Here is a 120,254-nt window from a genome sequence, read left to right on the forward strand (position 1 = left end):
CCTCTGCTTCTATCACCTGAGACTAGGCAGAAGAGCCCAACCCCCACCTGGCTCCAGCCCCCTCTCAGGGAGCTGTAGAAAGCAATGAGGTCTCCCTCAACCTTCTCCACACTAAACATTCCCAGCTCCCTCAGCTGCTCCTGATTGCAAGACTCGTTGCAGGTGTGACTGTTGTAAGCCAGGTGAGCATGGGCTGGGGTTGAGCAGTTCCCCAGCACAGTGAGGTCATTGTGATGCAGAGCTGCTGTCTGTAAAGAAGTCTCTGTGGAAGATAACAACGCACTTCCACACCCTTATTAACCAAAACTCTAGCTACTGATTATTTTACAGACCAGAAGATAAAGGCTGTTAATGCTTGTGCAAAGATTGGGTCTTCCTGAGTGACCTGGGCTAGTGGCAGCTGTCCCTGCCCATAGCAGGGGGGTTGGAACTGGATGATCTTTAAATGATGATCCACCCCAAACCATTCTATGATTAAATCACAGAATCACAGAGTGGCAGGGATTGGAAGGGACCCCCAGAGATCATCCAGTCCAAGCCCCTGGCAGAGCAGGGCACCCAGGGCAGGGCACACAGAACACAGCCAGGTGGGGTTGGAAAGTCCCCAGAGCAGGAGACTCCACAACCTCTCTGGGCAGCCTGCTCCAGGCCTCCAGCACCCTCAAAGTAAAGAAGTTCCTCCTCATGTTTAGATGGAAACGACCTGAGAATTGGTAGCATGAAAAATAAACCTCAAAACAAGAACTGCCGGTGCCATGTGTGCAAGCAGCTCAGTCTCCTGCTCCATCCACCTGGCACTGATCCATGTCCACCTGACTCATAAAATAGCCACACACTTGGAGTGACCCAGATCTTGGAGCATCTGGATCATCTCATCCGTCCTGCTTGCTGCATTCTCACATTTATGAGAGGGTGCCGTCTGGACGCCCTTAAAGGGTGCCTGGATGCCGGCGGGTTGCACGTGGGAGCTCGGCACGCCCGACCATGGCAGGGATGAGAGAGGGCTGCTGCGGGCTCCCGGCCGGCCCAGCAAGTGCCTAGCATCGTTCCTCTCCACTGGGGCTGCCGCTGCTCCTGCACTGCGAGATGCCTTTGAACAGCCACTTCAGTCCCATCACGGGTTAAAATTCACGGCAGGTGCCCTTGCCGCAGCCCCCGGCGCGGCAGAGCTGCTATCCCCAGCGGCACTCACACAGCGCTGGGCAGTCCCGAGGGAGCCCCAGCCCGGCCTCGCACCCCTCCACCGCCCACCCTGCTCTCGGAGCGGCTTCGCCCCGGGCCGTTCGGCTCTGCGTACCCCCGGGCCGGCTCCGGGCGGTCAGCGGAGCTCGGGGCAGCGGGTGGTGCCGAAGGACGGGCGGCAGGGAGGCACCGGCGACATCCCGCGGTCCCCGGGCGGGGCAGGGTGGGGAGGAGCCGGCGGGAGCGGGGCGGCCGGGCCCTGCCCGCGGCGCTGGGCGGGCGGACAGTGCCCGCTGCGGCTCGGCGCCTTCTCCTCCTCCTCCTCCTCCTCCTCCTCCTCCTCCTCCTCCTCCTTCTCCTCCTCCTCCTCCTTCTCCTCCTCCTCCTCGAACACCGCCACCTCCTTTTCCTCCTCCTCCCGGCCGCTGCGGCGCGGGGGCTGCGGGCGGAGCGGCAGGCGCCATGAGCGGGGCGGCGGCGGCCAAGAGCGAGAAGCTGGACGAGGCTCAGGCACTGGCCCGCAGCTGCGCGGGCAGACCTGACTTCCAGCCCTGCGACGGACTCTCGCTCTGCGCCACCCACAGCCACGGCCGCTGCTTCCGCCTGCACTGGTGCTGCCACCTGGGATGGTGCCACTGTGAGTGAGTGAGCAAGCGAGCGGCCGAGGGGTCCGAGGGGTCCCAGCGATCCTAGCGGTGCCAACGATCCCAGCAGTCCGAGGGGTTCCAGGGGTCCCAGCGGTCCGAGCTGTCCTAGCGGTCCTGCCTTTGCCTGGGCCGCCTCCGGCTCCGTCCCGCCCTGTCCCCGTTCGGCTCCGCAGCCGCCCGTAGTGAGCAGCCCGCCCCGCCGGAGCTGTCCTTGCCCAGGCTCCTGGAGGCGCCCGGGCGGGGTGCAGGGAACCCAGGGCCCGACCTGCAGCGATGGGACCCCAAACTTCGGGTCTGCTCCCGGCGGAACGGGCGGGCGGGTTGGTGGGGGGCAGCGGGGCAACTGCACCGGGGCCCGGCGTCCAGACATCGTTCGGAGCCGGGGAGCGGGCGGAGGGGCCGAGCTGCTGGCGGGGCCGGCTGCTGCCCTGGCACACCGCATGCAGCAGCGGCAGCAGCAGCTGCCATTCAATTCGGAAGAACCATTAAGCAGCTCCTTCGTTCTCGGTTCGGGCGTTTTGTAGAGTTGGCTCATGGTTGGACTCGATGATCTTCAAGGTCTTTTCCAACTGAAGTGATGGTTCTGTGATTTTCTTCATACAAGCATACAGTTTAAAATCTTGGGAGAAGTGACTGCTTTAGGATATATATAGCACATAGTAACTGCCTCAAACCCCAGTGCTCATCCAACTGGGTGCCTGACGACTTTAATCTCTGTGTTCAGGATGCTGATGTGCATAATCATGGAGGCTGGGATTGAGCTGTAGATGTCCAAACACACTTTGATGAATAATTAATTGCACAGAGCCTTGAGGAGCAGGCGTTTCAAACAGCATGGTGCTTCTAGGGCAGGGAATGGGGATGGAGCTGTGCACTTGTGTTGTGCGTGGAGGTCTTAAAGTCTGGGTGCCCAGGGCTAAAGCTAGACCCTTATGTGAGGGCTTGGTGCTGCTGAAGATGTCCTTTGACATCCTGTTCTCCTTTGAAGTCTGTCATCATCCCTCCCCACAGTTTCAGCTTCTAGATGTATTCCCCCTCATGCACACTTCTGGCAAAGGCTTTGCCTGAAAAGCTGCCTCTCGCTTGGCTGAGAGCTGCTCTTTGAGTTAGTGACATGCTCAGGAGTGTTGCCTTGCTTTGGTGTTCAGGTAAAATCAGTTCAGAGCAAGGTTCTGTGCCTTGAAACGAGTACTGGGTGGTGGCACAAATGGCAGGTGTTGTAGTCACCAGCTGCACAAGGACAGAGATTCATAGATGCAAAGAATGGTTTAGGTTGGAGGGCCCCCTTAAAGCTCATCCAGCTCCAACCCCCTACCATGGGCAGGGACACCTCCCACCAGCCCAGGTCGCTCAAGGCCTCATCCAGCCTGGCCCTGAACACCTCCAGGGAGGAGGCAGCCACAGCCTCCCTGGGCAACCTGTGCCAGTCTCTCCCCACCCTCACTCTCAAGAATTTCTTCCTCATCTCCAGTCTTTCTCTCCCCTCTACCAGCTCAAAGCCATTGTCCCTCATCATGGCACTCCCAGCCCTTGTCCAAAGTCCCTCCCCAGCTCTCCTGGAGCCCCTTCAGGTCCTGGAATGCTGCTCTGAGATCTCCCTGGAGCCTTCTCTTCTCCAGGCTGAACAGCCCCAACTCTCCCACCCTGTCCCCATAGGAGAGGTGCTCCAGCCCTCTGATCATCTTGGTGGCCTCCCCTGGACCCACTCCAGTATGTTTCATTGGCACCTGATCAATGCCACAAAGGCCCTGAAGGTATGACCTGGCTACACTCTTCTGCAAGATTTCCATAGACTTTAGTTATCTGTGGTCACCATCAAGATCTGTGAGCTCATGAGCACTCTGGACTACAGGACCAGAGCCCAGAATGTTGTTTCTATTCAGGTGCTATGTGAAACCAGTTGGGGCTGGTCCTGGGAAGAGGGAGGCAGATATGGAGCTGGGAACAGCTAAAGAAGTGTCACGGTGTAGAAGGATCTGGAGATGAGGATGGGTCACAAACCCAGCGTGCATCAGCAGGAGGCCTTTCTGCTCAATCCAAAGCCAGAAGCCTTCACTTGGAGTTGCATTCACAGCAGCATTGCAGGGTGCAGTTTAATTAGTCTCTTTAGCTCAGTAATGATGAACCCAGGCTGATGGCTTTGTCTGAGCATTGCATTTTAAAGAGCTGCAGGAGAACTGGGGAGGTTCTGTAGGAGACCACAGCTTAGAAAATAGGATTTACAAGGGGCTGCAAAGGCAGAGGAGTTGCTTGGGCTGTGAAAGATTGATGGACAAAGGGGAGGGGAGCTTTGCACAGTGTAAAGGCAGCCTTGCAAGGCAAGCTGTGTTCTAGTCCTTCTCTACACATACCTGGAAGATAAGCAGTGATCACCTGCCTTTGGCAAGCAAAGTTTAGGTTTGGGTGTTAGAGAACATTTTAGCTGGGAAGAGAAATGAAGCAAGGGAACAGAGTATTTAAAATAAGTGAGGAATCATGGTCCTTGGAGGCCTTTAAGGAAGGCTCAGGCCAGTGTCCTGTGGTGTCACTCAATGATCTTAGAGGTGTTTTTCAACCAAAACAACTCTGTGGTTCTCTGGAGGTACATGGAGCTGTTTCCCTCTTGGAAGGACCACTTGAGATCCCGTCCAACCCTTAGCTTTCCCATGGCAATCACAGGCTGCAAAAATCAGGACAGCTTTGGCACAGAGTGCAGACTTCCTGCTTGGTTCCTGATGATGGTGAAGGAAGCTGGGGTACAGCTGCCCTGTGATGCTTTGAAATGCAGACAGCCACAGGGCTCAGTGTCTTGAACCCACACAGAAGTGTGCTCCTTTCTGGCCCCCTTATTTCCTAATGCAAATTTCAGCGCTGAGGATCTTTTTGTACCGTGCTCCTGCAGAATGAGTTGAGTTGGACTTGAAAGGGATAAGGATGAATCCTATAATGGGAAATGATGCGAGGTCAGGGCTGTCATTAAGCAGTGCTGGGAGCCCTCCTACATGGGTGCAGCGCTCTAACACTGACTTGGGAATCCTCAGAGGCTTCTCCAAAGTGCTTTTCTCTGACTCTTAAGGGCTGTGTTGAGGTGCAGGCAGCTCTGTATCAATTAGATGAATTAGATGGCCTTTGGAATGTTATTTCCTCTCAGTGGTGAAGGTCCTGGAGAATGTCAGCTCCTGGAGCAAGCGCACTCATGCTGAGGGAACTGCAGAAACTCGCCCCTGCTGCACGGAGTAGGTTGGCTCCTGGTGTATTCAGGAGCACATCTGCTTGCTTCAGTGACAGAAGCAATTTAGCATTGCAGAGCCACTTGGCTGTAGATGTAATAATTGAGAAGAGCCTGGTCTGAACTCCCCAAAGCCATCCCTGTTGGCACGCAGTGCAGGAACCAGTGCTTGAAGTGCTCTCTTTACCTCCCCTGTTTCTCTGTCCCTAAACCAGCAAGAACAGCTGGCAGGCAACATCAGAGACTGTGCAGGGGACCCAAACAGCTTGGGCACCTCAGGTGCTGGGGGTATCTGCAGGACTTCTGGGAGTTCCTTTTGGGTCATTTCCAGTCTGTTTTGGGGTTGGTAGGGAGCAGATTTGCCTCTGAGATGGGAGGTGCTGCTTTGATGTGCTCTTGTGTCTGGGAGCCCTGAACCCAACCAAACCTCCATAACAAGCATATGCCAGATGGGCCTGGGGAGGCTGCAGGTGTGAGGGCTGGCAGGGTGTCATTGGAGACGCCTGGCTCTGTGGAGATGCCACAGCGCACTGTGTCCTGCAAAAAGTGTCTACAACAGCCTCTCCTGCATGCTGCCCGACATCGGCTGCCTCACAGCTCCTGTCTCCATCTGGAAGTGGGATGAGGGCTCAAGCCTTCAGAGTCCTCTTCCCCAGAGGGAAAAAGGTGCTGGCCCAAGAGGTGTTGTGGCCAGCCCCTGTGTTTGTCCTTTTACCCATTTCTGTTGCTTGTGCTGTGCCCTTTCAGTCTGCTCCTCTTGCCAGGGTGACAGTCCCCTGTCCACCTTCTTCCCTTCCTCTCCAGCAGCCTTATGGGGTTCTGTTTATTAGAAGCAGGTTGAGAGCTTTAAGTGACTAATATCTGCTTTTTCCAGAGTCAGAGCAAATGTGTGCCAGAGGCAGGCCTGCAGCCTTCCTTTCCTCACCTCTAGATATCTGCTGCAGCCCTGATTTGCACTGTTGCTATCTGGTGGTGCCTGCTTCTGTCAGAAAGGATCAGATCCTTGGGGTTACATCTGTCTTGATGGACTTGGACTGTGTTTTGCTAATTTACTTCCTGAGAGCTCCCCAGAGAGAGTATCCCACTAATACAATTACAAGGCTGGCTTTATCCTGGGCAATGCAAAAATCAGGCGATGTGCAACTGTGTTTATTTTTCAGTCTGAACATCTTGCCTTCTGCTAAACACCTTAGAGAACTCTCAGTATATCCTGTGGTGGTTATCCAGCACTCCTGTTTCACAGCACTGTGTCAATAGATAGTGACTGTGCTGCCTTGTATTGGCCTTTCTGTGTTTTGCGGGTTGGTTTTGGTGGGTTTTGCCCTGATTCAGCATTAAAAAAGCAATCTTTTAGATCCTGAAAGCCTCCTGCAGGTCTTTTACTTTGAAAAACATGCAGCAAATCAATTTTAGTCCCACCAGTTTTGCAAGATTCAGCTGTTTGGATCATTTGCAGCTAAGAAACTGAATGTGGGTGAAAGCTGTGAGGTCTCCCTTGGATGGTCAGGAGAGAAGAGTTACCAGGCTCAGCCATGCTGCAGGGTTGTGGTGGCAGTAGAGGTTTTTAACCCCACCCCTGCCTTCTGCCAAGTGGTGTAGGGCACTGGCAGGTGTGCCTTGAAACAGCTTCCTGCTCCCCGCTGCGCAGCACAGAATTATGGCACTGGCACAGCCGGGTTTGGATCCAGCCCTGGCAGTAATGCATGAGGCCAGGCAGGCTTGGCAAGGCACCCAAGAGACTCATTCCTCAGCCAGGAGCAGAACGTGGGGTTTGTGATAGGTGACATGACCCAAAAGGCATGTGTCCTCTGGCTGCTTTGGGGGAGAAGGTCTTCTCTGGCTTTGGCGCCTGTTCCAGGGGTCAGGATCAGAGGGTATTTATGTTTCTTGTTTGTCTGCCTGCTGAACAGGGAGCCCAGAGTCTCTCTTGGCTCTCAGAGCGAGCTCCATCCCTCCTCACTGTGTCTGCAGGCTCCCCAGTGCTGCACCAGCCAGCCATCTTGGGTCTGGGCTCGGTCTGTGCTGTGTGCTTGGGCAGGGGGAGGTGGTCATCTATCTGCCACAGCTGCTGCCAGGCACTGAAGTGATCCAGGGCACCCACTGCACCTGGCTGCCCTCCAGCAGAGCCTTGTTTCTTACACTGCTCTCTACTCCAAATACCAGTGGTCATATTTTATAACAATTTAACACAAACCAATTCCTTTTCTGTCCCCCAAATCTGGTGAAAGCTCTCTGCTGGGGCCAGCCCCGCTGCTATCTCCTGCAGGAGGCTGTGGTTGGGTGTCACATCCCCTCTCCTGCCTGTCCTTTGGCAGATGCTGGGATTTTCCCTGCTCCCTGATGATGTGTTCAGCATCTAAGCAGCTCTGTGCACACAGGAAGCATTTCCACCGTGTCTCTGGAGGCACAGAAGCTCTCAGCAGGGGCTCTGGCAATCTTTGAAGCCTGTGTAATTATTCAGAGCCCAGCCTGCCCGCGGGAGCTGTGAGCAGGGAATCAGCAAGGCAGCCTGTAACAGAGCACTGGAAAGTGAGCTCCAGTAGTTACTGAAGGTATTCGAGTGTGCCATGAGAGAGCTTGGGGGCTAGGAGCTATGTCTGCCTGTCAGCTTCTCCTCATCCCTCCGTGTTAAAGAGGCAGTTACAGCTCTAGAGGGGATCCTGACACAAGCCCTGGGGTGCTGTGCAGCGCTGCATGCACTGCACATCTCCTTGCCTGTGTTCTGATGGGTTGGTTTTGTGTTGGCTTTGGATGACAATAAAACTCTCTGCCACATCCCAGAGTGAGCAGGAGGCCAGCAGTGTACCAGGGCCTCGTGTGTGTCCCTGTCTGCCAGATGTGATGGGGACTGGAGCTTGCTGAAGTTGCCAGCCTGGCACTGGTGATGGCTGTTTAGTCTGGACAGGAGAAGGCTGAGAGGGATCTGATCAATGTCTATCAAGGCTGGCGGGCAGGAGGAAGAGGCCAGGCTCTGTTTGGTGGTGCCCAGAGATAGGACAAAGACCAACAGGTACAAGCTGGAACCCAGGAGGTGCCACCTCAGCAAACTTCTTTGGTGTGAGGTTGCTGGAGGCCTGGAGTAGGCTACCCAGAGAGGTTGTGGAGTCTCCTGCTCTGGAGCCTTTCCAACCCCACCTGGTTGTGTTCTGTGTGCCCTGCCCTGGGTGCCCTGCTCTGGCAGGGGGCTTGGACTGGATCATCTCTGGAGGTCCCTTCCAGCCACTGCCCTGCTGTGACTCTGTGATCAGTGCCTGCTGGCATTCATGTTGAAATCCTCTCTGTAACACAGCTCTGTTTAGACACAGACCTGTTCTGTTATTATTAACAAAACTTCTGAGAGCACTTGAAAGGAGCAGACCACAGGAAAAGCTCTGAATTCAATTTCCTGCTCTAAGTACTTCTTGGAGGACTGACTCCCCTCTATGCCTGGTACAGGACTGAATAGAAATCACTGCTCCTCCTTCTCCTGAGGGAGCCTCGTGTGCTGCAGCCAAAGCTCTCTGCCATGCACAGCTGGGAGGCTGTGTTTGTGTCCATCTGAGGAGTGTGGTTCACAGAGACTTGGTCTGCTTGGCCAAAAGTCACTGATCTGCTGGCAAGAGCCTCTGATTGCTGCAGAGCAGTGGCAACAATTTGCTGTAGCTGCTCAAAGGGTTAACCTGCTGGCTTTGGAAAGCTGCTGGGGAGAAGCCTCAGGAGGAAGGCTGTGGATGTTTGCTGCCAGAAGCAAGTTACTGCTAAAGGAAGCATTCACTGAGGTTGTGTCCTAGCAGCTCTTGGCATGGTTGTGAACTCAGGATGTTCTGAACAGCTTTGTGGTACAGGCCAAGCCCCTGCTCCTGCTCAGGGGCCTCCATTCTGGCAGGAGGCTTCAGGCACTTCTCTCACTGCAGGGTGCCAGCTCAGAAATAAACTCTGTATGGCAGGAGGGAACAGGGTTCTGTGGCAGGCATGTGGCTTCCTGCCTGGGCTCTGCAGGTGGGAGATCCATCTGCCAGCTTCAGTCTGTGAGGTGCCTGCTCCTCACACCCAAAGGCAAAGGTGCAGGGCTGCAGTGCCTTCTGCCACATCCTTCTTGCTCTTGTGGCTGCTGGTGGACATCTCACAGGTCTCACCCCGCAGGGCCTGCTCCAGCCTGTGGCACTGCCCTCCGAGACAAATGGACTCTCCAGGTTATGGTCCTCATGGTTTCCATCCTGCAGGTCTGCAGAGCTGGCTGTGTGCTCAGCCTTGCTGGAAGCACTGAAGAGGGCTTTCAGGTACTTGGCACAGGACCTCCAATTCCCTGGCAGCACTCATCCAGAATAGGCAGCTTTTTGCTGCTCATGCTGATACCACCAGCAGAGCTGAGCCTGTACCAAAGGGACATCTTGGGGTGTTTTTATGTAATGGCTCTAAGTGTCTTACACTTCATGGCTCCCCTCAAGCCTTGGTGCTCTGGTTCTGCACATTGATAAGGCTGTATCAGCCATCTTTGTTTCTATAAAGGACAAAAAACAAAATGCTTTCCTCACAAACACTGTGAGATAGTCCAGAATGAGAGCTGGGACAGAGTGGGCTCAGCAGTGGATGGGTGGCACGAGCCTGTGCTGGCATCAAAAGCTGACTGACAGCAGATTGGATGCCAGGCACTATGGATTTAGATATCTGTATCTTCCTGCTTGCAAAGTGGCCCTGCTTGAGTGTGTGTGGTTTTCATTCCAGCACCTTCACGAATTCCTCTATCCAGAAGATCTGGAGGAGGTTTTCATAATGCCTTTGGTTCTTCCACTGCTCAGTTTTTATATAGGGACTGATCACAGCATTCAAGAAGTGCAGTCGGTGTAATTTAAAGATGGTTTTGCCAATAGCTGAGTATGTTCACATAGATGGAAGTGAAAAACCTACTGGGAAAGTTAAATCCAATTGCTTGGCAGCTGGGCCTGGTTTTTAACATCCCCACGCTTTAGTTCAGGCAAAGCAGCAGTTGGAGTTTATATTTAACCTGTGTTGTACAACAACTCTAACAAGAGGCATGCATTTGTGTTCTGGTTCTGACTGCTGGCTGCAGAGCTGCAGAACCCACACCTCTGCCCTCACAATTGTTCTGCTTGTGTGCTTGTCCTCAGCCCTGGGACGTTGTCCCTGCTGTGCTCTGCTGCCACCCCCCCGGGGGCCCAGGGTGCAGTGCTGGGGCTGGAGCATGCCTGCAGCCACCTCAGGCAGGGGGCTTGGCTGCCCCAGGCTGCCTGCTGCCAGCTCCCTGAGTTTGGATCCTGGCCTGCTGACCCTGAGCCATGTTCCAGGTCTCTGCAGTCACTCACAGGTGCTGCTTGTCCCCGGCCAAAGGCTCAGACACCACCACCTGTGTCAGGGTGGGCTGATCAGCTCTGCAGCCTCCTGCAGCCCACCAGCATTAGCCCCTCTGTGGGCAGGGCAGGGGAAAGGAGACAGCCACCTTTTGCTTTGCTTTGCCCACCAGGAAAGCAGCCAGCAGAAGGTGGCTGTTCCAAGCTACAAGCCCCAGCTTCCTGCTCCAGCCCTCCACCCAGGCTGTCTCCCCTGGGTGCTTCTTGCATGGCAAGTTGGACAGGACTTTTCTTCAGGAACCCCTGGAGTGTGCGGCCTCTTTGAAGGTTCACAGGAAAACGTTCCCATGGCATCCAGAGGCTGCTCCCCTGCAGCATGTCCTAGACAGCTGGAAGAGGCCTGGACCTTGTCTCTCTAGTGCCTGGGAAATGCCTTTGTCTTCTCTAGGTAGCTTCTGACACTGATCCCTGCTTATCCTTCTTTGTTACCATATCAGCACACTGACTGGCTGCATGAAATGAGGAGATGCTGAAGCCTGAGCAGATGGTGCACAGGGATGGTTTTGTAAAATAAATATTTAGCACTAAGCTCTTTTTTTGCTATTTTCTGTACTGAAGTAAAAAAAAACAAAAACAAAAACAACAACGAAAACAAACAAACAAAAACCCCAACACAACAGCAGAGCTGTGGGATACAGATTTGCAGGAAAAAATTGAGGGTAGGGAGAACAGGTTGCCCAGGGAGGTGGTGGAGGCATCCTTGGAGACATTCAAGGTCAGGCTTGATGGTGCCCTGAGCAACCTGATGTAGTTAAGATGTCCTTGCTGACTGCAAGGGAGTTGGACAAGATGACCTCTAGAGATCCCCTTCCAACCCAATGCATTCTATGAGTCTATGCCAAGAGAGGCTGCTCCCCACTGCAGCTTTGTAGAGGGATTCATAGAGTGGGTTGGGTTAGAAGGGACCTTTAAGAGCATCCAGTTCCAACCCCCTGCCATGGGCAGGGACACCTCCCACCAGCCCAGCTTGCTCAAGGCCTCATCCAGCCTGGCCCTGAGCACCTCCAGGGAGGAGGCAGCCACAGCCTCCCTGAGCAACCTGTGCCAGTCTCTCCCCACCCTCACTACAAAGAATTTCTTCCTCATCTCCAGTCTCAGTCTCCCCTCTCCCAGCTCAAAGCCATTGTCCCTCGTCCTACCACTCTCAGCCCTTGTCCAAAGTCCCTCCCCAGCTCTCCTGGAGCCCCTTCAGGCACTGGAAGGCTGCTCTGAGGTCTCCCTGGAGCCTTCTCTTCAGGATGAACAGGCCCAACCCTCCCAGCCTGGCCCCACAGGGGAGCTTCTCCAGCCTCTGATCATCTTGGTGGCCTCCTCTGGACCCTCTCCAGCAGCTCCAGGTCCTTCTTGTGCTGGGACTCCAGAGCTGGAGGCAGTGCTGCAGGTGGGGTCTGAGCAGAGCAGAGGGCAGAATCCCCTCCCTGTGCTGCTGCTCTCCCTGCTCTGGCTGCAGCTCAGCACTCAGCTGGCTCTGGGCTGCCAGGGACCATTGCTGGCTCCTGGGCAGTTTGTCACCAACTGACACCCCCTCCCTTGTTGGAAGGCAAACTCCCCCTTCAGAGGTCGAACTGGGATGCCAGCACTCAGCTGCTGCCCTCGTTCAGGCTGTGCTGGTGGAGGTGCCTGAGCTGGTCTGTGAGGCTTCCCTTGCCTGTAACCCTGCATGGGGCTGTGCTGGGCTGCTGGTGTGACACTTGCCAGGGGTGCTAGAAGGAAGGAGCATGAGTGGTGTGCAGTGTTGAGCACTGCTTTTTGGGATGTCCATATTCTATTCCCTCACAATGGTTAGTAAGCAATTAGGGCTTCTTTAGGAAGGTTTATGACTGCAGGAAACATTTCTCAAGCCTTCAGGGTTGCTTTTGCTTTAAGTCTGGTAAATCCATATAAGCAATAAGAGGAAAGAGCAGGGAGGACAGAAGGAAGCTTCAGGTCTGTTTGCATTTAAGAGTTACCTGCTCTTAGGCCAAGGTGCATAGGAAAGCCTGAGAGGCTTGGACAGCTCATAGCATTTGCCAACATCAGCCTTTTTGTATTTAAAGCAAATCAAGACAAAAAGCATTAAGATACAAAACTGGGGAAGAAAACCTTTCTGATTCCCCCCTCCCCTTGCTTGGGTTCCTGTGCAAAGCTGAGGGCTCCCTGAGCCAGGGGCTGGCACAGCTGTCTGTCAGCACACAGTAGTGACAGCCAACACCTCTGCTGCACAACAGCACTGCACAGACTGGCTGCTGGCAGAGCCACTGCAGGAGCTTTCTGGGTTGGTTCTTCTCTGGGTGTGGCTGAGGCTGGGAGTGGGGAGGATTTGTTGGTGCTCTGCTGTAGGGGCAGCTGTCAGAGGATGCTGCTTGCATCAGGGCCTGCTGATGTTTCCTGCTGTGCTTCACAGAGCCATAGGATGGTTTGGGTTGGAAGGGGCCTCAAAGGTCACCCAGTCCAGCAAGCAGGGACATCCTCCTCTAGATCAGGTTGCCCAGAGCTTTGTCAAGCCTGACCTTGAACATCCTCAGGGACAGCAGCTGAGGTCCTGTTGCATGACTGCTGGTGGTGATGGTAGGGAGCTGGCTTGTGTCCTTGGAGGCTCTTTTATGAGCCCTTACTGTGCCTTCTGGCTATGCCAGGAATACTGGAGCTGTGCAGCGTGCTCTGTTTGCATTCTTTGCACCAGAAATTTGTTTGAACATCCTCGGTGCTTGCTTGAAGTTGTTTGGAAGAAGCAAAGGGCAGAAGCATTGTGAGCATTAAGCTGTTGCTTGTCTTTATCTGCAAGGCTTCTTCCACATCAACAAGCATTTTTAGTTATGCTTTGTTATAGCCACCAACTGCACACTTCAGCTCTGCCTGAGCTGTAAATCCAACAGTGCCTCTGTGGCCTGGAATGTTTTCCTTTTTCTCTGGTGGCTCATTCCATGCCCCAGGCTCCCAGCACAGCCTGTGGTGATGCTCTGCCATGAACACAAAGAAGCCTGCATTAGCAGCGTGCTCTGGGTGTCTCCTTCCATGTGTCCCTCCAGAAAATCTGCTCTGTGCTCTAAGCAAAGTGCAGTTTGAAGCTGCTGTAGTCCTTGGTGGCCATCCATGGTTAGGGCAATCTTGGTATGCAAAGGTTTACGTAGCCTCACAGGTTGCATTGGGTTGGAAGGGAGCCTCAGAGGTCATGTCCAACTGCCAGGACACTTCCAACTAGCTCAGGCTGCCCAGAGTTTGCTGCCCCATGCTCTGTACGTAACTGGAGGGATAAAGGAGGAGGGAGGCCAGAGGCACTGCTGCAGGCTGTGGGGGTCTGCCCAGCAGCAGCACTCTGGAGGTGCTCAGTTCAGAATCAGTTCCAGATCCCCCTTGGGGAAAAAGAGGGGTGCCGAGTGCCTCAGGCAGGCTTAGGGTGCTGAATGCCCTTCAGGAGTCATCTGCAGGGTGTGGGCAGCAAGCTTTGCTGTACTCTGTAAAGGAGGAACCCCTCCATCTGCCAGGACTTTCTGCTTTGTCAGTGGGGAACAATCCCCAGCTCCCTCCCTGGGCAGCTCAGTCTGGTAGGGCAGAGCCATCTGTCACCTGTGCCACCTCCTGCCCTTGGCCTCCTGGGGAGCCAGTTGGGCATTTGACAGCTCCTCCCTTGTCCTTGGGCTGCTGTGCCAGTGCAGGCAGCAGCACAGTGCTCCAGCTTGTAGCTGTCATCACTTGCAGGACAGCTTCATGTGGATGTCAGAGGGGTGTGCATCCAGGCAGCTCTGCCTAGAGACCGCTGTGTCTCCTGCCACACTGCTGGGCTGGGGAACAGCTTCCACTAGAGGAGCGCTTGGGACCTCTCCCTATTTTGCTAGAAGGAAAACCAGTGCTTGAGAAGCTGATCCCCATGGTCTCCCCACACAGGGAGATGTGGAAGAGCAACCATGCAGTGAGCTGTCCTTGATATGAGGCAGATGCCTCCCAGCCCACACTGTCTCCTGTCACTCATGCATCATAATCCTTACTCTGCCTTCACTCCTCCAAAGCTTCCTGGGAGCATTAGAATGTTTTTGGATGTTCTTCTTGGTGGGGATTTCCCTCCCACCTGAGCTGATCTCTTTGGCAGAGTAGTGTGTGGCAACAGGAGAGCCTTGCAAGGCTGAGTGACAGTGCAGGCTGGCTTTGCAGTGGGAGGGCACTGGTGCCATTGCAGAGCTGTAGGTTCCAGCAGAGACAAGTCACAGAGTCACAGAACCATTCAGGCTGGAAAAGACCCTTAACATCATTGAGTCCAACCAGAACCCAACTGCCATGGCCACTAATCCTTAGTCTGAAGCACCACATCTGCAGCTTCTTGAACACCTCCAGGGATGGGGACTCCACCAGCTCCCTGGGCAGCCTGTGCCAATCCCTGACCACTCTTGCAGCAAAGACATTTTTTCCTCCTCTCCAACCTAACCCTCCCCTGGCACAATTTCAGGCCAATCTCACAATTTCAGGGGGTTGGACTGGATGATCTCTGGAGGTCCTTTCCAACCCCTGCCAGTCTGTGACTCTGAAATGCAGCAAACTGCTTCTCCCAGAATTTGAAGTTTGATCTTTGGCTGCATGTTCAGCATATGCAGGATTTTTCCTTCATGGAATTATCATCTTCTGCCTAGGAAACAGTTTGTGAGGAAGTGTCTAGTCTGGCATCTGGATTTGTGCAGAGCTCTGTAATTTCCAAGAGCATTCATCAGCCAGCTGAGCTGTGGAATTCTTCAGCTGCCCTGGCTGGAACAACCAGGCAGTGAGGGAGCTGCTGGCCTGGGAACAGGAAGGCAGCAGAAGAGGAGCTCCAGGACAGGCTGGATGAGGATTTGAGCAACTGAGTCTAGTTGAGAGGTGTCCCTGCCCATGGGATCTCTGAGGTGCCTTCCAACCAGAGCCATTCTGTGATACTCAGATATCTGAATAAATCAGCATCCTGCTCTCTGGGTTTGAGTTTCCATGAGCTGAGTGCTGTCAGACACTGGTCCAACCAGCAGCACTGAGTGGTCATCTGTGGTCTTTGCAAGACTTAATGTTCACTCGTTTCAAAGATGGGTTTCTGGAGGAGAGTGGGTGGCAGGAAGCCAGGGGCTGCTGCTGTCACAGCAGGTTGTGAAGGTGAGGTCTGCTCAACTACCACAGAGAGCTTCCTAGAGAAGCTGTGTCAGCAAGAGCTGGAAAATGCCAAAGAGACCCCCAACCCTCCACTGCTGCTCCAAAGGGCACCGAGGAGGAAGCTCTGCCCTGCGCTTGAAGTGTTTGGTTGGCAGCACTTAATGCCTCTGAGTCCTGTCCAGGAACTAGAGCAAGGCAGTGTAAAGGATGGCAGGTGGGGAAGAGGGCTCTGGGCTTTGTGCCATCCAGCCACAGTCAAATAGGAGGGAACAAAGCCTGGCTTGAACCACGGAGCTTGCACAGGGCTCTGCTGACGGCAATCATCGCATAGAGCACAGGGCCTGAACAAGTTGTTGGAGGTGAGCTGCTCAAATCTGTTGACCAGAAGCCCACCCCTGCTGCCACCTCGCTGCTCTCTGTCTGGCTTGGTGGCTGCTCCCTCCCATGGCAGGGAGGGCTTGGGGGTCTTTTCTCTCCAGCTTCACCTGGTGCTGGTTCCCTGAGCCTGCTTCCTGCCCTTGCTGGGCTGGCAGCGCTGCTCCCACACTCCAGTGCTCCCTTGAGCTCCTCTTTTGGCTCCCTGCTCTGTGGCCTTTCCTCTGCTCTTCCTGCCCTTGTGCTGTGGGTTTGGAGTCCCAGCAGAGTACAGCCAGCTTCCACATGAGCCATTTCCCTTCCAGCACCAGCAGAGCAGCAGGGGTGGGAAAAGCCTTCTCCAGTGCTGGAGGTTTCCCTGGTCACTTCCTGGAGCTGGGATGGTGAAGCAGACCCTGTGTGAAGATCCTGCCACAGCCTCTGAGCACCCCAGAGCCTGCTGCAGCCGAGCTGGGGTCTCTGAGACAGGAAGGGGGAACTGACAGGAGCAGGGCTGCAAACACCGAGTGGTGTGGCAGCTGTGCCCACCAGCTCATTGTTGTTGGGAGACTTGGGTGGCTTTCTCTCCTTACCTGAGAGCTGCAAGCACCACAGCAGCACTTCAGTGCTTTGCTCCTTCTCCTGCCTGTGCAAGCCCATGCCAGAGCCTCCCTGCAAGGTCTTTGGTGCTGTGCTTCCATGGTGCAGAAGCCCCAGGGAGGCAGCAATCTTTGAGAGGCTTCACACCAGTAAAGTGCAGCATTTTGCAGTCCTAGGCATAGCTGATTTTCTGCTATTTATTTCTTTTAGTAAAGATTTTCAGGTCTCGCTCGGTTCAGCTCTGTAGCCCCAACCTAATCTTATTTTCTTCCTGCTTTACCCAGATAATCATGATGCCAAACACATTTCTATGGCTTGAGAATTCCCTTATTTTCTACCTTCAAATTCTAATTGTAATCATGTAAAAAGTTCTGCTTCATAATGCAGACAAATCTGATTTAGTCCCCAGAAACAAAAGCAACCTGGGAAGCTGTGCAGGGAGCCTCCTTGGGCCTGGGAACAGCGCTGCTGCTGCGAGAGGCTGCAGCAGAGGGGGAGAGCTGCTTGGCAAGGGCTGGGGGAGGCTCGCTGCCCGTCCTGCTCCTCCGTTCAGGACTTGTGCTCCTGGAGTTAACTCTGTGGAGTTAGTGATGTCCTGCAGGTGGCTTCGGGGCAGGAAAATGTGTGGACATGGCACTTGGGGGCATGGCACTATTGGGTCGACGGTTGGACTGGGTGACCCTAGAGGTCTTCTCTGACCAGAACGATTCTGTGATCTGCAGAGGTCCCTTCCCGTCCCTCCTGTTGCGCGATGCTGTGCAAACGGCCCGGCCGCTGCCCGCGGGGCACCGCTGTCACCGATGGCCCGCGGGTCGATGCCTGAGTGCCAGGCGATGACCCCCCGCCCTCTGTGCCCGCAGGTAAATACGTCTACCAGCCCATGACGCCGGTGGAGCAGCTGCCTAGCACGGCGATCCCGGCGCGGCCCCGGGAGCCCCCCAGCACCATCCAGATCTCGGTGTCGCTCACTCAGCACTTCCTCAAGTTCGCGCCCGTCCTGCAGCCGCCGCTGCCGCCAGCCTCGCCGCGGCTCTGCGCCATCGCCGACCTCTTCCTCGACAGCTACCGCGTCAAGTGCATCAACGGCAAGATGTGCTACGTGCAGAGGCAGCCCCCGGCGCCGCCGCTCAGGAGCGGGCCCCGCCCGGTGCCCGCCGGCAGCGCCTTCGGCACGGAGGAGAGCGGCACAGCAAAGCCGGAGCACTGCTCGTCCCCCTCCAGCTCCGAGGACTCCGGCATCAACGCCGTGGGGGTTCACTACATGGAGTCGTGTGACGAGGACACAGAGGGGGTGGCCGATCTCAGTTCAGAGGAGGATTACAGCCCGGATAGCAGCTGGGAACCAGACGAGTGCCCGCTCCTGTCGCCCTCTCAGTGTGAGATGGAAGTAATCGAGACGATAGAAACCACTGTGTGACCCCACAGGCTGGCAGCAGCACAGCCCAGCTCCCACTTGGGGACGTTGCTTTTGTAGGCTTTCTCTTTTCTGTTTTTCCCCACAATTCTTCTTTTCCAGTGCACCTGAGGGTTCAGATTCCGGGAGTGCAGCCGCGGGACTTGCGTGTTGGTGACCGAGCAGCAGCCTGAGCCGCTGGAGCACATCCTCAGCCCAACCAAAACCATCTGTGCCTGGATGATCAGGCTCAAGACTTCTGCAGCTGAGACAGGCCCTGTGCTTGGGCCGGGCTCCACCATACACTGCTCACACCAGGATGTGCACTCGAGATGGTTCCATCTGCCAGGATGTTCAAAGCACAGGCGCTGAGCTGGTGCAGGACTCTTGCCAGCAGCAGAGCAAAGCTGCCTCTATTCTGTCTCAGACAGCTCTGCAAGGCATGGCCACGAGAGGCTCTTCCCACCTCTGGCCTTTTTCCTTGTCCATCCTCTTCTCTAGTGCTGGTGCCCCCTGTCTCAGAGGCTACTGGCACCATTCTCCAGTAGGTCAGCAGGGCAGGCTAGAGAACGTCCCAAGTGCCTCCAACTCTTCTCCAGGCTATGCACCGAGCACCTGCTGAGGGCTGTCAGGCTCTGCAACCTCCCCAGCAGGTGACTGCTGGTCAGCTGCCTGGCTCCAGCTGGTCCCTTTCCTCTCCATGGCTCTGGGGAAGACGTGGCTTTGGCAGCTTTGTGGGCAGGAGCAGGCAGAGCTGACATGCAGCTGCCTGACCAACACCCTCTGAGGTGGAAGACAGCAGATGAAGGCAGTGGCTACCTCCAATCACACAACCCCCACCTCTGCTCTGCCTGCTGCTCCCTCCTGTGCTGTGTGGTGTCACACACCGGCACTCAGGACCCAACAACCTCCAGACCTGCGTTTTCCTGAAGAGTGACAAAGTTTAAAAACAAAAAGCTTATCATCAGCCACACCACTGTGTCAGCAGAGCTTGGGGGCAGCCCAGAGGTGCCCAAGGGATCCATACCTGCTACAGGACAGCCTGAGGTCATGCTGCTCCTGCTCCGCTGCACTCGGGTAAAGAGCAGATTCAGAGTCATGGGGTAGGTTGGGTTGGAAGGGACCTCAAAGCTCATGCAGCTCCGATCCCCTGCCATGGGCAGGGAGACCTCCAACCAGCCCAGGTAGCTCAAAGCCTCATCCAGCCTGGCCTTGAACACCTCCATGGAGGGAGCAACCACAGCCTCCCTGGGCAACCTGTGTCAGTGTCTCCCCACCCTCGCTGTATACATCCCTCAAGCAGCTGGCACATGTGAGCTGCCTCGCTGCTGGTTTGGTTTCAGCCCTGCAGCACAAAACCCAAGGTGGTGCTCAGACTTCAGGCAGCTGGGAGCAGCTGGGGTCAGCCATGGCTGTGCCGTGGCCAGGACTGAATTTCTTGGCATTTGCTGTTTGCAGTGCAGCCCTGGTTGGTGACTGCCAGGCTGCAGTTCAGTGTGCTAGAGGCTTGTCCCAGCTGCAGGGTGGCTTCACAGGCTCATTCCTCAGTGTCCCTGACCACGTAGTACTGATCCTGTCCACATCGTACCCAGTCTTGTTAGCAAATGTAGACAGCAGTGTGTGTGGTGCGCACAGGGGCTAGGGGTTCCCCTTCATGGTGACAAAGTAACTTCGTACTTTCTAGACTCAGACTTCCAGACCCTTGCACGTGCAGCTGTGATGGCTCAGGGGGAGTGCAGTGCTTGCCCCAGGAGCACCCTGGACCCTTGCAGGACCAGCTGCATTCTCCTGCCAAGGCACTTGGGATGACTTTGGTGTTCTGAGGGTGTTTCAATGAAGGCTGTAGTAAAACTAAATAGGATTTCTTTCTTTTTAAGGGCAGGATTTGTCTTTTGTGGTTAACTAAGGTTTTCTAACAACCCTTTAGTGTCTCTGGCCCCTTTACACACATCCCATAGGTAGAAGGAAGCATTATGTACAAACCCACAGCATTTATCCATTTAACCTTTTCACTGTAACCCCAGTGGGGAGCTGACAGAGCTCACTCCTGTGCCTGCCTGAGCTTCCTTTCAGAGGTGGCTTCTCCTGCCTGGAAGGACTGGGGTGGTGGCTGGCCAGATGCATCCTCCCAAGGGGGGGCAGGAGGACCGCTCCTGGGGACACAGTGCTCCTTGCCAGCCCTCACTGCAGGCACCAAGCATGGGAAGGGACATCAGGGCCCTCTGAGCTCAGCGTTTGCAGGCAAGCAGGAGCTGGGGCAGCAGCTGTGAGCACAGTCAGAGCCAACTGGGGACTTTCTGACCAAGCCTTCCCCAGGGCTCCCTGCTCTTGCAGGTTCCCTCACTGTTGTCAGGTCCCTTTCCTAACCCTAAGTAATTAGCAATATTCACATGCTCTGAGTGTCTCCTAACCAGGATTTGTTTAGATGTCTTAAGCACAAGGAGCTGCCTCTCCCTTCTCTTGTCCCAGCGAGGCATCAGTGGAGCAGCCTGGGGTGGGCCAGGGCTGGGTCTGGGCAGTTTCAGCAGCCAGCACAGGGGCAGGTTTCTCCCTGTGCCACATCACACCCCCAGCTCAGAAACAGGCCCCACACAGAGCCCTGCCTCCTTTGTTGTGCTGCAAGAGACATGCCCTGGGCTCCTGCTCCAGGCAGGCAGGGGGAGGCTGTGTTCATGTCCTCTGGAATAAAATGCTGAACAACTCACCTGGCTGGTCCTGCTTTCTGCATCCTCACACCATAGAAACGTCTGCCAGTGCCAGCAGAATCCCTCACACAGCAGGCAGAGCACCTCACACACCCCCAATCCTAGGCAAAGAAAATGGAATATCCAGGGGAGTGCACCAGGCCCCCCAGGGCTGGTGGGCAGCCACACAGCCCAGGTCTCACTGCTCTGGAAAAGAGCTGCCCCTCTCGCGGCAGGGAGGACAGCAGGGAAAAGAGCTGCAGGGCTCACAGATTGCACTGGTCTGGAAGGGACCCTCCAAGGGCATCTTCTCCACCCCCCCTGCAGTCACAGGGATGCCTCCAGCCAGAACAAGCTGCCCAGGGTACATGCAGGCTGAGCTTGGATGTCTCCAGGGATGGAGCCTCAGCACCTCCCTGGGCAGTCTGTTCCAGTGTCTCCCCACCCTCACTGTGCAGAACTTCCTCCTGATGTCCAACCAAACTCTGCCCTGCTTCAGTTCCAAACCACTGCCCCTTGTCCTATCCCCACAGCCTCTCTGAACAGTCCCTCCCCAGCCTGCCTGCAGGTCCCCTGCAAATACTGAAATGCAGCTCTGAGGTCTGCCTGCAGCCTTCTCTTCTCCAGGCTGAACAGCCCCAGTTCAGCTGGCTGCAGCCCCTTTACTCTCCTCTGGCCAGGTTCCCCTGTGGCTGCAGGCTGGCAGCATCAGTCTGAGGCACCACTCTGTAGTTCCTCAGTGGGAAGAAAGGAAGCACACTGGGCATGCCAGGCCCTGGAGTGCACAGCACTGGCACTGCTGCCCTGCCAGGTGGGCTCTGCCGTTGTGTTCCTGGGACAGCAGCACTGCCCTGTGTGAGTTCTGCAGGGACCAGACACCAGCTCTGGGCATTAGTGCTGGGTGTGGAGTGCAACATCCACCTGGTGTTGTGCTCTTCCTGGGGGTGCCTGGCACCCCAAAACACCCAAGGGTGGTGGCAAAATGAACAGGGCAAGGTAACACTCACCAGAGCAGTAACATATGGTGAGGGGAGGGTCTGGAGGGTGTTCCACAGGCCAGAGGTGACAGCAGAGAACCACCACTGCAGGTGAGTGAGAAGGGATGCAGTAGCCACCAGGAGGGCAGACTGCCCAGCGTGGCACCACAAAACACTGGGTGGAGCTTAGCATCAGTGGGCATCTCAACCCCTCTCCCTGCTGCAGCCCTCCCAGACCTGCAGTAGCTTTTTTTACACAGACACTCTCCCTACCCACCCCAGCACAGGCAAAAGGCAGGAGGGGAGGTCTGTGCTTCACCCCTGCTGACAAGATATACACCAGCAGGGTGCAGTGGCACCCCTTGCCTGCTGCCCATGTGCACAGCTCACCAGGACACTTCCAGCAGGGACTTTTTTAATGGCAGTCTGTGGGACCACACCTTGTGCAGGGTGCTGCTCACCTCCTCTTCTCCGTACTCTTCAGCCTCTTGCAGGTTTGCCTCCTCTGTGCCCTCAGCCCTCATGGCTGCTGCCCTGAGATCAAGGGCCAGGCCTTGGCAGGAGGACTGCTTTTTCTAGCACAACAGCTAAAGCTCAGATGTGCACCCAGCCACCCACCAACAAATACAGCAGCCTCGGACAGGCTCTGGGCAGCCCCAGGCCACACTGCTCCAGTGGGGCACAGCCCCCCGCCTTGTTTGGCAAAGTCCCCACCAGTGGTGGGAGCCTGCAGGTCAGGTCAGTGCAGGTGGCCCAGAGCTGTTTGGGTTTGCCTCCAGAGCTCACAGCTGCCCCACAGCTGCCTCAGGTCAGTGAGAGGTGGTGGCAGGGCTGGGACATCACCCACAGCTATGAACCCTTCAGCAGCCAGCCAGAGCCAGCATGGCATGGTCCTGGGGAAGGCAGCGTGCAGGGGAGGGAGCAGCCATGGCCCTGCTCAGGCTGCAGGCAACAGCATTAGTCCTCAGCCAGGGGTGGGGGGGCCAGGTGGAGCTGGAAGTTCTCATTCTGGAAGACACTGCTGGTGGCCAGGTCCCCATGGGAAATGCTGAAGGGCTTCTCACTGCCATGGCCACGAGAGAGCTCTGTCAGCAGAGCCAGCTGCAAGGCAAAACCCAGACAACATCACCCACAGAACACAACACCACAGAGTCACAGAACGCAGCTGGCTGGCAGAGACCAAAGCCCCATGCTGCCAGTGCCAGTGTCTGGCTCGACCCCTGCCCCCACAGGCCCCCAAGCCTGAAGCAGCCAGGGCCCAGGGGCGACATACCCTGGAGGTGCCACGGTTGAGCCGGCAGAGCTGGTCAAAGGCTTGGATTTGCTGAGGGTCCAGTGCCTCGGAGCTCACCTGGGAAAGAGGGAGGAGGTTACAGACACACAGCAAGCTCAGGCACACAGATTCAGCCCTGCTCCTGTCCTGCCACAGCAGCTGGCCCACAGCTTCTTCAGGGGCTTTCATTGCTGTCTTTCCTCTGGCTTGAAGCCAACGTGTGCAAGCCTTGGTTTGGGGAAAAAAAACAGAGTGCCTATCTGAGATCCTGTAGCTAATAGCAGACAAAGAGTGCTGAGCTAGAGAAAAGAGACAGGAGAGACAGAGAAAGAAAAAAGGGTGGGAAAAGGCGGGGCGGGGGGCAGAAGGAAACAGGGGGAAAGGAAAAGGGAGAGGGAAAAAAGAAGAAAAAACAAAGGCAGGGGGAAGAAAAAGGGAAGGGGCAAGCAAATGAGAGGGGGGAAGAAAACAGGAGAAAAAAAAATAGGCACAAGAAGAGAAAGAAGATGGGCAAAGTGCTTTGTAGCCAGCAGGGAGGAGCAGCATTGGGTCTTTGGGGAGGAGCAGCCTTTGCCAGGCTCTCCCCAGGAAGCATCTCCCCCAGGCTGCCCTCATCCTCTCCCAAAGGTCTCCCCTCTAGCAGCCCTGCTCAGGCTCTGTGCTGGGCCCTACCTGCAGTTGCTGGTAGGGCTGATGCTGTGCTGGGGAACCATCACTGGGCTCAGGACCCTTCTCTCCTGGAGTCTCTCCTGAGGCCCATACTCTCCCCAGTAAGCTGCTACAGGCTAAAAGGTGGGAAGTGAGGGGTGAAGGGAGAGCAGAAGGAAACTCACAGACCAGTGGCAGCCACACCCCCCGAGCAAGCAGCAGAGCAGAGGTTGGGGCTGCCCAGCACTGCAGCGCTAAGGCATCACCCCAGCAGCGGTGCTGGGGCAGTCACAGAGCTGTGGGTGAGGGCAGCCAGCTGCAGAGAGAGGGCCCAGAGCCTGCAGCAGGAGCACTAATGCAAGGGCTGCATGCATGCTCCAGCTGCTCCCAAAGGCAGCATCCCCATGTCTCAGGGGGAGCTGACAGCAGTGCAGCTTCTCCCAGGCTTGTTCCATTTCATCACACCACAGCCCCTCTGTTCTGAACGTTTCTGCTCACGTTCCAAAGGAGAAAGTAGCACCAAGAAGCTACCACAGGAGCCCGGGAGGACACCCCCCACATGAGCAGCAAACTGGCATCTGTTGACTCTGGGGATCTGTTTTTCAGGGAACATTCAATGTTCACTCTCAAATATTTCCCCCAGAATACATTTCCCAAGGGCTGTTACCCCAAAGTGCTGCAGCCCCGCGAGGGGGGCTGACATTTCACCTCCTCGAGACTGGCAATGGATCGAGCCCGACATGGAGAATCACAGAATCATTAAGCCCTCCAAGCTCATCGAGTCTGACTGTCAGCCCAGCACCACCATGGCCACCAGCCCTTGTCCCCAGGTACCACGGCCACACGGCTCTGGAACACATGCCGGGATGGGGACTCCACCAGCACAGGCACTTCCAAGGCACGTGCAGCTCATTCTCCCTTGGAAAAACCCAAGCAAAGCCCCAGGAAAAGCTGCCCTGCACAGCTGCTGTGGCACAGGCATTCAAGGACAAGGACAACACCACACAATTGGCCTCCCCTCCTCTGCTCACTCCCCACCAGGCGTGTGGAGCCATCCGCCAGCCCCTGCTGCAGGCTGATGAGATGCTGCAGGCAGCTCCTTGTTGCCATGGGAACAGCTGCTGCCAGGCCTTTTCCTTGTCCAACCCTGTCACTAAAGGCATCTTTGCACCCACGGGCTGCAGGGAGACTCTCAGAGTCCTTCACCAGCCTCAGGCACTGGTGGCACCCACCCAGCTTACTCACCCCAGCACACAGCTCCTGCCCCAGTGCTGCTGCAGGGCCAGGCAGCTCAGGACTGCCTAGCTCAGAACAGAGCAGTTTGGTACCCCTGAGACGTTCCAAGCCATACCCTCCTGTCCCTTTGGAAGGAATTGATGCAGAACCCAAGAGACACAACTTCCCCTCTTGAGCTGGGCCAGCAGGAAGGGAAATTCCTTTTTGGTTTCCAGTTCTCACAGAGCACTGCTGGAACACTGATCCCTGCTGCATATTTTGCTTGCACACATTCCACCCCCTCTGGTAGTCCCCACACAGCCCTCCTGAGCCTGCAATTCTCTCTCATTTAACAGCTACAGAATCCATCAGCAGCCAGTGCTGAAGCAAAGCAGATCCCAGAGCAGCTGGAGGCAGAGGCACCATTAACAGTCATGCCAAGAGATCCCCCTAAGCGCTGCCTCCCAAAGCCAGGCCTTCCATGAACACGTTCCGAGATCAGTCAGAGCACCTAGCACCACCTCATGAGGCAGATGCAGCCAGAAGTCCTGGGGAAGGGGTTGGGACTCCTAGGAACAAAAGCAGCCTCCACCTCCCTCTAGGACTCAGCAGGTGAGGCACCTGGAATGCAGCAGGCTGGGGCAAAGCCTGGCACCACCTGGAGATGAGGGCTGGGCTCAGGCTGGGCTCAGTTCACCACCCAGAGTCACCACTCTGAGGGCAAGTAACTCCTGAGGATGAGCTGGAGAGCACCATGGCTTTCAAGTCAGTTTCTGGAAATTTGTTTTATTTTCTGAGGCACAACTTGCTGCAGCCAGGTGAGCTCTAGATGCCCTGGTGCCAGCCCTTCACACTGCTATCTAGGACTCCACACTCACTTTTGTTTCCAAAACAGTAGAGGACATGGCAGAGCACAGCTGTGCTGCTGCTGAGCCAAGGGTACAAAGTGTCCTCATGTGGACTTCCTGTGCATTGCTCAGGCAGTTATGGAATCTGCAGCCAAAGCCAACTCCAGGGCTAAGGAACTGAGCAGCTAAGGAACAGGACAGGGACGTGCCCCGGCACTCAGCACTGCTGGAGCCATATCTCAAATGCTGGGTTCAGTTTTAGAGCTCCCACTCCAGGAAGGACACTGAGGGGCTGGAGCAGGTCCAGAGAAGGGCAACAAAGCTGGGAAGGAGCAGCTGAGGGAGCTTGTGGGTGTTCAGCCTGGAGAAGAGGAGGCTGACGGAGACCTCATTGCTCTCTGCAGCTCCCTGAGAGGAGGCTTGAGCCAGGTGGGGGTTGGACTCTGCTCCCTGGTATGATCTCCAGAAGTCCCTTCCAACACCAGGTACCAACAGCTCACAGGCAGAAGCTGGGCAGGGAGCTGTGGACTGGATGAAGGGATGCTGGGAGCAGGCTGCAGCACAGAGCTTAAAGGTAGAGTCTGACAAACTGGATTAACTGTGAGTCGAGTTCATTGTCCATCCTGGTGTAGCCTGACAGGATTAAATTCCTGAATTGAAACATACTTGCCACCTGGACAGCCCTAAGCACAGTGCCCTCACAGCTCTCAACCACAGGCTGGCAGACCATGGCAACTGAGGGCTTCATGGTGTTCTCCGCAGAGCCTGCAGCCCCAGAGCCAAGACTGTGCCTCTCTCCAGTCCCTGTTACAGAGCCTGGCATAGAAGACACAAACCAGCTCCCTGAAAGGAAGCAAACTGCTTGTGGAGAGCAGCAGCTTAGGTACCAGGAGCACTTCACTCACATTCAGGCAGAAGCCTAACACACCTCAGCCACCTTCAGACATCAGAGTGCCAAAACCAGCACTGCCAGCTTTGAACAGGATTGATCCCCAGCACACACACACACACACAGAGAGCCCCCAGCACACACACACACACACACACAGAGAGCCCCCAGCACACACACACACACACACACACACACACACACACACACACACACACACACAGAGCCCTCAGCACACACACACAGAGCCCCCAGCACACACACAGAGCCCCCAGCACACGCACACACACGCACAGAGCCCCCAGCACACACACACATGCACACAGCCCCCAGCACGCACACACACACGCACACACCCCCAGCACGCACACACACACGCACACAGCCCCCAGCACGCACACACACACAGCCCCCAGCACGCACACACGCACACAGCCCCCAGCACGCACACACGCACACAGCCCCCAGCACGCACACGCACACAGCCCCCAGCACGCACACACGCACACAGCCCCCAGCACGCACACACGCACACAGCCCCCAGCACGCACACAGAGCCCCCAGCCCCCAGCACGCACACAGAGCCCCCAGCCCCCAGCACGCACGCACACACACAGCCCCCAGCACGCACACACACTCACACAGAGCCCCCAGCACGCACACACACGCGCACACAGAGCCCCCAGCACGCATGCACACACACAGAGCCCCCAGCACGCACGCACACACACAGAGCCCCCAGCACGCACGCACACACACACACAGAGCCCCCAGCACGCACACACAGAGCCCCCAGCGCGCGCACACACACACAGCCCCCAGCGCACGCACGCGCACACAGCCCCCAGCGCACACACACAGAGCCCCCAGCACGCACACACGCACACAGCCCCCAGCGCGCACACACGCACACACCCCCCCAGCGCGCACACACGCACAGCCCCCAGCGCGCACACACGCACACAGCGCGCGCACACAGAGCCCCCAGCGCGCGCACACAGAGCCCCCAGCGCGCGCACACACAGAGCCCCCAGCGCGCGCACACACAGAGCCCCCAGCATGCACACACACACACAGAGCCCCCAGCACGCACACACACACAGAGCCCCCAGCACGCGCACACATACACACACACAGCCCCCAGCACACAACACAGAGCCCCCAGCACACACACGCACACCCCCCCCAGCACGCACACACGCACACAGCCCCCAGCGCACGCACACACTCACACAGAGCCCCCAGCGCACGCACACAGAGCCCCCAGCACACACGCACACACAGCCCCCAGCACGCACACACGCACACCCCCCCCAGCGCGCACACACGCACACAGCCCCCAGCACACAGAGCCCCCAGCGCACACACACACACAGAGCCCCCAGCGCGCACGCACACAGAGCCCCCAGCGCGCACGCACACGCAGCCCCCAGCGCGCACGCACACGCAGCCCCCAGCGCGCACGCACACGCAGCCCCCAGCGCGCACACACGCACACAGCCCCCAGCGCACACACACACAGAGCCCCCAGCGCGCACACACACAGAGCCCCCAGCGCGCACACACGCACACAGCCCCCAGCGCGCACACACGCACACAGCCCCCAGCGCGCACACACGCACACAGCCCCCAGCGCGCACACACGCACACAGCCCAGCGCGCGCACACACGCACACAGCGCGCGCACACACGCACACAGCGCGCGCACACACGCACACAGCGCGCGCACACGCACAGCCCCCAGCGCGCGCACACGCACAGCCCCCAGCGCGCGCACACGCACACAGCCCCAGCGCGCGCACACGCACACAGCCCCCAGCGCGCGCACACGCACACACCCCCCCAGCGCGCACACACGCACACACCCCCCCAGCGCGCACACAGAGCCCCCAGCGCGCGCACACAGAGCCCCCAGCGCGCGCACACAGAGCCCCCAGCGCGCACAGAGCCCCCAGCGCGCACACACACACAGCCCCCAGCGCGCACACACACAGAGCCCCCAGCACGCACGCACGCACACACACAGAGCCCCCAGCACGCACGCACGCACACACACAGAGCCCCCAGCACACAACACAGAGCCCCCAGCACACACACGCACACCCCCCCCAGCACGCACACACGCACACAGCCCCCAGCGCACGCACACACTCACACAGAGCCCCCAGCGCACGCACACAGAGCCCCCAGCACACACGCACACAGAGCCCCCAGCACACACGCGCACACAGCCCCCAGCGCACACGCGCACACAGCCCCCAGCGCACACGCGCACACAGCCCCCAGCGCACAGAGCCCCCAGCGCGCGCGCACACACACACAGCCCCCAGCGCGCACACACACACAGCCCCCAGCACGCGCACGCATACACACAGAGCCCCCAGCGCACACACACACACAGCTCCCAGCGCGCACACACACAGCCCCCAGCACGCGCACACATGCACACACAGAGCCGCCAGCACGCGCACACATGCACACACACACAGAGCCGCCAGCACACACACACAGAGCCGCCAGCACACACACACACACATACACATACAGAGCCCCCAGCACAGACACACAGTCCCCAGGACACACACACATACACACACCCGTACTCACGCACACATACACACGCACAGCCCCCAGCACACACACACGTATACACACAGACAGGGACACACGCACACAGAGCACGCTCACACACACATGCGCACACATGCGGACACACGCCACACAGATATACACATGTGCCCAGACATACGCACACACATACACGCGCACAGACGTACGCGCACACGGGCACATACAGACATACACACACGCGCGCACAGACGTACGCGCACACGGGCACATACAGACATACGCACACACGCGCACATACACACACGTGCACATTAGCACACACAGATATACACACACGCGCCCAGACGTACGCACACACATACACACACGCGCCCAGACGTACGCACACACGCGCACATGCACAGACGCGCACAGACTTGCGCGCGCGCACAGACGTACGCACGCGCACACGCGCACAGATGTACGCACGCGCACACGTGCACAGACGTACGCACGCGTACACGTGCACAGACGTACGCACACACGCGCACATGCACAGGCGCGCACAGACACGCGCGCACAGACATACGCGCGCACACATGCACAGTCCCCTTTGCTTTTCCCAGTTTCACACAATGTAAGGGCTTAGACGGAACCTCTGAAGGTCATCTAGTGCAGCCCCCTTGCCACAGCAGGATGACCCAGAGTCAACCACATAGGAACAAATCCAGGCATGTCTGGATTGCCTCCAAAGGTACTCCACAACCTCTCTGGGTAGTCTGCTCCAGGGCTCTACCACCCTCAAAGGGAAGAAATTCTTCCTTACATTTACACAGAGCCTCCTGTGCTCCACTTTGTGTCCACTGCCCCTTGCTCTGTCACTGGACACCACTGAGAAGAGAGGCTGACTCCACCCTCCTGGTTCTCACCCTTTAGCTATGGCTCAGCATCAGTGAGATCCCCCTCAAGCTGCTCTGCCCCAGGCTGACCAACCCCGGCCCTCAGCCTCCCCTCAGCTCAGAGCTGTTTCAGTCCCCTCAGCAGCTCAGGGGCTCTGTGCTGGACTCTCTCCAGCAGTTCTTTGTCCCTCTGGAACTGAGGAGCCCAGGACTGGACACAGCACTGCAGGTGAGGTCTCAGTAGGGCAGCACAGAGCAGGAGGAGAAGCTCCCCTGACCTGCTGGCCCCTCCTGTACGGCATGATGCAAGGTCAGGAGGACACCAAGAGGATCAGTGCAGAGCCAGAAGATGACCCTTGGGGAGACAGCGAGGCTCAGGGGCTAACAGAGAGCACAAAAGGCCCTGTGACCCTTCTCTCACCACTCCCCATGGCTGGGGCAGGTCAGGAAGTGCCATCCCTAGACCCCACCAGGGTACAGCTTGTGGCCTCTCCACCTTTCCAGGCAGCTTTTACAGAAGCTGTGCACGCCAAGCAGGGCCAGAGCCAGCAGAGCCTGCTGGGCTGTCAGCTCCCATCTGACTCAGTGCCACTGCACAGCACAAGCTGGCAGCCTCTGCTCCAGAAGAGCAGAATGGGTGCTGTGGAACAACCTCCAGATGCTCAGTGGCATTTCTCAGGAGGAATCTGTTCCTAATTCAGTGCCTGCTAAGAAAACAAAAACCTAAGCTGCAGCTCACTGTGGGAAAGGCACTCAGCACAGGGGACTTTGCCAAGGGACACACAAAGCTTGCAAGGTCTTCAACATGGTTGCAAAGAAACCCCCTCTGCACAGACCATCCCCAAAATGGCATGGAAGCTTTGGAGCTGCCTCTCCGGGGTGTAGGGAAGGCAGGGCTGGAAGCACCACTTCCTCTGGGATTTCCTGTTCCAGCTTGGCAGAGGCATCAGCTGTAGCAGGAAGGAAGCAAGAGCAGCGTGAGAGCCAGAGCCTGGGGTCTGCCTGCTGTCAGTGCAGCAATAGGGAAAGCAGAGAAGCCCTTCACCAGACAGCTGCAGCACCAAAGGGCTGAACAAACCTTGTGAGAGAAAGAAATCCCTTCTGCCCCTGGGGCAGCATCAGAGACCCATGAGCACAGTTGTCTTGGACCCAGAGGAACCCCATGGGAACACAAGGATGAGGCTCAGAGCTGGGGGCAGCCACTGGAGCCAGGCAATAAACACCATCCATAGCCATCACTTCAGAAGATGTCTGTCCTGTAAGGCAGCCTCTGCCTGGCCAGAGGAACCATCACCTCATGGGGTCAGTGAACAGCACTGAGCAGCAGCTGGTAAGCAAAGAAGGCCCCTGGGAGAAGCTGGAAGTCTGACAGCGTTGTGCCAAGCCAAAACAGTTGCAGCTTTCTAAGGCCCTGGCACACACCAGCATAACCACATACAAGGACAGCACTTCAGTAGGGCAATCTAAATCATCCCAGACTTGGAGAGGATCCGAAACACCAGGAGGAAGAAGTGGGGGCATTGAAGTAGTGCTGGGGCTCTGCTGAGCCAGAGCCAAGCTCTGCTGGGCTGGCTGCATGCACAGCAGGGAGCCAAGGGCTTCTCTGCCAGGAACACATGGCAGGCAGCAGGGAAGCACCCAGCCCGCTCAGATGGTCTGGCATGGACAGCTGCCAGCTAGTGAGAGATGATCCAAGTGGCAACCCTTTCTCTTGCGCATCCAGTCCATCTCCTTTGAGTCCCAGCCAGCCTCTCACTTTTATTTATGAATCAGTTAAATAAAGGGAAGGCTGGGAGAGTTGGGGCTGTTCATCCTGGAGAAGAGAAGGCTCCAGGGAGACCTCAGAGCAGCCTTCCAGTGCCTGAAGGGGCTCCAGGAGAGCTGGGGAGGGACTTTGGACAAGGGCTGGGAGTGGTAGGACGAGGGACAATGGCTTTGAGCTGGGAGAGGGGAGACTGAGACTAGAGATGAGGAAGAAATTCTTTGTAGTGAGGGTGGGGAGAGACTGGCACAGGTTGCTCAGGGAGGCTGTGGCTGCCTCCTGCCTGGAGGTGTTCAGGGCCAGGCTGGATGAGGCCCTGAGCAACCTGGGCTGGTGGGAGGTGTCCCTGCCCATGGCAGCGGTTGGAGCTGGATAGCTTTAAAGACCCTTCCAATCTAAGCCATTCTATGAATCTTCTCCTCACAGCCCAGATCACTGCCATGGAGCATTTTCCACTTCATTCTGCCATAGGTTATGTCCAAACTGGGAGATACAGAGGGGCTCCAAGTGAGAAGCTTGTGAAAAGTGCAGTGAGGCCCATGTTCCAAGGCACTGGTATGAAATGTCAGGCACTTCAGTGATGACTGCAGTTTCAGTAGCTAACTTTGCCTGGAGCTGTTAGGCTGATTTGCACACACTCCTGTGGAGAAAAGCTGCAGAGGGGGAAAAGTGGGGCAGAGCCAGGATCCACATTTCACCAAAGCAGGCTGCTGGGACATGAGGTGCTGAGCTTTTGAGCAGACTGCTCGGACCACAGCTGACTCAATCTCCTGAGCAAGCTTCTCTCTCTGTCACGACACCAGGGCCTCCCCAGTCTGACTGCAAGGATGATATTGTGCACTCCTCAGGGACTCCTTTTCCCACACAGCTCCCTTCCAGCAGGAAGCTTTTTTTGTATTCATACAGAAGCTGATGGAAGATGCCCGATGCTATTAGCTGTCTTTGGATGGAAACTGATGTGGCAGAAACGGAAATGATCTGCTAGACGAAAACCAAAGCAGCACTGTAGAAGTGCAAGGCAAGATTGAATGGCTTTAGTTTGACAAGGGGAAACACACTGCCCTGTGCGCAGTGAGGAGCAAACCCTCATCAGGGGTCACCATGGGCAGCAGCTCTAGCTCCCCATGGAGGGCTGCTGTCAGGATGAAGGGGCCAGGCTCTCTTCAGGGGTGCCCAGTGATAGGACAAGGAATTATGGATGCTGGCTAGAACCCAGAAGGTTCCACCTCAACATGAGGAGAAAATTCTTTGCTGTGAGGGTGCTGGAGGCCTGGAGCAGGCTGCCCAGAGAGGTTGTGGAGTCTCCTGCTCTGGAGCCTTCCCAATCCCACCTGGCTGTGGCAGGGGCTTGGACTGAATGATTTCCAGAGGTCCCCTCCAGCCCCTGCCAGGCTCTGATTCCCCTCTCGCTGGCAAGGAGCTCCCAGACCTTCTGGATGAGCACAATTCTGCGTACGCCACAGCAAGCCACCAGGACACTGATCAATGTGCTTAGTCAGCCTCTGATACTGAGACAGCTGCAGCATGGTTTGTCTGGAAGCAAAGGCCCAAGAGAGAACAAAGTGCTGAAGTCTCTAAGCACTGCTTGAAGTTCACTTGAAAAGAAGCCACCTCCCAAAGCTTACCTGTGCCAAGGATGCTGTACTGCCTTTTCTCAGCTCCGAGAAGCTCTTGCTCAGCTTTGCTCCCTTGCTACTCGAGTTGCATTTGTAGCACATCCACCTCATCAGGCCCTTAGCTACTGTCCCACACTCTTTGCTCAGCAGGCACAGTGAATGGTACAAGTGGCCACAGCTGCAGAGAGAAGAATTCTGCTGGGTGCTGGACAGCAGAGTCACAGCCTGACAGCCCTGACCCTTGAGGGGACAGTGCTGGGCAGTAAAAACAAGGCTGCTTCTCTGCAAGCACAGCTCAGCAGTGGGTGTGCTCCCTTCCTATCTCCACACCCTCCTGCAGCCTCTCCAGACTTGAGAGAGCCGCAGCAGATGTCCTCTTTCTGAGCCAGGTCAGAACAGTTCTCATCAGCTTGTCCTAACAGCCACCTGGCCACAGCCAGGGCATGAGGGCTGCCCCCGGAGCACACAGTCAGGGCTGCTGGAGATCTGAGATGTACCACCCCAGGGTGCTGCACCTGCACCAATGCAGCTGCACCAACGCAGCTACACCAATGCAGAGCAGGCAGACATGCTGACAGCTGCTCAGCAGCTCTCTAAGGACTCCAAGGCCACTCTGCAGCAGAGACAGAGCTGGTTGCATGGGAAGGAGGATGGCTCTGAGGGGGTTGATGAGCCAGCCCAGTAAGGCAGCAGGGACACAGGAATGTGTCTGATCACCTGTGCAGGTTACAAAGCAGGGCTTTTTTGTTTGGTTTGGCTTCAGTTTGGGGTTTTAGGGTTTTTTTGGGGTTGGTTGGTTTGTTTCTCCTTTTAAAATCACTACCACGACTGCAGCTGTGCCCCTGCCCCTTTACCTGAATACAATGATTTCATCAGCAGTTTCTTGCCTTCTCTTGTACTGCTGCAGACAAATGCAGCAGTAATCCTGCTTCGGGGTAAGCCCTCTAGTGACAGAAGCTCTTAGGTTACACAGGGACCAGTGGAGATCATGGTTTAGAAGGCTGGTAGTTGTCTCTAGAAGGGTCTGTGTGGAAGACAACAGACAGAGGAACCAGGTCACTTCATCATCCACAGGCTGCAGAAACTCCCCACAGATTAATTTTGCAGAACAAGAAGCTGGGCAGGGGCTTGGACTGGATCATCTCCAGAAGTCCCTTCCAACCCCTGCCACTCTCTGGTTCTGTGAAAACAAAGTTTGGAGACTGCCTGCAGCCTGGCACTGGACAGAGGCAGGGGTGAGATACAAGTGAAATGTCCTCAGGTGACAAAAGCAGTGCAGCATCACCATGGGGAAGAGGCAAGAAAGGTCACTATTTAGAAAGCCCTTCTTTAAAACTCCACCAAAAGACAAAAGATGCTGGGCTTGTGCCTTTGAATGCCAAGTTGCAGGGTGGGCTGGAGAGAAGCAGCTGCTCACCCTTCCAGCACACTGAACACTGCTGATCTCCAGCCACGCTGCCCATAGCCCTGTCAGTGATCCGTGAGCAACACAAACTCATCCCCTCCCTACTCCCAGGCATGCACCAACCACTGCATGTCCCTGCAGAGGGAGATGGCAAAGCAGAGGCAGCAGCAGCCTGGCCAGCTGGCGGCACTGCCTCTAACAGAGCAGGGATGCAGCTTACTTGTTCATAGTTAAAAGTGTCCAGCATTCCCAGGACAAGGCCTTGAATTTCTCTAAGTTTCCCTTTTCCATACACTGGATCCTGCAGGAAGAAAAGAAAAGCTGCAGCTCAATCCCAGGATGTGACCACGCTGACATTTTCAAGATCCTTTCTCTTTTGCTTCCCAGTGGTACTGCAAATGGAAGTTTTGGATTTAAAGGTGCTGCACATGCACAAGGACAGCAGAACAGTGGATGGGAAAATTGGTAATGAGCAAAACTGAGAAGCTGACAACATCAATTAATTACTGACAATATCACCACTAATTAATTACTGACAACACCAACACTAATTACTGTGCCTGGGTCAACAGGCTTCAGATGTGACCTTGGGAATTTCATTCAGGAGATGCAGGAGCAGAGTGGAGACTGCATATGAGGAATAGAGGAAAGCAGCAGAGAGCAGCCTGCAGTGACACAGCAGGCATCAGCTAGCACTTGCCACCAACTGCTCTGGGTGTCTGCAGGGAGCTGCTGGAGTCCCCACCCCTGGAGGTGTTCAAAAGCCATGGCTGTGGTGCTGAGGAATGTGATACTGATGGAGGTTGTGAGCTCTGGGTGAATGGCTGGACCTCGAGATCTCAAAGATCTCTTCCAACCCAACAGCTCTGTGGTTCCATGCCCTGGTCTGACTACAGGCACAAGGTTGCCTCACTGATGCCAGTCTGGGGTGGGCCACAGAGACAGAACTGCTGCTGGGCCGCACAGTCTGCATCCCACCACCTCAGTAGCCAGTAGAAGAAATTGTTCCTAATATCCAACTTGAATATGCCCTCCAGCTTGAGGCCATCTCCTCTTATCCTGTCACTTGGTGCAAATGAGAAGAGCCCAGCCCCCACCTGGCTCAGCCTCCTCTTCTGAAGGCTAAACAACCCCAGGTCCCTCAGCTGCTCCTCAGACTTGTGTTCAAGGCCTTTCACCAGCTCAGCTGCTCTTTGGACACTTCCAGCACCTCAGTGTCTCTGCAGTGAGGGTCCAAAGCTGAACACTATTCAGGAATGCCTCAGAGGGGTACAGGGGAGGTCAGCTCTGTGTAATACACATCCCAGAGACTGACAGCTGTTGACTTGGCCTGGAAAAATCCATTTTGCCCTGCTGGGAGGCAGCGGAAGGACACTGGGAGGAGCCTGCCAGAAACTGAGAAGCTTACTGGTGGAATGGGCAAAGACGCTGGCAGAAAATAGATACCCTGGCAAGACACACAGAGGAAACTGACCTCAGAGAAGAGAAACAATGGACACACAATGGAGACTGGAAAAGCAGGAGCTGGATGAACAAGCTGTGGAGGAGAGGAATGAGGAAAGCAGCAGGAGCAAGGTGATGCCACGCTGGGACTGAGAGTGAAGGAGAGAAAGGATAAGCAAGTGACAAAGCCAACTGAAGCAGCATGGAAGTTACACTGCAGGTACCCAGAGGAGCCACCCAAGCAGCCAGAGCCACTGAGCCAGGGAATATCAGAAAAAGTCTGCAGTGGAAACCTGATGGGCAGCCAGCTCTGGAGCCAAACCCAGCCGCAGGTCTGTGAGGGCAAGACCCTCAGAGCACTGCAGAACTCTGAGGATGTTTACAGGCTGCTTCTCCAGTGGTACATTGAGGTGTTTGCTGGGGCAGCTTTGGGGCCTTTCATGGGCCTGATTGAAACCAAGGGGGTGAGGTAGCTCTCAAGACCGCAGCCACAAAACCAACCCCAAACCCAACCCAACCAACCAGCAATCCCCCAACAAAAGGAACACCAAAAGCCAGGCAGGGTCGAAGCAGGGCTGAAAGGATGAAGGCCAGAGCTTTTTGGATCTTTATGCTTCCAGTCTGGCTCCTTCCTTCCCCATTTTGGGTCCCTACAGGCAGATTTCAGGCATCAGGCACCAAAGACGCAGAGAGAATTACAGCTGTGCAAGGGAATTAACACTCAGCTTTCAGCCCTCTGCAGCCAGCATTCACATCCTTGATGACAGGGAAGGTTTCTTGCTGCTCAAGGGGATTCCCCCAGGCTCTCTGCTAACAGGGTTACTGCAGATTTCCTATTCAATAATGAACTTCCAGCATCATTAAGGATGAGCAAGAACATAAATCATCTTTACCACAAAAGACTTGCCAGGAGCCTGCCTCTTTCCTGTGAAAGCTGTGGAGCCTGCTCATGGCCCTCTGCACAGTGCCCTTCAGCAAAGCATTTAGGGTGCAGAGCTCACATCTGCAGGAAGTCTAATCTAAATCAGGTGAGCCCAAAGAGGAACCAGAGCACTAAACCTGGAGTACTCCAATTCCTCATCATAAAAAGCAAAGTAATCAACCTCACAGGATAGGTTGGGTTGGAAGGGACCTTCAAGAGCATCCAGTCCCAACCCCCTGCCATGGGCCAGGTTGCTCAAGACCTCATCCAGCCTGGCCCTGAACACCTCCAGGGAGGAGGCAGCCACAGACTCCCTGTGCCAGTCACTCCCCACCCTCACTCTCAAGAATTTCTTCCTCATCTCCAGTCTCAGTCTCCCCTCTCCCAGCTCAAAGCCATTGTCCCTCGTCCTACCACTCCCAGCCCTTGTCCAAAATCCCTCCCCAGCTTTCCTGGAGCCCCTTCAGGCACTGGAAGGCTGCTCTGAGGTCTCCCTGAAGCCTTCTCTTCTCCAGGATGAACAGCCACAACTCTCCCACCCTGGCCCCACAGGGGAGATTCTCCAGCCTCTGATCATCTTGGTTGCCTCCTCTGGACCCTCTCCAGCAGCTCCAGGTCCTTCTTGTGCTGGGACTCCAGAGCTGGAGGCAGTGCTGCAGGTGGGGTCTGAGCACAGCAGAGCAGAGGGCAGAATCCCCTCCCTGTGCTGCTGCTCTCCCTGCTCTGGCTGCAGCTCAGCACTCAGCTGGCTCTGGGCTGCCAGGGACCACTGCTGGCTCCTGGGGACTTTGTCACCAACTGATACCCCCAAGGCCTTCTCCCCCAGGCTGCTCTCAGCCACTCCTCACTCAGCCTGGGTCTGTGCTTGGGGTTGTCCTGACCTAGCTGTAAGACCTTGCACTTGGCTTCCACCTTACAGAAAAATCCCCCAGTTAATTCCTGGGCAGCTGTTCTTCCTGACAGTCAGACCTCACAGCTGCATTTCAGTATCTGAAGGGATCCTGCAGGCAGGCTGGGGAGGGACTGTTCAGAAGGGGCTGTGGGGATAGGGCGAGGGGCAGTGGTTTGGAACTGGAGCGGGGCAGAGTTTGGTTGGACATCAGGAGGAAGTTCTGCACAGTGAGGGTGGGGAGAGACTGGAACAGACTGCCCAGGGAGCTGAGGGGTTTCGGCTCCATCCCTGGAGACATCCAAGCTCAGCCTGGATGTGTCCCTGGGCAGCCTGCTCCAGCTGGATGTGTCCGTGTGACTGCATGGGGGTTGGACAAGATGTCCTTGGAGGGTCCCTTGCAAACCAGTGCAATCTGTGAATTCATGCTCCTCAACCAAGACTTGAACTCTGTTGGAAAAGCTTTTGAGGGCATTTTCAGCCAAGCATCACTTCCAATTCTGGGTTTCACAGAAATACTGTGAGGGCTTGGGAGAACCTGTTCCATTCTCCAGGGCCTGAGAGTTTCAGAATTGACTTATGTGACAGTGTAGGTGGCACATGAATGACATTTTGAACAAGGCCCTCAGAGCCAAGACAGGAAAGTTTGGCACCGGGGTTCAGAATTTTACATGGCTTCAAAGAGCAGCTGCACAGCTTTGCAAGGGAGCAGCCACCCAGTGCTGACAAAACAGGGAGCTCTCTGGCTGAGAGAGCTGGAGAGACAGAAGGTTCAGGGGAAGTATCCTATGCAGGCCATGCTGCCACCCTGCCCTGCAGGGCACCTAAATGCCATTCCCAGATAATCTCAGGAAGCAGCTGACAGGTCACACTACAAAGGGAGAACAGGGCTGGGGAGGAGCAGCTGAGGGAGCTGGGGGTGTTCAGTCTGGAGGAGGCTCGGGGGAGACCTCATTGCTCTCTACAGCTCCCTGAGAGGGGGCTGGAGCCAGGTGGGGGTTGAGCTCTTCTGCCTCGACTCAGGTGATAGAAACAGAGGAAATAGCCTGAAATTGTGCCAGGGGAGGGTTAGGTTGGAGAGGAGGAAAAATTTCTTTGCTGCCAGAGTGGTCAGGGATTGGCACAGGCTGCCCAGGGAGGTGGTGGAGTCCCCATCCCTGGAGGTGTTCAAAGCAGTGTATGGCCATGGCACCTGGGATCGTGCTTTGGAGTTGAGTTTCAGTGTGGGACTGAGTGATCCTGAAAGTCTCTTTCAACCTGATACATTCTGTGGTTCTGTGACAGGGTAAGTGACACAGCTTGGGAAAAGGAACTCACCTGAAGGATTCTCTGCAGGATTGCAGGCAGAGCAATGAAGGCAGCCATGCTGTTCAGCACCTGCATCGTCAGGCTCTTCAGAGCTGCAAGATCAATCACCAAGCCTCAGGCTGTGCACCAGCCTTCAAGCACTAATTAGGGGGCAATCTCTCAGACTCAGGGGATGTTTTCTCCTCGGCAAATGGCTTTGTTATTTCCTGTGCTGTACTCAGCACACCCAGATTTGAGATCAGGAAGTACCTCTGAAAGTTCTCACCACAACGCCTCTCCACTGCCCTCCCACAGCCTGCCTACAGCAATGGTCTCATTGTGAGCCTCACATTGCAGCACTGGCATTCACTTCTGCTGCTACCAACAAAATCCATGTTATAGACAGTTAAATTGGGTTGGAAGGGACCTCCAAGGGTCACCCACTCCAACCCCTGCAGTCAGCAGGGACATCCTGCACTAGAGCAGGTTGCTCACAGCCCTGTCCAGCCTCACCTTGAATATCTCCAGGGCTGGGGCCTCAACCACCTCCCTAGGCAACCTGTTGCAGTGTTCCAGCAGCCTCCTGGTACAGAGCTTGTTCCTTACTTCCAATCTCAATCTGCTCTGCTCTCATTCCAAACCATTGCCCCTGGTCCTGTCCCTACAGCCCTTTGGGAACAGTCCCTCTGCAGCCGCCTTGTAGCCCCTTCAGGTACTGGAAGGTTGCTCTGAGGTCTCCTTGGAGCCTTCTCTTCTTCAGACTGAACACCCCCAGCTCCCTCATCCTGCCTCCAAAACTTCCCAGTATGAAGCTCTGGATGAAACTTCTTCCTAAATCTCAAACATCCCAAAGCAAGAGGCAATATTTAGATATGCATGGACCCCACAGTTCAGTCTGTGTGGGGTACTGAGCTGTTTGGGCAGCATATGAAGACCAAAACTGAAAGAGTTATGCAGGATCCAGAGCCATTATCCTCTGACCCTTTCTGGCATCACTTCAGATTACTTTTCTGCAGGCATTAGCTCCTGTAAAAGGATAATCTAGGGAAGATTCTGAATTTAGAGGAAAAGATGAGTTGAGGGAGGAGGTGATTTCTATTTCTGGGTCATTGATCTCTGCAAGACTATCCCCCAGGAGTGCAGATGTAGCTAATGGTTATTGGAAGGAGAGACAGCATGACCACCATCATACTTCCTTATAGAATGCTGTGCCCCTCAAGCACACACAGCTGCAGGCACCTGAATGTGCAACTGCTGGAGCAGGTCCAGAGGAGACCACAAAGATGATCAGAGGGCTGAAGAACCTCCCCTGTGGGCTGGGAGAGGGGAGATTGAGACTGGAGGTGAAAAAATTATTTGCAGTGAGGGTGAGGAAAGTCTGGAACAGGTTGCTCAGGAAGGCTGTGGCTGCCTCCTCCCTGGAGGTGTTCAAGGCCAGGCTGGATGAGGCCTTGAGCAAGCTGTACTGGTGGGAGGTGTCCCTGCCCATGGCAGGGGCTTGGAGCTGGATGAGCTTTAAGGTCCCTTCCAGCCCAAACCATTCTCTGAATCTATGACTCTATGAACCAACTTATTAGTGGAGGCTACAGCAGGGTCCCTCTTCACTCATGACTGAAAGAGAAGTGTCTGACAGCTGCAGCCTACCAAGCAGCCAACTGAGTTCAGTGCTGCTGTTCAGCTCTACTGCTGAAGCAGAACATCCAGCAGCTACCAAAACTGCTTTTCCTCTCTGCATTCAGTCCAGCAGAGACAGCACACAGTTTTTAATTAATACTTGGTGTCACAAAAGTTAAATTACTTACATTCAGAGTATCGACACTGCGAAGAGCCAGACAATTTCTGTGGGGACATCATAGCTTCCAGCAGGAGAAACCAGAGGGCCTGAAATAATTGAATGAGACAAACCAAACCAGTAAGAACATGGCAGTACTGAAAATGAGCTGGAACCCATGTCAGAGTCCAGTTCCAAAGCCTCACTGCTCATGACTGCAGTGGAACTGAAATGTGTTAGCATCAAAGAATGGCTCAGATTGGAAGGGACCTCAAAGATCATCCAGTCCCAACCCCACCATGGGCAGGGAACACCTCCCACTAGCCCAGGTTGCTAAAGGCCATCCAGAGCCTCCCTGGGCAGCCTGTTCCAGACTCTCACCACCCTCACACTGAACAACTTCTTCCTCAGCTCCACTCTAACCCTGCTCTGCCTCAGCTCCAAACCATTTCCCCTTGGCCTGCCTCAGACACCCTCATGGAAAGGCTCTCTGCAGCCTTCCTGCAGGATCCCTTCAGATCCCTGGAGCTTTATCCTCTCCAGGCTGAACACCCCCAGCTCCCTCAGCCTGGCCTCACAGCAGAGGTGCTGCAGCCCTTGGATCATCTTTGTGGCCTGCTCTGGACTCTCTCCAGCAGCTGTGTCCTTCTGATGCTGGGGAGAAGCACATGAAGAGGTTTCAGGAGATGCAGAGGGTCGTTGATGCTTTTTTATTACCTTACCTCTCGCTGCTGTTGGTCTAAACTGTGTGAGTTTCTCCGGCAAAGGTCAGTTGTTTTCATTACGGTATCTTCAATGTTTCCTAGCAAGGGGAGTTCAGCTGAGCCTGAGTTTGGGGAAAAAAAGAAACCAAATTGCTATTATTATTGTTAGCTATGTTACCTCCCAATCACTCTGCAAAATAAAGAGATTCTCTTCACCTGCAGTCTGCTCACTGCAGAGAGCATTTCAGTTACCAGGCCAGGCCCTGATTTTTCTCCTGCCCAGCACAATGAATGGGGCACATCAAACATTTCAGGTACTTGAATGAAGATGATCTTAGCTGTGGTTTAGGACACCCTTAAATAACAACTACAGGTTCTGTATTCCATGAGGTGGCCAGGAGGCCCTGGGCTAGTGCCCTGTGCTTGCACTAGGTCTCTGTAAGCAGAAGAGAAGTTTACTACAAAAAAAGCTGCTTCTAGGTGCCTCAGCAATATTCTTATCAAATGTCTGCTAAAGCAGTTTGGATGCATTTGATGGAGAGCTTCTCAGCAACCAGCACCCCCAAGGCTTTTCCCTCAGGGCTACTCTCCACCCACTCTGCACCATGTGCAACATGTGGCTGGTAGGGTACCAATCACAGCAAGGAAAGCTACCAGGGTACCCATCCCACACAGAAAACGCCAGCCACACACCCTGCTGCAGATCCCTGCCAAGATCAGACTCGGAGTCAGCAGCAGCGTCACCCCAGGGGCACCTGAGCACCAGCTGACAGCCAAATGTCACACCAAGAGGAGCTCCTGGTGCAGCTGGCAGCACAAGCCCTGACTTGCCTGCTTCCCTCTGGAACAGGGAGAGGCAGGTACCCTGGCAACTTACCTTCATCAGCCTGGGTCAGCACCAGCAACCTGCCCTGCAGCCACTGCAACAGAATAGAGAGCTCAGGACAGGGAACCTCATGAAACAGCACAACTCAGCCCCTGCAGGGAAGTGGCTCTGAAAGGTAACATAGGATCATCCTCACCTTCTTCCCCAGCAGGGCTCACATAGCATCAATGTCTTTCCAAAGAGAGAAGGGAAAATAGGAGCAGCACCTATCACCTGCTAGATGCTTGAAGACAAGCAGAATGGTGTGCTGGGGCTCCAGACATCACAGATTTTAATGTCTATCACTATCTGAGGGGTGGGTGTCAGGAGGAAGGGGCCAGGCTCAGTAGTGTGCTGTGATGGGACCAGGGGCAATAGACACAAACTGGAACCCAGGAGGCTCCACCTCAACATGAGGAGAAACTTCTTTAGTGTGAGGCTGCTGGAGGCCTGGAGCGGGCTGCCCAGAGAGGTTGTGGAGTCTCCTTCTCTGCAGACCTTCCAACCCCACCTGGTCTCAGGACCCCCCTGTTGTGGGTCACCTTGTGTTAGCAGGGCGCTGGACTCGATCTCCAGAGGTCCCTTCCAATCATTCTGTGGTATTTTTATTCACAGAACTTCCTCCTGATGTCCAACCTAACTCTGCCCTGCTCCAGTTCCAAACCACTGCCCCTTGTCCTATCCCCACAGCCCCTCCCCAGCCTTCCTCTAGGTCCCCTTCAGATATTGAAATGCAGCTCTAAGGTCTCCCTGGAGCCTTTTTTTCCTCAGGCTGAACAGCTCCAACTCTCCCAGCCTGTCCCCACAGGGGAGGTTCCAGCTGCCTGTACGTCCTTGGATTTCAGTGGGAAACAAATTCTGCAGCAATATGAAATCTTAAGACATGGCATGATGCTGATGGCCCAGCATGCCATGTTTGCCAAGCCAGCATGCCACAGATCCATGGAATGGGTTGGGTTAGAAAGGGACCTTCAAGAGCATCCAGTTCCAAACCCTGCCATGGGCAGGGACACCTCCCACCAGCCCAGGTTGCTCAGGGCCTCATCCAGCCTGGCCTTCAACACCTCCAGGGAGGAGGCAGCCACAGCCTCCCTGGGCAGCCTGTGCCAGTCTCTCCCCACCCTCAGTCTCAGGAATTTCTTGCTCATAGTTACGGTCTAGATACAGTCTAAATTAGCCCTCCTCAAGCTTCTTGTTCTGTCACTACAAACCCTGTCAAAAGCCCCTCCCCAGCTCTCTTGCAGCTCCTTTGCAGGCCCTGGAAACATTCAGGATTTCAGCATACTGTACCTCAAGCATGACCAGAAAGGCACCGTGGATATCTCCCTTCTTCTCCAGTAAATATGAAGAAGCTTCATGGAGTTGATGTTTCTGGGTTATCTGAGTTGAAAGGAAAAGCCCAAAACAACCAAAGGTGAATGTTCAGAAAGCTGCCAGTCTCTGTTCCTCCACAGGGCAGTGCTGACCATCTGGCTCGAGTCCGTTCCACAGTTCTGCTGCCTTTACTTCTCAGTCTGCCCTGTGGCCATCACCAGCATTCAAACCTTTCAGATAAAAACTAACTCCAGATCAAAGGACAGACTGTGGCTGATGTCTTCTGAAGGGAACAGTTAGTCACTCCCTTAGTGCTGGCAGTGTTGCTTTCCAAACCCCCCAGGCCCAGGCTTCCATAGAGTCATAAAAATCTAGAATGGGTTGGGCTGGAAGGGACCTCAAAGCTCATCCAGCTCCAAACCCCTGCCATGGGCAGGGACACCTCCCACCAGCCCAGCTTGCTCAGGGCCTCATCCAGCCTGGCCTTGAATACCTCCAGGAAGGAGGCAGCCACAGCCTCCCTGGGCAACCTGTGGCAGTCTCTCCCCAGCCTCACTCTCAATTTCTTCCTCATCTCCAGCCTCAACCTCCCCCTCCTCAAGCTTAAAGCCACTGGCTCCTCATCTAGCACAAGCCCTTGTGCAGTCCAAATGGATTGAAAGAGTATCCAGGAACTAATTCAGGACCTGGACTGAAGTTCTTTTACAGCACTTTAAAGAGACAGGAGCTGATGTGAATGCTTCCCCTAGCCCCTGTCCTGACTCATTTCCTTTCTACCTGGATGGTTTCCTCCAGTCTGCAGCATTCCAGAACTTTAAGTGTCTCCAAAACCTGGTCTGGGGAGTACTGACACAGCAGCTCGATGAACCGCTCGGTGATGCAGGGAGCTAAGTGAACCAGGTCCTGGTTAATGCCTTCCCTGGAACAAAAAAAAGGTACAGGAGACTCAAGCCCAACTCTAGGCCAGAAGAATTCCTCATTCAGTTGGGTGCTGTCTTTTATCCTTAGCACAAAAGAAAAAAAAAAAAATCTCAGAGAAAGATCTGCTGTTTGTCCCAGCTCCTGCTGCTGCAGGTCTGTCAGGAGGAACTTCCTTTGCCTCAGTACGAATCAGACCACCACAGTCCCCTGTGAAGAAACCTAGCAGCACAAATACTCCTTTAGCAGCCCTATGGGAAAGAGGCACAAGGACCTAATTCCTTCAGTGAAACTTGGGCTCTGTGGGTGCTGATGGTGTGTTTGCTCTAGAAACCTCTGCACTTGTTTGAATAAATATTGTGCAGCTTCTTGCTTAGTGTTCAGAGTCCAGAGGAAGCCACAGAGATGATCCAAGGGCTGGAGCAGCTCTGCTGTGAGGCCAGGCTGAGGGAGCTGGGGGTGTGCAGCCTGGAGAGGAGAAGGCTCCAGGGGGACCTCAGAGCTGCCTGGCAGGACCTGAAGGATCCTGCAGGAAGGCTGCAGAGAGACTTTTGCTGAGGGTGTCTGAGACAGGCCAAGGGGGAATAGTTTGGAGCTGAGGCAGAGCAGGGTTAGAGTGGAGCTGAGGAAGAAGTTCCGCAGTGTGAGGGTGGTGAGAGTCTGGCACAGGTTGCCCAGGGAGGCTGTGGCTGCCTCCTGCCTGGGGGTGTTCAAGGCCAGGCTGGATGAGGCCTTGAACAACCTGGGCTGGTGGGAGGCATTTCTAGACTCAGAACACTGCTGCTCAAGAAGTTCAGCCAGCTGCTGTGCCACACCCCCCCCTGCAAACAGCCATGCCCACTGGGACATTGATTTGTTTAGAGGTAAAGAACCTTACGAATTTAAACTGGAAAGGCAGCAGAGGCTGCAATTAAGGAACTGCACCACGCTCACTGCTCCTCCCTTTCCCTACCTCTTCAGAAGATACAAAAAGGGACATTTGGGTTTAATTTCCCCAGACAATTCTGTTAACCCTGTTTCCTCCCTTCCTCCTGCCTCCACCTCCTTGAAAATAAATCTCTTGCTGAATTAACTGGGCCAAATTATCCCTGCAGAAACACCACCAGCTAGGGCAGTGCTGCTAGCGTGATGAGCCTTGTCCGCCTATGACCAAGCAATCATTCCTCTCGCAAACACTGAAAGCTCCTTCACTGCTCTCAGAGCCTTTGTGCTAATAAAGGATTCTGCTAAAAAAACTATAAACATTTAGGTAGGTTGAATATAGAGAGAGATTCCCAGAAGAATCTCACCAGTAGGTTACATACAGATACACTGCAAACTGTAGGGACCCCTGCAGATGAGGTCTTGCTTGCCTGGAGGGTGCTTGAGCCAGCAGTGCCCTCCTGTACCCCAGCAGGCAGCTGTGTGCTGGGCTGCAGCCAGAGGAGTGTGGGCAGCAGGGCAGGAGAGAGGATTCTGCCCCTGGGCTCTGCTCTGCTCAGACCTCACCTCCAATCCTGGTGCCCCCAGCATGAAAAGGACACAGAGCTTCTGGAGTGAGTTCTTCAGTCAGGGTGGTAAGACTCTGGAACAGGCTGCCTAGGGAGGCTGTGGATGACTCCTGCCTGGAGGTGTTCAAGGCCAGGCTGGATGAGGCCTTGAGCAACCAAGTCTGTTTGAGAGGTGTCTAACCTCCAACCCCCTGCCATGGGCAGGGACACCTCCACCAGCCCAGGCTGCTCAAGGCCTCATCCAGCCTAGCGTCACTGGAAACATCTCACTGTAGTGAGCAGCATTAGTGGCCTTGGGAAGTCAGAGGGAAAAGGATCTGTTCAGAAGCTCTCCTGGGACATGCACGGCATAGGAGACAACCTCCTGGCCTAAGGCAGGCTGCTGAGCAGCAGCCCTGAAGGGAACAGCATCAGGGAAAGCTGCTTTGGAGACATCCCAGACTGCTTTTGACCAGCAGGTTAACTCCAGCAGGAATGGCTTCGTGGAGCTCTAATGATGGCACACTTGATTAGGTACCTTTATTGCTCAGAGTTTATGAACCCACTCTATGCATAAGATTAAAGTCCAGGTTCGTTACTACCCTCACTGGCTCTCACTTGCTGCAATAAACAAACTCCTACTGCACACCAAGCTGGGCAGTATTTCTGCTGAACTATTCATTTTTTTTAAATTATTGATTTATTAAGTAAATGAATCTAAAATTCTCTCCAATATAACTCAAGCAAGATACTTTCCTGGCAATATTCTGATTTAATTTTGACTTCTAAGAAAACAATAGGTGTGGAAGTGAACACATCCCACACAAACAGCTGCAAAACATCACAAATCAGCCTCTTCCTCTGATTTACATGCCAACAGAACCCAAAAGGTGATTTATTCCACATTTCAGTTTTCAAAGCAAGCCTTTTATGGGCTAAGGAAAATGTCACAGAATCATAGAATCAGTCAGGGTTGGAAGGGACTACAAGGCTCATCCAGTGCCAACCCCCCTGCCATGGGCAGGGACACCTCACACTACATCAGGCTGGCCAGAGCCCCATCCAGCCTGGCCTTAAACACCTCCAGGGATGGGGCCTCAACCACCTCCCTGGACAACCCATTCCAGGCTCTCACCACTCTCATGGGGAAGAACTTCTTCCTCACATCCAGCCTGAATCTCCCCACTTCCAGCTTTATTCCATTCCCCCTAGTCCTATCACTACCTGATATCCTAAAAAGTCCTGAGGTTCAACAAGATCCTGCACACCTGGGTCACAGCAACCCTCATCATCAGTGCAGGCTGGGGGATGGTGAGTTTGAGAGCAGCCCTGTAGAGAAGAATCTGGGGGTGCTGGTGGGGGAGAAGCTGGACAGGAGCCAGCAATGGGCACTGGCAGCACAGAAGGCCAAGGGCAGCCTGGGCTGCATCCAAAGCAGCATGGCCAGAGACGGAGAGAGAGGATCCTGCCCCTCTGCTCTGGGGAGACCTCACCTGCAGGGCTGTGTCCAGCTGTGGGACCCCAACACAAGAGGGACATGGACCTCCTGGAGAGGGTCCAGAGGAGGCCACCAAGATAATCAGAGGGACCTCTGAGGGTCCCTTCCAACCCACTGCAATCTGTGAATCTTTTCCACTTCAAGAAGAACAGAAATCCTGACACTTGATTTTAGACACTATCAGCTCTTCCTCCTGCTCCTCCTGCTCCACAATTAATCTGTAGCTAATTGACAAAACAAGAGCTCTCCTTCACTTGCCTTAACAACTGCCTGAAGGCAACTGGAGCTGTGCATATGGAAATGTCTTACAAAATAAGGAAAGAAAGAAACTTGGTCTTGCAGCATCTGAAACTGATTCAGCAGAAAGAGAAGGCTCAGTGCTGATGTGCTGGAAGAACAGAGCAGATGGAGCAAGCAGCAGTGAGGTTTGCAGTGAAATATGGCAGCAGCTCTGCAAGGAGACAGAAATGAGCAGTGCCCACAGACCCAAACACTGCTCTGGTTTTCTTAAGTTTGGGCACTTTGGTCAAGTAAGCAAACTGCTGGGTTGAGAACAGTGAAATGGCTTTTCCAGGCAGAGGGGAACCATGTCACAGCCCTCAGAAAAGCTGTTAGAGCAACACCCAAACTCCCACCAGCATAGGAGAGCTGTCACACTGCAGGCATTGGAACCCACATCACTTCCCAGGTAGGAAGCTGGCAGGGTTGTGCTAAAGGACACTCCCCAGGGCACTGTAATTTCTGGGCAGCTTGAAGAGCAAATCAGCTCTTCTAAGCCCGAGTCCTGGCTGCAGGCTGGCTGCTGTTGCCCAGGCTTTAACCCATGTTTTCAAGCTGCAGTTTGTAAAGGGCCAAATTTTCTTACATACCTTGGATCAAGGAGACTCCTCAGAAACTGGAAGAGTAGGAACTGGTCCTGTACAGGGTGAAGAGACAAAATATTATTGTTTTAACTGATGTGCCAGAAACCAGTGGTTCCTAAACTACACCCATTGCAGAAAGCTCTGTTCACAGCTGGTGCCCATTTGAATCACAGACTGGCAGGGGTTGGAAGGAACCTCTAGAGATCAACTCCAATTCCCCTGCCAGAGCAGGGCACCCAGGACAGGGCACACAGAACACATCCAGGGGACACTGGAAAGTCTCCAGAGAAGGAGGCTCCACAACCTCTCTGGGCAGACTGCTCCAGGCCTCCAGCACCCTCAAAGTAAAGAAGTTCCTCCTCATATTGAGGTGGCACCTCCTGGGTTCCAGTTTGTGCCAACTGCCCTTTGTTCTATCACAGGAGACCACTGAACAAAGCTTGGGCCCTGCATCATGACACTCACCCCTCAGATATTGATAGACATTGATCAGATCCCCTCTCAGTCTTCTCCTCTCCAGGCCAAACAACCCCAAGGGCTCTCAGTCTCTCAGGAGCCCAGCACTGGACAATACTCCAGCTGTGGCCTCAGCAGAGCAGAAATGAGGAGAACCTCCCTAGCCCTGCTGGCCACACTCTTCTTAATGCACCCCAGGATGCCCTTGGCCCTCTTGACCACAAGGCCACATTGCTGTTCCATGGGGAACTTGCTGCCCACCAGGACTCCAAGGTCCTTCTCCATGGAGCTGTTTTCAGGCAAGTCAACCCCTAACCTGTAGTGGTGCCTGCTGCTGTTCCTGCACAGGTGCAGGACTCTGCACTTCCTCCTGTTGCACCTCATTTAGGTTCCCCTTTGGCCAGCTCTCCAGCATGTCCAGGTCTCACAGCCTCCTGGTGTCTCAGTGTGTCTGCTCCATCACCTGAAGATGGTTCAAGCATCTGTCTTGCCCAGATACTAGGAGGCTGTTTGCTGACAACAGCCCTGCTGTGAGTGCCAGCCATGCTGAACTGCAGCCTGCAAACTGCCCTAGCAGGTAATGCACATTTGTATGGCCAGGACTCTCCCAACAGGCCAGAGCACTTCCACACAGCCTTCCTGGAGCTGAGGAGCTCTCAGTGTATCTTCCTTCTGCTTGTGGCACAGTGACAACTTACTCCTCATCCCAGCAGTCGTTTCTGGCAAGCAGAGCACCCCCCTGTAACAAGCACCAAGACCCCTGCAGTCTGACACTGTACCTTAAGGTTTGCAATGATGCTTTCCAGCTGCTCACTGAAGTGAATGGCTGCCAGCTCAGCTGCTTTACAGGGGCTCAGCAGCAGCAGCTCCTGTGCAGAGGGAAGTAAAAAGAACTATTGGCATAGGCAACAAAATTCTGCAGCAGCAGCACCATGCCCACTCTCACTGCAACTGCATCTTCACCAAGCTGCGGCACAAGGAAAGACCCCACAAAGTGACTGGGAAACACAGGAGAAGAAAGGGGACTCTGTAAAGCCATTTCTGAAAGGCTTTTTTCTTTGCCTGCAACAATGAAAAACTTTTCACACCAAACCAGGCCACAGCTCAGTCCCAAGGCAAGGAAATTATCCATCAGGTGTTCTGACAGCTGCCTGAGCAAAGAGAGACTGAGGAGGTGGAAAACAATCATCAGGGAGAGGAGAAATCTAACAACAGCCTGTGTCTTAGAGCAGAAGCCACAAGCCCATCTTCTCACAGGTGCCAGGGCACCCAGGCTGATGCCAGAATCACAGCAAGATGGGCACTGTGATACCAGGCTGTGAGGTCAGTGATGGCCACGTCCTACCCCTGCTGCTGCTGCACACTCAGGAGATGAGAGACTTGCTAATGGGCCCCTGCCCTGCTGTGCAGCACTTGCTGGCCAACATCCCCTGGAGGGGCTCTGTTATCTGAACTGCAACTCTGGGAAGCAGGCAGCCAAGGCCTGAGCAATGCTCTGGTACTGGCTGAGACCACTCAGACTCCAGGTCAGAGCTCCCTGAAGGGCTGGGACTCGCCATGGTGACTCTTCTGCTTTCAGAGCAGCACCAGGCAGGCACACCAGGAGCCAGCAGCAGCTGAGGGACCATGGGGGCAGGACACACTGTACCTCTATGTGCTCCAAAGCTTTCTGCCACACCAACTGCTTTTCTTCAGCACTGTAGCCAGGCATGGACAGGATGTTGTGAATGTAGCTGAAAACTTCTTCCTGTGAGGCACAAACCCACAAAGGGCACAGAGTGAGCTGCAGCACCACCAGCACCATACACCTGGGTATGGGAGAGCAGCTCAAAAGTCTTAGGGTGGACCTGAGGGAACAAGTCCAGAGGAGGCCACCAAGATGACTGGGGGGCTGGAGCACCTCTGCCATGGGGACAGGTGGGGAGAGTTAGGTCTGTGTAGCCTGGACAGGAAAAGGCTCCAGGCAGACCTTAGAGCTGCCCTCCAGCCTGCAGAGGGACTGTTCCCAAAGGGCTGCAGGGACAGGACCAGTAGCAATGGTTTGAAATGAGAGCAGAGCAGATTGAGATTGGATGTGAGGAACAAGTTCTGTACCAGGAAGCTGCTGGAACACCGCAACAGGTTGCCCAGGGAGGTGGTTGAGGCCCCAGCCCTGGAGATATCCAAGGTGAGGCTGGACAGGGCTCTGGGAAACCTGCTCTAGTGCAGGATGTCCCTGCTGAGTGCAGGGGGTTGGGCTGGGTGACCCTTGGGAGGTCCCCTGTAACCAAGACCATTCTGTGAATAAATTTAAAAAGAAACCAAAAGCTCTGAAACTTTAAAACCAAATCAACTCTGCTTCAACACACACAAAAATCCTTGCCTGTAGCTAAGAAAACTCAAGTGTGAAATAGAACACTTCTTAAGAGGGAGAAGCAGGACAGAAGAGCAGGGCTGCCATGGCCACTCCTAGTCTGGCCAGCAGGACAGGGTGCAGTGAAGGAGCAGGGCAGAGGCCCCTCTGGACTCACCTTCCTCAGAGGGTCCCGCAGGTAGCAGCTGATAATTTTGTCGAAGCGGAGCTGCCGCTCGTACATGAACTCACAGATCTGGAAGCTACAAGGGAAACACTTCCGGGTAAGGCAAATGGCACTCAGCTGAGTCTGCAGAGCAAAGCTGTGTGGCTCAGACCTGGCACAGCCTGGCAGCACCCAGCAGAAGGCACAAGCCAGTATACAGAGAGCATGTGGCAGCGTCTCAGGTGGAGGTCTGCGGCACATGGCTGGGTGGCTTCAGTTCCCATCTGCCGTGTGGCAGCAGTCCCAGGCCAGCTCTGACCAGCCTTACTCTGTTGGGGAAGTCACACACAACAGAGAGGAGCTCCTAAGGTGAGAGGTGAAGGACAGAGGACAAAAACCCTTTGAGAAGTCAGGTGCCATAGGTTCTGCTGTTCATAGCTCAGCTTCTTTATTTCCAGGCACCTTGGGCTCTAAGGCAGCCCAAGACCCAGTAGTAATTTGAGGAAATTTGAATATCTCTGCTGTGAGAAAAGGCTGAGAGCCCTGGGGCTGATTAGTCTGGAGGAGAGAAGGCTGAGGGCTGATCTGATCAATATCTGAGGGGTGGGTGTCAGAAGGAAGGGGCCAGGCTCTGCTCAGTGGTGCCCAGAGATAGGACAGGGACCAACAGGTACAAGCTGGAACCCAGGAGGTGCCAGCTCAGCAGGAGGAGAAACTTCTTTGGTGTGAGGGTGCTGGAGGCCTGGAGCAGGCTGCCCAGAGAGGTTGTGAAGTCTCCTTCTCTGGAGCCTTTCCAACCCCACCTGGCTTTGTTCTGTGTGCCCTGCTCTGGCAGGAGGATCTCTGGAGGTCCCTTCCAAGCCCTGCCAGTCTGTGAAGCATGGTGAACATGACTCCAAAATGTGTTCTGACCCAGCTTCCTACCTTTACATTTTAATGAACACCTTCATTATTTTAAGACTTCAACCAGATGCAATTGAGGCAAGACAAATGCAGTCTAAGTGACACTGCACTGCAGGCTCTCAGCTCAGGTGGAAGTGGCCATGCTGGTGGCTCTGGCACTCACACTCACTGAGCAAGGAGAAAAACCAAATTCAGCAACTGCATTTCTTGAGTCTGACCAATTTGGTTAACTCCTAGGCCACACAGGAGAGCAGGCATGGCACTCCCTGCCACCACACCTCTACCCCTCTGCTCCTCTGCAGTCCAAACATTAACTCACACAGCACCCACACTCAGGGCTGGGGGATGTCCTCCCTGGCCAGTTCTCCTCAGGCATGACAGAATCTCTGGAAGTGTAAAGCACAGAAAGGAGATGGTGGAAACTTTCAGCCCTTCCAGACACTACATTTTTTTCTCCTACTCAGTTCTAAAATGGGCACCATGGGGGTGGATCCAGACCCCTGCATGCTTTGTAATCCACCTGTGGGTCTCACCCCAATGAGTCATCTCCATCTGTCAGTGGTGGAGATTCACATCTACACTGATACCTTTGAGCAAGGCCTAAGCTCTGGGATAGGAAGTGCCAAAGATCATCGAGCCCTGCAGGGCTTCATCCTGAAGAGCTTCCACAGCTCTACTCCACTCTTAGCAACACACTCTGTGAGAACACGCAGGAGAGCTGAGATAGAGAGCCTGGGACTAGCAATGAGCATATTCAAGGAAGGACATGGGAATGCACCAAGTGCTCCAGACACAGCTGCAAGGCAGGAACAAGAAATGGGGAGGAAAAAAACATTACAGATTTAAAGGTATAAAGACAGTGTCCCTACACGGGACACAGGAACTCACAATTCAGCTTTCTCTGCCATCTGGATCAGACGACTCTCTTCAAACTGGACAATCCCTCCTGCCTGCAGCAATTCCAAGAGGACCTGCAGAGACAGAAGAGCACTTAACTGCCACTGGAAATGCAGCTGAGCAGCCAGGGCCATTACAAGTCCACTGCTCCTGCTGCACTGAATGCTGTGTTAACATAGAATTATTTCACAGCAGCTTTTCATTCATTGTCCTTTACCACTCTGAAGATGAGCCAGCAGTGTGCTCAGGTGGTCTATAAGGCCACCAACATCCTGGCCTGGATCAGCAATGGCATGGGCAGCAGGGCAGGGATCGTCCCCCTGTGCTCAGCACTGGTGAGGCTACAGCTTGAATGCTGGGTTCAGTTTTGGGGCTCCCACTCCAGGAAGGACATTGAAGGGCTGGAGCAGGTCTAGAGAAGGGCAACAAAGCTGAAGAGCAGTCTGGAGAACAGGGCTGGGGAGGAGCAGCTGAGGGACCTGGGGGTGTTTATAGTGTGGAGAAGAGGAGGCTGAGGGAGACCTCATTGCTCTCTACAGCTCCCTGAGAGAAGGCCGCAGTAAGGTGGGAGTTGGGCTCTGCTCCCTAGTCTCAGGTGATAGGATGAGAGGAAATGGCCTGAAATTGCACCAGGGGAGGGATAGGTTGGGAATGAGGAAAAGTTTCTTTGCTGAAAGAGTAGTCAGGGACTGGAACAGGATGCCCAGGGAGGTGTACCAGAAAGGTGTGGCCATGGCACTTAGGGTCATGGTGGTCTTGGGTTGACAGTTGGACTGGATGAGCTAAAAGGTTTTTTCCACCCCAAACAACTCCATGATTCTAGGAACATAAAGGTCTCATGCTTATGCAGGATGTTCCTGGCCTCTGTTTCTTGCTGCTGCCAAGCATCTGCAGCTGCTGCTGGGGTCGTTTCCCCCTTCACTCCAGCTGTGGACAGCACTGCCCAATTCTCCCATGCTGGCCACCATGCCTGTGCCAAGTGCCTGCTTGGCACATGCCCTTCCAGCCAGTATGGATCCCCAGGGAGGCTGACCTCTGCTTTGCAGCCTGGTGACAGCTGGTGCTGAGGAGCTCCCCTCAGGCTGTTACCTGCTGCCGCTCCGCGTGGCGCGAGTCATCATCTGGGCTGCACAGGAACTCCAGCACCTGGCCAGGAGGGAACTGCAGTTAGGCCCAGGCCACAGAGCTGCTGGCACAGCCCCAACAAGCAGCTGGTGAGCACCACTAGCGGCAGCAGCAAACCAGAACACACCAGAACCATGCCAAAGCACTGCTGCTCTGGGGGTTACTCAGCCCTTTAGTGATGGGGGAGTTGAGCCACAGCAGCTGAACATGGGCCTGGGAGTGCCCAGGGGGGCAAGAGGGACACCAGCATCCTGGCCTGGGTCAGCAATGGTGTGGCCAGCAGGAGCAGGGCAGGGATGGTGCCCCTGTGCTCAGCACTGGTGAGGCCTCACCTTGAATGCTGGGTTCAGTTTTGGGGTTCCCACTCCAAGGACACTGAGGGGCTGGAGCTGGTCCAGAGAATGGCAAAGTTGAGGAAGGGTCTGGAGAACAGAGCTGGGGAGGAGGAGCTGAGGGAGCTGGGGGTGTTTACTGAGGAGAAGAGGAGGCTGAGGGGAGACCTCACTGCTCTCTACAGCTCCCTGAGAGGAGGCTGCAGCCAGGTGGGGGTTGGACTCTGCTCCCCATTCTTAGGTGACAGAAGGAGAGGCAATGGCCTGAAATTGTGCCAGGGGAGGGTTAGGCTGGAGACGAGAAAAAATTTCTTTGCTGCAAGAGCGGTCAGGGACTGGAACAGGCTGCCCAAGGAGGTGGTGGGAGACCCCATTCCTGGAGGTGTTCAAGAAGCTGCAGATGTGGCACTTCAGGATGCAGTTTGGTGGCCATGGTAGTTGGGTTATAGTTGGACTCAATGATCTTGAAGGTCTTTTCCAACCTTCATGATTCTCTAAGATGCTGCCTGGTTTGGAATGCAGCAGCACCTCCAGAGCTGCTTCACAAGTACTTGCCTGGTCAAACAGCGTCCTGTTCACAAACAAGGTGTTGTTGGGCTTGGCAAGCTGTCGGGCAAGGAAGGTAAAGAGACAACCAACCTGCGATGGAGTGAAGTCAGAGTTCTCCACCATCACCTGAGAAGTAAGAGAGGAAAGAGAAAAACAAGAACAGGAGTGAGTGACTCTGCAGCTGCCTTTGGGAAAGCAACCAGGACACTGCAACAAGGAGCTCCTGTGCAACCACCACATCTCCTCCTTTTCTCCTGCTCAGAAGGAATCAAGGAGTGGAATCAATGAGAAGCATTGGAGGAGAAAGCTGATAAAGTGCAATTCAGGTGAAATCACAGACAGAAAAAGGAGACTTCTCTGTCGCCATATTTAATGCATGTGAGGTATCATCTACAAGCACAGACCCAGGCTGGGTGAGGAGTGGCTGGGGGAGAAGGCCTTGGGGGTGTCAGTTGGTGACAAACTGCCCAGGAGCCAGCAGCGGTCCCTGGCACCTGGCAGCTGAGTGCTGAGCTGCAGCCAGAGCAGGGAGAGCAGCAGCACAGGGAGGGGATTCTGCCCCTCTGCTCTGCTCTGCTCAGACCCCACCTGCAGCACTGCCTCCAGCTCTGGAGCCCCAGCACAAGAAGGAGCTGGAGCTGCTGGAGAGGGTCCAGAGGAGGCCACAGAGATGATCACAGAGGGCTGGAGAACCTCTCCTATGGGGACAGGTTGAGAGAGTTGTGGCTGTTCATCCTGAAGAAGAGAAGGCTCCAGGGAGACCTCAGACCAGCCTTCCAGTGCCTGAAGGGGCTCCAGGAGAGCTGGGGAGGGACTTTGGACAAGGGCTGGGAGTAGTAGGATGAGGGACAATGGCTTTGAGCTGGGAGAGGGTAGATTGAGACTGGAGATGAGGAAGAAATTCTTTGTAGTGAGGGTGGGGAGAGACTGGCAGAGGCTGCCCAGGGAGGCTGTGGATGCCCTCTCTCTGGAGGTGTTGAAGGTTCCAACCCAAACCATTCCATGAATCTATGAAAACACAACTGAGAACCTTGGCTGAGGTGAATCCATGCTCTACCCCTCATGTTCTCAAGAGGAGTCACCAGGGCAGGACTGCAAACCCCTCGTTCACATTGCAGGCTCTACTGCACAGTGTCACACAGCCAGACCTGAACCAGAGGGCAGTTACTGGCTCACTCACCTTCAAAAGTATGTCCACAATTCTCTGCTGATACTCCACAGCTTGCTTGTCATTCTTAAAGTCTTCAAAAGTCTGCATGTGGCAAAACATGGACAGCCTGAGAAGAATGCTCTGCACTGCCCAGCCCAGAAGCAAGCACAAGCAGCAGCCATGGCACCCAACAGCACTGTCAACTTCGTCATTTCTGTGCATGTGCCCTGAGCAGCAGGTTCCCAGATTGCTCTATGTAAACACCAAAAGGGTTCTGACACCCCAGGAAAAGTCCAAACAGACAGAGGAAATCCAGCAAATCTGTAAAGCAGGGAGATAACCTCTGTGCAGGAGAGAGAAGAGCTACAAAACACAAACACGTCACTCTGGGCTTGAAAGCTGGCCTCTGCTACCAGAGTCTTCTGTTCATCACGTTATATTTAAAGGCTAAAAGACCCTTCTGATCTCCTCTGGGATCTCACAGAATAAAAACCAGAAGTTCTGCATCAAGCCAGCAACTGCTGGTTTAGTTACAGCATGACCACAGTACAGAAGTGCTAGCAGATGATGCAGCTGTGACACAGGAGGGAAGCACTGGCACTGTGTCCTTCCCTTGGATGAGGTAAGTCCTGCACCTGGGAAGGAACAACAGCAGGCACCAGTACAGGTTAGGGGCTGACCTGCTGGAAAGCAGCTCCATGGAGAAGGACCTTGGAGTCCTGGTGGATAGCAAGTTCCCCACGGCCAGCAACGTGCCCTCATGGCCAAGAGGGCCAAAGGCATCCCAGGGGGCATTAAGAAGAGCGTGGCCAGCAAGTCAAGGGAATTTCTCCTCACCCCCTACTGTGCCCTACTGAGACCATACCTGGAGACTTGTGTCCAGTTCTGAGCTCCCCAGTTCAAGAGGGACAGGAATATAGTAGAGAGTGCAATGGACAAACTGGAACCCAGGAGGCTCCACCTCAGCATGAGGAGAAACTTCCTTGGTGTGAGGCTGCTGGAGGCCTGGAGCAGGCTGCCCAGAGAGGTTGCGGAGTCTCCTGCTCTGGAGCCTTTCCAGCCCCACCTGGCTGTGTTCTGTGTGCCCCGCCCTTGGTGCCCTGCTGTGGTAGGGACTTGGACCAGATGACCTCCAGCCCCCCAGCCCTCAGTGGTTCCAGGGCCAGCAGTGCCTTACCAGCGCGAGGACGTTGAGGAACTCGCGAGTGTCGAAGTGCAGCAGGGTCCTCACGTGGGGGTACAGCTCCTCCTCCACCGAGCCCTCAGTGGAGTGCAGCCGGATCAGGAACTCAAAGATCTGCAAGGACAATGCAAGCAGAGCAGAGCTCCTCTGCATCTCAGCTCACCCTGAGCACCTGGGCCAGTAGCAGCCTCTCCTGCTTTGCACTTAAGCTCTAAAGCACTGTGGGAGCCCAGCAGTCTTCTTACTTCAGTGATGTTTTCTGCTGCTTCTTAGGAGGGAAAAAATTTCCCTTTCTGAAGCTTGCCAACCAACTTATGATCAGGCAAAAAACAAAGCTTGCACTAGCAGACTGAAGTGTGTGAAATCAGCTAACTCCCTCTTCCTTCTGGCAGCTCTCCTGAGAACCTGTACAGCTCCTCTTTATCCAGGGCACAGCTCCATTCCTTGTCCCTTGGGAAGAACCAGTCACTGCCCCCCCCCTAAAGCTGCTGACACTGCAAAGACTGATTTGGGTGCCACTCAACTCTCTACACTCTCCCCTGACGTCCCAGTGCCTGAACCCAGCCAGGTCTTTGCAAAGGAAGGCGACTGTCTGCTAACCCCACTGCCAGCAGTGCCCAGCCCCAGGGAGCAGCCAGGGCAGTGCCAGCTGCAGTTGTCCCATGTCCCACCAGCTCTGGCTGCCCACAGAGCAGACTGATGCAGACAGGTGAGCACCTGTGAGCATGTGTGAGACACTGGCACCTCACGGAGAGCTGGCAGGCAGCGTTCTGCCAGCTGCCCTCAGCAAATGCCCTGATCTCTCTTGCTCCTAATCCCAGTCAGTTTTCCTGCCAACAGTCAATATCAGCCCTCTCTGTTGGCATCCTTGAACCTGATACCCACCTGCCCAACAGGAATTCTTAAGAAAATAAACCAAACCAACCCAGGCTGTGCCTAGGGGGGATTGCAGACGGACAGGGGTTACTTAAACCAAGCTCTCCGGAACACCATCAGAGCTCCAAAAAGGAGAAACCGATGGAGAAGGACTTTTCCTGAGAGTGTCTGGAGACAAGCCAAGGGGGAACGGTTTGGAGCTGAGGCAGAGCAGGGTTAGAGTGGAGCTGAGGAAGAAGTTCCTCAGTAGGAGGGTGGTGAGAGTTTGGCACAGGCTGCCCAGGGAGGCTGTGGCTGCCTCCTGCCTGGGGGTGTTCAAGGCCAGGTTGGATCAGGCCTTGAGCAACCTGGGGTAGTTGAAGGGTTTCCCTCCCATGGCAAGGGATTGGAGCAGACGACCTCTGAGGTCTCTTTCAACCTGAGCCCATTTCTAGGCTTCTGTGACTGAAGTTTTAGCAACAGCCCAGCAGGGTGACATTAACATTCAGTTACTGTGCTTTGATCTTAGCTCACTTTCTACTCCTGTTAATCCCGTGTCACATGCACTTCCCATATTTGACATGTCCTACTAGAGTTTAGAAAGATCAGACACCTGCAAGTTTCTCGCAACTCTGTAGTAAAGAATAATAATAATAAAAAAAAAAAAATTAAAATCCACATTTGTGCCACTCCCTCTGTTCCCACACTCCAACCTACAGTTGAAAGAAAAATACTCACTCCAAATGTTCAGGTTGCACCAACTGTATGATCCCACACTTTAGAAATGTCTGAGGAAATGCCACTCTAAATGCAGCCATCAAGGACACATCCACCAGATGGCTACCAGTCTCTTATCAGAAACCCAGGAAATCATACACAGCTGCCCCTGAAACACTCATCTGGGGAGAAGCTTTCCTCTGGCAGACTGCTCACCTGGTTTTTAACCAAAGGCACCAGATCTTCAGGAATGTCACCCAAGGGATATGCACGGCCTGCCAGGCAGCAGCTGCAGTGGAGAAGGGGAAAGGGCATTTTTAATACATCCTGACATGAAACAGACAGAGGAAAACAGGTTAATGCAAGGTGCTCTTGAAACAAGCTAAGAGAAACTGAGAGCAGCCCTGCAGGAAAGGACTTGGGCTGCTAGTAAGTGAGAAGCTGCACAGCAATGGGCAATGGCAGCACAGAAGGCCAAGGGCAGCCTGGGCTGCATCCAAAGCAGCATGGCCAGAGATGGAGAGAGGGGATTCTGCCCCTCTGCTCTGGGAAGACCTCACCTGCAGTTCTGTGTCCAGCTGTGGGGCTCCAACACAAGAGGGACATGGACCTGATGGAAAGGGTCCAGAGGAGGCCACAAAGATCATCAGAGGCTGGAGAACCTCTCCAGCACACAGCACTGCTGTCAATATGCAATAAGCCAATGCACTCCATGGATTTGCATCCAAGCTTTGGCAATTCCACAGCTGAAGAGGAATGGGGAAGCTCAGTATTTGTCACTAATATCTTGTCTCTTGCAACCTCTTTAGGAAGCAGAGGTAATGAAGAGGTTCTTGTTCATGCTCTTGAATAGATTCCAGAAAGAGAAGCTCACTAATGAATCACTACTGGGCAACCTCAGAGTGAGCTCCTGACAATGACAGGCAGCACAGGAGGCAGAGCTGAACACAGCCACACAGCTGTCTGGAAAGGCAAGGCACACAGGGCTGGCACAGAGCTCTGCAGGCTACAGAGGCCTTCATGGAGCACATTGGCACACACAGGACAAAGAACATTCTAAAGACATAGTCTGTGCACATCAGCAGTAAGCTGAAATCCAGGTCCCAGCTTCACCCTACCTGTGTGCTCACAGTGTGCAACAGGAATCTGTTGTGACCCAGCCAGCTCTGAAAGCAGACATGGCAATCTCTCACTGCCTCTCAGGTGTGCCAATACTGATTTATGCAGCTGGGGTAAGGTAAAACGTCTTGTTCCAGCCCTAGGCAACACCACACAACTGATAAAGGTCCTTACCTTATATACACAAGCAGCTTGTTGCCCATTACCACCTGCTCATCTGAAAACAAAAATCATTTGTCACATTTTCTTCACAAGACAACAGAGAGATGAAGTTCCCTCTGACACAGGTGCAGTTTTACACACAGCAACCTGAGCAGCTTTACACACAGCAAAGTGCACCGGAACGCTTCTCTAGTGTTTAGAATAATCTAAGGGTCACAGTTCTGGTGTCCCCCAGCACAAGAAGGACCTGGAGCTACTGCAGAGGAGCCAGAGGAGGCCACCAAGATGATCACAGAGGGCTGGAGAATGTCCCCTGCAGGGACAGGCTGGGAGAGTTGTGGCTGTTCAGCCTGGAGAAGAGAAGGCTCTAGGGAGACCTTAGAGCAGCCTTCCAGGACCTGAAGGGGCTCCAGGAGAGCTGGGGAGGGACTCTGGACAAGGGCTGGGAGTGGTAGGATGAGGGACAGTGACTTTGAGCTGGGAGAGGGTAGATTGAGACTGGGGATGAGGAAGAAATTCTTGAGAATGAGGGTGGGGAGAGACTGGCACAGATTGCCCAGGGAGGCTGTGGCTGCCTCCTCCCTGGAGGTGTTGAAGGCCAGGCTGGATGAGGCCTTGAGCAAGCTGGGCTGGTGGGAGGTGTCCCTGCTCATGGCAGGGGCTGAGACTGGATGAGCTTTAAGGTCCCTTCCACCCCATTCTGTGAATCTATGAATCATCTAAGGGGTTTCCCAGACCTTTATATTAGTTATAGATTTCCTTTGTGCATCCCTCTGTTGGAAATGACTACAGATACTCAAGACAGCAAATATGAAAACCAGAAACACATGAAGGGAAACAATTAAGTACCTGTGAGAGACTTCCCAGCATTCAGTGGAGGAGCAATGACTTTGAACAGCTTCTGCAACAAGAAAGCAGGCTGTGCTCAAGCAGCTGGGAAAGCTCAAGGCGAAGACCCTGCATGGTTTCAAAGGACAGCGCAGAAGGAAGTCTTTCTCCCAGGAGCTCTGCTTTCTTGCCATGTCTTACACCAAGACGTGACACACAATGCTTTTCCCTGCTGATGGTATGACACAAAGCAGGCAGCCTTCACTGAGCCAGATCTACCCCTAAGCACAGTCCACACTGCAAAAAGCAATCTTCAGCACATCAGAACATAACTGACCACCTGCACTTCCGGTTCCTGAACCTGCTGCCATCAAGCCCTCAGCCTATCCAGCAGGGTGTCCAGAGAGCCTTTAGTTTGGGTATGTAGAATGAGGACCTTGCAAGTAGGTTTAGGCTGGACCTTAGAAATTCTTTCCCAGTGAGAGTGGTGAGACACTGGAACAGGTTGCCCAGGGAGACTGTGGATGCCCATCGGTTGTGATTACCAGCAGCAGCATCAACAAGGCTCGAGGTGTTTCCCAGGGGCAGAGCCATGGTGCTGAGGGCCATAGTTAGCCCTGGCCTTGGTAGAGTTAGGGAATGGTTGGACTGGGTGAGCTTAAAGGTCTTTTTCAACCAACTGATTCTACGATCAGCAACAAAAGTGTTGGCAGATGGCTTTGCAATGCAGTCTCCTTAAGCCATCAAGTTTTTGTCTTTTACTGCTTTTGGTTTATTTTCCTAACACACCTGAATCTCCTGCAGAGCACTGGCAGAACATTTGTGTTCTACAGCAGCAATTGCAATCACTTTGCTCCTCCAGTGCCTCTAGTCAAACAAATTGCTTATATCAGACAGCATTTCACCCCTGGTGTGAAAAAGGATAAGAACCCACATGTTGAATGAGAAGATAATGCATTGGTTGAAATGCTGCTCCTCAAAGCAGCTGTGCTGGACACAGCTCACTGCGGCCAGCAGCCTCCCTACCTCCATGGGGCTGATGAAGTCGTTCATGCCACTGTTGTACACATAGATCATGGCATCATAGAGGTGGTTTTCCCAGCAGAGGAGAACTACCTGCAAGGCAAGCAAAGCACAGTGTCAACATCCAGCTGCTCAGAACTCCAAGGCTTCTCATTCTCTGGTCTCTCAAAAGCAATCTCTGCCCTTGCATCTGCATCAGCCAACAGCACCTTTGAAAACAGAGTGAGAGTTCCCCCTTGCAGGATCACCTTCTGCAAGGACCACAAGTCCCCAGGTTTATTGCTCACACAGCAAGCACTGACTGTAACTGTCTAGATTCTACCATTCATAGAGTCGCAGACTGGCAGGGGCTGGAAGCGACCTCTGGAGATCATCCAGTCCAAGCCCCCTGCCAGAGCAGGGCACCCAGGGCAGGGCACACAGAACACAACCAGGTGGGCCTTGGAAGGCCTCTCTGGGCAGCCTGCTCCATGCCTCCAGCATCCTCACACCAAAGAAGTTTCTCCTCACGTTGAGGTGGAACCTCCTGGGTTCCACTTTGTGTCCACTGTCCCTTGCCCTGTCACAGCACACCACTGACAAGGGTCTGTCTAGTTCTTGACATCCACCCTTCAGATAATTATAAACATTAATCAGATCGATCCCCTCTCAGTCTATTCTTCTCCAGATTAAACGCCCCCCTGGGCTCTCAGCCATTCCTCACAGCAGTTATGTTCCAGTCCCTTCATCATCCTTATAGCCTCTGTTGGACTCTCTCCAGTATATCCCTGTCCCTCCTGAACTGGGGAGCCCAAACTGGACACAATACTCCAGAAATGGTCACACCAGGGTGGAGTAGAGGGGCAGGAGAACCTCCCTTGACCTGCTGGCCACACTATTCTTAATGCACCCCAGGATGCCCTTGACCCTCTTGGCCACCAGGGCACATTGCTGGCCCATGGCTCACTCATAACCTGCATGATGTTAAGGAATATAAAACAAAATCAGTTCTTCAAAACCCTTGACTGCACTTCGTTTGCCTTTTGCTTGGGTTACTTAAACAATCAGTAATGTTCCCAGCAGTTCCCTCCTTGCAATGGAAAACCACACAGCTGCCTGCTGGGCTGCCGGTGACCATTGCTGGCTCCTGGGGAGTTTGTCACCAACTGCTCCTGAACCACTCCTCACCCAGCCTGTGCTTGGTGTTACCCTGACCCAGGTGCAGGACCTTGCCCTTCGCCTTGTTGCACTTCATGAGGGTGGCTTGGGCTCACCTCCGCAGACTGTCCTGGCAGATGTGTAGTTTCTGACACGTTCAACTGATGAAGCATTAAGTTCTGCCAGGACACAAACTGGGGGGGCAAAACATGTTTGATGGGAGCATGCATGTCACAGGATAGACACAGCCACGTGAATTCCCACAGGGATCTTAAGTTCTGTTCCAAATTAGTGACCAAAAGGCACAAACAGCTTGGCCCACGTGAGTGTGGTCTGTGCCAGAAGCAGCACCTTGTGTGCGTGCGCCGTGCTGGGCTCACATGCACAAGGATTGCACCAGTGGTGATGTCACTTTTTCAGAGGAGCTCAGCTTGTGCAGCACAACAGCTCACCTGCTGAATGTCTAAGCTGGTGATATCCATATGCACAATGCAGGATTCCAAGTTTTCCAGCCTCTTCTTGTCTTGGAAGTGAAGCAGCAAATCTTTCATTACCTGAGCTGTGATTCCCATCAGCTTGTCACTTAAGATATATGGCTCCAAGCACTCCAGAAAGATGCCTTTAGCTACAGAGTTCTCACTCATCTTATCGTAGATCTGGTTAAATAATAGATCCCTAGGAGGAAAGAAGCATTTAGTTATCAAATAATCTTCTTAACATCTCCTTTTTATCTACTTTGAGGGCTCCAACTTAAAATCCTCCTCCTCTGTATTTCTCAGCTCAAGGCACAAACAGCTCCTGTCCTGTTCCTGGCAGCTACACAGAACAAATTGGCTATGGATGTTGCAGCAAAACAACCTGCTGAGGGGAGAACAAAACAAATCTCTAAAGGCAGCTCCTTTCTTAAGGAGAAGGTGTGGGGAAGACAGTTTGAAGCAAACGCCTCCTCCTCAACACACCAAGGAAGCTTTCAGACTCACTTCAGAGTACCAAGCCCTCTGGCAGCAGTTCTTAAGCACTGCTCTAAAGTGGGATGTGCTGGGGGAAACATGATGGCAAGGTTTGGAGGAACCACATCACCTGCCACTTAAAGGAGACAGCTCAGCACCACCCTGACTGGTGCTCTGCCTTGAGGGCTTGCTGGCAAGCTCAGACTTACGTGCGCTGGAGCAAGAGGCAGTAGTCAACAATGACAGGCACCACATCCTGCAGGAGAAACAACAAGAAGCTCTGACTGCTGGAAGAACTGCCAAGGAGCACATCCTGCAGGGCACAGAACCAAGGCTGGCCAACAAGGAGCAGAGGCAAGGAGTTCTCTGAACCAGCTGGTGGCTGGCACAGTTACAGATTCTCCCATCTGCTGATCCTCATAGAGAAAACCTCCAGCCACACTTCTGCAGAGGACACAGGCTGACAGGCTCTGCTCTGCCACCAGAGCCCTGGCCTGGTCAGTGCCACGCAACAGAGGGGAGAGATCAGGTGAACCACAGCAATGTTTTTCAAAATAACATTTTTGCAACGAAGTTTCATTAAACAATTCAAAAGGTCCAGCCAAGTGAGCCTCCTGCAGCACCATACCTGAAAATGCTGCTCCATGACCTGGATTTTGCCTTGCTCAGGACATTTCTTCAAAGATCGATCAGCATAATGGAGAAGGATCTCAACCATCTGGATGACAACACACAAGAAAATATAAATCCCACACCAAGGCCCTAATCAGACTGAGCTGGGAGCTGGCAAACACTAAGTTCTGTGGTCTCATTCTGCCTGGGCAGAATCACAGAATTTTAGGGGTTAGAAGGGACCTTGAAAGATAGGACTCCAAGCCCCCTGGCCAGGGCAGGGCACACAGAACACAGCCAGGTGGGGTTGGAAAGGCTCCAGAGGAGACTCCACAACCTCTCTGGGCAGCCTGCTTCAGGCCTCCAGCAGCCTCACAGGGACAAAGTTTTCCCTTCTGTTCCCCTGGCACCTCTTCTGCTCCAGCTTGCCCGCAGTGCTCCTTGTGCTGTCCTTGGCCATCCCTGAGCAGAGCCTGGCTCCAGCCCTGCACATCTTTATCCCCAGCCAGGAGGGCAGCCCTCAGGCTCCTCTGCTCCCAGCTCCAAGCCCCAGCTCCCTCAGCCTGGCCTCCCAGGAGATGTCCACTGCCTGCAGCAGCTCTGTGCCTCTGGGATGGACTCTCTCCAGCAGTTCCCTGAGTCCCTTCTTGAGCTGAGGGGCCCAGAACTGGACACAAGATTCCAGATGTGGCCTCAGCAGGACAGAGCAGAGGAGCAGAAGAACCTCTTCAACCTGCTCACCACAGCCCTTCTGATGCACCCCAGGATGCCCTTGGCCTTCTTGGCTACAAGGGCACATTGCTGGCTCATGGCCATCCTGCTGTCCCCCAGGGCCCCCAGGTCCTTTTCCCCAGAGCTGCTCTCCAGCAGGTCAGCCCCCAGCCTATCCTGATCCATGGGGTTGTTCCTTCTGTAGAAGGAAGATGGAAGAGGCTGCCAGGACACAATGGCATGACATGGCATGAGAAATGGCCCAATGGGGTACTAAAGGCCTACACTAAGCAACCAAGGGCAGCCAGTGTGGCAGTCACTTTTCAGGCAGATGAACAGATCCTGCAGCCCAAGGCTCATCCTGCAGCCCAAGGCTCATCCAGGTCACATTTCACCCAAAGATAAGTTATAGTACCTTTACCAAACAGCACAACTTCTTTACCTGCAAAGTACAGATGAAGAATAAATGCAGGTGAAGCATCACTGCAGGAATTGTGTATTTTAAACATTCTCTTACCAGGAAAATGTTCCTGTAACAACTGAACAGGAACAAAGGCTTCAACTGATCCCTGTCCATGCAGAGTTTCCATCCTGAGTCAGCAAGTTACAGACTGGTTGCCATTCCTGAGTTAGCTCCAGGAAAGGTTCTCTGTACTGTGAGGGGACCAGAGGTTTCATGGACTGCAGGATGATGCCACATTTGGATCTGACAACGCTGCAGAATTTGTTCCTCCACCTTTACCCAAAAGGTATTTCCAAGTCTCTCCTAAAACCCTGCTGCCAGGCCCCACAGGAGAGGCACATGGACAGACTCCAGAGTCAGATGCATTCCCTCCTGGAGGACTGAAGCCATTCCTTCCAGTCAGGATCACATCAGCATAGAGGAACACCTGGTGAGGAGCAGACCAGCAACTCACCCTGTCTGCAATCACTGCTTTCCGCTTGCTTGTGTCCCCAGACAAGCCTAGAAGGGGGATGAAAAATATTCAATAACTAAACCACAATGAAGCTTTTCTCATTTAAGCTACCACTGGAAATATAAAAATCCCACAGTTCAGATGGTAGCACCACTGCCCTTGAGATGCAGAGGTCAGGATACCCAAACACACACTTCAGCGTGCTGTTTTTAGCCCTGGAGAGCTTTACTGTCCCAAGGTCAAGAGCCTTCCAGCACAGCAATGGCAAGAAGGATCTGAGTGCTACCACTGACAGAGCCATTAGCAGAGGGCTGGCACAGGCTAATTGCTGCAGGATGCCTGGATGCAAACAAGCTGAATTAAGTGCCTGGTAAAGAGAAAAAACAGCTAAAAGCCAACTCGCAAAGCCAGTGGCTTTTGGAACACTGGGCAGTTATCTGCTTCACTGCCTGCAAGCGAGACAGCAAGAGGAGCACCTCCTGAGAGCCTGAGTCTCATCTGTCAAAGCCACCAGAAGTTAGTTGCTGGGAAGTGTGTGTGCCCAACCCAAATCAGACAGCACAAGTGGCAGGTTCTGGCACAATAAACACGTTCATCAGAGCAAGCCAAGAGCTCACAGAACATCCTCCTGCACAGCAGACACGGTGGCAAGAGCCAGCAGTCCTTCCAGTGAGTTCTGCAGGCAGAGGAGACCTGAGTGAAGGTACCTGCTTGGCAGAGCTGACAGAAGACCACCCTGCAATCACCTACAGCTCATGCAAGACCTTCAGGAGTATTTTTGCAGGGTGGATACCTGACACCTGAATCCACCCCCATGGCTAGGTGACAACAGGCAGGACTCCCAACACAGGCTGTCTGATGTGCACTGGAAGGCAGAAGGCTGGTGAAGGGACCAGAACTCTGAAAACCTCAATCCAAATAAAGTTGTTTCTCCCAAACTCAAGCAGCAGCATCCTACTTTCAGTCAAAAAGTAAAAGTAGATCAATGCCTCCCAGAGTCTAACTTACCTACTACAGCCTTTGCTTTGCCTTCAAAGAATGACCAAGCCAGAGCCAGGGCATCCGTGAGACGCTCTTGTTTCAGCAGGTGGTCAACTCTCTAAAATAATCAATAATATTAGACCCTGGGGTTACAGAAAAGAGTCACAGAATCATGCAATGGTTTGGGTTGGAAGGGTCCTTAAAGCTCATCCAGTCTCAGCCCCTGCCATGGGCAGGGACATCTCCCACCAGTACAGCTTGCTCAAGGCCTCATCCAGCCTGGCCTTCAACACCTCCAGAGAGGAGGCAGCCACAGCCTCCCCGGGCAGCCTGTGCCAGTCTCTCCCCACCCCCACTACAAAGAATTTCTTCCTCATCTCCAGTCTCAATCTGCCCTCTCCCAGCTCAAAGTCATTGTACCTCATCCTACCACTCCCAGCCCTTGTCCAAAGTCCCTCCCCAGCTCTCCTGAAGCTCTTCAGGTACTGGAAAGCTGCTCTAAGGTCTCCCTAGAGCCTTCTCTTCTCCAGGATGAACAGCCCAACTCTCCCAGCCTGTCCCTACAGGGGAGGTTCTCCAGCCCTCTGTGATCATCTTGGTGGCCTCCCCTGGCTCCTCTGCAGCAGCTTCAGGTCCTTCTTGTGCTGGGGGCCCCAGAGCTGGAGGCAGTGCTGCAGGTGGGGTCAGAGCAGAGCAGAGGGGCAGAATCCCCTCCCTGTGCTGCTGCATCTCCCTTGTATGAAGCCCATTTAAGACCAGAACCTCCCAGTCATTCCTTCCATCCAGTCCAAACATTCCCTAACTCTGCCCAGGCTGCTGCTAATCCATGGCCATAGATCACTAGAACCTGAATGCAGAGGGTTTCAGTGGGTAGAGAAATGATCTTCTACCAATAGAAGACCTAAAATCCAAAGACCTCTTGATGGATTTCATGGTGCAGCTCCTGCAGCAGCTGGACACAAAGGCAGTGAACCCAATGTAACCCCTGTGTTGGCAGGCTGACTGCCACACACTGCTGACAGGCACTACTCCACTTGTGAGCAAAGGCTGAAACCTCCCCCGAGCCTGCAATTGCATGCAAGCAGGAGTCCCAGCATGGAAAGCAGTGCTGTCTGTGTACAGCAACCAGGGACACTGAACAGTGCTCACAACATGCTTCACCAATGCTCCCTCCCAGCTCTCCAGTTAGGTTTAAGCAATTCAAACCTACCAAGCTGTGGTTTTCCTCTCAACATACCTCTCTCCAGCTCCTCAGTGTCACGACATGAACAGACTGGAAAACGGAACAAAGCAAAAGTTATTTACCTCCAGCTGCTCACACAGGCTATGGTATCCCACAGCCCCACCAGAGCCTGCTGGGCCAGCGGAAGCCAAGTAAAGCAATCCTCAACCTTAAGTAAAAACATCCAACTAATGCCAGCAGAAGCCAGGCTCTCTGTGGCCCTACAACCCATCTGCTCCAAGAAACCATCCCTCACTTCTTCTCCCACTTCCACTGGCCATGCTACAAGCACCCTCTCTGCCTCTGCACAGCCAGCCTGCACTGCAGGGCAGGAAACATCAACAGGAAACTTCTGTCGATCACAGCCTGGCAGACCTTGGAAGGGACCTCCAGAAATCCAGATCATTCAGTCCAAGCCTCTGCCAGGGCAGGGCACACAGGAACATATCGGGGTGGGGAGGGAGTTGGAAAGTCTCCAGAGAAGGAGACTCCACAACCTCTCTGGGCAGCCTGCTCCAGGGCTCCAGGACCCTCACAGTACAGAAATGTCCTCTCATGTTCAGAAGGAGCTTTCTATGGTCAAGTTTCTGCTCATCGCCTCTTGGCCTGTCACAGGGCACCACTGAGAAGAGTCTGGCCCCATCTTCTTACACCCACCCCTTAGATCTTGGTAAGCAGGAATGAAATTCCCCCTCAGCCTCGTCTGCCCCAGGCTAACCACCCCCAGCTCTCAGTCTCTCCTCAGATCAGAGCTGCTCCAGGCCCCTCAGCAGCTCAGTGGCCCTGCACTGCCCATGCTGTGCACTCTGGTTCTCCCTGCTGATTTGTTTTCTTCTGTTGACTCTGCAGCACACTTAGGACAGAGAAGCTGAAGGCCAGCACAGGGTGTCAGTGACACCATCAACTCTGAAGCAGCATAAAGCAGGACACTTATGACAGTGTCTTCCTTAGCCCTGCATTGGCTGAGACCCCATTACTGCACACTTCTTCAGTTACATAAATGTACAAAGGATCCAGAAGATGAGCTACCAGCCCCAGGCCACGCCCTCTGTATTGAGGACTGCCCACTGAGGCCAGCCAGAACATCTCTTGCCCCGAAAAGGGACAAAAGAATGACACACACAAACGGATTGGAGAGTGATGGGAAGTTTAAATGGAAAAGCGATTGGTGAAACTACAGAAAACTACACAGCATAGTGGCAAAGAACATCCTAAAGCATACAGAGTTCCTTACATAGTACCCAGAGGCTTCCCAATCCTTCCCTCCTCCCACCTGAGGGTCTAACCAAATTCTCAGGGCTCTTTCTTCCCCCCTCCCGCTGCTAGGCAAGTCTCAGGCTGGCCAGGTCTGAGACTGCCCTCCCCTCCATTCTCCTCCTGGCATTAGGCCTAGACAGGCCTAAGAGGCCTTGAGGATACTCCCCCGGCATTACCCGATAAGAGAGGGCATCTCCCACGGGGGCAGAGAGGGAAGAAAGAGGAAGATAATGACTTTGCAGTTGGACTTATAGGGCGCAGGATTTATGGGTAGAAATACACCGTTTCCCATGTCCACCCCTACTGGGTGGGCACCCAGGGCACCAGAGGTGTATCTCATGCAGCAGTGGCAGGGGGCACCCAGCCCAAATTGCCACACCCACATTTACCTTAGTCCCAAGGTAGAAGATCTGCCCCCCACAGCTGCTGATGGATTGGTAACAAGCTTTCTCTCCAACCAGTGCCTGGAGAGAGAAGAATGATGTGCAACGAAAACTGCTCCTTGGTGCTGTAGAGTTTCCCAAGAACCATCCATGCACCTGAACTCCAGAGCCACTCTGGGAGTCCAACAGGTGAGGATCGGCAGAGGCAGCCCAGGGTGCTGGCAGTGGTAAGCACAAAGCTCTGCTGTCACTGCTCCCTTTCTGTCAGTGCAGCCCAGAGTGCTACTGAGCTCTGGCTGCCCAGGAAATGCGACAGAGTCAGAAGGACCACAGGCAGTGCTCTGTGGCTGTCTGCAGATGCAACAGGAATTCTGGAGCCTCTTCCATAGAACCCTAGAACAGCTCAGCTTGGAAGGCACCTCAGAGATCATCTGCTTGAAGATCACCTAGTTCCAACCCCCCTGCCATGAGCAGGGACAACTTCCACTTCAGACAAGCGATAATTGTGGCATCTACAAGCACAGGAACTCTGCCTGATCCTCTCTAGCCCTGCACAACCACCTAGGAGGTAGGCAGGGAGTGCACTGGATGAGTACCTGAGGAATTCAGGGTAAAACTGGATTGGAAGGGATGCTAAAGATCATCCAGCTCCAACCCCTGCCATGGGCAGGGACACCTCCCACCAGCCCAGGTTGCTCAGGGCCTCATCCAGCCTGGCCTTCAACACCTCCAGGAAGGAGGCAGCCACAGCCTCCCTGGGCAACCTGTGCCAGTCCCTCCCCACCCTCGCTACAAAGAATTTCTTCCTCATCTCCAGTCTCAATATCCCCTCTCCCAGCTCATAGCCATTTTCCCTCATCCTGGCACTCCCAGCCCTTGTCCAGAGTCCCTCCCCAGCTCTCCTGGAGACCCTTCAGGTACTGGAAGGCTCCAAGGTCTCCCTGGAGCCTTCTCTTCTCCAGGATGAACAGCCCCAATTCTCCCAGCCTGTTCCCCCAGGGGAGGTTCTCCAGCCCTCTGCTGACTACCATAAACACAAACAGGTCCCTGTGCCTACCAGGGCTTCACTGACGTTGCCTCCTGTGGCCAACGATTTGAAGTGGCTGCTGTTGTAGACCAGCTGCACCTCTGCCATCTCCATGGTCTCCAGCTCCTCCTGCGTCTGGCGGTCAATGATGTGCAGCTTCTCCAGGCTGTCCAGCAGCACAGCTGTGCGGGAGTTGATCCACTGCAAACAGCAGCATAGGGCAGACTTCAGCAGGGCATGCAGCCAGGGGCCAGCTGAACAGACTCTGGCCAGAGCTCCCAGAACCAGTACTGGAAAGTTCTAGAATCACAGCATGTCAAGAGAAGGGAGGGACCTCTGGAGATCATCCAGTCCAAACCCCCTGCCAGAGCAGGGTACCCAGGGCAGGACACACAGAACACATCCAGGTGGGGTTGGAAAGGCTCCAGAGGAGACTCCACAACCTCTCTGGGCAGCCTGCTTCAGGCCTCCAGCAGCCTCACAGGGACAAAGTTTTCCCTTCTGTTCCCCTGGCACCTCTTCTGCTCCAGCTTGCCCCCAGTGCCCCTTGTCCTGTCACTGGACATCCCCTGTATGTTCAAGACCTTGCACATGAAAATGTCTTTTTTCCCCATTGCTTCCAGGATTATTTTTCAAAAAGCCAAGCACATTTGTCAACAAACTTCAACTCCAAGCTGATGTGGATGGATGTCCAGCTTGGGTTTCCTTGCTGTACTCTGAAAATGTTTTTCAGAGCTGAACAAATTTTTTTGTTGCTGTTGAAATAATCAAACAACTATCACAATCCCAGAACGTCAGGCTGGAAGGGACTCCAAGACACATCTGGTCCAACCTTTCTGCAGTTGAAAGGAGCTGGCTCAGCACCCTGGTGAGCTGAGTCTGAACACTGTCCAGTGCTGGACACTTCCAGTTGGTTAGCCTCAGGTGAACACAGTCACTTCTTATGCTACTTGTGCCAAGCCAGCAGCAGAGAACCAAGGGCTGTCAAGACACCTTCACAGGAGAGCCAGTGCAAAGAAAAATACCAATGATGCATCCCAGAGGAGACTTACAGTGAAGTTGATGAGGTCATAGTGCAGATGAAGCTGCCTCTGCTTAGTGACATGTATTGCACCTGTGTCATCTCTCTTCACCTGCAAGAGAAACCAGACAAGGCTGACTCCTTCAGCTTCTGCTCCCTGAGGGCATCAGAGCAGCTCAAGGCATCCTGAGCTCCCCTCCCCTGCCTCCCATCTTATCTAAGGCTATTCAGTCCCTAAAAGGGGTGCAGACTTCCACCATGTGTACAGAGCACCAAAGGAGGCCTGATGCTTGTTCACTGACTCCCACTGCAACCCTGAAACGGAGCTGTCTTGCACCACCTCTCCTCATGTGAAGGGTTCTCTCTCATCCCACACAGGAACCTTCTGCTTACAAAGTCAGAACTACAGAATGCTCATCCGGAACTGGTATTAATTCACTGGAACTTAAAAATAAGCATTCTGCAAAGAAAAATAAGGTGGCTTTTTTACATTGTAGCATTGTGAGAGAAGGATGTGAATGCAGGTAAGATGGTTGCAGCACTGACTGTAGCCCAGCTGGGTGTATGTGCTGGGTGCTGCTGCACGCACAGACACCTGCAGCCAAGACAGCCTTACATGAAAACCCTTTTCTTCCTTCCCAGGTTCACCAAGAGAGAACATGGAGCAGAAAGAGAATTTAGTCCAGACAATGATCAAGCAAAGCTTAAGGTCCAAGGCTGCAGCAGAGCTGGGAAACAAACTTAGCACTCCAAAGCCCAGGTGCCAGATTTTCTGAAGCCCAGGCAGTGCTCTCATACTGAAATCAGAGGTGAAATAATCCTCACACAAGATGTACCAAGTGTTTTACAGACTCACATTTTAAAGCAAAACAGAAAGTGATTTCCCTGAAAACAACTCACTCTTCTACAACCAGTAGAAGTGAGGTGAGCAGCAAACCAGCAACTCTGAAACACACCAAGCTCGTGCCTGCAGAGTCCCAGGGAAGGGCAGCGCTGCTTATTGAAGAACAGCACCCAGCAGGTTTTTGTTCTCAAGCTGGTTGCAAGCTGTGGACATCCCCAGCAAGCACAGACACCACACAGCTACTGAGACAGAGGCTCAGCCAGCCGAGGGTCTGTGTAAGACGTGAGATTCCTACAGGCAGCACCCAGCACCCAAGGCTTACCAGGAGAAAATGAACCACATCTCCTCGACAGAAGGCAAGCATAGGGTTCACAGAGTTCTGTACAGCCACGAAGTGCCAGGCCAGAAGAGGGACACTGGAAGGGTCCATCTGTCAGACAAAAAGCACAGCCAGTATTGGAAGGCAGGCAAGGCAGAACCTCAGTTCCAGGACACAAGCTGCTCATCAGCTGCTGCTTGCTGGCTTTGCCAGGTACACACCAGGGCTGCAAGCAGTTTCCTGATCTGGCCTTCTGTGGTCACACAGTGCAGGGGCAGCCTGTGCCTTCTAGCCAAGTGGATGGACAGCCAGAACAAAAGTCATGTCCTAGTGGCTTACCCTAATTCCAGTCTCCCACAGACTGAGGCACTGCCAGCTGCAGCTTGCTAGTAGCCTTGTCTCCATTTCCCAACCCAACACACCTGACATCCTTCCCCAGCTGCCTTTCCAAGTGTTTTGTGATCTAACTCCTAGTGTTTTCCATCCCTGCAGTTAAGAGGTCTACTGTATGGTTCTTGTGGAAAGCAGTGGCACCAGTCCAAGGTGACTGTAGCCACAATCAGCTCCATATCCCATCTGTGATGCACCCAGGCTGCAGCAGCTGAGGAACTTCTGCATCACTCTCTCCCTCCCTACTTGTTGGAGAATCAGCATGGTCACACAGGCACAGCCTTTCCGCCTCCTGTGCCCACCAACTGCACACCTCAGACCAACAGACCAACACTGCGCACTGGCCCAAGGCAGAGCTCACTGCATGCTGACAAAGCACTGACAGCAAACACCTGGTTCTGATCCCTGCACCTCCACTCTAGGAACTGTCTGTGGCCATCACCCCCAAAGCAACTCCCTGGCACCAGGACTCACACGGCCATAAGGAAAGGTCATCCACACCTTCAGAGATGGCTTCAGGCCAATCACCAGGATCTTCAAGAAGAGCAAAAGGATACAGCTAAACATTTGAGTACACACCAGTACACTCCCCTGTGACTGCCCACACCAAGCCTTCTGCAAACACTGAGTTACCTTGGTTAGGGAGGCCATGGCCAGCAGGGAGTACTGGGTGATAGGGTGGTCTCTCAGCTCAACTTTGGCATGTAACGGCTCGATGCAGCAAACTTCCCCCTTTGAGCCACTAAAGAGACACCGAGATTCACACGTTCTCACTCCCATAACCCTCCTGGAAGGAAGAGAAATCAGCTTGGTGGCCAGGTATCAAGAGGAGCTCAGCCCAAGGAGCTTATGAAAACTCAGGAGTGATCTTTCATGAACACTCTTCTTAAAAAGTCCTTACACAGCTCCAGCAATTGCTGCTTTTAAAGTGTCACTGGAGGCAGTCACAGCCTGGCAGGGGTTGGAAGGGACCTCCAGAGATCCTCCAGCCCAAGCCCCTGCCAGAGCAGGGCATACAGAACACAGCCAGGTGGGGTTGGAAAGGCTCCAGAGAAGGAGACTCCACAACCTCTCTGGGCAGCCTGCTCCAGGCCTCCAGCACCCTCACACCAAAGACGTTTCTCCTTGTGCTGAGGTGGCACCTCCTAGATTCCAGCTTGTACCTGTTGGTCCTTGTCCTGTCTTTGGGTACCACGAAACAGAGCCTGGCCCCTTCCTCCTGACCCCCACCCCTCAGGTATTTATAGACATTGTTCAGATCCCCTCTCAGCCTTCTCCTCTCCATACTAGCCAGCCCCAGGGGTCTCAGACTTTCCTCAGAGCAGAGATGTTCCAGTCCCTTCATCACCCCCATAGCCTCTGTTGGACTCTCTCTAGCAGATCCCTGTCTCTCTTAAACTGGGGAGCCCCAAACTGGATTCAGTACTCTGCCCTGCTGAGACCACACCTGGACCAAAGGGGCAGGAAACTCTCCCTAGCCCTGCTGGCCCCACTTTGCTTGCTGCACCCCAGGATGCCCTTGGCCCTCTTGGCCATAGCTTCATGTTGCTGTCCCAAGGTCCTTCTACATGGAGCTGCTTTCCAGCAGGATGACCCCTGGCCTGCACTGGTGCCTGCTGTATTCCTCCCCAGATGCAGGACTCTCCACACAGCCCCATACAGATGCTCAGATACAGACAAAAGCTCCTTAAGACCTTATTTAACAACAACACTTTGGAATCTGCTGAACAGGCTCAGTCTCCTTAGACTGCCAAACCTTCCTTCCCGTCCCTCCTCCTATTGAAGGGGCCCAGAAGAAAACAAGCGGTTACTGCAGGGCAGCTCTCATTCATGAAACGAGGAAAAGCAAGAGGCAGCACTTTTAGGACAACCACCAAGAGCCTTGGATGAACACTGAGACTGTGGAAAATGCACTGAGGCCTCAACCGAGGCCATCCTTTGCCTGCTCCCCCACCAGCTGGCACCTTGCCTCAGCTGTGCAATCATACTGCAGCCCTATCTGACACCCTGGCCATTCAAACAGCTTTATTGGCTCCAATGGGCTGGAGTTTTTTGCTTAGATTTAGACCCAGCAGCAGATTCTTGTGTATTCTCCCAGGACTTCCAGCTCTTGTCTTACTTAAAGGCCAGCTCGAAGACGGAGCCTCCACTGTCATTGCAGATGGCAAGCGTTGGGTCATCTGTAAACTGAGCAGAGAGTGACGGTCAGAGTGGCACTGAGGAGTGACCACAAAACAGGAGAGACAGATTGTGTGCTCTGGCACTGCTGACAGCAAACAGGAGTGCAAGTCTTGCACCTAGCAGAAAGATGCTTTCCACATGCAGAGGGAAGGCAGATCCTGGCTCTTTTATGGTGGGTAAGGACAGCAAGGTTCTGTGCTCCATCTTCACCCCTCCAGCAGGCCCCTTGCTGGGTGTTGTTACCAAGGCCCCACTGCTTTCTCTGGCAGTTCAGAACCACAGCACAGCCAAACCCCTGTCACCACAACAGCAGCTCCCAGCACCAAGCCCCCCGGGTGGCGAAGGGGCTGCAGTCACCAACAGTCCCAGAGCTGCTCAGGAACAAAGCAGCAAGGTAAGGAAGGGCCACAAACACAGCTGAGGCACCCTTCTGAGTCTGGGCTGCAGAGCAGCATCCAAGCAGCCCTCAACGCTGGGACTGAGCTACAGAAGAGGATGAGCAGGAGCAGAGGACTTGGCCCAGAACATTCACTTCTCTGCACAGGGCACAGATGGATGCAAGGGAGATGCAGAAGTAAGGGAGCGCCTTCATGCCCACAAGCCAGGTCAGACCAAGCAGCACATGAGAACTTGTCCTCATGCAGTGTGCCCCACCAGCACCACCACTCTAGTTCCATGTGGGTCAGGGATTCACAGATTTCACAGCTTTGCAGATGGCATTGGGTCAGAAGGGCCCTCCAAGTGCATCTTGTCCAGCACCCCTGCAGTCACAGGGACATCTCCAGCTAGAGCAGGCTGCCCAGGGACACACCCAGCCTGGGATATCTCAGCAACTCCCAGAAAAGGACAAGAGTAAAGAGTTTGGGTCATGCACCAAAGTCACCAGGCTGTCAAGGAGTATTATGGTCTAGCAAGAGAGCTCTGCAGGAAACAAATGCATGCAAAATCAGATGGGAGTCCTGTGGATGCTGACAACACTATGTTGAATAAGAAGCCCTAGAGGACTTCTCTTCCAACCCAAACATTCTCAGGAATGTGCATGAAAACCTGTTGACAAAAGCAGCTTCCTGCATTTCAAATTCTCTGAAGTTTAAAGTTGGCAAGTCCTGTCCCCAGCTGGAAGCGCTGCAAGTTGTTAGCGAACCATGCTGGACCAACCAGTTCTTCATGTATTTTGCCATCAGAGAGGAGGTGAAACAGGCAATAATTTCTGGTTGCTATGGTGAATCTCAACAGCTGATACTATTTGTCAGCTCTCAAAAACCTCATTTTCTATTATAAACAGAATTCTGCTCGTTTCTCTCACCTCTGGATACTACCATTCGTAGACAGCTGCTCTCATGTGTAAATCTGATGCTGCTGCTCCAGGACAATCAACACATCTGACTGCACATACAATCACCACAGAACACCTTGGGTTGGAAGGGTCCTCCAGAGGTCATCCCATCCAAGCCCCCCGCCGTGAGTGTGAGTGTTTCAAACACAAAGCAGCAGCAGGCAAGGAGCCCACACGGTGTTTGTTACCTTGATGTGCAGAATGGCTGTTCCTGGGGGGTGGGCATCTGTTATGGATCGTAGCAGCTTCCCACTGGCCAAGTCCCACATCGTGATCTGCAAGCAGAATGTTCTCAGTAAATGTTTCCTGCCAAGGGCTGCCTTGGGCCCTCGTACATCAAGGCATTTCCATACTCTCACTATCACCTGGGTTAGCAGGGTCCTTACATCATAGAACTGCTCAGGTTGGAAGGGACCTCAGAGATCATCTACTGCAACCACCTGCCATGAGCAGGGACACCTCCCACCAGCCCAGGCTGCCCAAGGCCTCATCCAGCCTGGCCCTGAACACCTCCAGGGAGGAGGCAGCCACAGCCTCCCTGGGTAGCCTGTGCCAGACTCTCACCACCCTCACACTGCAGAAATTCTTCCTCAACTCCACTCTAACCCTGCTCTGCCTCAGCTCCAAACCATTCACCCTTGGCCTGTCTCAGACACCCTCAGCAAAAATCTCTCTGCAGCCTTCCTGCAGGATCCCTTCAGGTCCTGGCAGGCAGCTCTGAGGTCCCCCTGGAGCCTTCTCCTCTCCAGGCTGCACACCCCCAGCTCCCTCAGCCTGGCCTCACAGCAGAGCTGCTCCAGCTCTTGGGGCATCCTTGTGGCCTCCTCTGGACTCTCTCCAACAGCTCTGGGTCCTTCTCATGCTGGGGATACCAGAGCTGGAGGCAGGATTGGAGGTGAGGTCTGAGCGGAGCAGACCCCAGGGGCAGAATCCCCTCTCCTGCCCTGCTGGCAACAAGGGTAGGGAGAGACTGGCACAGGTTGCCCAGGGAGGCTGTGGATGCCTCCTCCCTGGAGGTGTTGAAGGCCAGGCTGGATGAGTCCTTGAACAACCTGGGCTGGTGGGAGTTGTCCCTGCCCATGGCAGGGGGATTACAGTAGATTTCTGCAGCTTAAGCTGCAAACTTTGGAGCTAGCTATGACTTTGAGAGAGCAGAGAAGTGCAGAATCACCTCCCTCATCCTGCTGGTCACACTGCTTTGGATGCAGCTCAGGATACTTCTGCTCAGCACAAACATAACTAACAAACAGCTGCAGAGCCAGCACCCCTCCCTGGAGCTACTGACACCTCTGGACAGTCTCTCAGCAGCTGTCTGCAGGACAGAGCATGGGGGCCATTTCCTCACCTGTCCTTTTGCAAAGCCACACAGCAGCCTGGAGCAGTCATTGTTGATGCTGAGAGCAGAGATAGCTCCATACTGGGCCCCAACAGCAGTGCTGCCCAGACACAGCCGCAGAGCCTGGTTCTGATCTAGAGCAGAACAATTGGTAAGAAATTGGAGAGAAAGAGCAGTGATTAAAATTAACATCATGGACAGCCCACTGAGGGCACAGCAGCAGCTCACAGGCCTACAGCTCCTGAAGAGCTGACAGGATGGGAGCACACATGAGTAAAGGGACAGTGAGACACTGTCCTGCAGGGACACACAAGTTATTGTGAAAGGTATGAAGCAGGCAGGGGGAGTGTGGAAATGCAGAGCTGTTCAAATGGAAGAAGAAACTACTGGAGAAGTCAAAGCAACACTTGGGTTTTCTTTTGTTATTCTGCAGTGCTGCTCAGATTAATCATAGATCCACAGGATGGGTTGGGTTAGAAGGGACCTTAAAGATCATCCAGCTCCAACCCCCTGCCATGGACAGGGACACCTCCCACCAGCCCAGGTTGCTCAAGGCCTCATCCAGCCTGGCCTTCTGTCACCTGAAACTGGGGAGGAGACACCTACCCCCACCTCACTACAACCTTCTCTCAGGGAGCCATAGAAAGCAAGGAGGCCTCTCCTCAGCCTCCTCTTCTCCAGGCTAAATAAGCCTGCCCCTTTCCATTCTTGTCCTGCTTTTGAGTGGGGGATTAAAAAAAGAGATATTGTGAGAAAAGCTGGAATGAAGATTGGAGACCTGAAATCTAATAGATGCACCATAATGACACTGTGCAGGACTTCATCTTGAGCAAGAAGGGAAAGGACAGGATCCAGGGGAACAGATGCCAGCTGAGCATCAAAAACCCTGTGGAAGAATTGCCCAAGGCACAGGAAACATTCCTCCAAGCTGCAGCACCACCAGCAATCTGCTAGATGTGAACCAGAGCATGGCTGCACCTCTGATTTCCTCCCCAACACACCATGGTGCATTCATCAGTCTGCAGAGAGAGGCTGATGGCTGAACACTCACTCTGGGTCACCTTTCAAGTCCTACCAAGTATGAAGAGGCATTAGTGGAAGAACCAAAATGAACACTAGCAAGGAGAGTACCTGAACCTGGATTACCCTGCAGCACTGGTTAGGGTGAGGAGAGCGAGGCTGGGACAAGTTCAAATACTTTTTCCACTCTGTTCCTTGCTTTCCTGCATCTACTGTAGCAGCCCAAGAATGAAAAAAAAATGTCTTTTCCTACAAAATCAGGGAAGTGGTGGCAGAGAGGCTGGGATAGAGAAGGTGACACAAATACCACTTGTTCTACACACAAAATGAGACAGGGCCCAGCAGAAAGGTCAGGCTCTGTCTTGCAAATGTACAGGGAAGGCTGGGAAACCTGTCAGCTCCCACGTATGACATGACACCAGAAGCAGGCAAGAGGACAGCACAGGTTATGGGAGCTCAGAAACATAAAGGTTCTTGTGACTGTTGAAGGGTTCTGCTCTCAAAATCCAGGGGGGAAACCAGAAAGGTGCCTTGGGTTGCCATCATCTCTACAGCAGGTGACAAGCAGCCCAGGGATGTGTTCCCCACGTACCTCTGCTCTGCCTGCCAGCACACCTGATGCTGCAGGAAGCATCTCCCCCTTCCATCCTCTGGTGAGGTTGGATGCCACACACAGAAGAAGGGAGCTGCATTTGCTTGTTTACACTTCAAAACATTTCATAAAGATGCTGCTTCTACTGCAAGGACCTTCAGCGACACCAGAGGCAGAGGAAGGGCACTTTACACAGCTGTGTAAAACTAAAACCATGTCTTGTAGCAGCTCTGCAAATCAACCTGACCTTGTTCCTGAAAAAATCCTCTGACAGCCAAGGAGAACCTGAGGGCTCAAAGGGCTGGAGCACAGCAGCAGCTCTGACAGTAACACAAGTTCCTGTGTACAGAGAGTCACAGACCCACAGAATGGTTTGGGTTGGAAGGGACCTTAAAACTCATCCAGTTCCAATCCCCTGCCATGGGCAGGGACACCTCCCACCAGCCCAGGTTGCTCAAGGCCTCATCCAGCCTAGCTTTCAACACCTCCAGGGAAGGGGCATCCAGAGCTTCCCTGGGCAGCCTGTGCCAGACTCTCACCACCCTCACACTGAAGAACTTCCTCAGCTCCAGTCTAACCCTGCTCTGCCTCAGTTCCAAACCACTTCCCCTTGTGCTACTCCCATGCATTCAACAAGCAAGCTTCAAACTGGCCAGCAGCACTATCACTGCCTGGTTACTGCACCACCTTACTCTGCCTGGCACCTTCAGCTCTGGCACACACAACACGCAGACTGAGCATGAGGAGGTGTTCATGCAGGGAACATGCACAGCAGTGTTACTGTACCTTTTCCTTTTCAGGTGACAGAAAGGGCCAATAGAGGAAAGAAAAAGCCAGGAATCAGTATAAAGGAGTAAAGCAATGAACAGCCTAGGTAGGATCATCTCCAAACACAGATTTTGCTGATGGTGTTTCTTTTTGTCAACATTTCCCCTTTGGATTGATTTAGGTAGCTCTGAGGATGCTGTGGTAGCTGGTGTTTCAAAGCCAAGTGGTTTAAAAGGCTGAGAGAATCACTGAAGAAAAATAAGTTTATAAATGCAGGCATTGTACTGAAGACAGAAAGAAACAGAAGAAAACTGAGAGGAAAGAAAATTGGAATTCATGGTGACAACTGAAAATACCATTTCCAACAGTTATAGAATCACAGAGTTGTTTGGGTTGGAAAAGCCCATCCAGTCGAACCATCAACCCAGCACCACCATGGCCATGAAACCATGGCCCCAAGTGCCATGGCCACACAGTTCTTGAACAAAATTTTAAGCCATTTCCTCTCCTTCCATCATCTGAGACTGGGGAGCAGAGCCCAACCCCCACCTGGCTGCAGCCTCCTCTCAGGGAGCTGTAGAGATCAATGAGGTCTCCCTCTTCTCCAGACTGAACACTCCCAGCTCCCTCAGCTGCTCCTTCCACTCCATGCCTTCCAAACCCCTCACCAGCCTCATTGCCCTTCTCTGGACACCCTCCAGCACCTTTCCTATCTCGTGGCACCCAGAACTGGCCCCAGTGCTCAAGCAAAGCTGTTGGTCCAAAGTAATCAATGCTGCAACAGAGAACTTTCCTTAAGCACACTCACACTGAGCGAAACAAACATCAATCCTACAAAATCCATCAGTGGAAACACCACAAGTCTGCTCCTAACAGCTCCTGAAGACCACATGTTGACCAGAGGAGTTATTTATGTTCAGATCACTTCAGATCCTCTGTTTGAACACTGCATTGAGCAAATGGCATCAAAGAGCTTAGTGTCTGGATGCCCAGAAAGGTGAGTGTGACACTGGCACAGACTGCAGCTTTTTGCCTTGTTGCGAGTTAGGAACGGACTGGACATGGCTCAGCAAATTCTGACATCAGTAATGAGCTCTCCTTTAGGTTTCTTCACACTGACAGCTCCAAGCACACAATTCTGCTGAGCAACCCTGACTGTATTTTACATATACTGTGCTGCTGTGTCTCTGAGGTGCCTTCCAACCTGAGCCATCAGTGATGCACTTCAAGGAGATCCACCACAGAGGCTAATTGGGTGAGCAAAGTCCTGCTCTGCAGCTGAGCCATGGGCGCTGTGTGCAGGCAGGGCACAGCCAGCAGAAGCTCCTTCCTCTATGGGGAGTATATCACAGAATCACAGAAGGCATGGGGTTGGAAGGGGCCTTCGAATGTCATTCCTTGTACTTGATTTCCTTGCTGGAGTAAACCCACACTTAGCACAAACTCGACACCTCAGAGGAAACCCACCCTGCAGTTTGAATCTTGGCTGGGTTTGGGTTGTGTTTTGGGGTTATTTTTGAGCTTGTGCTTGTTTGGGGTTGTTTTTATTTTAAGACCACTACAAAAAAAAAAAAAAAAAAAAAATCAAACCCCAGTATTTTTAACTTACCAAATATCAATGCTAACCCATGGGAAGTCCCCACTGCTATCAGATTTGATGCTGCCTGAAACAGTCATGCAGAAAGATTGAAAACAGAAGAGGTGTCAGTCACAAATTGACCAAACTCACAGCACACTCATGCAAAGCTTGCCATAAGGGGAAGACTTAGAAGGCTATGAACTCAAAATCAGTTACCTTTAAGTGACAAGCAATTCCTACTTGAAAGCTAGAGAATATCACACCTTGGGACCATCACACAGACAAATTCATAGGGCTGCTCTTCCTCTGCTGTTTGAAATTCAAATGCTCAGAGCAGTACCCACAGTAAAATTTCTCCTCTGTAAAGTCAGCATCATTCTTTTGGTGTGACAGAGGAATACAAATATTCAGAGCTGCTACATCCAAATCTGAACTCTTCTACAACCCTGGGCAGCACTGGTCCCCTGAAGAGACAGCTCACAGCAAGCCCAGAGGCTCTGACTTCCTTCCATGAGCAATTAAGCACAGGGGCAAGACTACTGCACTTGCAAACCTGCAGCCAGTTAAATACAGCTCAACAGAACTCACACGGTGCTGTGGACATATCAATGCTGTTCAGCAAGTGTAAATCAGGTTAAAATTAAGTACTTTGGTGTCTGGAGTATGCCAGTACAGCTGGACATCCAACACTGCTGTGCAACCTTTTGCCTTAGCTGTGGCTGTGGGGGATTGTCCCGTTTTCATTTTTCAACAAGCAGTCTAATTTCTGAGGGACTGATGCTGCAACAGTCAAACCAACCAAGTGAATGTTTCAGTTCTTCATGGAACACTGAACTCATTTCAGAAGGGAAAACAAATACTGGCTGAAGTGTTTCTCTTCTCCTTTAGCTCCAGGCAGCTTCACTTCTGCCATATGCAAACCAGCAGGAGTTGATGTGGACTGATGAGGAGGATCCTCCAGCCAGGCTTTTAGGGACATTTGACATTTTCAGGTTGATATTTCAGTTACACCAGAGCTGTAGAGATTTTTGAACCTCTCATTTTATCAGCACTTCAGTTTAAGTTTCTTTATGAGGCAAAGCTGTGAATGGCATAGAAGAAACACCCAGGAGAATCCAGTGTGTGCCACAGGTGAGCATGTCCCTCATAGGGACAGCTTAGGTGCTTAGCTAACAAAGCCTTGGTGATGGCAGGGAAAAAGGGAGAGCACAGGGCTTGATCAGCAGAGGGGCAGTTAAGGGTTGAACTTCAACCCTAGGAACCAGATCTTTCCATGTTGCTTCACCCACCCCTCACAGCTGAAAATTCTTAGTAAGGCCATGAAGGAAAATGCTTTTATCAGTCTTCAATTACTGCTGCAAGGAAAGTGCATGCGAGCCAACCACAGAACAATGGAAACTGTTAGGGTACTTACAATGGCAGTGGGCAAGCCAGCATCCACTTTGTCCTAGAAGAAGAGGACAAGCCATGAGTAAGAGACAGAACTCCCAGCCCTGTGCATGTCTCTAACAGAAACACAGCATGCAGGGAAATCAACACAAGTTACACATTAACAGCCTCACCAGGGAGGAGATTGCTGAGGGATAAAGCAGTTACTGGCTAGAAACACCCTGAAGGGATGAGAAAGGGCAGAGCAATGGAGAAGCAGCAGAATATCCTGTAATTCCATATGGAAGTTTCTGGGTTCTTTACAAGATGGCCTCATCTCAAGAGTTTGCAGTATTCTATTTTGGGTCACAACAACTCCAGGCTCCAGAGCGGAGCAGAGTGGACAGAAAAGGACCCAGTAGAGAAAGACCTGGGGGTGCTGGTTGCCAGCCAGCCAAAGATGAGCCAGCAGTGTGCCAGGATGGCCAAGAAGGGATTGTCCCTTGTACTCAGCCCTAGCAAGGCCAAACCTCAAACACTGGGTTCAGTTTTGGGCTTTCACTCCAAGAAAGACATTGAAAGGCTGGAGCAGGTCCAGAGAAGGGCAACAAAGCTGGGGAAGGGTCTGGAGAACAGGACTGGGGAGGAGCAGCTGAAGGACCTGGGGATGTTCAGCGTGGAGAAGAGGAGGCTGAGGGAGACCTCATTGCTCTCTACAGCTCCCTGAGAGGAGGCTGCAGTGAGGTGGGGCTTGGGCTCTGCTACCTAGTCTCAGATGATAGGAGGAGAAGAAATGCCCTGAAATTGTGCCCGGGTAGGATTAGGTTGGAGAAGAGGAAAAATTTCTGTGCTGTAGGAGTGGTCAGGGATTGGCACAGGCTGCCCAGGGAGGTGGTGGAGTCCCCATCCCTGGAGGTGTTCAAGAAGCTGTGGCCATGGCACCTGGGGCTGTGGTGAGTGAGCTGACAGCTGGACTCATGCTCTCAGAGGGCTTTTCCAACCCAGACAATTCTATGCTTGCAGGAACGCAGCATAGACACTGATGGCAAACCCCTTCCCCCTCCTGGTCACCCACCATCGACACAAGGAGCAGCCAGCAGCAGCACACTGACACTGAGACACTCCTGACACCCACCCTTGAAGCATTTGTAAACAGTGATAAGATCCCCCCTCAGTCTTCTCTAGTCTACACAGCTCCAATTCTCTCAGCCTTTCTCCAAAAGAGAGAAGTTCCAGTCCCTCCAGCATCTTCATAGCCCTTTCCTATACCCTCTCAGGCAGTTCCCTGTCTCTCTTGAACTGGGCAGCCCAGAAGTGGACACAGTACCCTAGGTGAGGCCTCAGCAGGGCAGAGTAGAGGGGAAGGAGAATCTCCTTTGTCCTGCTGGCCACACTCTTCTTGATGCACCCCAGGATGCCCTTGGCCTCCTAGGCCATGAGGGCACATTGCTGGCTCATGGTCAGTCTGCTCTCCACCAGCACTCCCAGGTCCTTTTGCCTAGCAGAACTAATAGCAAAGGGAGGCAGATGTCACACACGGAGCACTGCACACCAGAAGAGATTCAGCTTTCTCACAGTGCACAGGACAGAGGCACTCACTGCTGCAGACACAATCTGGGCAGAGATCCCCTTGAGAAGCGACAGCCTCGTGACCGACCCATGCAGGGAGAGAGAGTCTGGCAGCTTCTTCTTCCTGGGGAAATACAAAACAAACCACTGCATCAGAGCAGAGGAACTTTGCCCACAGCTAAACCAGCAGGTAAATTCTGAGTGCACTCAGAACTCGTGCAGTTTCCATTCTTAGAGAACAGAGCCAGGATTCCCCCAGCTGCCACACAAACCACCATGCCTAGGACTGCTCACATCCCATGGAGCACTGACTGTGACTGTGCCTGGGCCACCCTGCACTGGCAGGGGCACTGCACTAGACCCACAGAAGGGCTTGGGTTGGCAGGAGCCCTGCAGTACCTTTTCAGGTGTGTCCGGTCCCCACTGTCAGAGCTGGCCACAGAAGATGTGTCATAGGAGTGCGTGTCTGTGTTATCCACGCTCAGGAGGAAGGGATCCTCCAAAATGAAAGACTCCTCTTCATCATCAGTCTGAAGGAAGAGAATCACGAGAGCTTACTAAAACCCCAGGACACGCAACATTACCACAGCAGCATGGATCAGACAGAAGAATCGAGGAGGAGAAGACAAGGCAAGTCTCACGTGTGAAAGAGTTATGGATCCTCCTACCAGACTGATTCTGTGCAAGCAGCAGTTTCCAGAACTAACACCACCAACAAAGCAGGCTGCAAAGTTATCCAGCTTCTTTCTACTCCAGCAAAACCTTAACAGACGTGTACCTAAGCTGTTCTCAAAAGTCTCCAACTGCTGAGAAAAGGCCTAGAATTCACAGAATGGCTTGGAATGGAAGGGACCTCAGAGATCATCTGCTCCAACCCCCCTGCCATGGCCAGGAACACCACTCAACCAGATTGGGCTGCCTTGGCCTAAGCCACTCAAATGCTTACTGAGAGCAGGGGTTAAACCAGACCACCTATGGCTGCCTCAGGCACCCACTGCTCCCTCCTCAGCTGCACAGGGCCTGCACGAGCAGGGTTTCAGAAGCTGCTATCTACTTGCATGGGTTTCACAGAGTTTTGAGACAAGCAATCATCTTCAGAGAACACGCCTGCAGACAAAGGGCAATCCACCAGGGTTCTTGCTCTCCTGGGGCACTGTCTGCTCTGGCACATTGTCTATCCAGAGGTCTCTAAAACAAGACTGCTGCAACACCTGTGGGTCAACTCCCTTAGAAGGCATTAGAAAGAGAAACAGTACAGCCAAGTTTAACTCAAAGCCTGTCCTAGACTCATACAATGGGTTGACTTGGAAGGGACCTCCAAAGGTCACCCAGTCCAATCCTCTGCACTCAGCAGGGACATCTTCCACCAGAACAGGTTGCCTTGTTCAGCTTCACCTTGAAGATCTCCAGGGACGGGTCAGTCATTACCATCCCCTGTGTACGAGGACAAACAGTAATGGAGTAAGACTTTGAGTTTCTCTGCACTGAACTAGTATAAGACTTGAACTCTGTTCCTCTGCCATAGACCTTGACTGCACCTACTCAGTTTGGTGTCATTCACATTCAGTGAAGTCCCTCTGTTTTCATCACCCAAAGCATCAGCAGAATCAGGCCATACCCTTCTATTCCTCCTCTTACTCCTAGCCTGCATGTTCGGGACACCTTTTATCTGTACCTTTCTAAAAGGGCTGTCCTCACTCCCAGGCTCCTTCACCCTTGTATTGGCCTCCTAGGGAGCCAATTTATTCAGTTTGGAAGAAAATCTTGAGTTTACTTCCACAGCCTTCTTTTCCTTCCTAAGAATCATGCAAACCTGTGGCTATTATAAAAAACACTGATGTGGATATGAACAAGACAAGGTACTACAGGCAACAGCAGATGCTGAGACAGCTCATTGCTCTTGCCAGAGGGTTAAATACATGAAAAGTACAAAACACATGGAGTTGTGAAGAACCTGCTACTGTTTCCTCCTACTACATCAGAACTACTCAGAATTCACAGGTGTCATCAAGCTGGAAGGGACCCTCAAAGGTCATCTTGTCCAACCCCCTGCACACAGGAACACCTCCAGCTAGAGCAGGCTGCCTGGGGACACATCCAGGCTGACCTTGAATGCCTCCAGGGATGGAGCCTCCATGGACAGCCTGTTTCAGTGCCTCCCCACCCTCACCGTGCAGAACTTCCTCCTGATGTCCAACATAAACCTGCCCTGTTCCAGTTTCAAACCATTGCCCCTCATCCTATCCCTTCTGAACAGTTCCTCCCCAGCCTTCCCAGAGGTCCCCTTCAGATATTGAAATGCAGCTCTGAGGTCTGCCTGCAGCCTTCTCTTCTCCAGGCTGAACAGCCCCAACTCTTCCAGCCTGTCTCCATAGCAGAGGTTCTCCAGCCTCTGATCATCTTTGTGACCTCTTCCGGACCCTCTCCATCAGGTCCATGTCCTTCCTGTGTTGGGGGTCCCATAGCTAGACACAGCACTGCAGGTGAGTCTCCCCAGAGCAGAACAGCATTCTTTACATGTTATTTATTTTTAGCCAAAAAAAAAAAGCTGTTTGATGACCCTGGCCTTTAATGGATTCTACAGTTATCAGGTGACTCTCCAAAGCCACAGGTGAAGATGCTGTAATTTGGTGGAAACACTTCGGTTTCAGCTGTGGATATTTTGACTGAAAAAATCTCCAAATCTCACACTGCACAGCTGGGTACCATGCACAGCTACCACTGTCCAGAAATTAAGAAGTCACACAAGTTTTAGTTCTGAGGAAATACACAAAGGAGGCCACGAGGAAGTGCTGCCTCACTTCAGCTCCTCCCTGCACTGCAGCTGATTACATGTCTGATGAACCACTCACCTCATTTAAGATGCTCTCCAGTGTTGGAGGAGTATCAACTTGAGGAATGTCGAATTCTTTGTCATCAATCTGTACATCAGAAACCACAGACTGAGGTTAGGTTGCCTGCTCCACCTGCCACATTTGTTTCTAACCAAACAAGTGAACAAAAGCAGCCATGCATGCGCTCCTTGCACCACCCCTCTGCCACCAAAGGCACCATTGTACTACAGTCACAGTCTGACAGGGGTTGGAAAGGACCTCTGGAGATCACCCAGTCCAACTCCCTTGCCAAGGCAGGGTCACCCAGGGCAGAGCACACAGGAACACATCCAGGCAGGCCCTGAAAGCCTTCAGAGACAGAGGCTCCACAACCTCTCTGGGCAGCCTGCTCCAGGGCTCCTGCACCCTTAAATTAAAGAAGTTCCTTCTCATGTTTAGATGGAACTTCTTACATTTAAGTTTGTGCCCACTACCCCTTGTCCTGCCACTGGGTGCCACTGAAAAAAGACTGGCCCCATCCTCCTGACACCCACCCTTGAAATATTTCATGAAATCCCTCCTCAGGCCTTCCCCATAAGAGAGATGCTCCAGTCCCCCCATCATTCTCTTCCACCCTTTCTGAACTCACTACAGGATCCTGTCCAATTCAAAAGACACTCAGGAGAGGAAGTGCCACTGCTGTTCAATGAGAGTTGGCTTTCTGATTATTTATACACTTTAGAGAAACTCCGCTGCTGGCCTCCAGACCCCAAAAGCCACAGAATACAAGACAGAGAGAAATGGGCTTTCTTTGGGCTGGAGGCCATTAAAAGATGCAGAGATGTGGTGCTGAGGGACATGGTCCAGCACCAGCCCTTGGCAGAGCTAGAGAATGGTTGGACTTGATGATCCCACAGGTCCCCTCTATCCAAAATAACATGATTCTATTCTGTGTAAGGTGACCTCCTGTCCTTAAAACACCCCCACATGACCTTGCTGGTGTAGAGAAGCTGCAGCTGTGCAAAGGGAACTGCCTGCATGAGGCTTCTGGAGGAAACACTGTCTCACTTCCTCCCACCCACCTCCCTCAGCTCTCCTATCCATATTGTGTTCTCTGAATGCCAGCATTGCAAGGCAGAATAGGAAGTGTTTAGGATCAGAAACAGACCAGAAATAGAAACCAGTTCTCTGACCTGTGCCCAGAACTGAAACTTCCAACACCTTTGTACTTTCACAAGATGACTCCCAGTGTCCCACAGCCTGATGCAGGCAGACACCAGCACGAATGCGTCCTGCTGCAGTGGAAGGCCAGGCAGAGAGCACAACAATGCCAGGGCTTAGAAAGCACCTCTGAAGGGCACCCAGTCCAACCCTTCTGCCAGAGCAGGATGACCCAGAGCCAGTCACAGAGGAATGTGTCCAGGCAGGTTTGGAATGCCTCCAGAGATGGAGATTCCACAGCCTCTCTGTGCAGCCTAGGCCAGTGCTCTGCCACCCACAAAGGAAAGAAGTTCCTCCTTAGGATTATGTGGAACCTCCTGTGTTCCCGTCTGTTTTCATTGCCCCTTGTCCTGTCACTGGCCACCACTGAGAAGAGTCAGGCTCCATTCTCCTGACTCTCACCCTTCAGCTATTAAGCTACAGTAGTGCGAGCAGCAGGAGCAGGATCGTCCTCCTGCATTCAACACTGCTACACCTCGAATGCTGGGCTCAGTTTTGGGGCCCTCACTCCGAGAACACTGAGGGGCTGGAGCAGGTCCAGAAAAAGGCAATGAAGCTGCAGAAGGGTCTGGAGAACAGGGCTGGGAAGGAGCAGCTGAGGGACCTGGGGGTGTTTAGTGTGGAGATGAGGCTGAGGGAGAACTCATTGCTCTCTCCAGCTCCCTGAGAGGAGGTTGCGGTGAGGTGGGGGTTGGTCTCCTATCCCTAGGATCAGCTGAGAGGAAATGGTCCAAAATTGTGCCAGGGGAGGGTTAGGTTGGAGATGAGGACAAATTTCTTTGCTGCAAGAGTAGTCAGAGACTGGCACAGGCTGCCTGGGGGGTGGTGGAGTCCCCATCCCTGGAGGGGTTCAAGAATCATGTGGCCATGGCACTTGGGGACATGGTTTGATGGTCACGGTGGTGTTGGGTTGCTGGTTGGACTCAATAATCTTAGAGGGCTTTCCCAACTGAAACAGATCTATGATTCTATGAGATTCCTCCTCAAGCTAAACAGCCCCAGGTCTCTTACCCTGTCCTCAGATGAGAGATGTTCCAATCCTCTCTAGGACTCTCCCCTAGAGTCTCTCCAGTACTTCTCAGGCCCTTCTTGAACTGGGGAGCCCAGAACTGGACTCAGTACTGAGGCAAAGAACCTCCTTCGACCTGCTGGCCACACTCTACGCAGCCCCAGGCTGCCATCGGCCTTCTTGGCCACCAAGGCTCCTTGGGGCTCACGGTGCACTTGTCCGCCAGCACGCCCAGGTCCTCTTCCCTAGAGCTGCTCTCCAGCAGGTCAACGCCGCCCTGTCCTGGTGCAGGAGGCTGTTCTCTCCCCGGTGCAGAACTCTACACTTGCCCTGCATGGACTTCTCCAGGCCAGTGCCCACACTCGGGCTCAGCTCACCGCGGAACCGCTGCCGCTGTGGCCGCAGCTCCTCGCCCTCTGGTCCCACGCACCGAAGGCACACGGCCGGGCCTGACACAGCGCCTGCCAGGGCGCGGGGTCACTGTACATACTGCTGACCAGCTGCTCCTCTGACGCGGGTAGAGCACACCCGCGCTTCTCACCCGCGTTTTGCCCACCAGCGAGACCTGCATGCGCGTTCGTGCTCAAGCGGGAATTACACGCAGCTAAACGCACACGATCTGCTTCCAGTTCAAGGGACAAATCGAAGAGGGGCGGACCTGGCCGCCCTCGGTTCCCGCCCGCCAGACCCTTCTTCATGGCCGCCGCAGAGGGAGAGCCGGCGCAGGCAACGCCGCGGCCCCTATGCCGCTTCACCCGGGGGAAGGCTGGGGAGAGCCGCGGCCGAGACGCACCAGCTCGCTGCGGGAGTCCAGCTCACGATCCAGCTCCGCCACGCTCAGCGCCCGCTGCGCAGGCAGCTCTGGGCATGGTTCGACCTCCGTTTCCGCGGGGAAGGCACCTGGCTCCGATGCCGCCTCCATCGGCGGCCTGCGGCGAGACGCGGCGGCGACAGCGGCGAGAACCGCAGGGCGGCAGCGCCGGGACTCGAACCGGCGCCTAGGAACGCCCCACACCACCGCATGCGCAGCGCCAGGAGGTCCCAATCTGCTGCTCGTCTTAAAGGGGCCGCGCTGCGGGCAGCGCTGAGCTGGTGGAGCCGCATGGAAGCTTTCTATTTCATGGGAAATTCCGTGTCTGCAGCACGGCGACGGCTGGGAAACATGGCCCCACTACCCAAGAGATTCGTTAGCCTCCACGGGAAGCAAAACCATTACTAATGGGGAAAGAAATGAGAGATCAAAACACTCCACCCCTTCCAGGCCCATGGAGCCTTAGCTGAAGCCAAGTGGTTTTGCCACAATTCCCAGCGTCTTGGGGCCCAGGATCTGGGGGATTGCCACAATTCCCCACATTTTGGGGCCCAGACACAGAGCCAGTCTGCAGCCATGTCCCAGCAAAGCCAAGGAAAAGTGTCCTTGTAGGTTGGAAATTGGGTGAGAGACAAAAGTCTTTGGGGTTAGGTAGCTGATGTTAGGCAAGGCAGAAGCTGCTGGAGCAAATGTCAGAAGGACTGAGCCAGACTTTGCTCCAGTGGTGTCCAGTGCCTGGGTAATTTGGCCTTAGGACTGACCCACCCAACAGACCCACTCCAAATCCAGCTAAGTTTTGCCTTTCATGGACTGTCCATACACTGCAGGATTCATGGACTACTGTGTCCAGCTCTGGGCTCCCCAGCTCAGGAAGGACAAAGACCTGCTGGAGAGAGTCCAGTTCAAGGCCAGGGAGCTGCTGAGGGGCCTGCAGCAGCTCTGACCTGAGGAAAGGCTGAGGGCTGGGGCTGGTTAGCCTAGAGGAGACAAGAGGATCTCATTCATGCTGACAAATATCTAAGGGGAGGGTGTCAGGAAGCTGGAGGCAGACTCTTCTCACTGGTCACCAGTGGCACAAGAGGTAATGGGCATGAACTGGAACATAGAAAGTTCATAGAATCATAGAATCAGTCAGGATTGTAAGGCACCACAAGGCTCACCCAGTTCCAACCCCCCTGCCATGGGCAGGGACACCTCACACTACATCAGCCTGGCCAGAGCCTCATCCAGCCTGGCCTTAAACACCTCCAGGGATGGGGCCTCAACCACCTCCCTGGACAACCCATTCCAGCCTCTCACCACCCTCATGGGGAAGAACTTCCTCCTCATGTCCAGCCTGAATCTCCCCAATTCAAGCTTTATTCCATTCCCCCTAGTCCTATCACTACCTGATATCCTAAAAAGTCCCTCTCCAGCTTTCTTGTAGGCCCCCTTCAGATACTGGAAAGCCACAATAAGGTCACCTCAGAGCTTTCTCTTCTCCAGACTGAACAGCCCCAACTCTTTCAGTCTCTCCTCATAGGAGAGGTGCTCCAGCCCTCTGATCATCCTGGTGGCCCTCCTCTGGACACCTTCCAGCATGTCCATATCCCTCTTGTAATAGAGGCTCCAGAACTGAACACAGTACTCCAGGTGGGGTCTCACCAGAGCTGAGTAGAAGGGGAGAATCACCTCCCTTGACCTGCTGGCCACACTTCTCCTGATGCAGCCCAGGATCTGGTTGGCTTTCTGGGCTGCAAGTGCACACTGAGAGCTCATGCTGAGCTTCTCGTCCACCAGCACCCCCAAGTCCCTCTCCTCAGGGCTGCTTTCCAGCCAGTCCCTGCCCAGCCTGGATTTGTGCTTGAGATTGCCTCGACCCAGCTGCAGGACCTTGCACTTGGTCTTGTTGAACCTCATGAGGTTGGCTTGTGCTCACCTCTCCAGCCTGTCCAGGTCCCTCTGGATGGATCCCTTCCCTCCAGCATGTCTGCTGTACCACACAGCTTGGTGTCATCAGAAAACTTGCTGAGGGTGCATTCAATGCCTCTGTCCATATCACTGACAAAGATGTTGAACAAGACTGGTCCCAGGACTGAGCCTGAGGGACTCCGCTTGTCCCTGGCCTCCCCTGGGACATGGAGCCATTGACAGCCACTCTTTGGGTGTGGCCATCAAGCCAGTTCTGTATCCATCTTGTGGTCCACCCATCAAACCCATGTGTCACCAGTTTGGAGACCAGGAGGTGGTGTGGGACAGTGTGGAAGGCTTTGCTCAGGTCCAGGTCAATGACATCAGTTGCTCTCCCCTCATCTATTAATGTTGTCACTTGTTCATAGAAGGCCACCAGGTTTGTCAGGCAGGATTTGCCCTTGGTAAACCCATGCTGACTGTACCAAATCACCTCTTCACTATTCTTCTGTCTCAGAAGTGTCTCCAGGAGGATCTGCTCCATGATCTTACCAGGCACAGAGGTGAGACTGACTGGCCTGTAGTTCCCTGGTTCTTCCTTCTTACCCTTTTTGAAAATGGGAGTAATGTTTGCCCTTTTCCAGTCAGTGGGGACTTCCCCAGACTGCCAGGACTTTTGGAATATAATAAAGAGGGGTTTAGCAACCTCATCTGCCAGTTCTCTCAGTACCCATGGGTGTATCCCGTCGGGTCCCATGGACTTGAACACTTTCAGGTTCTTCAGGTGATTATGAACCTGATCGTCACTTATGGGCAGTTCTTCCTTCTGGTTCTTGCCATTAGCTTCCATGACTATTCCAGGAGTGTGGCTGGAGGCCCTTGGAGTGAAGACTGAGGTAAAGAAGTCATTGAGAACCTCAGCCTTTTCCAGATCACTTGTGACCATTTCACAAGTTCCATCTAACACGAAGGGGAACTTGTTTACTTTGAGGGCAGCAGAGCACTGCAGCCGGTCAAGCTCTGTCCCTCACCTGCCATGCTGGCAGTGAGATGAGGCTTGCAGGCACAGTGTGGTGGCTCACGGTGCCAGTTTGCTCTGATCTGAGCCACATGGCAGCTCCATCACAGGCCATGGTGCTGTGCCTTGTACAACATCTCTGTCAATGCTGCAGGGTGTCACAAGGCTGTGGGCAATGCATAGCTCACTCCGGTGCTGCAGCTGGATGCAGGGTGGCAGCATCTCATCCTCCCATGCATGTTGTTTTGTGGCAGGTGTCAGCCTGTGCAGGGGCTGGGAAGAGATGAAGTGGCTGACTCCGTAATGGATCCTCAGCAGGCGATCAGTGTTTAAAGGCTTTAATCTGTTCCTTCTTGATTTGATGCCAGTCCCTTGATGGAATTTCTCATGTGTAACTGAGCCCTGACCATGTATAATGGATGGCGGTGAAGGAATGCAAGCGTGGCTGAATATTGGTAAACAGATGTCTGGTCAGCGGTGCAGCAGGTGCCTCTGTGCCCCACTGCCAGTACTTGCCCTCTGTGCCAGCCAGTGTAAAACCCTTCCTGTCCCCGATACCTGGCCTGGCTGTGTGCAGGGACAGGCACCGTCACCAGTTTCAGCCATTCTCCACTGGGCCAAGGAGTGGGACAGGGCTTGCAGCCAAGCCACCTAGCTGCTCTTTCCAGGAACGGTGCTGGTGCCAGCCAGTGAGCCCTGGTGCTGCCACTCGATGCGCCCTGTCAAATATTAATGTGCTGCTCACTGTGCTGTCCGCCTTACCCCAGCCTGCAGTGGTGGCCTGTGCCTGCCCCAGGACTGCTGCAGCCTCCCTGTCTACCCACAGTGTCTGTGGCTCCCTGAGTGGGGGCTTCAGGGCTGCAGCTGTGCTGGCCTCTGAGTTACCAGGGCTGGGCAGGACTCGACTCCTTGCGCTCTGTGGGGGGCTCCTAGGTGTCTTCTGTGTGCAGCAGCCAGCTCAGCCCTGCTGCAGCAGGTAAGGCCTGGGATGGGCTCCGAGAGCCCCGATCTTCCGGGGAACGTCAGCCCTTCAAAAGACGCAAGCCGGGGAGCAGGGCGGGCGGGCTGGGAACATCGGGCGGGCTGGGAACATGGGGAGTCCAGCGAAGGGCTGGCTGCAGAAAGCGGCGCCGGGCTCGGTCCTTAGCTGCGGGGGCATCACCTTGTCCCCCAGCGGGCAGAGGAGACCGCGGGGCCTCTTCGTCTTCTGAAGAGAGCTGCCAGCCGTGGGTGTCTCCCGGAGGGTGCTCCCTCAAAACTGGGGTGATGTGCCAGGCATCCCCACGGGGCAATTCTGCCCGACCACGCCTGGGGGAGCCTGGGGTGGTGAGCGTCCCTCTCCCCTTGTCTGCCCTCCTCCAGGACAACGCCTGCGCTTCCCCCTGCCCACCTCCGGCAGCCACCCGACCCGGCGGAGGATGGAGGCTGGCAGGTCAGAGCTGAGGCGCTGCAAGCCCTCGCCGCGGGCCGGGATCCCGCCGTCCTTCTTCGCCCACCCGGTAGGTCGCTGGCTCCGCCCGCGGCCCCCGGCTCGCTCCCTCGGCTGCCGGCCCATCCCGAGCTCCCTGTGACTGTGCCCGCGCAGGGGCAGGCGGCCGAGACGGCGGAACCCCCCGGGCTGGACCCCGCGGAGGCGGACGTGGAGTCCCTGGTGCCCACGCACGACGAGCGGGGCTGCCTCATCCCGGAGTGGAAGCGACAGGTGATGGTACGGCGGCTGCGGGCCCGGCTGACGGACGAGGACGCGGCGGGCAGCCAGGTAGGGGGCGGGCCGGGCGTGGGCGCATGCTCTCGCCTCGGGGGAGGGGGACGGCTGCCGCTGACCGGCTCTGCCCGCAGGACGCGGGCTCCTGGCGCTTCTCGCCCGCTCTCCAGGCCGTGCTGGGGCCCTTCGGGGAGCTGCTGACCGAGGCGGACCTGCAGCAGCTGGAGAGAGCGGTGGAAAGCCTGCAGCTGCGGCGGCGAGGCGAGGCCTACCTGAGCGAGCTGCGGCGGCTGGCGCGGGAGCTCCGCGCACTGCTGCCCGCTCCGCTGCTCAGCGTCTCCGTGCGCAGCCCCCTGCCCGGCCCCGGGCAGCCGCTGCCCCTCTGGTGCGGCCGCCTGGCCGGCGCCGTCAACAGCCTGAGCGCGCTGCTGGCCCATGCCGAGGGGGCGCCGGCCGCACCCCCCGCCGCTGTCTCCGCCGCCGCCGCCGGGCAGCCCCGGGAGCCGGGGGGCAGCCTGGCACAGAGGGAGATCCGGCAGTGCGGGGTCTGCGTTCGCAGCCTCCGTGGCGTCTTCGAGCCCGCGTGGGGGGCGGTGCAGGAGAAGGCGGCCGCGGGGGGCGGCGCGGAGGCCGCCAGCGACTCTGGCATCGGCTGCGAGGAGGCGTTTTCGGACGGCGGTGGCTCCCCAGGACCGGGGCCGAAGTGGGGCAGCCTGAGGAAAGAGCGGATCGTGACGCTCTTCCTGAACCACTGGAAACGGTCCGCCTACGGTCCCCCCGCGCTGGCTGCCGGGGCCCCCCGTGCGGCAGCGGGGCCGGGGCCGGGGGCAGGGGCGGCGGCGCGGCTGGCGCGGCAGCGAGCGGCCATCCAACGCCTGCTCTGCGGCTGGCGGGACGCAGCCTCCCGCCGCCTCCCACCGCTGCTGCCCCCAGCCGCCGCCGCCACTGGCCGCGCCCTCCTGTCCCCGGAGCAGTTCGTTGCGGGGCCTGGGGGTGGGCCGGCCGACTACGAGAGCCTGTCGCTGGAGCTTTTCATGCTGGGCTATTTCCGCATCCTGGAGCAGGAGCTGCCCCCCGAGGAGCGTCGCGGCCGCCACCTGCTCTGCTTCGAGGTGTTCGAGCAGCTGGGCCGGCACGGCTGGCGGGCGGTGCGCGCCTTCCACCGTGCTGTCACCGACGAGATCGCCGCCGGCCTGCGTGGCTGGCGGGACGGCTTCGACGACATCAAAGCCAGGTATTTCGGATCCCCCCGAAGCTGGGCCCGGAGGCCCAGGGAGGCCAAGGGAGAGGAGGAGGAGGAGGAGATCTGCCGTTACATCGACCGCAGCTTCGCCTTCTGGAAGGAGAAGGAGGCCGAGATCTTCATCCTGGAGGAGTGATGCCCGCTGGCGGGAAGAGCAGAGGGCTGCGTGGAGCCGCGGGCTGCAATAAAGGCCTTTTCGGTGCTGTCCGAGCTGATACAGGCTTCCCAGGGCAGTGGAGAAAGCTGCCGGGCAGAGGGGGGTGGCCTCGGCCCCTTCCCCCCGGGATCATTGTCTCGGACCCCCTGGCTCCTCGCGGCGCAGCTTGTATTTAACGCTCGGCAGCCAGGGGCAGAGGGGACATCACCGGAACCCCAGGCGGTCGATGAGGCGGAGAGGAGGGGTGCCGATAGCAGCGTTTCCCCCGGTCCGCCGAGGGATGGTCGCCGAAAGCAGCGAAGCCGCGGGAGGCGGAGCAGGGCAGCAGTGGGCGCCCGCGTTGCCTTTAAGAGCAGGGAGCGGTGTCCCGGTGCCGCCTAAAAATAGCGCGTCCCCGTCCCGCTTGGGTCCCGTGTCGCGCCGCAGTGTCTCTCTCCAGTGCCGGGACCGCAGCCACCTCCCTCCCGGCGGCCGGGCGGGGGCTGCAGACCCCAGGTGAGAGCCGGAAGGAACGAACCAGAGCGGGACTCAAGCTCTCTCGAACCGGTTTTGGGGCTCCAAAACCACCTTCATCGCGGAAATCGGTGTCAGCCCCTGCAGACAGCTGGGAGCACGGGAAGGAGAAATCGCGGCTACCCGCGGAAGTGGGCAGGGGGCCCCGAGGTGCCTGTAAATCGGCTGCTGCTAAGGAGCAGCTGTGCCCAGAGCGGGCAGGAACGTCCACAGCCCTCTGTGAGCTCTGTCCCCCAGCAAGGCCCCGTGGCTACCCTCAGCACCATGGTGAGGAACGTGGATGACTTTGACTTCTGCCTGCCTTCACATGCCCAGGGCATGCTGGAGGGCCTGCAGCGGCTGCGTGCCAACCCCAAGCTGGCAGATGTGACACTGGTGGCGGGCGGGCAGGAGTTCCCCTGCCACCGCAGCATCCTGGCCCTGTGCAGCCACTACTTCCACGCCATGTTCTCCGGCAACTTTGCCGAGAGCACCGCAGCGCGGGTGGAGCTGAAGGAGGTGGACCCTGGCACCCTGGAGATGCTGCTCAACTTCGCCTACACAGGGAAAGTCACCATCAACCAGGGCAATGTGGAGCGGCTGATGCAGACCTCCAGCCAGCTCCATTTCCCCACTATCCAGAAGGTCTGCAGCCGCTACCTTCGGCAGCAGATGGATGCCACCAACTGTCTAGGTATCTATGAGTTTGGTGAGAGCCATGGCTGCCCTGAGGTCTCCTCCAAAGCCTGGTCTTTCTTGCAGGAGAACTTTGAAGCCATCTCTCTGCAGGAAGAGTTCCTCCAGCTCTCCAAGGAGAGGTTAGCCATCTGCCTCTCCAGTGAGCAGCTGCAGGTGCAGGAGGAGCAGAGCCTGGCCGAGGCTGTGCTGCGCTGGGTACACCACGATCCGGGGCCCCGAGCCCAGTTCCTGCCTGAGCTGCTGGAGCTGGCCCACCTCATCTCACTGCCTGACCAGTACCTGCAGAACCTTCTCACCACCGAGCCGCTCATCCGTGACTCGGATGCCAGCAAGGCCCTCATTGTCCGATCCCGTGCCATGGTGGGTTGCCCCTGCCCCAAATCCCACCCCTGAGCTGGGTGGGAGGCTCAGCTCAGAACCTGACAGTCCTCTCCCTCAGGAGCAGAGCAATGCTAGTGCCTGGAAGAAGCCCCCAGCCTCACTGCAGAAGCTAGAGGAGGTGCTGGTTGTGGTTGGTGGACGTGTGCTGGAGGAGGGCGAGGATGAGGACATGGGGCTAGAGGTGCCAGCTGGCCCCAGGAACTTTGCCTTCTACAACCCCAAAAGCAGTAAGTATCCACAGCAGGGATGGGGCAAGCGCATGTTAATTAATGTTAATTTACCCTCTGTTTACCCCAAAGCTGCCTCTTGCCCAATGATCAGGTGTCAGGAGGGGCCCTGGGTGGGGTGCAGGGGTGGTCACTTGCCTGCGCTGGCTTTCAGGGCGATGGGTGGCTCTGCCTGACTTCCCCGATTACAACAAGTGGGGCTTCTCCCTGGTAGCCCTGAACAACGTCGTGTATGTTACAGGTAGGTGCTGGGGGCCGTGAGGAATGAGGACAGGGGTGTGGACATGGGGTGTGGGCATAGGCCAAGGAGCTACTCTCCTCTCTGGGCAAAGCCTTCTCCTTGTTTCCCCCTTGGGTGGATCTGGCTGCTGGCAAGAGGTGCCCAGGGATGGCTGCGCTTGCAGAGGGTGGCCTGCCTGACCTGTCCCTACCCAGGTGGCTCCAGGGGGTCCCAGAATGACACATGGTCGACAACCCAGGCCTGGTGCTTCTGCCCCAGGGACGGCGCCTGGAAGCCCATCACGTCCATGCTGAGAGCTCGCACCAACCATACCAGCGCTGTGCTCAACGGTGAGGTCTACGTCATCGGGGGTAAGGCTGCCAGACCTGGCAGATGCTGCTGGGGCAGGGCTCTGTGGGTGTCCTGAAGCAGGGAGGTGGCTGCAGCATCCTGCCCTGCAGGGACCACAGTGGATGTGGTGGAGGTGGAGCGCTACGACCCCTACAACAGAAGCTGGTGTGCCACCAGCCCAGCCCTCAAGTACGTCAGCAATTTTGCAGCCTCCAGCTGCTTGGGCAAGCTCTACTTGGTGGGCTCCTGCGCTGTCAAGTACAACACCCTGACCCTGCAGTGCTACAACCCTGTCCAAGGTGAGAGCTGGCCCCAGTACTGTGCCCCACCATGGGGCCTTGCAGGCAAAGGGGGTGGGGGCTGGCACAATCCTACAGGATGCGACCAGGCACTGCTGAGGTCTGGCACTGGCTGTGGCATGGGGCCAGGGCCCAGTCAGGAGCACAGCTGCTGGCAGCACAGACCCAAGTCACCCACCTCCAGCACAGCCTGGACCTGAGCTTCAGAGGAGCAGGATCCCTGGGGCAGAGGACAGGGTGGCTGCCCACCTGAGGGAGAAACTGAACTCCTGTGACAAGGCCACCTCCTTGGGCAGCCTCTGTGCAGCCCTGCCCAGCCCACACCCCTATTGCGAACTATACCCCCTTCAATTTTTGTTGTGCCTCATCTGGGATGGCTGCCACCCGGCCTGGCCCCTCTGGCTCCTCCCTTTCAACTCCCCCTTGAATAGCTGTGGGCTCCGCACTGCTTTTTTTGGTCACTGCCAGCTGCATCTGGAGCTGAGGGTGGGAAGCTCTGCTGACAGCTGCTCCCTGCAGATCTGTGGAATGTGATCACCTCCCCCTTCATCCCCAAGTACCTCTCAGCCCCACGCTGTGCCACCCTGCATGGGCTCATCTACCTCATCGGGGACAACACCAAGAAGGTCTACGTGTACAACCCAGAGGCTAACATCTGGCAGAAGGTAGCAGGATGCAGGGCCTGGCCCAATCACCCTCCTGGGCAGGTGGAGCTGTTCCCTCTTTGCTAGCACCCCACAGTCACACAACCACACCTTCTCCTTCCTGCCTCCTCCTCCTTTGGCTCCATTAACCCCAGCAGAGCTGACGATGCCCTGATCCTTCTTTCCCTGTCACACTCACACGAGGGGCATGGCTGTCACCTTCTGGTTTTGACTCCAATCCGTGGTCACAGTGCAGAAGTCCACAGGATCCCCGTTTCCAGCACCCTCATCCTGTGGGCTTTGCCAGGCTCCTGCCTGCAGTCTGGCAAAATCCTCCCTGTTCCCTTCACCTCTGAGAGCCTCTGCACCCTGCAGCCCCGCAACAAATCCTGCACAAACAGCATGAGGGTGCTGCTGAAAGCAGGGGGGCCTTCAGACCTTGCCAGGAGGATGGAGAGGGCAGATGTGCCTGCTGGGTCCGTGTGCCCTGGGGAAGGAGCAGTAGGTCTCTGGGGTGTCTCAGACATCACTCTGCCCCCCGTGCAGGTGCAGCTCCTGCACACCCTCCATGAGAACGGGGGCATGGTGCCGCTGGGAGACCGGCTCTTTGTCACCGGTGGCCACTGGAAGGGCATGGATGGCGACTACCGCGTGGAGATGGAGGTGTACGATTGCACCAAGGACCTCTGGACACAGGAGGGCTCCTTGCCCTGCCTCTGGCTCTTCCACAGCTCCTCCTCCATCTTTATGGACACCTCCAAGTGGACAGAAGCTTTCCAGGGGGGGCACGCGTGATGGGAGAGCCCACATGTGTGGGCTGTCACCCTGCACAGCCACTCTCCTGCCTGCCTGCTCCCCACTCAGCTCTCTGTGACCCCTGCAGCCAGCACAGGGAAGAACTTTTCCTGATAAAAGATTTTGGCCGATGCTCTCTTGCCTGTGGGCTTTTGTTAAGAGCTGCCCTTCCCCGTCCAAAACCCAAAAGCTTTTCAGGGCCTCCTGAAGTGTGGCCTGGCCTCACTGTGTGGTAGCCAGGGCCCTTTTCCCCAGTGCGTCGATGCCCAGCACAGGAAGCCACGAGGGGAGGAGGGCACTGTCTCTTTCCTGCTACCCACAGCTCTCAGGCACCTTGTTGGCCCATGTAGAAATGCCAGACCCACTTCAGCACCCTGTGGAGCAGAGTGACAGGAGTTAAAGCAGCTTTTGGCTGGGGGTTGGGAGGGACCTCTGGAGATAGAATGCATCCCCCCTCCCAGGGCAGAGGCACCCAGGGCAGGGCATATAGAACATATCCAGGTGGGGTTGGAAAGGCTCCAGAGAAGGAGACTTCACAACCTCTCTGGGAAGCCTGCTCCAGGCCTCCAGCACCCTCACACCAAAGAAGTTTCTCCTCATGTTGAGGTGTGTCCTCAGGTGGAACAGCAGTGTGGCAGGGTGCTTGATCCTGTTTTCTTGCCTGGGCTGCATGGCACATGCTTCCAGGAAGCTGAGGGGGACTCCAGGACTGTTTCCTCTTGTCCTGTCACTTGTTGCATGTGAGAAGAGACCAACCCCCACCTGGCTCCTGTCAGGGAGCTGTAGGGAGCAATGAGGTCTCCCCTCAGCCTCATCCCCAGGCTGAACAACCTCAGGTCCCTCAGTAGAGGTTGTATATAAAAGACTGCCAAGCCACCTGTCCCAAACAACAGGATGGCCTCTGTGTGCACAAGGACACAGAGCCCAGGATCTGGGACCATCTCCCAAAGCTCTAGGGAGCAGGAAAGCCCAGGAAGCCTCACAGCCCAGCTCAGGACCACATACAGAGGGCAGGAACCACTGCACCACCTTGTAAAGCAAGGAGGTTACACAAGAAGCCACTGGCACAGACCCAGTGGCTCAACTCCCTCGCTGCAGTGTCTTGCCCCCAGGACAGGAAAGCTGCATCCCCTGAAACTGAAGTGCTTTGGCAGCCCAATTGTGGAACTTCCAACACCGTCATTTGGTCACAAGCCAAATTTACTCTGGAAAATATCCCACCTGCTCTCTGCAGCAACAGCTGGTAGAGGAATGGGGGCAGGATGAGACACAAGACACTCCATAGCAACCTGAGATGTCTGCTTCTCAGATAGCACCCAGACAAGCACAGAGCCTCCCCTTATCTCAGCTGCCTGGCAGGTCCAGCTGATGCAGACACTTTCCAAGTAAACAGCAGGAGCCAGCTCCATACCACCAACTGGGAAAACTCATCATGTGCCTGCAAGCAGAGGGAATCAGTCATAGAATGATAGGGGCTGGAAGGGACCTCTGGAGATCATCTAGACCAACCCCTCTGCCAGAGCAGGGCACACAGAACACATCCAGGTGGGGTTGGAAAGTCACTAGAGGAGGAGACTCTACAATCTCTCTGGTGGCCTGCTCCAGGCCTCCAGCACCCTCACCAAAAAAACCAAAGAAGTTTCTCCTCATGCTGAGGTGGCACCTCCTGGGTTCCAGCTTGTACCTGTTGGTCCTTGTCCTATCTCTGGGCACCACTGAGCAGAGCCTGGCCCCTTCCTTCTGACACCCACCCCTCAGATATTGATAGACATTGATCAGATCGCCTCTCAACCTTCTCTTCTCCAGACTAAACAGCCCCAGGGCTCTCAGCCTTTCCTCACAGGGAAGGCTGGCAGCTGCTCCAGAAGCAGTGTTTGTGAATGCACCCTCATCCCAGCTCCAGAACTGGAACATCTCCTTCCTGGCAGTGAGCAGAGGGCCCACACTGTGTCCCAAGCTGCTGGCCTGAGGCATTGCACAGTGCTCACAGCACAGCCTGAGAGGAGCTCCCAGCAAACCCCACCAGAGCAGGGCCTTGCCCAAAGAAAGGAACAGCAGAAGGGCACCATTTGGAACCACAGCAGAGCTTGTGCCCACAGATGCCTGCTCTTGCTAGCACCTCTGCCAGACAGGTTTATTTGGTTTGCAAAGACATTCACACAGGACAGGAGAAGAGATTTTGGCACGGGCTGAGCCAGCATGGCAGCCACACAGAAAACTGTGAGCCAAGCATTAGAAAAAGAACCCCAAACTTTATTTACATGGAGGAGCAGCCGGTGGGACACCCCCTGTCCTGGATCCCCACACACAGCCCCAGCCTGTCCCTTCCCAGGGCCTGCTCAGTGCTGCACCTGCACCAGCAGCACAGTGACGTTGTCGGCGGAGCCGCGCTGCACGGCCTTGCTGGCCAGCCTGTTGCATGCCGTCTCGTAGCGCACCGCCGCCTCCGGCCGCCCCTCCCGTGCCTGGATGCTCTTGTCCTGTGGAACCAGCAAGCACACAACCCTTCAGGTTGGGAAGGACCTCTAAGATTATCAAGCCCAACCATAACCCAACTGCCATGGCCAATAAACTACACCCTGAAGGGCCATATTTGCAGCTTCTTGAACAGCAAAGCTGACTGCTCCCAGCAAGGTAGGAAGGTGCAAGCACAAGGTGACTGCAAAGCACACAATCATGAAATGGGTTGGGTTGGAAGGGACCTCAAAGCTCATCCAGCTCCAACCCCCTGCCATGGGCAGGGACACCTCCCACCAGCCCAGCCTGCTCAAGGCCTCATCCAGCATGACGTTGAACACCTCCGGGAGGAGACAGCCACAGCCTCCCTGGGAAGCCTGTGCCAGTCTCTCCCCACCCTCACTACAAAGAATTTCTTCCTCACCTCCAGTCTCAATCTCCTCTCCCAGCAAAAAGCCATTGGCTCTCATCCTACCACTCCCAGCCCTTGTCCCAAGTCCCTCCCCAGCTCTCCTGGAGCCCCTTCAGGTACTGGAAGGCTGCTCTGAGGTCTCCCTGGAGCCTTCTCTTCTCCAGGCTGACAGCTGGGAGCAAGACAAGTAAGGATCCCCCAGGTACTCAAGGGCGGACGCCCTGGCAGAAGCACATTTCTGCAGGTCAGAGTCATTCAGTTTTGTGCCCCTGCACTCACAAACCCAGCCCCCTGCTGCCTTCTCCTCACCTCCAGGCATGACACAATGAAGTTCACAGCTTCTTCTGGTGTAAAGACTTTAAACAGGCCATCACATGCTATCAGAATGAACCTGGAAATCCAGCAGAGATAGATTTCAAGGTTGAATCTTTGGCTTCCCACCTACAACAACCCCCTCAAGCCATTTTATGAGTACCCATGCTCCATTCCAACCTGTAGGTGCCATAAAGCTCATCTGAAAATACCTTAAAAGCACCAGAAATTCTCTGGCACTCCAGAACCAGAGCTGAGACAACTCAAAATCAAAGGGGCAAGCAAACAACATCAGATCTGGGTCAGGATATCCTGGCAGTGCTACTTACACCACAAACTTAGGCAATCTCATACATGACACTGCTGGAAGGCTCCATCCTATCTCCAGGAACTGCTAACGCTACTTCACAGGGAAAACGCATCATGAAAAGAACTCTTTGAGCAAAGAGCTTCTCTGCTTGCTTTCTCTCTTGAGAAACACAGCTAGTTTAGGATGCTATGTGCATCCCTTCAAACCCTCTACATGTCCATGCTCCTCAGCTACATGATATCTTGGCTTAAATAGTCAAAAGAAAAGCAAGCAGCTCCACCCAGAAAAACAGTTGTAATTGACCCAAGAACTGCCACAAGGTACTGCCACATGCTGAAAAAGGTTGAGGAGATACAAAGCCCAGGCCAAGGACTGCTGCCTCTCAGCTGCCCACCATAGCCTGCTGTGCACCTCCTGTCTGCAAGAGGGACTGCATCAATCAGGAGTCCTCACCAGAGCCACCAGACAAGGAAGCCTGCAACCATCCTGCAGAGGTCCCAGCCTGGAGAGCAGCACATGTCTGTGAAGACATCACTTTGGAGCATGATGCTCAGGATATCTTTGGAAATATTTGAGCAGATCACTTGATAGGGAACTCTAATCCCAGCAGCAGCAGTGCTGGGTTACATTCTCATCTCAGAGAGCCTGCAGGGCCATCCTGACACAAGAGCTCACAGCAAGCTGTCACTGCCAATCACACATGGGAAAACTTTCTCAAATCTACAAGTATCAGAGCTGAATGTTGTGGCATTTGTGGACACCATGGTTGCCAGAAACCACTCTTGGGTCAGGATAGGAACATCCAAGTCTTAACCAACTGCTGGAGCACTGGTGTGTGAACTTGTTCAGAGCACGAAATCAGTCCAAGGCTTGCATCACTGGTGCAAAGCCAAGATTCTGCCCCAGCAGCCTTCCAGCCTCTCGGCAGAGCGAGGCAGCAGTACAGCCCCATTGTGTCGGTACGGAATGGGTCAGAGGGGCACCAGCAGTGAGAGCGTCCCCAGTCTGAGCTCCTCAGCCCCACAGTGGGTTGTGCTGCCCCTCCTGAGCAGGGCAGGAAGTAGCTGGGCCCCTGCTTACCTGTCGTTGTGTGTCAGCTGGCAGCGCTTGATGTCGGGCACAGAGATGACGCCGCAGCGCTTGTACTGCCCATCGCCGATGGAGCGCGAGACCTCCAGCACGCCCAGCACCCTGCCATCCCTGCACCAGGCACACAGTCAGAGACAGCCCCACACCCAGCACCTTGCCATCCCTGAACTGGGCAAAAGAGTCAAGGCTGTTCTCTGTCTCCCTGTCCTAACTCAAGTCCTGCTTATCCTGGCAAGCCAAGGAAGTAAGAGTTGTATGCGGTGCTGGAGACAGCCTCCAGTGAACTCACTGGGAGTTTTCAGCAAGGTATCTAGAAAGCTGCATTTCAACACAAGTGCAGCGTGGAAGCAGGCAAGACCAGATCTGAGGCAGCAGCCCCCTCTGTGCTCTGCCCATCATGACACCAGCCCCCAGAGACTGGCTCAACTAGAAGGCTCTTGAAAGAAGCAAGAACCAATGCATTTTCATACAATGGTTTGGGCTGAAAGGACCTTAAAGCTCATCCAGTTCCAGCCCCTCTGCCACAGGCAGGGACACCTCCCACCAGCCAAGGTTGCTCAAGGTCTCATCCAGCCTGGCCTTGAACACCTCCAGGGACCTAGGTTCCAGCACCTCTCTGGGCAGCCTATGCCAGTGTCTCACCACCCTCATTGTGCAGAACTTTCTCCTGATGTCCAACCTAAACCTCTCCTGCTCCAGTTTCAAACCACTGTCCCTCGTCCTGTCACCGCAAGCCCTTCCAAACAGCCCCTCCCCAGCCCTCCCAGAGGTCCCCTTCAGATATTGAAATACAGCTCTGAGGTGTCCCCAGAGCTTTCTCTTCTCCAGGCTGAACAGCCCCAACTCTTCCAGCCTGTCATACAGGGAAGGTTCTCCAGCCCCTGATCATGTTTGTGGCCTTCTCTGGACCCCCCTTTAGCAGGTCCATGTCTCTCTTATGTTGAGGGTTCCATAGCTGGACACAGCACTCCAGCTGAGGTCTTAATCAGGCCACTGACTCTTTCACCATCTCAGGCATCACTGTGCCTCCCCCTGGCAGGAAGGTTTACTCCAAGCTGTCACTAACACAAGCACTGGGCTCAGGAGACAGCAGAAACTCAGTGCTCAGCCCGAAGCCAGCGCAGTTCAGCAGCTCTTATCCCTCGGGCACTCACCTGACGTTGCCCCCAGCCTTCTGGATGCGCATCCGCTCCTCGTACTGCGTGGGGTTGTGCTCCTTGCTGAGGCTCAGGGCCGCATGCTTCTGGCTCTCTGCGTTGTAGCGACACAGAACGGCCTGTGCTGACATGAGACTTGGTGAGCACACAGCCACTGCAGGCAGCCCCCCTGCAGCACTGCCTCCAGCTCTGCAGCTCCAGCACAAGGACCTGGAGCTGCTGGAGAGGGTCCAGAGAAGGCCACCAAGATGATCACAGAGGGCTGGAGAACCTCCCCTGTGGGGACAGGCTGAGAGAGTTGGGGCTGTTCATCCTGGAGAAGAGTAGGATCCAGGGAGGCCTCGGAGCAGCCTTCCAGTACCTGAAGGGGCTCCAGGAGAGCTGGGGAGGGACTTTGGACAAGGGCTGGGAGTGCCATGATGAGGGACAATGGCTTTGAGCTGGGAGAGGGTAGATTGAGACTGGAGATGAGGAAGAAGTTCTTGAGAATGAGGGTGGGGAGAGACTGGCACAGGTTGCCCAGGGAGGCTGTGGCTGTCTCCTCCCTGGAGATGTTGAAGGCCAGGCTGGATGAGGCCTTGAGCAACCCAACCCATTCTACGGAGCTGTAGGTCGCTGGGGAGAATCAACACAACCACAGTGTCCCTGGGGTGCGGCTACACAGTGGGAGGTGACCAAAGAGGCTCTCCAGATCTGCTGCAGGCTGTCCAGGGACAAGACACATTGGAACGGTTCAAAGCTGCACCAACAGAGTACTAGACTGGACATTAGGAAACATTTCTTTACAAAAGGGTGGCCAGAAACTGGAACAGGCTTCCTAGAGACGTGGTTGATGCCCCAGACAAACGTGACAGAGTCTAAGAGGCATTTGGACAACGTCCTTAATACACTTCAGCTTTTGGTCAGTCCTGAACCAGTCAGGCAGTTGGAGTACAGACACTATGGGAGACAATACAGAAGCACCCTGCACCCACAAGGTGATGCTTTGTAGGACCAGCTCTGGAGCTCAGGACAAGTGTATATCCCACACCATCCCCTCACCCTTCGTGCCAAGGGAAGCTCACAGTGGAGCTGAGATGCCAGCAGCAGGCTGCTGTGTGGTCCTTACCCGGCTGTCCCCAAGGTTGGCTATGTAGAGAGTATTGTCAACAGCTAGGACACAAGTGGCTGTAGAGCCATCCTTCCATGCTGGCTTCCTGAAGGGAACACAAAAACAGAGTACTGAGGGGGAAAACAATGTTCCAGAAGTCAGTCACAGAGTGCTCCTGGAGACTCAAGGAAGCAGCTGTGATGGTTTAAAACTCTCTTTTTAATTTTTCTTCACAGAGTTAGAGCAGAGAAAGCGAAAGAATGTCAATAAGTCACTACTGGGTGTAAGAAAGCAAAATAATGATTATTCTAAACACTTCCATTGGAGAGACAGAAATGTGTAAGAACCACCACTCAAAACAAGGTTGGGGAGTTGGGCAGTTCACAGCTTGCTGGGCTTCTGTCTGCCTGCTGCTTCTTTTCTGGCTGAAGATAACAGAGTGACCTTGACAAGCTAAGTCTAACAGCCTCTCTGCTTCTTGACTCTCTGCCTTCTGCCAGAGGGGGTCTGGGGGTTCTGGTTTATGGGACAGGCCCCTTGGGGGAAGCAAAGGGAACTTCGTTGTGCTTTTTCAGTTGATTGTACATATTTGTAAATGTTGTGAATAGTGTCTATTTGTACATATTCATTGCATTTCATCATAGATTGTAGATTTGCTTGTCAATACAGCTTCCATTTGCTTTCAGACTGAGCTAGCCTGGTTGTTGTCAGTTTGGGATAGGAGATCTCAGCTCTCACACGGTTACAGCAGACTCTGCCAGTATGCAGCAGCCAGCCAGCATGAGCTCCCAGCAGCTGCCTGCAAGCAGGTAGGGAAGCTGCTGGTACTGAGCACCTGGGCCAGTACCTGACACTGGAACAGGCTGCCCAGGGAGGCAGTGGTGTCCTCTCCCTGGAGAGGCCAGTTTGGATGAGGCCTTTAGCAACCTGGGCTGGTGGGAGGTGTCCCTGCCCATGGTAGGGGGTTGGAGCTGGATGATCTTTGGGGTCCCTTCCAACCCAACCCATCCATGGATCTATGATTAAATAGTGAGCTGGACCAGGACAGAGTTGCAGAGTCCCACCTTCTAAATGCACAAATCCTGCCAGCCATGGTCCACCCTCGCACTCAGCTTCCAGCAAACTCATCAGTGGCTGCCCAGAAGCTGTATCATTACAAGCAAACAGCAGCCCAACCTCACCCTCAGGAGCCTCCTGCTTTGCAGCAGAAGGCAGGCGGGGCCAGCACTGCAGCAGAGCTGCCTTCCTTTCACTCTCGTTTCCTTTCCGTTTTTTCCCCAGTAGCTCTGCCTGACTCAACCCTCACCACCACACCTCAGCAGCAGCAGCTCTCCTTCACTCTCCTGGTGCTTCCCTTGTATCTCCAGAGCTCTGGGTAAAAGAAGCCTTTCTTGGATGGCAGCTGCCAGACGAGCCCTGCTTACAATGAAGCATGGCTGTGATGCCATCCTTCAATGAAACCACCTCTAGCAGACTGTTTTCTACACCCAGTTCAGCCACTTTTAGCAATCCTTTTTGTAATGCCTTTGTCACAAGTCACAGTTCTGACCAAAGAGTGGTTTGGGAATGACACGTGGGGCAACCTCAAGGAAGTTTTTGTTTTTTTTTTTTTTTTTTTTTTTTTGTTCTGGTCAGACCTGGTGATCTGATCAGGTTTAAGAGACTGACCCAGACTGCAATTTACTGAAAACTGGAAGATTGCCTCTCAATCTGTGCTACAAGTGGAGAAATAGAAGTTGGAGTCTGAAACAAACAAGTTAGAATTACAAAACAGATTAAAAAAAGTAAAACACTTCATCCCCCTCAACCTTAAAAACCCAAAAGCGTAAAGGCCTGGTAGCAAAGTGACTGTTTGGAAAGCATTCTCCATCTTCCCCAAGCACACAGGGGGTGGCAGGCCAGCAGACACCAAGAGAAGTGAAGGGTGTATGCACTCCAACTCAGGTGAGAGGCAAATTCTCATCTAAGAAATTTTCAGGTTCATTCAAAAAGAATCAGTGAGAAACAGCCTAAGGTGAAGGACCTTCTTCCAGCAACCTTTCTTCAGCTCTTTTGAAACCACAAAGGAAAATTTAGCCTTGCCTTGGGAGAGTTGAAGTCTTTCAACACAGGGCACTAAGAGCAGGCTCAGAAATCAGTGGCACTGAGGCACTCTCAGCAAGTCTGCTGATGACACCAAGCTGTGTGGTGCTGGACTCACTTGAGGGCAGGGACAACACCCAAAGGGATCTGGAGAAGAGGACCAGTGCCAACTGCATGAGGTTCAACAACCCATAATGCAAGGTTCTGCATACAGTCACACCATCCCCAGGCACGGATCCAGGCTGGGTGCTGAGTGGGTTAGGAGCACCCTGAAGAAAGAGACTTGGAGGTGTTGGTTGCTGAGAAGCTCTCCAGGAGCCAGCATTGCCCTCCTGCAGCCCTCAGGCAGATGTGTGCTGGGCTGCAGCCAGAGGAGTGTGGGCAGCAGGGCAGGAGAGGGGATTCTGCCCCTGGGCTCTGCTCAGACCTCACCTCCAGTCCTGCCTCCAGCTCTGGTATCCCCAGCAGGAGAAGGACACAGAGCTGCTGGAAAAGGCCAGAGGAGGCCACAAGGATGATCCAAGGGCTGGAGCAGCTCTGCTATGAGGCCAGGATGAGGGAGCTGGGGGTGTGCAGCCTGGAGAGGAGAAGGCTCCAGGGGGACCTCAGAGCTGCCTGCCAGGACCTGAAGGGATCCTGCAGGAAGGCTGCAGAGAGACTTTTGCTGAGGGTGTCTGAGACAGGCCAAGGGGAATGGTTTGGAGCTGAGGCAGAGCAGGGTTAGAGTGGAGCTGAGGAAGAATTTCTGCAGTGTGAGGGTGGTGAGAGTCTGGCACAGGCTGCCCAGGGAGGCTGTGGATCTTTCCTGCCTGGGGGTGTTCAAGGCCAGGTTGGATGAGGCCCTGGGCAAACAAACCTAGTTGAGGGGTTTTCCTGCCCATGACAAGGGGGCTGTAATAGATGAGCTCTGAGCCATTCTAGGATTCTATGTGCTCTGCCCTGACAAGCACACCCTCACTCAGGGCAAGCAGCTCTAAAGAAAGCTGCAGGCAGCATGCAAAGCACTGCTCTACAGACAGTCTGCTGCCTTGCTTTGGTGACATCAGAGACCCCATCTCAGGCAGTACAGCACAAGTCACTGCAGCAAGGTGGTAGAAAAGGCAATCAAGGTGCCCTGGTAGGGCTGGAAGTGCATTCTTGGCCATGTTCTGGTTCCTCCCTTCACCACAGACATGCATTTTAGTCTAAAGGGTCCTGCAAAGTGCATATGACAGAGTAAGAGCAGAACATGCTGTGATCCAGAGCTAGCAGGCACTAGCTGGCAGCGTTACAGCCTGGCACAGCTAAGCAGCACAGGGAGCTGGCAAAACATGGGCACTACTCAAGGTTTCCTCTGGCCTGCTCAGAGCCTGTGAGATGCCAGTTAAGAAATCCAGACACAGGGGAAGCATGGACACTTACTGGCTGGATGCCTGCTTCAGAAACTCCTCATCTGTGTGTTTGAAGGTGTCCAAGAGGCATCTCTTCACGGTTTTCTCCACGCTGACTACCTCACCTGGCAGACAGAACAGCAAATCAGCTCCAGCTGCAACACAGCTGACCTGTCCCAGGCCCTTCCTTCGCTCAGCCAGCACTGGATCAAGCTACTGCACCTCAGACCCTGTGCAGAGCAGGGAGGGCACATCTTGGGCTCAAGCTACTAGCAATCTGTGCTGCAGCATGCATGAAGGTTTCTAACATATTCTTGTCCCCAGGGACATCTTGTCATGCTTCAAATGGCAATACCAAAACTGGCAACAGTGCATCTGTCACTTGCTTAGCAGTTCATAACTGGCCACTAGTGCCCCTGTGCCAGAAAGGCGGCCAGCCCTCTACCCCAGGCAACAGCCCAGAATCACAAGCCCACTGGAGATGAGAACACAGCACAAGAAGGGCATGGAACTGTTGGAGCAGGTCCAGAGGAAGCCACAAATATTATCAGAGGGCTGTAAAACTTCACCCATGGGGACAGGCTGGGAGAGTTGTGGCTGTTCAGTGTGGAGAAGAGAAGGCTCCAGGGAGACCTCAGAGCAGCCTTCCAGTGCCTGAAGGGGCTGCAGGAGAGGGACTTTGGACAAGGGCTGGGAGTGCCAGGACAAGGGACAATGGCTTTGAGCTGGGAGAGAAGAAAGTGAGACTGGAGATGAGGAAGAAATCCTTGAGTGAGGGTGGGGAGAGACTGGCACTGGTTGCCTAGGGAGGCTGTGGATGCCTCCTGCCTGGAGGTGTTTCAGGCCAGGCTGGATGAGGCCTTGAGCCACCTGGACTGGTGGGAGGTGTCCCTGCCCATGGCATGGGCTGGAACTGGATGAGCTTTCAGGTCTCTTCCAGCCCAACTTATTCTGTGATAGGATTCAATACACTGCAGAACTACACCCAAACAAGTTGGTTTCCCTATCCATTGCCCTAATGTCAAGGCAGAAAAGGTAATGGTTGTCCTGTGGCCCTTGTTCCAGTCCTCTCACCTTTAGGAAATTTCTTAATCAGGTTTTGGTGCAGATTCTGTGCTGCAAATTTTGAGGCTCGGACTCCCCCGTGGCCATCAAAAACAGCAAAGTATGAGACCCGTGTGCTGTGAAGGAACAAAGAGTAGAAGAAAGGGGCTAAGAGAGGCTGTCAGCCAGAGGGGAAAGATCATTTACATTTGTCCCCATAACACACTGCATCCTCAAGGCACAAGGCACAAGGCACCTAGTCTTTAAACCAAGACAGTTCACATGTGCAAGCACTGAGCTGGGAATCTTCTTTGTCATTGCCCACCCCTCAAGAAAATGAAGGGCAGAAGAGTTTACAGAGCACACCTTAGCAGAAAAGTAGCTGAACATCTAACCTCAGGAGCACTGCAATGTCCCAGCGCTACAGGCTGAAGAATCTTACAGTTCTTTCCATGCCTAAACCTGTTGAAACCATGCTACAGACAAAAAAAACTTAGATTCCCCAGCACATGAAGCTCTCAGGTCAATGATTACTTCAGAAGCTAAATCCAGTACCAGGAGGCTGTTGGAACACTGCAACAGGTTGCCCAGGGAGGTGGTTGCAGCCCCATCCCTGGAGATATTCAAGATGAGGCTGGACAGGGCTTTGAGCAACCTGATCTAGTGGAGGATGTCCCTGCTGAGTGCAGGGAGTTGGACTGGGTGACCTTCAAAGGTCCCTTCCAACCCAGACCATTCCATAATTCTATGACGCTTGAAACCATTCCTTTCAATGCATACCCTCCTCCCTGCACAAACTTACACGCATTCATTTGCTGAGAGATATAAAACTCTTAAGATGGGAGCTATCTGTTCCCTTTTGAGCATTCTCCATTGCCACAGGTCAGGTTTTACACACTGTGAAATCCCCAAGACAAACGCTGATTACTTATAATTAAGCATCCACTTACATCTGGACAACAGAAGTTCGACATCCAGAGTTACTGGGCCCTCACGCTCTTTGTGAGGTGAGTGACCCAATCCCCTGAGCCACCCCAAGAGATGTATCTCTACAGTCCTGTGATCTGCCCAGGAACACAGCTGAAGAATCCACCCAACAAGCCTAAACCACAGCCCATAATGCAGGAGCAGTCAAGAGCTGCCTGAAGTCAAAGGATCAGCTCACAGGCTGAGCTGAAGCCAGCTGGAGCTCCTTCATCCCTGTGATGTCTGCAACCCCCAGCATTATTCTAGCAGCTGGGGCCCACTTACATTTGAGAGGGCAGAGGCTGGCACTCTTCAGTAATGTCATTCAGGATGACGTGGGCATCCTGCATATCCTCTCGTTCTCCCTTCCTCTCTGCCACATAACCCTTCAAGCCAAGAATGCCTGCAGACCCTACATGAGAAAAAAGCAGACATGCAGATCAAACTCCCCCATCTCCTCAGCCCATCAGTGACTACTTTGCAGCTTTCAGAACCCTGCCCTGACACTGCAGCAAACCACAGCCCTAGTCCTGCAGAAACCACCTGCCCCTCCTGCTGCAGAAGACACAGTTCTTTCTAACACGGGTGCTGAAGCGCCCCCAAGGTGAGCAGCTACAGAAGCTGCCTGCCCCCGTTTTTGGCAGGTACCTGTAGCCAAGCAGGACTGCTGGCATCAGACAGGGCTCAACAAAAGGGGTGGGGGGCCAGGGAGCCTTCAGCAATGACCTTGCAGATGAAGCAAAGCCCAGCTTTGAAGAGTGGGACAAGGACAGGAAGTCAGGCCCTGCTGTTTCAAGAGATCCTTTTCCCTGTTCCTCTAAACACATTTTATTCCCAAAGCTGCCACACAAGACAGCCACTTGTCCTGAAGTCAAATGTCCCATATGGAACACCAAGTGTCTCTCTGGTCTTAGCAGCCACTCAGGGGAAGGATTTGTGGCTGGGGCACAAGAAACTGGTGAGGCTCTGGCCTTCCAGAGGTTTCACAACCAGTCCCCCTCTCGGCAGCAAAGAAATTTCTGCAAATGCTGAGGTGCTTGCTGCTTCTGCCACTTCAGCAAGGCCAGTAAGAAGGCCCAGGTGAGGGGGGCAATATATCAGGGAGCTTGAGGGGCTTCCTCAGACCACCACAGCAGCTTGGCCCCAGTGAGAGGCTGAAAACACAAGTGGACTCAAAACCCAAAGCTTAGCTTTGGTCTGGACTTACTCAGCCCCACGTCAAAAGCACAATTCAAGGACATTTGTTTTCAAACTGTGTGAAAACCTTTACAAACTTTCTTTTCCACAAGTTCTTCCCTGCCATTCTTCTCTTTCTCCTCAAAGGACTTCCTCTTCTCCCCTTTCCCATGGCATTCTGCTGATGAGACCTGCTCAGTAGCACTGGGAGCTGAAAGAAAGCAAAACACAGGTGGCTGAAATTTTCTACCTGTTTGACCAGCAAAAACTCAGCACGAAAGCACTCAGGAGCATAACCTCGCACACTGACACAGCACTGAGTAGCCACGGGTGACTGAACAAGGCACACCAACCGACCACAAAGGCACACACAACCTCACTCAGCAGGGGTAGCCTGCAGGTCTGGAGAGCATCTTTGGTCACCTCCCACTGTGTGACCTCATCCTAGGGACACTCCAGTTGTGTTGATTCTCCCCAGCAACCTGCAGCTCCATAGAGTGGGTTGGAAGGGACCTGAAAGCTCATCCAGTTCCAACCCATGCCATGGGCAGGGACACCTCCCACCAGCCCAGCCTGCTCAAGGCCTCATCCAGCCTAGCCCTGAACACCTCCAGGCAGGACGCAGCCACAGCCTCCCTGGGCAACCTGTGCCACTCTCTCCCCACCCTCATTCTTAAGAACTTCTTCCTCATCTCCAGTCTCAATCTCCCCTCTCCCAGCTCAAAGCCATTGTCCCTCATCCTGGCACTCCCAGACCTTATCCAAAGTCCCTCCCCAGCTCTCCTGGAGACCTTCAGCTACTGGAAGGCTGCTCTAAGGTCTCCGTGGAGCCTTCTCTTCTCCAGGATGAACAGCCACAACTCTCCCACCCTGGCCCCACAGGGGAGGTTCTCCAGCCTCTGATCATCTTGGTGGCCTCCTCTGGACACTCTCCAGCAGCTCCAGGTCCTTCTTGTGCTGGGGGCCCCAGAGCTGGAGGCAGTGCTGCAGGTGGGGTCTAAGCAGAGCAGAGCAGAGGGCAGAATCCCCTCCCTGTGCTGCTGCTCTCCCTGCTCTGGCTGCAGCTCAGCACTCAGCTGGCTCTGGGCTGCCAGGGACCATTGCTGGTTCTTGGGGAGTTTGTCACCAACTGACACCCCTACGGCCTTCTCCCCCAGGCTGCTCTCAGCCACTCCTCACCCAGCCTGGATTTGTGCTTGGGATTACCCTGACCCAGGTGCAGGATCTTACACTTGGCCTTGCTGTTTCTTAGCTACCACATTTTTTATAGTTAACTGCTCAGGAAGTGAGTGTTTCAGGTTGGAACACTTCCATTTTAAAAAATTATTATTATTTATGTCTATAAATCATGCCAATAATTTTTTAAAGGCATTTTATTACTCTGAATGTGCACATCTGTTATGTGTTTCAGAAGAAAAGTTACAAATTAAAGCTACGAACCCTAGCCTTTTCCTACTGCAGATTTCTCCTCACCTCCTTTCAGATGACAGCAATCCTGTGGCTGCAAGCAGAGAGTCTTGCCAGACCAGCAGTCTGATTTTGAAGACATGTACAGCTAGGAACAGGAAGGCCACCTGTGCCCAGAGCAGAGAAGCCACAGAATGCAGGACAGTGGCAGCACCAGGCCAGCACTGTATTTGCTCTTAGCAAGCACTCATTCTCAAAGCAGGGAGCTTCCAGGTATAGGTAACAGGAGTCCCCAAAAGCCAGCCTGGGGTTCTGCTTCTGGGAATGGACCCAAGTTTACTTTTAAAGAGCCAATAAACCAATTTAAACATTTGGCCACAAACACACTGCCACAGCCAGTGCCTGCCAACCCAGACACCAGGTTACCTTGCCAGGTGTCCAACACAACAAGCTACATCACTGGGGGTTTCCTAGGAAGGGCAGGGCAGCTGCTCTGGTGAGCTGACACCGCTCCTTACCTGTGTCACCACTGCTGGCTGGTGGAAGATCATCGAAAAGTAAAGAGCCTCCTTTTCCTGGAGCACAAGAAAAAGGCAAGGAGAACTGAATAAATCCCTTTGTTTCTCTGAAAGCATAATGCTCTGCATATGGCCCTCCCACGGTGTGGAAATTACAAAATGCCACGGTGAGATGAATTTCAGCTTCTGTTACTGGATGGTGGGAACAGACTTAGGCCTTACATTTGCTTCAGGACAAATACATGGAACATGCTATGGAACAATTGTACAACTCTCATCACATTCTGGTTATCCAAAGAAGAACACCCTAACTCCCCCCATCCTCCCCCCAAAAAAAACCCAAAAAACAGAAAAGGCTGCACTGCACACCAGTGCTGACAACCCAACTGTCTGCACCCTGTCTAACAAACAAAAGGGTTTACATAAATTTCACCTCAGGAGAAGCTGATGCAGAAAACACAGGCAGCCAAACCAATTTCACAAACTGAGCACCCATACCTGAGTCAGCACTGCTGGCTGGTGGAAGGTCATCAAAGAGCAGAGCCCCTTTTTGAGCTTCCTTTCCTGTAAGACACCACAGCAGAGTGAGGACCTAGGGCAGGCATTCAGTGGTTGATTTTTGAAGGGCTACCCACAGACAAGCAAACACAGGTGAGACAACCACCTTGGTTACCTTTTTTCCCTAATGTAGACAGCTCCTACATAAGCAAAACAACCACCTGCCTGGGATGATGTGAATCTTTATCTTGAAAACAGCTTGTCAGGGTTTTTGGGGTTCATTGGTTTGTTTTGGTTTTTTTCCCCCTCTAACAATCCACTCAGCTTGTGTTAACATCCCTCAGCAACCCTAGAAAGCACAAAATTATTTCTGGTAACACCATTACAGCAGCCTACGGACCCAAAGCAGCAGAGAAAACAGAAAGCTGCAGCGTGGCCTTCGGTAACAACCTGCATCTAAACGACACCCGGGAGAAAAGAGAACCACAACAACCCTTAAACGCTGTAGTTTCTCCAGCGATTTCTAACCGACCCTCTCCTGCAGCTGTCCCTTCCCACTCCCCGCTCCTTTCCTCCCTGCCCCTCAGCTGGGGGCCCTCAACTGCTACGGCCGCTCCGACCCGCTCTCTGCAGAAGCAGCGGCGGCTGCGGTCGAGCCGAAGCGGGACCCGCGCCTCCCTCCGGAGAGGCTCGCTGCCCACAACCCTGCCGTAGCAGGCCCGGCGGGGCCCTGAGGCCTGTCAGGCCGTGCCTGGGCGAGGCCCCGCCCTGGAGCAGAGCAGAGCAAAGGGGGATAGCGATTGGCTGATCGTCCCAGGCTGTGGTCTCCTCACCCGCCGCCGAGGAGCCGGGCTCCGGGAGGTCCCCGAACAAGTCCATTCCACCGGCAGCGCCACCGCCAAGGCCGCTTCCTCCTGCTCAGGCAGCCACCCCGCCCTCCCGCGCTGCCAATCTCCCCCCAAACCAATCAGCGGCCGCGGTCGGGCCGGAAGTAGCCCCGCAGTCTGTCGGAAGTGGAAAGCCTCAGTTTGGACCTATCCTGCGAGGTTCCCCAAAAAACATCTCCGCGGCATCTTCTCCGCCAATCGGACGACGGGGCCGCTCTGCCAATCAGTGCCGTTCACGCCGCCAGATTGACCAATTCCGTGAGTGTGGGGAAGCGTGGGGAAGCGTGGGCGGGATGGATGTCGCAGGAATGTCGCACAGCGCCCTCTGGCGCCTGGATGGTGCCGTGTGGCCCAGCGGCAGGGGCGCGCTCTGCGCGCAGCCCAGTGCTTGTGCTGTTGCCCGGTGCCACCTACCCAGTGGGTCCCACAGGGGCACAGCGGCCCTCTCGCTCACAGCCCCGGGCCACTGTGTACCTGGAGCGCCCCCGCCCCGCCCTCCCCATTCCCGAAAGCAAAGCCTGGGCGCGCACCTTGCGTTAAATACACATTTATTTCAGAACCAAACAAGCCTCACGTGTGCGCAGACGGCCGGGACCCGAGGCGCCAACCCCGGAGCACAGGACGGGCAGGGCCCAGGGGTAGTGCCATCGCCGGTAGAACTGGGGGCGTGAAGGGCGGCCTTCCCCCACTGCAGGCCTCTGGTCTGCCCATCGGTGCTTGCCTGCCCTGCACACTGCTGCTCCCTTGTGACTGCTGGGGCTCAGCCATGCCTAAACCTTGGGCCGGGTGCTGTGGTGGTAGAGGGGACAGGTGCAGAGGCCCCTGACTGGGGTAGCACATGGCGCTGGCAAGAGCAGAGCTGGTAGGACAGCAAGAGGAGCCCCCAAACTGTGAATGGTCTGCGGGGATGCTACACGTGCCCAGCGAGCAGCCATGCCTCCCTCAACCTCCAGTGTGATGGATCCCAGCTGAGTCGTCTGCTCTGCAGGTTTGCTGGCCTCAGGCACACTTTGGCTCTAGCTGGAGGATGCCCATCCCATGGTCATCCCTCGTTGGCAGTATGGGCAGCACTGTGTCTGGTCACTGGCAGACGTAGGTCCTATCTCTCCCAGAAGCTGCCTCCACCCTGGAAGTCTCCCCTCTTCCCTGTGGCACCAAATGTTTCTACCCCTAGCCTCCTACTTAAAACACGGGATCATAATAACTAGTCCTTTCCCAGAGCACGAGAGCTGGGATGTTGCAGCCTGGTCCCCTGCTTTACCCTGCCACAGTTTTGCCCCTTTCTCCCCCCAGGTAGGCACCTCTCTCTCCAGAAAGGGCATGAGTCAGCCTCCAGGTCTCTGAAATGGATCACAGCAGGGAAAAAAAAGTTTGTTGAGCTTGTCCTAGGTGAGCAAGCTTTTGCCTGCTCAGGGAGCAAGGCTGGGAGAAACAGTCCCTCTGCAGCTTCAGGCCAGAGCCAAGAGGGTGAGATGCCTAAGAAGCTGTGGCTCAGAAAAGATGTCAAGACCCTTTCTATGACCTGAAACCCAAACTGAATGGCATGCAGTCTGCAGTGAAGGGTCCTCTGCCCGCCTGCCCCATCCCTCCCTGTCCATGCTCCTCCTGACACAAGTATGACAAGAAGATAGCACCACATCCAACACACACACCCACACACC

The 120,254-nt window shown here is 54.4% G+C and overlaps 5 protein-coding genes across 5 annotated transcripts; 3 read left to right on the top strand and 2 right to left on the bottom strand.

Moving 5' to 3' along the window:
* The first annotated feature begins 1,644 nt into the window (after window positions 1-1,644).
* Window positions 1,645-20,496, top strand: C13H3orf70 (chromosome 13 C3orf70 homolog). The gene is made up of 2 exons (XM_054385982.1): window positions 1,645-1,819; window positions 17,285-20,496. Exons 1-2 carry the CDS (start codon window positions 1,645-1,647, stop codon window positions 17,839-17,841), a joined length of 732 nt encoding a protein of 243 aa, XP_054241957.1. The 3' UTR covers window positions 17,842-20,496.
* Window positions 20,497-22,396: 1,900 nt separating this feature from the next.
* VPS8 (VPS8 subunit of CORVET complex) lies at window positions 22,397-91,808 on the bottom strand. Its single transcript, XM_054385780.1, has 46 exons — window positions 91,680-91,808; window positions 88,696-88,764; window positions 86,243-86,373; window positions 85,874-85,967; window positions 84,321-84,353; window positions 82,937-82,991; window positions 78,957-79,081; window positions 77,800-77,886; window positions 76,214-76,281; window positions 74,728-74,881; window positions 74,569-74,628; window positions 73,708-73,815; window positions 72,573-72,653; window positions 71,551-71,721; window positions 70,500-70,574; window positions 68,869-68,904; window positions 67,659-67,749; window positions 66,651-66,697; window positions 65,039-65,128; window positions 64,620-64,666; window positions 63,913-64,135; window positions 62,327-62,416; window positions 61,322-61,373; window positions 60,485-60,527; window positions 59,408-59,480; window positions 57,614-57,733; window positions 56,467-56,538; window positions 55,293-55,412; window positions 54,370-54,426; window positions 53,272-53,354; window positions 51,493-51,577; window positions 50,631-50,729; window positions 49,762-49,851; window positions 48,533-48,579; window positions 44,556-44,697; window positions 43,755-43,844; window positions 42,477-42,519; window positions 41,618-41,721; window positions 40,942-41,005; window positions 40,481-40,502; window positions 39,155-39,239; window positions 34,804-34,884; window positions 34,033-34,202; window positions 33,188-33,356; window positions 22,752-22,829; window positions 22,397-22,579 (listed from the first exon to the last, which is right to left on the bottom strand). Exons 1-46 carry the CDS (start codon window positions 91,806-91,808, stop codon window positions 22,436-22,438), a joined length of 4,197 nt encoding a protein of 1,398 aa, XP_054241755.1. The 3' UTR covers window positions 22,397-22,435.
* A 3,785-nt stretch (window positions 91,809-95,593) lies between these two features.
* Window positions 95,594-97,763, top strand: ESPNL (espin like). Its single transcript, XM_054385781.1, has 4 exons — window positions 95,594-95,648; window positions 95,968-96,104; window positions 96,191-96,382; window positions 96,445-97,763. Exons 1-4 carry the CDS (start codon window positions 95,594-95,596, stop codon window positions 97,687-97,689), a joined length of 1,629 nt encoding a protein of 542 aa, XP_054241756.1. The 3' UTR covers window positions 97,690-97,763.
* Window positions 97,764-98,487: 724 nt separating this feature from the next.
* KLHL30 (kelch like family member 30) lies at window positions 98,488-101,863 on the top strand. Its single transcript, XM_054386011.1, has 7 exons — window positions 98,488-99,243; window positions 99,341-99,509; window positions 99,664-99,750; window positions 99,945-100,100; window positions 100,191-100,379; window positions 100,899-101,044; window positions 101,570-101,863. The coding sequence occupies exons 1-7, from the start codon at window positions 98,488-98,490 to the stop codon at window positions 101,816-101,818; spliced, it is 1,752 nt and encodes a 583-aa protein (XP_054241986.1). The 3' UTR covers window positions 101,819-101,863.
* Window positions 101,864-104,157: 2,294 nt separating this feature from the next.
* On the bottom strand, window positions 104,158-118,585 carry ILKAP (ILK associated serine/threonine phosphatase). Its single transcript, XM_054386049.1, has 12 exons — window positions 118,540-118,585; window positions 117,707-117,772; window positions 117,209-117,265; window positions 115,372-115,494; window positions 114,393-114,519; window positions 113,172-113,278; window positions 112,129-112,222; window positions 108,664-108,751; window positions 107,553-107,674; window positions 106,390-106,509; window positions 104,997-105,078; window positions 104,158-104,298 (listed from the first exon to the last, which is right to left on the bottom strand). The coding sequence occupies exons 1-12, from the start codon at window positions 118,583-118,585 to the stop codon at window positions 104,158-104,160; spliced, it is 1,173 nt and encodes a 390-aa protein (XP_054242024.1).
* Between the last annotated feature and the right edge of the window lie 1,669 nt (window positions 118,586-120,254).

The sequence above is a fragment of the Indicator indicator genome, chromosome 13, assembly GCF_027791375.1.
Source record: "Indicator indicator isolate 239-I01 chromosome 13, UM_Iind_1.1, whole genome shotgun sequence".
Lineage (NCBI taxonomy): Eukaryota > Metazoa > Chordata > Aves > Piciformes > Indicatoridae > Indicator > Indicator indicator.

Excerpts from the sequence above, each read along its gene's own strand:
- C13H3orf70 (XM_054385982.1), top strand. The coding sequence starts at position 1,645 with ATGAGCGGGGCGGCGGCGGCCAAGAGCGAGAAGCTGGACGAGGCTCAG. Across the intron at positions 1,820-17,284 it reads CCACCTGGGATGGTGCCACT|GTAAATACGTCTACCAGCCC; the intron begins GTGAGTGAGTGA and ends CTGTGCCCGCAG.
- VPS8 (XM_054385780.1), bottom strand. The coding sequence starts at position 91,808 with ATGGAGGCGGCATCGGAGCCAGGTGCCTTCCCCGCGGAAACGGAGGTC. Across the intron at positions 76,282-77,799 it reads CAGCCATTCTGCACATCAAG|TTTACAGATGACCCAACGCT; the intron begins GTAACAAACACC and ends CTCTCTGCTCAG. Across the intron at positions 22,830-33,187 it reads GTACAGCATCCTTGGCACAG|GTGAGCTCCGAGGCACTGGA; the intron begins GTAAGCTTTGGG and ends CCTCTTTCCCAG.
- ESPNL (XM_054385781.1), top strand. The coding sequence starts at position 95,594 with ATGGGCTCCGAGAGCCCCGATCTTCCGGGGAACGTCAGCCCTTCAAAA. Across the intron at positions 96,105-96,190 it reads CGTCCTTCTTCGCCCACCCG|GGGCAGGCGGCCGAGACGGC; the intron begins GTAGGTCGCTGG and ends GTGCCCGCGCAG. Across the intron at positions 96,383-96,444 it reads AGGTAGGGGGCGGGCCGGGC|GACGCGGGCTCCTGGCGCTT; the intron begins GTGGGCGCATGC and ends CTCTGCCCGCAG.
- KLHL30 (XM_054386011.1), top strand. The coding sequence starts at position 98,488 with ATGGTGAGGAACGTGGATGACTTTGACTTCTGCCTGCCTTCACATGCC. Across the intron at positions 99,751-99,944 it reads CAACGTCGTGTATGTTACAG|GTGGCTCCAGGGGGTCCCAG; the intron begins GTAGGTGCTGGG and ends GTCCCTACCCAG. Across the intron at positions 101,045-101,569 it reads AGGCTAACATCTGGCAGAAG|GTGCAGCTCCTGCACACCCT; the intron begins GTAGCAGGATGC and ends CCCCCCGTGCAG.
- ILKAP (XM_054386049.1), bottom strand. The coding sequence starts at position 118,585 with ATGGACTTGTTCGGGGACCTCCCGGAGCCCGGCTCCTCGGCGGCGG. Across the intron at positions 115,495-117,208 it reads AGCCAGCAGTGGTGACACAG|CTCCCAGTGCTACTGAGCAG; the intron begins GTAAGGAGCGGT and ends GCTTTCTTTCAG. Across the intron at positions 106,510-107,552 it reads AAGGCTGGGGGCAACGTCAG|GGATGGCAGGGTGCTGGGCG; the intron begins GTGAGTGCCCGA and ends TGCCTGGTGCAG.